This window comes from Eutrigla gurnardus (genome assembly GCF_963514095.1).
Source record: "Eutrigla gurnardus genome assembly, chromosome: 12".
Classification (NCBI taxonomy): domain Eukaryota; kingdom Metazoa; phylum Chordata; class Actinopteri; order Perciformes; family Triglidae; genus Eutrigla; species Eutrigla gurnardus.
This window is the reverse complement of record NC_139926.1, coordinates 23,009,844-23,154,022: the sequence shown is the minus strand read 5'-3', so window position 1 is coordinate 23,154,022 and position 144,179 is coordinate 23,009,844. Positions and strand designations below refer to the sequence as shown.

General features: G+C 42.0%; 1 protein-coding gene across 2 annotated transcripts; it reads left to right on the top strand.

Moving 5' to 3' along the window:
* The first annotated feature begins 48,274 nt into the window (after positions 1–48,274).
* tmeff2a (transmembrane protein with EGF-like and two follistatin-like domains 2a) lies at positions 48,275–140,734 on the top strand. 2 transcript variants are annotated; one of them, XM_084023575.1, is made up of 10 exons: positions 48,276–49,049; positions 61,136–61,245; positions 88,684–88,813; positions 98,555–98,581; positions 123,929–124,025; positions 133,390–133,538; positions 135,330–135,377; positions 135,650–135,779; positions 139,530–139,688; positions 140,546–140,733. In XM_084023575.1, exons 1-10 carry the CDS (start codon positions 48,860–48,862, stop codon positions 140,640–140,642), a joined length of 1,137 nt encoding a protein of 378 aa, XP_083879701.1. In that variant the 5' UTR covers positions 48,276–48,859; the 3' UTR covers positions 140,643–140,733. The 2 variants fall into 2 exon arrangements, with proteins under 2 accessions (XP_083879702.1, XP_083879701.1); XM_084023576.1 differs by lacking the exon at positions 135,330–135,377 and having other exon boundaries at positions 48,275–49,049; positions 140,546–140,734.
* The last annotated feature ends 3,445 nt before the right edge of the window (positions 140,735–144,179 follow it).

Genomic DNA, 144,179 nt, shown 5'->3' with positions numbered 1-144,179 from the left:
CGGACTGAATCAAAACTCTAAAAGGGTTTTTACAGCATTGCTGACAGCAGATCGCTCGTTACATCAAAGTAGGACAGTCAGTTGCCGGTTCACCACTTTAGTTCTGAGATATTTCAACACTTATTGGGTCGTTATGAAATTGAGTGCGACATTCCGATTTCCGAGAGGATTAATATCTTTTGATTTTCCTTCCAGCACTGAAAGCAGGTCAAAGTTCACCCTCGTGCTTCGATACAAGTCAACATCTACTGGAAGGAGATTGGTACAACATTACCAGATGATCCCCGTGACTTTTCTGAAAGCACCACAATGAGGTTCACATTCCTGGATTTTGGGACTAAGAGCAACTTGAGCTTCTTCTTCTTCATGAAACAAGATATCTGACTGACGTACGGTCATAAAATGGATTGCAATCCAATCCCTCACATTTGATTGGACTGCTATAAAGTGGGCGGGCTTTAGAGCGTAGTGTGATACAGGGCTACAGAGGACAGTGGCGCCACACATCTCCCTTGTCACCCCTTGATGGATGGATGATATGATATCATTGGTTGAAAGTGAGGTATACATTTTGTTTTACAGGAAAAAGAGATGATCAGATTTTGATATAAAAATATGAAGAAAATTGATTTTGTGCACAATGTGACCGGGGATACGCCAACTGGATTATAATGAGATTGTCTTCAGATATTCACGTCCCCTTCTGGATACGTTGGAATCTTAACCTTTTCAAATACCTTTATATTTATAAGCTTAACAGAGATGATAAACATCGTAAACATTCAACCTGCTTAACATCTTAACATCTGCTTAACATATTGTCATTGTTTTCTGAGACACATTTTTGCAGATGTTCATATTACTATTTTTACACAGACAAAAAAGTCCTGCTGTTAAATCGAGCACTAGATCAGAAACGGCCCATATTTGTGGATAAAAAGAGTCACGGGTTAGATCTGGAAGATCAGGTGTGCAGACCAAGACAAGTGTGAAGCTGGCAGCCGAAAAGGAAGCAAACCGATGACACGTACAACAATAAATAAACGAGGCACAATGCAGAAGGAAACTTAAAAGCTTTTGTGGGTTCTAGTGTAGGAGGTGCTGTCAAAAGGGTTCACCAGAGCCATCTTTAAATAGAATTTAATGGAGCATTTTGTGTTTAAAAAACTGCGACTAAGCAGCATCTTTGTTGCAGCCTGATGTGGTGAACGGAAGGAAAACAGAATGTTTTATATCCCCTTATGCAGCATTTGCATATCAAAGCTCCTCGTGTTTTGATATCATTACAGTGTTTGAAGTGGGCAAATGTGGCGGGATTATTTTTATAAACAAATCACCGGGATGCTAAAATCCAATGTCAGGTATTCCAGATTTGTCTTTGCTCTTAAGCGCCGGTTGCGGCGTGAATTTGCATCACAATACCTCAAACACCAACCTCAAACAAAATGGCTCATTAGGATTCCAGTGGCAAGAGCCAATTAAGTGGGAGATCATACAGGGAGACGCTCTTTAAACTCGTGAAAAAATCACCCCTTCTTGCAGAATTCATAGAGCATCACTAAACCAGAGGAATCACTGTGGTGGAATTTAATATAATCGTTAGTGGGGGATCAAGAAGTGCTACAGTAGGACTAGTGAATGTTGTGCTGGTATGGCAGGTACTGGATTCTAGCCTGGAATATAGCGTACAAGGCTACATGATTGATATTTCCTATTGTTGTTTTGGATATGTAAATCATATCCATGTTCTCAATCTGAATTCTTTATTTTCAAATCCAGAGTGAGAAGAGTCAAAACTGGTAAAAACAAATCAATCACAGATCAAGGTTGCAGTACCTAATGAGCACACAGTGAGGCTATTATAATAATAACTTCATTTATACAGCACCTTTTAAAAGCACAAAGTACAAAGTGCTTTGACAGGCAAAAAAAAACAAAAGCAAGATTCAAGGCAACATAACAGAAAACTAAGCAGTGAGGCCAAACAAAAGCAAGACAAAACTAAGGGGAACATTTAAACGCAAATAAAACATTACAATAGAAAAAACAATAAAAACAACAAATGGATGCTATATAGCAAATTAACAAGCAAATGAAAACATTAAAAACATAAAGGCAAATGAAAGCATTAAACAAAAAAAAGATGTCCTCGCATAAAAGCCAGTCAGTAAAAAGTTTTTAGAGCTTCAACTTTGGAACCAAGTTGAGAAAAAGTGACTTTTGGTGCCAACAGGAGTGAATCAAGTTAAGTGTTGAGAAGATAAAAGCATAACTTTTTTTCTTTTTACGTCAGAGGGTGAGCGGATTGGTTGATTCCTGAGATGTTTCTTTTATTTGAAGGAAATAGGATTAATTCTGAGCCTGTTGATGTTAGCGGATCAGGGTCAGAAAGGGTGCATTCAATGGGACTGATGGGAAGGAATCATTTAAATTCTGATTTTGAATTTGAGAAAAATGTTTGTCAGGCCTCACAGGGAAGTATATCTGTGTGTCGTCTGCGTAGAAATGATAAGAAGTATTGTGATGTCAGAGATGTTTGTAAATAGACTTAGATGGTTGGACAGGTGGGTCAAACATGGGACTATCACCCAGGAGAATGGTGTACGTGTGTGTTATTTTAAATGTCACATAAGAAACATAACATTGTTTTAACCATATTGCAACATTTCTTTCCTCTACTTAACGCAGTAGGTTTGTTGCATACACCTTATTTTAATACTACAGGTGGAACCCAAGAGCCTCGTCTGACTTTGAAAATCATGAGCGTGTTCTAGTCCTGCTCTATGTGATATCTTTTCTTATGATATGACAATTCACTAGCAAGGACCACACCGTCAACGAGATGCGTTTAAGGATTTATTATTATTGACAAAGAGAATGAAGTGTCGAAGATCTTGGTTCTTGAGCGTTTGAGTGCGTTGTGGGGATTCTTGTAGAGAATCCGCCGCCGCTCCCGGGCAGCGACGGACCCCCTCGTGGACCTACGAAGGAGAGGATAGAAAGAAGAAATGGGAAGAGAAATGGGGTGGGGGGAGGGGCGCAGAATACGAGAGCGAAGCGGAGGAGAGGGTCAGGTGGCTATTTATAGAGATGCGGAAGTTGCCGCTGTTGAGGACCTGCTCCTGAAACTCCGCCAATTAGGCTTCAAACGTTGAAATAGTTTCAATGTGCTTCTACCATGTGCTGTGAAGAGGTTGTGGTCATTTCATGTGTTCGAAAGATCTCGTTGGTTGACGAATTGTTCAAATATTGATGTTCATTCCAACGAGTCCTCCAAATTAAACGCCCACGCCCGAGTCAATGACACATGGGAGCATTTCCCAATCTCACTTCATTTCACTAATATTCAGGTTACAGGATCTCCTTCTATTACATCTCGCATCGTCCACTTCATTCAGGATTGGTTGAAATGGTCCCTTTGCATATCATGGCTATTAATAACTACTGTCCAACTTCCAAGTTGTGTCCTGGACACCTGAAGGCGTTTCGAAGTAGTCCAACCTGCCCCTTGAAGACAGCTGCGACATCTTGCTGATGTATGCACGTTGTCACACCTTCAGAATTCGCCCCGAGGTCCTTGTAACTAGACCCATTCAGTAATTATCAATCATTTATCTTTTTCTCAACACAAGTTTGTTTCATGAGGCTCACAGCTACGTTAAATCATCAACTTGGCTGAGAAATTTGGCAAGGCCTCCTCTTGGATGTGGGCCAACCACGGAGCAAATTGAACAGTTATTGATAAATGTTATGCTTGGTATGGGAATTAGAGTGGATTTTTCTTCTGCCAGCTTCAGTGTGTATGTACAATCCTTTGTGTTGGAATTCTTGATTTGCACCTTGTGAACCAGAATAACAAAGAGGGCCTTGAGTGGTATATTTTACAGAGGCCCCATTAATTCCACATTTTCTATAAACATTAATTAAGGCTGTGAGCAAGTGTGTGTAATTACTGAAAAACAGCACTTTTCATCCTCGGTAGCATGACTTTCTACAGCCAGATCAGAAGCTGCATATTGTAGGTATAAGAACCAGTAAATGTGTATGTAGAAAGTTACTGTGAGGAACCTTTAACTGGTCAAGAAACAGTCTCAATGTAGTACTGATGACCAACATAGGTAAACAGGATCATCAGTGAGAAGATTTTGAATGCCTGTTTTGATATCGTAGCATAAGATTTGTTATCAGTGCCACCGGGTTCACCTCCAGAGAAAGTCCAGAGGGGCCTCCGGGCCGGGAGCAGAGCTCCGCCTCGCTGCTTGGCTGGTTCCCACAGGGAGCCAACACCATGCTGCTGGAGACCCAGGCCGTATTGCTGAGCCCAATGAAGGGATTGCATGGCATGGAGGAACCAGAACTGTGCGGGGCAGACTGCTAGACCCTGCTACAGTAAAATTCATGTTTTTACTAAAGGGAATCTGGTGCTCTTCTGTCCACAGGGACAGTTGAAAGCCAAATTTAAATAAAAGAGTATTAGTTAAAGCATGAAGACCATTTTTAACACATTTTTTATTTACTTGGTAAATTTGACAATCATGATATTGACTCTAGTATTCTTGTATTCCCCAGCTCTGATGTTAATCCCTTCAGAGTCTAAGAGACTCACATAGTAGAATCGAGAAGCGTTGAAGCTGTTCTGGAGGCCCACGCTGGCCACTTTATGTTGACTTTTAAACAATCTGCTCATATAGGCAGGAATATAATGCATTCATGCAGGCAGACGCTTTGAAGCTATGTGATTAAAGTGACTTACCAAATGAAATGCTCTTGGCACACCGTATTTGACAGGCCATTCATTTCCGTGCGTGTCTGTGTGTCTAAGCATGAAAAGGATTTATAACCAAGGGACTGTGGCTCTCATGTATACAAAGCCTTTACATTTCCAATTGCTTCTTGAGAAGTGTTAAAGCCAAATTGAGAGCTGATGGGCAGAGGGCACCGGCTGCAAACAAGACAGGAGGAATGTATATGAGAAATGTCTTATGGGAGTATCAGTAAATAAACCTTGAGGCTTGATTTTTTTTTTCCTCTCCCGTAGCTCCTGCGAGTAATTTAGCCGAGACAGAAATCCATAAATATGACAGATGAAGAAATGATGAGGAGTGATGCCTCTACCTGTATTAAAACCACTGAACTATACGAGACCTCTCCATTCATCACCCTGTTCTGGAAAAACACATTGAAAGATTCCCGTGGCATGAAGAGAGCAGCTGCAATGGTTAGTTTTTCTATTCCCAGCTGTATCACTGATATATGACCATTAGATAATATATTTAACTCATTTATATAAGCATAAATTAGCACATATCAGTTAAATACTTTTGAGAGAACAGCATGTTCAAAGTTGTTTCGAAAAAAGCCAACTGAATAAAAACTCAGAACAAAAATTCTTATCGACTGTGCAGTAAATCTGACATTATTGGTGGTTATTCTCAGGAGATATATTCAGATATATCACTAATTTGAAACAACAAAAACATAATGCCATCAGGATTACCTTGGTTTTTTTTTAAATCAACATAATACGGAGGTGTTTATTCAAGCAATAAGCCGCGAGAGGACCTGATTTATAGTGACTTTACAACAACTCTGCTCCGCGTCGTGCCAAAAAATGCCCCTTAGCTGCTGTAAAACCGCTGTGAATCACGGCATAATGTGGCTTATTGTTTTTATTAAAAACGGTTACTGCATACACCTGGAAAAGGTTTCATAAAATAAACACACCCAGCGACCAAAAAAATGCAATAATTTTTTGATTACAAATAATATTTTTTTCCAGCAAGCGATGTGGTTAAAGCAGGTTGATTATTAACAATTATCTGGATATCACCTTTAATTGTGCAATTTTTGAAGCAGCGTTCTATCATGTTAGCACTCTTCTCTGCTGTTTTTGTTATAACCAGCAGGATGGGCTCTAATGTATTAATGTGGGGAGAAAGAAAACAAGAGTTGTCATGTTGTTGCAGTTCCATTATAACCAAATGTGTATACTAGTAGCAACAATTACACTCATTGTCACCCAGAGGTGGGTAGTAACGCGCTACATTTACTCCGTTACATTTACTTGAGTAACTTTTTGGAAAAATTGTACTTCTATGAGTAGTTTCAAAGCAGCATACTTTTTACTTTTACTTAAGTAAATTTGTGAAGAAGGAGCGGTACTTTTACTCCGTTACATTGGGCTGATTCTGCTCGCTACTTTTTTTTTTTTATCGATCCGTCTGCTGCATGGTCTGTTTTGTTTATGTGGGGACCAGAGGCACAACACCCCTGGCCCCACATAAAAGAAATGTTCACACTCCAGGCAAAAAAAAAAACAGCTACATTATGCGTTGCCATTTGTGTCTCCCGAAACAAGTGGAGTTATTTATTTATTATTGTTTATTATAAACTGTTTCAGTTGTCTAAGGGAATTCTCCGTGCATTATTTGACATTATTTGACCTGATTAATAAAGGAGGTTACTCGGCAGTTACTCTGTACTTGAGTAGTTTTTTCACCCATTACTTTTTACTCTTACACACAGGGTGACAATACTTTTTACTTTTACTTGAGTCATATTATTCTAAAGTAACAGTACTCTTACTTGAGTACAATTTTTGGCTACTCTACCCACCTCTGTTGTCACCTCACTGTAGCCAGTTTAGTGTAAAGCACACTTCCCGTATTCCAAACACTAACAATGATCCATGCATATGACCTTTTTTTGCCCATCAGTGGATAAATACTTCCAGTTTGATGAAAACGTATATCTGTGTAATCTCCAGTTCCCTCTTTTTCACTAGAGCAGCAAAATTGTGCAATTTAATGTCCTTTTCACCTTATATGGAGAATGTTAAATGTTATATTACCTTGAATAAAGTTGAATAAAGGCTTTGAAATGGACAACCATATCTGGTTTATATATGCACGGCATTAAAAGATATAATTTAAAAAGATTGGCTCTGTTCTGCAATTCTCGATTGCTGTTTGATGTCTTCGGATTTCGTCAACAGATGATCATTTCACCAGCTGGTGCGCTCCACAGCTGACCACGATTGGCTGGGAGACGTGATGGTGGGCGCTGATTCAACACTGATTTGAGGTCTGACTTTCCAATGGAATGACGCTCATGGAATAGATATGTCTCATTCATACGCATTGCTGGTTTGAATAAGTGGATCTAGAAGTAAAGTGTGCTGTGTCCCCAATCGTCTCCACTAATGTGCGTGTGCATGGGTCAGTGTTTCCAGATGCACATATTCTCTCGATTATTGTTATAGATTACAATTTCCGTGGGAAGTGGCGTACGTTTCCTGCAAACTCAATGGTTATAAATGAGACCCCTAATTTGTAAAACGCGCTCTAGTGTATTTTATTTTCATACACTATCCAGCAGGACACAAGCCTGATTAACGATTTCTAGGTAAAGACAATCACATAGTTGAGATTTGGGGCAAGATCACCATTTTTCTTCCAGTGAAGATGTTCAGACTAGAGCTGAACAATTTGTGTAAATTTCTATTTGTATTTGAACCAATATTGTGATTATTTTTTCGATAAACTGATCTGTATTTGTGGTCTTATGTTAAACAAGGTCTACAATGAACATAACTGACAGATATTTTATGTTACATAAGGCAAGCACAGGTGGTTTAATCAGCCATGACTCAGTTCCACTCAGTGTTACGGTGAGCCAGCATGTGGAAAAAAGCCCAATCCAAACAAGGCTTTGTTCAATTTCTTTTGTGCTTTTTCCATTATGACAACATTTCTGCTATTATTAACTAATTGATTGGGACTGTATTTTCTATAGAGTTCTATATAGAGGACTATATAGAAGACTATCTGTCTCCCAATTAAAGCATGCCAGCTCAATGACTTATTTATTAATCATAAATACAGATTGCAAGCTAATTTGTTGTAGTTTGAGTTCCCCTTCCAAACAGCAATGCCACGCCATATGTCTGGGGCTTTTATTGTGAAAGGTATGAACAAAAGGAGGAGAGCTCCTGTTGTCAACGCTGGAGGAAATAAATGTAGTTTCCCAAATGAATAAATACATTCACACTCACACTGAATATACTACTTTCACTCCACAACTCTTGGATTTGTCCCAATCGTACGACTCTCTCTCCGCTCCCGTCCATCTGTCATGTTTCCTTCAGCGCAATGCATGATGGTATATAACACTCGGTTAGTGACCATCGCTTGTACACTAGTTTTCAGGATGAATCGTGGAATGCTTTCAGTCCAGTATATAGGCTATAATCATTTTCACTATACAGTCGGAGTACACTACAATTTAAATGAATTATGGTCCCAATTTAGCCAGTCTGTCACAGCCCTTCCAGTGAGCAAACACCCCCCCCCCAGCCCACCTAAGTCCACCAGAGTCCTAATTAATGTTATTAATTTCAGCTGTGTTTACCCTGCAATGACATGTCAACATGGCTGCTGTGGAAAGGCTCTCTCCAGGGTCACAGATGAAGTTGTAGTCTAATTCCAATCATTGCTCTTTTTTTTTTTGTATAAAAGCAATGAATTGATTTCAATTATTTTGCCCCTATTGTGCCTTGCTTTTAGGAGGGAGACTTCAAACAAAAATGTCATTTCCATTTCACTCTAAAAAAGATCAAGGCAGAAACTTTTTCACTGATAACGTTTTTCATGCCCTTAATATTATATATTTTTATTCTTCTAGTCAATCTCATACCACTCCGGCTGAGTAGTCCTGAGAATGCTAAAAGGGAAATACTGGATTTTTCTGTTCAAGGAACTCTGGACGTCGTCTGACTGCTGTGCTGCAGTTTACAGAAGAGAACAGCAGGCCTGGGATCCTGGGATTTTGCAGAGGCCTGAACCCAGCAGCAGCCGGGTCCAGCACCTCCGAGGGTCTCCCTTCAATTAACACCCAGCTGTTCGGCAGAGTGGGGATCACCTCCGCCTCGGCCTTCTTCTTCTACTACATCCTACAGCGACACACCTCACACTCTAGCCCTCCCAAAGTGAACCCATGGCGTGTGCTTTTCTGAGATATCAAATGAAAAAAAGGTAGTATTTTATTTACCGCTAATATCCAGGTTTATTACTCCATCACGGCTGTAACTCAGTACGCCACTTGCAACAATATATTTCCATTATCTCCTTAAAAATCGTGACTGCATGTTGAAGCCAAGCGTTGCCAGTGATGGACACCCAGTGTGCAGAATATGAAGCCATAGGAGGCGGAGAGGAGGCAAACAGCCAGTCATACAGTTTGAGCTCAGGAGCTTAGACAGATGGGACGGGCTGGATCACAGCCATGCAAGGCCTCGTAGGTGAGGAACTGCACGCCTGCCATAAGAGGAGGACCTGACCTAATTGACTGTTTTAGTACAAGTGTCCATACTCAGTTGCCAAGGCTGGAAGCATTCACATCACCTCGGGGGAATGACGGGCAGAAATGGATCTAAATAGGCAGGTGAAGATGGAATCAGAGTGTTCGCGGTATCTGGATTTAGAGCCAAACAAGGATGGCTGCATAGTAACCTGCAGCATATTGCAAAGGGAAACAGGGTTGTTTACAGCAAGGGCGTAGGTTTGCATATGAATATGAATATCTCTGGAGGACAGAATTGTCCCCCTTGCATTATCTTTGGAGTGAATAGAGAGCCAAATTGCAGATGCAGAGAAATTAGCAATCCTGTCTGGTCCCAATAACATTATGCACAGCAGAGTAGAGGAAAGGTAGATTTTTGCTTCAAATGTTATAACTTTATTTTCATAATATAATTTTTTTTCCTCAGAGAGCAAAGATCTTGCTGAAAATAAAGTATGAGCTTTTAAAGTCCTGAGGCTTTCATTAAAATGAATTAATTCATCAGAGATGTCAATAGGTGTAAATAGTTTACAACTCCAAAAGAAAAGACAGAAAATATGTGAGGATTTGAATCTGCATGTGTGTTGACTAAACAGAGACACAATACACGATTCCCCAAAATGCAGGAAATTAAACACTTATAATTTTCAAAAACTGTTGACCCCTAAACGTTTTTGGTCTACGTTTAGCATCAGTTTTGGATGTTTCAGGTTGTCATATCAGTTTCTGCATATTACAGGCATAGTGTCTTTTCAAAATAAACTAATTAGGGTCACTTCGGGTTCAAAGAAGTATTGTTTTCTGGTTATTTTAGGCTGAAAACAAGCTGTGAGTACAATTTTACAATTAATTTGTGAGCCAACAGTTGCTCACTGACATCTCAAATCATTTTGGGTCTTGTTTTGTCCAGAAACCTCTTGAATGTTTGTCCAATATCCTCCTTTTACCTCTGACTTTGGTCTCCACCTCCTCCTGAGGGAAATCTCTGACTCTTTAGCTGCTAAATACTCTGCTATGATCACTACTAGCTTATTGTGTCTGCCCTGGCATTTGACGCAGGTAGCATACAGGTTTTTACAGCCTTTTTCCGAAGAACAGTTGCTTACTGCGGCCAAGAACTATGAGGGCGCTCGGAGCCAAAAAAAAAAAAAGCGCTTCAAAGCTCTTTGGAGTTGAGGGAAACTGCAGTCAGATGATAACTCCCTGTCACATACAAGTGGTTTATGATTTAATTTAGAACATAATGAAGGATAACAGAATTAGTTTATTTCAGCACTTTACTGACAATCTTTACTACAGAGTACAGTTTGTAACAAAAAGAGACTCGGAGGGTGGGGTTTGTCTCAAATCCCATTTAAAGGCCCTTTCCCGCTCTTTGCTTTGTCCTTGTCTTTCTCACCGCATCTCATCTTGACATGGATCAATGCAACCATATCCCAAATACACTGAAAAATGTCTCGTTTGGTCATTTTCAGCACAGCTCGAAGATAAATGGGTGACGGTTCTATCTGTGATGTCATCTGCAAACAGAAAATCATCCTTCGGTGAGTTGCGCTGGGAGCGTTTTGATTGACAGGTGTACCCAGCAGGGGTTTGTCCTGGGGGTTGGAGCTTTGATGTTTTCTCACAATAGAGATTGTTCTTTTTTTTTCTCTCAGGTGTGGAGAGGAGGGAATAGCAGATAAAAAAAAAAAAGCCGAGCAAAGAGAGGAGGAGTACGCTCTGCATCTCCAAATCCCGCTTCAACATTTTCTTGACATATTTCTCAGAGAAAAAAGATCCTCCTGTATGACTCACGATTGTTCTTATCCATCCTAGATGAAGTGTTTATTTGAAAATCATCGCCCTGTAGCTGTCAGAGCTGCGGTTTCATGTTTCAGGCCTCTTATTCGGTCTGGTTATCCAATATCTGCAAAATCACCAGTTAATCATACGTCATGTCACGAAAATGCAATACATGCACTTAAAATGAAATGTCAGGCGGGAGAACAGTCCGTCATTATGTTTCACTTTTCAAATCAAATACACCATTAAGCTCTGTCCACAGGCTGTAGATAACTTCAAACTGCTTTTGGCTCGCCGTGTGTCCACAAGGAGACGGGGGCCAATGTCGTAGCCGGTGATCCAGGGTCACTAAAGACAAGACAACCATACATTTCCTATTTTCTGCCTCTGCCTTTCCACGCTCCATCAGAGAGTGTGGCTCTCACCGTGTAGCTCCCATCCATCATTCTCTGCTCATCTTTTGACCGTGACCATCCTCCTCCATGCTTCCTCTGACCCCCCCTCCATTCCTCTTTCCCACGCTGATCTTCTGCCCTCTTTTGCTTTGTTATCTTGTTGCTTTCACCTTGCTTCCCGAATCATCTGTCAACTCACTTTTATGTGGACAGTGCAATATGCAATATATATTTAACTGTACATTTTCATGAGATAATACATTTATAGACAGCGCCTCGATGCAGATTGGACTTTGAGGTTGGGGGTTCACAAATAAAAACATCTAGAGGAAATGTAGCGTCGACAATAGAGGCTTGGTTTACATGAAAATTAGGCTCATAATCAGAATACAAGCATTTTCAAGTGTGTCCATATAGTGTTGTTTTCTGTTCCTATTGAGGAGAAAAGGCACATTTTCAGTGCAGCTCCCCAGCACCCAACCAGAGCTTTTCTGCCAGAAAAAGAAGAATACTATATGGTCAATTAGTGATAGAGTATTGCAGAATTGCCATAGAAACCGAACTTGCACAAACCCGACAGTCCAGCAGATACAGATCCCAGCTATTAGCCGGTCTCCAGAGACGAGCTTTGCAGGGGCGTTGGTAGACCTACCCCACGGCGTCGAATGTGAACCTCATCGTATGTTGAAACACAGAGTTCTGTGGAATCTCCACAGGGGCGGGACTAAAGAAGGCGCAGGCAGCACGGTTGGCTTGGGGCCCGCGTGGCCTGAGAAAGGGAAGGCCGTCCAACAATGTGTTGCAGCACATGGACCTTCATGTGTGTGATTTAGAAAGCCACGTTGGAAATACTCCAGCGTTCAAAGAACTCGCATTAAAGTCGAACTTCACCTCCAGGTTTGAGCCGAACTCCGCCCACTGCATCTATTTGAAAAGCGCTTAAAGAAAGTGTGTGGATGTGAGTTGCTCAGTGGGCATCAACATTATATTTGTTCCATACATTTCATGACATGCATAAGTTTTGGCTGTCATATGTCTGCAAAAACCTATGAAATACAGATTTTCCTACATTTGGATATAAACAACAACACTATCAACAGCCTTGTTGTGTTTCATCACTGTATCGTCATTCAATTTGGTCTACAGACACATTTAAGTGTGTATCTATTAGAAAATGATATGTTCATTAACCTATAAAAAGTATAAATAAACTAGACCAATATACACACCCCAGTTAATTCATTCCACTGTGGTTTATTATTCTGCTGCCTATTAAAAAGAAATGTTTAAGGCACTTTTCTAACTCAGAGGTCGGTGCCTGGTTATTATTATATAACAAAAATAACCTTAATAATAATCATCCTGACAAACATTTTTGGCGACAGCCACTTGGGGGTCGAGTGAGCAAACAAACTGCACCTGGTAAGAAAGAGGTCTTGAATCCAATTTATGTCATTAAACACAAAGAGGAAATAAATAAATAGAAGTTTAAATCGACCTTCATGAAAACCTTCTACTGAGCCCCGTTTTATTATGCCAGTTATTGTTTTTCACCCTTTTTGAAAAACACGTCTCGCTGTCAAAGTAAAGCATTCATGGGCGAAGTCAACGGAAGACGTGGAGTGTCATAATGTCTGACGCTTTAAACTCCCCGCAAATGCGGCGCCAACACATCTTACAAAAGACTGAGAAACATGTCATCTCCAGTTGAACGGTGAGGTCGCAGGTCAGTAAATAACAGTATAAAACCAATGGATATGTAACCATAAAACTGTACCCAGACTGTCTGTCTGGGTATTTCCTTATCTTATATCACAAAATCTCTTCATCTGATCTCCTTCACGCTCTGTGGGTTTATTGCTGGTGACCCAAGGTAGAGCCGAGGTGAATCTGATGCAATTTAGACGCACTAAACATTAATAAGCTTTGAAATAAACAAGCAAGCAATGCAGGAATAATATATAAAGATCATAACATGATCTGATAGCCAAAACAGGTTCAGGCTTCGAAGAGCCACTGCTGTAGTCAGAGACATACATAAAATACCTTTAAATTCAGCAAAGCTGTCGCATCTTTTCAACCAATCAACAGGTCAAAACGATGAGTCACATGCTTCCATTGACTGGACGGAAGCTGGAGTCCGTTTTGTAGACGGCTACCTTTTGACTTTGGCTTTCCGGAGGAAGTAATCGCTGTCTGATATCCTCAGATTAAGGCTCCATCTAGCAGAGCTGGTGTCACCCCCGGCAACAAGGTGGGATTTGGGAACAGCTGAGGGGGGGGCTTGGAAGAGGATCTGAGGACTCACGGGGTGTTAACAAACAATACGATGTTTTATTCTGCTATTTATTATTTCCATACTCATTTGACGGGATGCACAGCCACGAGCTCAACAGACTGCTGACTCGGCCTCCGCGATAGTCTCAGAGGCGTTACCATGCATTTATGCTGTTAAGGCATCTTTTGCTTTTATGGTGCGCCCATAAAAATAACTTATTTTCTTATATTTTTTGTAATATCTTATAGACATTAAGTTTGGACAAAGTGTTGGAACAAGCTGATACAGGATTCATGTTTTAATAGGATGTTGCCAAATAGCTTCAAAGTTAATGAAGTAACTATAGACGTTTAGGGGCAAACCAGCGTTTGAGGCTATGTTACTCATTTCATCTCTGCTTACCAAGCTCTTATTTGTGGCTTCCACAGTAATTAATTATGTAACAATGTTAATTATGTAACAACCTTGTCATAAAATATATACTGTATATACATTTATTTATTGGTTAAAAGTACACAAATGTTGTTTTCCAAAGCAGCCACTACCAGCCAGTTTCATTGTGTGTGTGTGTTAATTTATTGATGAATATACTGTGTGTGTGTGTGTGTGTGTGTGTGTGTGTGTGTGTGTGTGTGTGTGTGTGTGTGTGTGTGTGTGCTGCGTTTGTAAGACAAGCAAGGCATTGTTTTTTTTTTTGCACTTGTTAATATATATATTTAAATAATAATTTTTTTTTAATTTTGGTGTATTTTGTCTTCTTTCAGACAAGTGGAAAGAAAACACAACAACGATATTACAAATGTAGGTGTCTATTCGACTATTTTCTTTATTTGTGCCTTAATGCTTCATTTGCATACTTTTAATTTCAGAAAATGAGGAATACCCAAAATGATTGTCCTCATATCAGTAATCACATGGGGAAGTTATGGTGATATCTATGAGGTAATAGTTCTGTCCTCATCGCCTGTAGTGTCTTAGTAAATGTTTTATTTAAAATAATCAAACTTTAAAGGCTGTTTTCTGAGGATTTTAGGTTTTTATTCTCCGACTCTGAGCCGGACCTTCCAGTTTCATTCCCATCTATATCCAACATGTTTTTACAGAGTTGTCTGTTCAGATAAAAATATACCAGAAAATGTATTCTTTTCTTAAAAAAAAAAAAAAAATGCTTTTGACAGTATTTACTCTACAAAGAGACATCTTTCCTGATTGATAGAACCAAGAGGCATAATGTGGCCTAATGTTGTGGATGCAGGATGTGGCTGTTTCCATCCGTAGCCTTAAGTGAATCTTCCTCACAGAAGACAACAAAAAGCCAGCTGATTGTATTTACTTAACCACCACCAGCTTTCATAACTGGGTCCAAATTTAATTATTAATATATCCGATTGAATTTAGAACAAGAGAGAACATACTGATCCAGTTTTCAGATACGTATGTGTCTTTGTGAAACTTGCAGTGATCGGAGCAGCCTTATTGTATTAAGACACGTGAATATACACAACGACTAACCCATTTCCACAACATCCTGACAAAGCCTTTTTTTTTTGTCCCAGCAGATTTATTTGAACTATTTACACATTCACAATGAAAAATGTTGTTGGTCTAGATAATGATTACTCCCCTGTTGTTAATCAGATTACTCTAGTTGCACCCGATAAATGTTGGATCTCCTGGAGCTCTCCACTGGCCGGGGTTCAAACAGCCGTCAAGAGAAATACAAGAACGGCCTCGGAGCAAACAAAAGGTCCATTTTAGATTTTTGCCAATTAGGCTTCTCTTAAATTACTCTCAAATTCAAGTTATAAATTAACAGTAAGGCTAAAAAGTTCACATCCATTTCTCAATCGCTGCTTTTGTGCTCTATTCATATCTTTATTCTCTCTCTTATTATTTCCATATACAGATATTGAATGTTCCCTATTTGCTGTTTGTATCACTTTTCCATCTTTATATTCCCCGTCTTGTTTTTGTAAATACTATTAAATAAAAGAGAATAGCATCAGAACATGACTGACATGCATCGCAAGAAAATGATATGAATGAATATTATCATAAAATCTCCCCAAAACTGAATTATTGAAATGCATAAATAATGCCTTACGGATTACTCTTGATAATTAAGAATCGGCTCGCAGTAGCACACCGTTCGCCAAGACAAGTACAAAAGCAATTCGGCCCCGTCTTGGAGAAGTGTAGTAAACTGTCTGAGCGAGGGAGGACAACAAGCTGGATGTCGTGTCGGGTGAGTCTGCAGAGTTTTAGTGGTAATTTCGGAACGGACCAGAAAACTCCCCGAAGACGACCCCTTTGGCCAGGCAAGAGTAATATATTGGCTGCTTTGTGCAGAAGCTCAGTCCAGACCAGAGAGAGTAACAGAGCTGTCAGCTGAGGGGGAAGGAGGCCTGATTACAGCGGCGTACCTGCACCTGAGCCTCCACTCGGCCTGATTCGCGCCGCGTATAGACGCACACGTGCTCACAAACGTGCACCTGAGTCAACGCGTTGTGTGGGATCTTGCCGTGCTTTTACGAGTGTTCAATATTGTCCACATTTTCTCCAAACACAAAGAGAAAAAGAGAAAGATCATTCCCCCGGCCTCCTTGAAGACAAACATCCAGACCTTCCACGCTTGCTTGCACACACAGTGCAGAGGTACAAAGGGAGTTTTTCCACATGAAGATAATATCTGAAAAGTTTTGGGTGTTTTTTTTTATGTCCAACACAGGCAGCAGCAACTCCATTTACTTGTCAAGATCTATACTGAATAGCCCGTTCCCCATAAAAGTTGGCTGTTGCCACAGCGGATTTACCCATACCCAATTTCAGATGTCTTGAGAAAATAAGATAAGGTTGATGTTTTTCCCAATCGCGTCGGCCATTGTTGGTTCCCAGGTTCTTTCCCCGGGTTTAAATCGAACAGTAAACACATGTTTCGCTTGGGTTGCCAATTCTATTTGACAGCGGGCCAGGGGATGTTCCAGCCCGGGGTTTTGGGGAGGATTTTAATGGCCCGGCAATATCACAATGTGTGTCATTCAACTAACAGAGAGATCAAGCAGAGGGGAGAGTGACGGCCTCCTGCAGCGGAATAAAGATTAGGCAATTGTGGCTCTTCTTTTTCTATCATAAAATTTTAGGTTTTGTGAGTGTTAAAATCTAAAAAGTACTTCAGTGGCAGTAAAAAGACAGTATGGCAGCTAATTACATGCTGCTCAAAGTGCAGTTCAGGAAAACTCCTTGTTCAGCAACGCCAAACCATATTTTTTTATTGCTCCTTTTGTGTTTTTCAATTTTTGACACTGCTGCAGGTCTACTCTGGTGCTGAACACCGTATTTATTAACTGGAGTTTCCTTTTTGTATGAACGACAATGGAAGGCCATGAAACATTATTGGCCCACAGAAGTTGGCGCCTATTGATAGGCCCTTTCTTTAGCCGCCGTGTCATAGCAGGTTAATCACTGTCGTAATTGACAATAAATTCTGCTCCCATTCTATTAAGTGTGCCACAGTCATTCCATGGAGCCAGCATGCACAATAGCAGGGCCCTGGCCCAGCTAAGTGGAATGGGGCCATAAATAATGCTATTAATTACACCTGTGTTTAACCTGCATGTCAAGACAGCTGCTGTGAATACTGCTGGCCCATCCTTTTATTCAAATTTAATTATTTTGGCAGACTTTTTGCAGCTCTGCGACAGCCAGAAATACCAGATTTTATTATTTGAGTGGAAAGAGAATTTCAATAAATATATTGAAAAGATTTCTAGAAGACATTACCCACCCACAACGTGGTGAACATGTCAGCATGCAAACAGCATGTCATTTGTTTCAATATGGTGCTATTACAGAAACTGATTCGAACATTAGTGATTTGATTACTCCCATTGTATGATGAGAAGAGCCACAATTGTTGATTTAGATATATGAAGCTATTACTGTAATGTGGAGTGAATTTAACTTCCAGGCATCAATTTGGTTATGAAAAATTATGAAATGGATCGCCCAAATTTACCTTTTCATAATTCAGTGATGCCTCTGGCAAGTCAAGGAATCCGGCCAATCCTCCAGAGCTGGCAAACTGTATCTTAATTACATTTATGTGGGACCGGCACTTAATCAATCTGGAGGGCTACATTTGTATTACTGCATGTTGGACATGTGTGTTACAATAATGAGAAGAAAACACATTTTTCATACATTAATTAAAAGTGAGCCAAGTCTCAGGTTGAACTTCCTCTTCGAATGTTCCTTTTTTTTTTAGAAGCGACCTTGAACTCATCATGGATAAATTATCAAAGATTTGATTGTGTGGTTCGAAGAAACAAACTTTCTGGGAGAAAAAAAAACCCAACGTGCGCCTCAGATGTCCGTCAAGCGGCAGCAAGTAACATCAATACTTTCAACACAGTTCATTTTTCACAAATTGAGGTTTCAGTGGAGCGCCGCGAGCGAGCGAAGTACCTCAAACCTCTCTGGGTGTGTGTAATTGAGCAGGACAAGAGGAACGGAGTGTAGCAGACATCAAGTATCTCTGCAAGTCAGAAATGAGACAATGAAATGCACACCCCTCCGTGTCAACACAGTTGGAGACAAGCCTTCTATTTTCAGTCAGGATGTAGTAAAAGTGGTGGAGAAGGTTATTTTGGCTGCGATTTGAAACTTAGGGGTCAACAGAAGCGGCAGCAGACAATTCACTTTCAGCGTTCTTAACTGCTTCGAGGAATAAAGCATATTGTCGCGGGATAAATGCTATAGAAAAGACGGATGGGAAAATCGGTAAGTTGACTTGAAGATGGATAAACCTATTACCAGCTTGCTCACACGCAAGTGTGTTTTTAATGCGTCTCCGTGAAAAGTTGTCAATTATAGTCACTTTGTGTTCTTGCAGAAGAGGAGAACAAACAATGCAGTGAAGGATAACGGCACAATGCATCCTGGTGTGACGTGTGGAATAGGAACGGTATTTCATGTTGGGGGGGGGGGGGGGGGGGGGGGACCTGCCCGGGGACGTGTCACTCGCTGGAGACAATTAAGCATTTTCCAGCTGCACATTATGGCAACGGGGATAAGCAAAAAAAGATGGCCGCCTTCCATAACACTTTCGTGTGCTGGCGCTGAATTTATCGGTCAATAAGACGTTTCATCACTTACCAGCTTGCATCCTTCATATGCTTCCACGGCAGATTGCACGCACGCTGGTGGAATTGTTTTACCAGCAGCGTTCTTTGAAGCCATGTCTTCGTCTCCCACAGTTCCTCATTTACATAAAGACACCTTCTGAGAGACTGTAAGCACACACACACACACACACACACACACACACACACACTAATATCAAAGCAGTTAATCCCTCCAAGAGACTTGTATAGTTTGAACACACACTGAAGAAATTCACAGTTAAATACAGAAAATGATCTGCTGTAATGTGTGTAATATCGTGCATACACATTCTGTGAGCAAACCTACGCAAACACACACACACACACACACACACACACACACACACACACACACACACACACACACAGTGTCGGCACTATCTCTGCTGGTGTGTTCACGATTCCCGTCGAGTTTATGTTTCCGGAACCCAATTATGCCTCACTGGCAAATTAGCCACCATTAGTGGGACACCGGCATGCATCACCGGGGGAGAAGGCGAGGCCTTTTGCTGCTCGTATGGCCTGCCTTCCTACTCACCAACACACTGATAAGCTTATAATTCACTCTAATGCAAAGGGATTTGCCGCAGCGCTCTACACCCTCATTATCGTCGAGTGTTGGCTGCAAATGTTTCGATATTAGACGGCTCGTTCTATTGTTGTCATCGTGAGCCGGTTTGCCACCTTTACGAGGTGTTTTTTTGGTTTTCAGAGGTGGGTGAGCCCGTTCACGTCGATAACGTGCAGCACATGACCACTCCCGACTCGTCCGATATACCGAGGCCATGCCGTCTTTTAAAATCAACTTCTGTGTGTGTGTCTGTGTGTGTGTGTGTGTGTGTGTGTGTGTCCTGCCTGGGTGTGGCTGACCTACTTCCTTTGCTGCCAATCAACCTAAACACCTGAAGCCATTTACCACTGATTGCCATCATCCACCTCTCTATTTAAATGCGGTCCCGCTCTCCGATCATCACCACTTCGTTCCGCTTCTTCGTGTTCAAATCCACTTTTTCAGTCTGTGCCGGTTTTTTTTTAACCCCCCAAAACCCAGAGACTCTTCCCCCAGTTCAGCATTCCTGCACATTTAATGATTCTTTATTAAAGATGCATTGTGGGTTCCTTTTTGTCTGACCCAACCACCCCACTTCATATTGCATCAGTCATCTGAGCGTCTCATAATGACGAGGGTGGGTTTACCTTTGAGGTAGTTGAAAGCCAGGTGCATTTCATAAAGGTGCTAAACAGTGTCTCCCTGCCTATTTCGATATAATCTATATTTAATACTTGTGATGTAATAAGCCAATTTATTAGGTACTGCAAAACCCAATCTATTGTATCCTACCTTCATGAAGGTTATGGTCTGTTCTCTTGTTTTAGAGAGATGTTGATGTATTATATTTACGAAGGTTGAAGCTTGTGTTGCTGTTGAACTGTTTCACATTACTCTTCTGTTATTTAGCGTCATTGATACCAATTGAACACTACATGTATTCTTTGTGTGCTTCTATCACATCATATTATGTTAACGGGGTTTCCCAAGGTCTTCTTATCATAAATATTATCATATTAAGCTTGTAGCATCTCTAAACTGTCCGTTTCAGCTTCAACGGTTATGAACAATTTCCCCCATAAATCTTTGACTCTTCAAACTAGAAGGTGGTTCAGTTCTTGATCACTTAAATGCTTCGCTACATGATTTTATTCATCAGCCTTCGGGTGAAACAGCCTAATTATGAATCCTCTCTTCTAAACTCCACTGTAAATCAAAAAGTAAAAAAAAATAAATGAATTTGATTATTTTATTTTATTTGACACATCTTAATATAGTGTACAATTTTCTCATTAGCATTAAACATAGAGTCATGAACGCAGCTCATTACTTACTGCACTGCAGGTATTTCATTAAAAAAGGGGAAAGAAAATGAAGAAAATATCAATTATTTATTATTAAGAGATAATTTTATATTTAAATAGTCTTCAGCATTTAGACTCTACAAGCAGCCATCGAGGGACGTCTGGCCCGAGCAGCAGCAGGATAAACCCCCCTGTGGAGCCCAGACCCTGGTGATGGTTCTGCTGAGCCCGGGTGGTGATGGAGAGGTGGAGGGGCAGACTAACAGCAGCAGGACTGTACTAAAGATAGAGAAGCGACAGCAGCGAGATGATAGGCTAACAACGAAGGCGTGTCATGGTGATTATTGGTTAGAAGACCAGCTTATGAGAACAGCCGATATCATGATTGATTGAAACGGAACGATGACAGCAAGGAAATTATGAGTGATGACTGGAGTAATTATTGGACAACTGTTGACCAAACAAGTTTTGCAATATTTATTTAAATAATTACTTCATGCTATTAAGTACAGCAACTTATTCAGTCCATCATCGCATGACATAAATATATAAACATGTATATGTTTTAAGCTGTAATCTGCTATTTTTTGTTATTCTAACTTCCTTGCAGTACTCTCCCAATCTTACCTGTAAACATCATAATATATATGTTGATTATATTTAGGATTACTAATCTGAATCAGCAAAGTAACTGAAGTTGTCAAATAAATGTAGTAGAGTAAAAGGTACAAGTACCACAAATGTGCTGCACTTAAAGCGATGGTTCCGAGTAAAATGCACCCTAGGGTTATTTCCACCATGACATCAAGGTCAACAAGTGTTGACAAGTGTTGACCTGATAAAACAAACATTTATAAAAATTCAGCTAAACTTTTTCATACTCTCGCGTGAAACTCGCGTCACGGCATCGGCTGGGTAAACACGGAAGTGGCGTCGAGGCAGCGGTAGCGTTAGTTAGCGTTAGCAGCTGAGGATAGAAGCTATCAGGCAAGTGTTCTTTTAAATAAACTCCTGGTGTACTTACAAACTTTCAAATGCCTCGTTTTGTGAGTACAGACCCTATGTGTACTACTGCAGAAGTTTGGTAACATTCCATGCATTATTAGTGGGGTCATTTACGAGATATACAAAATGTACCATTAGCGCTAGTACTAAGCCATTCGGCTGATAGCGGCTATCTTGACCAATGTTGACCATCGCTAAAAATGCTTGGCTGGATGTCATGGAAACTACCTAGGGTGCATTTTACTCCGAACCATGGCTCTTCTCGCCTGCTGTTTCCTTTAATGGAACAATGATGCTACACTACATATTACCTGGAAGAAAAGGGGAGGATTTGAAAAATGAGTACACACTGTTTTCTAAGCCTGAATAAGGATATGCTCTATTAAAAATAAGCAGCTAAAGAGGGTCGTTTGTTTAAAAAAAGGACAGTCGCTGACACAGAACAGCCATGTTTTAATCAACATTATAATCTTTAATTAACCAATTTAAAACTTTTGCAACATCTCAACAACTTCACCCATGCATCTTTGATATTTCATTTTATATTATTTATTTTGCAAATATAACGTAAATGATGCTTGAATTATTTAACCTCTCCCTTTTTCATTGCCTCCCACTTGATATGCAAAACATTGCATTGTTTATTAATGCCGAAGCAAGCTGTATAAAGGTTGATTGATGGTATTTCTGTTCTTGCCTAACGGAGGACAAACTCTGCACAGCGGAGAAGTCACTTCACCCTACAGTATGCCAACGTGAGGATTCCTCTCAAACTCATCTGTCAGCATATGTGGACAGCAGGAGCTCTCTTTTCATCAAGTGTCACACTGGATGGCACTCGCTGATATATGAAAATGGAAAAGGAAATTTAATTATCCTTTGCTTTGTTGTTGCATATTAATTATGCTTCAAAGTGGGAACAGCAATGAATAGTGTGATGACGGATTTCAGCAGTTAAGAAAGGCTATTTTCCATCAAGCTGTCCACTTTGACATATTTTTTGCTCCCCCCATGATAAGGTATGAGCATTATTTACAATCAGCTTTCATGAGCTGAAAACACACTGTGAAAGGATTAAAGCTGGAAGGCAAAAACAAACACAACAACGTGGTAGCGACCTGTCAATCAGCAGGTAGCTGTGCCCTAAATCATACGCTGCTTTCTGGTCTGTTTGACTCTAAATGGACCATAATGTACTAAATGAACATCATGCTGGATTGAAGAAGACTTGAAACTAGAGATTGAGACCATAAACTTATGTTTACAATGTTTACTGACATACTCAATCAAGTGAGAAGTCATTTTTCCATCCATACCATCAGTAGAATTATGTTGCTTAGGTCCATTGGAGCTGAACACTACAAGTCAGTGCACATTTTAGGGTGTGGAGTTAGTAAGAAGTGACCTTATCGGACCTCTGGGTAATGAAGGCGCCAGGTTTTAACAAGGACAAATTATTTGTAAAAAAGACAATGCCTCTGCTTCTGCTGTATCGATTTTGATAATTTGATACTTTCTGATTTGTGTTCACCTTGAAAAGTATTGTGCCAAACAAATGAAAATGTTGGCTTCTTACAAAGGCCTCTAAACACCTGTGGTGGGATGAATAAACAACATGAAAATGTGAAAAACTTGCCTTCAGATATTGACCTTGCTTTTTTGCTGAATAATATTCAGGGTCTGTGTGAAGGTACTCATGATTAAAACGACAGTTTGAAAAAAAACATATTGTGAATTGACTGCCCTCAGTGTGTAAAGGCCTTTTGTCTTTACAAAGATAGATTTCCTGAATTTGCATTGAAAGTGGGTAACTGTCATAAAACTGGAAAAAACATGCTTTGGCCTTACCGGAATTCGTAATTTGACACAACCCTTATTCCAAGGAGTCATCCATCATCAGAGAGCAGGAGGAAATATGCAACTGAAATAATTTTCCTTTTTACACATAATTGAAATTAAACATTACAATTAAACAACTCGCTGTAAAAGAAAAACAGAAGACGCATTTTGGGATTTCTAAGAACAGTCTGTTTTTCCTCGAAACTTTGCCAGAACCAACCAAGGGGTATCTGGTTGAATCAGCAGCCTGAGGTCAGACGTTATCACGGGGACTAAATGCTTAAGAGACATGCCATGAGGAATGGAGAACAGAAAGAGCAGTGCCACTTATATTCACAGATAGTTCATCAGGACTGAGTGTACTTGCATTACCCTTGAGCATCACTTATACGTATTTCCTTTATTATCAGGGAGGGAAAACATTTATCTTTTTGCAAGTTGAAATCAAATCAGTCAAGGTATGTTTCGGTTTTTGGTTGGACGTAGGCCTCCTGACCTCATCTGTTCCTATGAAAACGCTGATTTGCTGTCTCTAACTGGTTAAGGAAACCACCTAATTAACAGATACCATAAAGCCCTAAGTAGCTGTGTTTCCCTTTTACCACCTTACACTGCTGTTTTATTCATTAAATATAATGGAGAATGTCTTTGGAGACACCGTTTTATCACGTCCTTTAGCGCCTTTCCACAAGTATTTACCGTTCACCTTGAAGCCTTTCATGAGAAACACACTAATCAATATTTGCTTCTATTCCCTCTCTGTGTAGATTTCAAGACAAGTTTAGACTAAGGTGGTGTCATGGATGGAACAAAGTCACTTGAAAGTAATTCAAACGTTGCCGGAGGCGACTAAACTGTCTGATAACTCTGTGGAAGAGTTGTGCTGCAGAGAAGAAGAGATATGAAGTTTCTCTCCAAAGACTTGTGTGTCCAAAATGGCCAAGCACAATGAAACAGGAACTCAATGTGCAATGATGCCTCCCCACTGAAAGGGCAAGTTCCTGTTTCATGGTGAATAACGCATCAACAAAAACTCACAGTATTCAGAACAAAGAATCACCAAGGTCTTAAGGCTTCTCTGACCTCTGCAGACCTTGGAGAAAATTAGCATGGCTTGAACAATGTACATTCGAGTCAGAACGACCTCCTCTTTCATGGCGAATCACCCAAAATGGACGCCATACCACAACAAGGTTGTTCCATGAAAACATTTTTATTAAATTTGCATTGTTAAGATCTTTTGAAATCTCTAAGAGGACCTTAAATTGGATTGTTGGTTTTTAGGTAAACCGCCATTAGTCTTTTTTTTTCTACATAGACAGAAACTTGAATGAGGGCTCAATTTGAGAGACTTTTTAGGAATTGCTATTAAGTCATTTTGATTTCACCAGTCCTGATACGCGTGACAACTCAAGCTCCTCAAAAAGGCCAATAATTGACATAATAATCCCTATAGTTTCAATAGGTCCTTCACTGACTGACCTCGCTGCTCAGGCCCTTAAAAACCTTATATCTAAACCGTTGTTAGTTTAGCAGGGTTATAGTAGCAATAGAAGCGTGCGTACATCCGCAGCTGATTCTGAACCTTTTATCAGCACCTATTAGGGTTTATGAGATCACCCCCATGCTGTGTTCATTGTTTGTTTGCCATCAGGGTGCTGTTATTGCTGGTCCCATAGACACACAGGTGTGCGGGTTTAGAATTTTAACAAGACGAGTCCGTCCGTCCATCAATCCATCTATCTGTCTGTCTATCTGTCTGATTAACTTGACAGATTGATTTATGTATTCATTTAATGATTCATCATTCAAGACAGTCCCCCAGTTCTAACCAATGCCTTCTGACCTCTGTGAGGCCTCTTTTAAAAAATGTGATGGCACACGTCAGTATCACTTCAGTGCAGATTCACAGTCCAGATGACCCTTCCAACGTTTGGGGTTTGGTCAATGGGTTACGTTCACACGCTGGAATGTGCTTCTGATGTGCAATCCAACCTGTCCCACGTTTTAGATAAACATCCTCACAGTCGTGTTGCCTTAGGCTCGGCTCCTGTCGGGGTCAGGTCTGGGCCTGCAGCTCTCAGTCTCCAATGCCTCCTGAAAGTCTCAGTCATATGCCAAGAACTTTAAAAAATATTTCCCTGGAATATCTTTCCCCCCTTTCTCTCATTCCTTAGACACATTTAATGGGTGGTATATATCTTAGGTGATTGCAGAGTCTTTGCAATCACTTCAGACACACACATTGTGGTTTCATTTAAAGAGGTTCACTTTACTGATTTCTGGGCTCACTTTTCTGGGGAGTAGTTTTCTTGTCCTCAAGGCCCTTTTATTTAATTTATGATCATAATCATTCCAAGGCATCAGCTGTGATGCTCACTTTTCAAAAGGAGGTAGCTTTACAATTACTCTTGGCCCATAGGGAATGAAAAGAATGCTTACATCATGCAAACTTTTCTTTCTGAGAAGTGCCTTTGACTGGAAATGAAACCTTTGGACTGTGAAAAAATGCATCCTATTAAATGATTTGATTACCGGCCAAGAAGTTTCAAATTGAACAGTGTCTTTCTGAAAAACTGGTAAAAAAAAAAAGGAGTGTGCAACTATGCTTGTGTATATAGGAGTGAAAATATAAAAGCTTCTCTGTGTGTATTTTTGGACAAATGTATAATTATGGAAGTAAGAATAAACTCAAATTGTTAACAATATGTTTGGTTGTTAGCTAACATCTAATGAAAGAAGAATCTCTCCTGATTGAATTTTCCTTTGTCCCCAAGCCAGGGTTGTAACATCTTGGCAAGAAAGCCGATGAGTGTGTTTCCCAAAATATTCAACTCTTCAAATAAAATGCTGTATGTGTTTACACAAACCTACGGCTGTTTGGGATAATCATATTAAAACCTATTGGACAGGGGAAGTCCACACTTATTAAATTTCCTTCTCAGTCCAATGCTGAACATTCTTTTACACAACACTGCAAGAAAAGAAATTCTTTTAAATTAGGATATCAGAGCAAATTACTTTTGGATGGTGACATAGGTTTTTCGTTGATCACCTGGTCCACCACTTTTACGTCCCTGATTGTTCTAGGGCTGATGATGATGTTAAATATCATGGTTTTGAGTGCTTTACAAGCACTAAGTACTGTGTTATTTGTGTTAAATTCCATCCATTTTATTTGTTTTCACTCAGTTTAACAACTACCTTTTTTTCCTCAGTCAAACACATTATAACACATCTCAGTTAAATGGAGTTCATGAGCTTGGGGTAATTTATAGTACATGATTATAGGATAATAAATGCTGTGGTGGGAAGTTATTATACTTTTTCCAAGTGTCAAAAAAATGTTTTGCCTTTTATAAAATGGGTGGTTGGCAAAGAACTTAAAGTCGTTTCTATACTGGTCAGTTTGTTCCTTGCCAAGGTGTCAGAAGAGCTAGCGGAGTTAAACCAGTGTTCAAGACCTCTGACAGCATCTGCATTCACCCTCGGATCACATGCTGTTTAGCCCAGGAGCACTAATTAAATTTGGAATCCAATTATGGAAATGGTAATGAAATTTCCAAATGGGGAAACTCGTAATCTGCTCATTGAGGTGTTTAATTACAAGCAGGTCTGTGCACTGCAGATATGTTACACTCCTGGATTTGGTGGACAAAGACACAAACTTGGAAGTGTGTCGGGGTGATGGGGGGGGGGGGGGGTGTAAAGAGACAAAATATTGATTGGGTATGTTTATGTTTTGGGTCACATGACACTTTTTTGGATGTACATCTGTCTGTCCTTGTATTAATTCCCTATGTGCCATCACATCTGCTGTCATGTTGATCGACGAGAGTACGGCATATTAGTGCTATATTTCCTTAAGTAGAGATCTAAGTACTTCCATGACCATATGTGCTCTCTCTCTCTCTCTCCCCCATCTCTCCCTCTCTCTCCAAAATGCATGCAGTTTTGTCCATGCACACTCATCAAACAGGTGACTTCACCAACATCCAGCCAGTCCCGACAGCAAGAACATATTGAGCATTAGTTCCTATCTTCACAGCGCTAAGTAAAAAATAGAAAATTCAGCACCCATATCCAGACTGATCCAAAGCAACAATGAGCAGCACAGAAAAGATACCGCCGATGTGCAACCATACTGTATGTAACTGTCAGAAATGATCTTGATTGGCTTTGTATCACTGGTAAACTGTCGATTTCGCTAGCCGCTCCTAGATAAAAGGGGGAAAAAAGCAGCATATGGGGGCATTCATCTTGAACACATTTTACAGATCGGTTAAACAAACAAAGTGACACTGATGGCGCACACCACATACCTAGACCAGGAAAACAGCAGCAGCCGGAGAGACAGATCAGGACTTGCTTCTTGAGGTATTTCTTTGCAGGGGACTGATGTGGAAAGTTGCTGCATTGGTTGAACTCTAGGGGTCTGCTACTGGAGTGGGCATGACAGAGATTCCAGTTACATCTTAACCCAGATTTTTCTTTTGGCCACCCACTGAGAGAAAACCTACTATAAACACTACAAACTTTAATCCCATGGTCTAAAAATTGCTGTAGTCATGCTGATAAAAAAACAGATACCTCCACCCTCCTTACCCCATACAGTGGACTGGGCCGATCCAGGCATATAGAACAAGAGAGCGCATCCAAGGACTCCTTTATTAGGAGGGAGAAAAGGAATCCTTGCTGGCCTTGCGACTGGTCATGTAATCAACACACAGGCGGAGACTGTCATCTTTCTTCCTAAACAGGACAATGGGGGAGGCAAAAGGGATACTACTCAAGCTCCCTAGCAGCTGCTGTATATGGGCTTTAACTGCATCATAGATGGAAGAAGGATGCTGTGATGCCTCTGCCTCACAGGTGCATCATCAAGTAGGGGAATGTTATGTGAGATAAGGTTGGTGGAGCCAAGGTCACATTCAAAAGCAGAGAACACTGATTAATGTTTCAAAAGCAGTGATCTGACCTGGTCCTACTGTTCCTATGGGAGAACAGGTCAAGGGCCTCTAATCTTCTCCTGCACTGTGCTAACCTTCCCAGCATGGGAGTAAACCTTCACAGTGACTCCTTCCTGACTCACTTCCAACCAAACTAACCCTGTTGGCAAGTAGATCTCTGTCTTTGTTAAAGCTGTAGTCTACGATTTGAAAGGTTTGACAAAAGCATCCCCCCCCCCCCACACACACACACACACACACACACACACACACCTCCCCTCTGTGCTCCTCCGAGCTCGTATCGTTCTCCCCTCGCAGCCTCCCTCTTATTTTATGAAAATAGTTCACCGAAACGTGTTTCTGAAAACATTTTAGGCAAGAAATGAACTATGCAGTTGCTGAATCTGTCTTTATTTTAGATCGACAATGGTCAGTTTAAAAGATTTTCGAGCTTGCAGCAGGCGGCAGCGCCGTGTCTTGAAACTCGCCGTGACGCAACGGCATTGCACGGCTTCTTACATAGACAATGAATGGGAACATCCCCCCCCGGGTAATAAACTCAGACAGGACGCCCTTTAGTTTCCCGGTGTGTCCGGGACTTCCACAACATGGACAAAGCAGTAATAGTGTTTATTACGGCCACCACGAATGATGAAACATTATCGGTGTAAATGCAGCAGGTGCCTACTATTGGATGAATTTTGGCTCAATTGAAAAATCTTTCAAATCATAGACTACAGCTTTAAGAGATCGAATGGGCAGTGAGTGAAGTGTAACTGCAGAAACACCTACATCAGCAATCATAATAGGCTTTGCCCAGAGCAACCTGAACAAGGGCAGGTGACACTAACTAATCTTCAGGTTGATGAATGTTGTTGGCAAAGGGCTCTAATAGGACAGCACCAGAGCACAAACTGAGCGGAACAGCTAGCACTGATAATGCGACCTGGTATGTGAACCAGTTTAGGACCACAAAAGGTCTGGCTTTCAACTAGGGGTCTTGGCCTGGTGGTACAACTGGAGGGCCTCTTGGCATGGCTTGGGAGCATCCTGTACTGCTGGTAGTGCAAACAAATCAGAACAATAATGGTGAAAAATTGAATTGTGATAACAATGACAAATGATGTCCTTGCCCAAAATTCCTGGAACCTCAGGTGGGGAGAACTGCTGAGGGTGTTGTCTTACTACCAGCACTTCTCACCAAGGAATGGTTTTGCTGAGCACAACAACATCTTGCTCCAAGTAGGCAAGGTATCAAACCCATTTGCAGCTCGTCGTTGCAACCAATGACAAAACTAAAGTTTATCATGAAGTTTTTTTCCCGAAGAAACTTTCTACAATAGTAGATACCAGCCACTTGACGGTTACATATAAAAAACACTCTTGGTTAATATCTTCAGAGTCCTTGAGTGTGTACAGAATGTTCCTTCAAGTGTGTACCTCATTTGGTCCATAGTGCTTGTCCTGTATAGGGAGTACAAGCTGTTTAGGAATTATTCAATGCTCCCCCTTTAACTCCAAAGGTACAGAGAGTTCCTTTACCGTGGTGGACGATTACATCAAGCTTAAGTAGGAAATAAAACAACCTGTTCTGCAAACCTGCCCCTCGTGAGGACATAACATTGTCAGAGAAACTAAAAGGAGGTACTGTTATTCGAGTGGAAATCTGAAAAAAGAATTGTGTGTACTGCTGTATTGTGTGATTGAATGATTATAACCCAAAAATGGCAATATTTAAAGATTCAGATATGATTCAGAGCATTAATATAGCACCAAACAGCTATTTGCTATTTCAGGATATAGTGGACTAATCTAACTGAGCAGAGAATGAAGTGCTGTCCTTCTGTGTGTGTTGTGATCAGAGCTTCTCTCTGCTTTGTTGACACAGCTGGTTCAGCCTTTCAGTGGATGTTAGCGCATGTGAGCGTGCCCCACAAGCTAGCTCTTTACGGTGCTCACGGCAGCTACAGTGATAACGCTGTCCTAACCAGCGGTGTCACCTCGGAAGTTTAGCGTATGCCTTCCGGTCAACGCAGCACTTTTAGGACTGTTAGCTGCAAGCCACTGGCTCAGCTGTCGCCCCCGTGGAGGCAATAGATTTGTCCTGAATTTTGAGCACCTTTTTAAAGCAAAAGCATCAAACCATTTCCTGCATTCTGGTATTTTGCATACACCAATTGATGGAGGAATTATTTAAATGATAAATATTATAATTACGGCATTGCTAAATCGGAAATTAGCCAATAATGTCCACCATTCCATTGTATTGGTCAGTCTCTCTGAAGTCAAGAGGCTTTTGATGGCCTTTGAAAAGGAATCATTTGTTGGAGGGGCTGGAAAGGGGAAGAAGTTGTGAAGAAAACGAGATAAGGAGATGGCTATGTGAAGTCAGTAGGCGGAGAGGCCTTGATGAGCAAGAGGTAAACATCAAACTGGGTTTGGAACAAAATCATTTGTTCTTGTTTACTGGCCCTGTTAGAGCTCATTCCTTTGATCAGTGCCTCAAAGCTTGTAATAGTGCAAAGCACGGCATATGTCAGATTACTGCGGAAGGGCTGCAGGGGCATAACCAGCTCCACTCTCCCACAGAGCCAGCCTCAAAGGGTTCAGCTTCCTCTGATAAATGATCTGGTGTCACATTTCTGTCCACTGATTAGCATCTTGAGGTTTAGGATCAACTAACACTATGCATTTTGCTTAAAAGACACGCAGTGGCCTGGATCCTGAACGTGCAAATAGAGTAGTAACACCTGCCTCTACAGGGGCCTGTAGGTGAGCAGGGAAAGCAGGGCCTCCTAATGATACAGTATGAGTTTTTGACATTCAACAGAGAATGAAACATATCCCCCCTGGTAGGTGGTCTGTGGTTGTCTGTTGGATGAAAATACAAAACGATGGGAAATCCTCTTTCTCCACACGGCTGTAAATATTTTACTGCCGAAGCTGTTGATGGAGTTATATGAGAAGGGCGAGCTCCATTTCAGCCATCGCTTTGTAATGTTAATCTCTTTACTGAAAGAAAAGTGTGGTGTATCGGAAGGACATTCGACTGATCTTTTATGCAAGCCGCAATATAATTTTGCATGGCACTTGTAAAGACAAGTAACAGCTTTGGTTGAAGCCTTAACAATAATACTTAATAGTTATTGCCTCACCTCGCCCATATGTCACTTTAGCTACTCAAGTACTGGGAACTGCACTGCTTTGAATGAACAAATCTTCCTTGTCCTCATATGCATTTAAGCTCAAGTTCAATTTGGCAGCCAGACATTTAATCAGGAGGTATCTCATTCAAGTTACTCAAGATAACCTTTACAAAGATTTCCTGTACTTTTCTGTCAAGGAAAAAGCTGCCCAAGAAAGGAAATAGCTCAGGATTTTGGGAAATAAGCCAAATTACTTTCTCGCCAAGAGATTTAGATGGGAGGATCAATACCACTGGCATGCCTGTCCATTAAAGATGAAGCTACAGCCAAGTGACCTTTGGTTAGCTTAGCTTAGCACCTAGCCATAGAAAACAAAAAAAGCCTCTTTTTTTTTTTACATGTTTTTCTACTTAGTTTAGTGAACGTTTACAGATGCTGGTGGAGGATTTATTTAGTTTTTTGTTTTGCTTTTGATGGTGCCAAGCTAGCTGCTTCCATGCTTTATGCTACACAGAAGCTAAGGAGCTCTGAGTAATGCTAATCACCTGCTGGCCTTTGCTTCATAGCGTACAGATGTGAGAGTGGTATGTAACTCTTAGTAAACGAACAAATGTATTTCCCAAAATGTCAGACTATTCCTTTCAATATTGGTATATCAAAGGAGAGATCTATGGTGTCACTCAGTGTATGCAAAACATATTTAGATAATGTTCATACTATTAAAGAGAATGGGCTGCAGGGGGGAAGATGTACTAGACCATGTAATGTTTATCCAAACTTTTATTTTATTGACTTATTTTGCAACTTGTGACCATTTTGTGTTAGGTTCAATACACATTAAACCAACATACGGTCACAACGTGTGCCATCAGTCTCCTCCGAGCCATTTGTGAAAACCAGATTTAATTTCAGTTTCTAATTACTCACTCCTCCTATCCCCAGTGGCTAGCCAAATCAGCTAGGAAGCCAAATGAACTCTGCCTTACCAATTAGCTGAGTGGGCTGCTCAAGCTAATGACATGAACAACAGTCTGTGGCTGCTTCATTGCTGCAGGAGGCCCTAAGGTCTGCAGGAGCCCTCCCTCGCAGATGAGAAGATTTAAGAAGGATTTCAGTTACTAAGCCAACTGCAACATTAATTACTTTAAGGGGCCTGGAAGTACGACGTTGCCTCTCTGGCCTCCGGGGCCACAATTGAATTTCTTCAAGTGACCTGTAACAGAACGGCTAACTTTAACGAGAGCACTACCTGAAGAGTTTTAAGATTGGCCAAGAGGATCGGAGAAAGATTGTGAGGCTTTTACTTATTACTGTATAATTATGATATTCAGACCTATAATGGCTGTAATTCCTTGCTTAAGTACCCAGTAGAAGGGCTTATTTCTTGTCATTATGCATTTTTTTCCTCCTGCTACATTCTAGCATTAGCCTGGAGTGCAGGGAGAAGTGGTCTCCAGAAGGATCCATGTATTGGTGTGAAGATGGTTGTTGGAACAGGTGCTATTAAACTGTATTGTTGCTATCGTGAGAAGTCAGCCTACATCTTTGGATTACATTTCCTCAATAGTTTTGAAGAAATGTGGTTGATATGGTAGCATCAATGAAATTCATGCAGGTTTCCAAATTGAAAACTTAAGTGACTTAAGACTCTTTAGAACGTTTCAGATATTTGAACTTAAGAGTCTCTATGAATGTTTTGATTGACGTTTTAAAATGCTCTAGCCAAGATGGCATCTAGGCATCTGAAAATGTAAATATAACTATATAAAGGCTGCTGTATGAATGGACAAACTTTTTAAACTCAAACTGCCGAAAATGAAAAAGAAACCCAAAAAATACACATAATCCTGCTGTCGGTGACTACAGAGCTGCTTGGATGAGGGAGTCTGTAACAAACAGTTTTGGAGACTTCAGTTGGTGGAAAGCTTTAAGTTGGGGTCATGGTAACCCAGTGGCTGATCATATGACACCGCAGCATTATTATGTTCCAGCCGAGACTCCCTGAATGCCGCGGAGTTCATCATTTCTAAGAGCATCCTCACATGATTAGCCATTGTGCTGTCTTTCACACTTCCTGCATGGGCTGTGGCTTCCTCAATCTCCCGGAGAGAAAAAAAGTGTAGCCTAGAGAGTGCTGTGGTAGTGCACAGGTGTTTAATCCTCCTCGGTTGGCATCGAAAATGAAATTGGAACTCAACAAAACATGACCTTCATGCAAAGTGCATTCTAAAAAGACTTTCAAATTCAGGGTCAAATTACTTGTGCACGTAAACATGCTTGGTCTGCTTCTGAGATGCTGTATACAGTGTGAAGGCTCCACATGGCTTTTCTCCTTTGAGGTGCGTGAGCCTCAGGGGGACCTGGATGTTGTTGAAGGAATTATTATGCTCAGTATGTCCCTGACCTTTGAGCAAGCCTCTGTACACCAAGTGTTATTACTGAATCATTTACTCCGAGCCTGGGAACCTCAACTGCCAACATGTGGTTTAATTTCTGCTTCTTCTTTTACTTTCTTGAGTTAGATATTGGATAATATGTCTCTCGATTACTTGGCTAGCTTTTTTTTTTTTAAATATAGCTTTCCGTATGTTACGTTGAGTTATCTTTAACTGTAACCGGTGTTTACATTTTGAAACAACGTTTTGTGAAGGTCTGGCAATAATTTTCACAAAACCCCTCATTGCAATCTGAAATAACATACTACATGACATATTACTTTCACATGGGACACGAACGCCGGTCACCTGTGTATAAGTCCTGTGTTTGTTTGACCCAACCACCTCCCATCCACCCTTAAAGGACTTTCTAACTCTAAAACGCCCGTTGCTCTGAATGTTTAATTATAACATGTATGGATTTACCTTGGAAATAGTTGAAAGTCTCAGACAAACGCATAGTGGGTCGCCTTGTGGGCCACCGCCCAAGCGTCTATATTTGACACCGTTGGATTGAGACCAAGCTGCCCGATCATGCTGTACACAAGGGATGTTCAATATGGCCATGAAGCTCAATGAGGGCAAAACACACCTACCCTGCATCCTTTTCAAGCCTTGAGGGGGGACAGTGTCTGTCTCTCGTGCCATGTCCATCAGTGTGAGAAATGAGTTGGGTTCAGCTGTTGCCAAAAAACAAATCAACCCAGAAAATGAAGATACAAGCTTGACTACAACAGATTCCTCCTCCCTCTGTGTGCATTGTAGCCTAGATAGCATCATCTCAATATAGTTCCGTCCTTTGCCATTGGCTATGCACTAATTTCTTATAACTGCCTGCTGTCACTCAAAACTTGAGTGTCCTACAAACCTTATTAGAGCTGCAGTGAAGGTGATACTGCAGAAGCATCGCTGTCGTTATGTGGACATTGCAGTCATTAGTCCCTTCCAATGTATTGGAACGTACCTTTGTATACCTTTTTTCTTGTGGTCACACATGCACTTATCTACACACTGCATTATCTCATACCCACAATGTGGAATAAAGTTATTTCTAAGTGGCAAAACTGCTGTAACTCAAAATGCCCTCTGTAATCACAGCCGGTAGTATTGATTTGTGTTCACTCCTGTCCTCACTGACCTTTCAGGATTTGGTTTCCGGGCTCTGTTGAACACTGACAACGTTATCTTGGCTGATAAGGAAATTAAAAATACAACAAGTTAAAAGTGTCAGTGAAGAGAAGAGTTAAAAACACAGTCATACCGTCACAAACCTATCAAGTACTTCCTTTCATGACATATATACTTTACATTATAGAAAAATGGATATGATTATGGTGCGCAACATCATTTCTCTGCTTCGACTATTGTATATGGAGCCAACTGTTGTTGTTGTTGTTGTTTTTCACATAACTACTGTCACAAACCCTCAATTTAATTTGCCAATGCTAAAATAATGGGTCTCCCCTTCCACAATTTGTCTGACCTTACATGGGAAGCATAAATAATTACACTGTCAGCACAAGTATTTTTAGAGTCACTTCACTCTTGCAGAAACAGGACAAATGGCTCATTTCAGAGGGGGGGACATGTTAGCTTCCTGCGTGAAGGTTATTATAAGAATGACATGGAAAACGTCACCTGCTAAGTGAGGATAGTGAAAAGGGAAATACGTCATAATGAGGTAAAGACTCCAGAAATGTTCCAAGTGATCAGCTAACCTTTTTAACAAGGAAAGGCTTCTCATCCCTTGCAATTTGTTGATGAAAGCGCCAATAGCTCACCATTATGAAGTCAGCATTGACAGGCAGTATTTTATACCCTCCTTTTCACTCTTTGAGCCAGTGACACATTCACTGAGGAACATGCACTCACAGAGATGTAAAAAAAAAACTCTCAACAGTACTGTAATATCAATCTGCAGCTGAAAGAGCTTGATTTTTCCTCCTTCATTATACAGTAATCGACCCATTCTGAACACTGATTGTCCAGTCATACTGTTACGACGGGCAGGCAATGCCCAACGGTTTGAATGTGTTGCTATAGTGTATATACAGTATATATATATATACACACTCTTAGAACTTCAGGACTGAAATGCTTATCACTTTTTCGACAAGTAGTTTTTGCAAGTTTGACACATTCGGGGCCACATTCGGTACTTGTGCCTCCAGGAAATAGCCATATCCTCACACTCTAAAGTCTGACACAGAGGTGAGATCACGCCTTCACGCGCCCACTCTGCTTTTATGTTGGCAAACTAACTGCCATAAACGTGAAAGCATACTCAACCTAAAATAGTGTGAACAAACTCATTCAGTACCGTGTGTACCTTCAATGATAGAGTTTAGCTCGCTGTCGACTTGACTGACAGGTACATGTTTTCCCCTCGGGGCTTGCCGTAGCTGTTTGCGCTCGCCATAGAGACCGCTCAGTTCTTACAAACCAGTATACTTGACTCGACCTGACTCGGATCCTGCTGATTCCTGCTCCACAATGTGACGAGACTGCTGCAATTTGGTTGATAGTCACACAACTGATCATGTCTGTTAGTGTTAATAACTGCTTTGTATGTTTTCTGATCTCCAGGTTATTTCTTTTTCTATTAGTGTCATGGTCCAATATAGGCCTAGATATGAGTTGGTATGATTTTTGTTTTCTGAATACTAATAAATAATGCACATAGCAAAACACAGATCATGGTAAGGAAAGTAAAGCACATCTTGATTTCATATGGTATCAGCTCTATGTGGCCTACAGCGTCGTATTTTGGAGGGACAATGAGGCATATTGCTTTACTTCTACTCAATACCTCTGTATTAAGTTACTGCCCTGCACTTGTGTGTCCTGAGAGGCACGCTACACTCAATACTCCAAAACTCGAAATACATTTAGTGGTCCAGATCCCAATTTCCACTTCGACTTCGAAAAAAGGTCATGGTTTGTTGTCTGTCCGCAAAACGATGAGCAAATAACTTTTTAAAATGCTGGTTTTCTAAGTTTTCTAAGTTTCTAAGATCGATTGGAGCTAGGCTATGCTAACACTGTAGCTGCTCCATCAACACTTAAAATAACGTCATTAATACGGCAGCGACCTTGTTTTTTGTACCACAGAAAGTCTCTGGTTTATACACATTGCTTCGTTTGGTCTCTATACTAATGTGAGGTTCTATCGTAGAGCTCTAGGGGACCACAGACCACTACAATATGTTTTGTCTCCATTTCTGATTCAGTGACCGAGACCTCCTCCTACTGTCCAAAGATATGCAGGTGAGATTAACGTAGGTGTGAATGTGAGCGTGAATGGTGATTCACTGGTCACCTGTCCAGCTCGTACCCCGCTGCTGGACCAATGTCAGCTGGGATCAACTCCAGCTGCCAGACCCTGAAAGGATTACAGATCATGGTTGATTCTGACCTTCAAAGATCAACTTCAAGAATGTCTTACATACGCCCCCAAAAATGTATGCTAATCCCAATGTCCACATAGGCACCCAAACCCCTTTATGTTATATCTGAGAACATCTCCTACCTTGTTGAAATATTTGAATGTATCTCTCTAGTCCGTCCTTGCACTTCCTCATATCATTTTTCTGCATCACAGCCTTTTTTTTATTTTATTAATAGACCTTTTTGCCCCTTTTGGCAGCATTTGCTTCATTTTGACATGTTTCTGTTTTGGTGCCCTCTGAAGTTCTTCTGTCTGACTGACAGATTGTATTTGTTCACTTCGCTCTCTAGTGAATTTATGATTAAATAAAAAGTGTAACATCTTCAGCAAACAACTGAAGGAACAGATCATGAACTCCAGCGGTACCATTTTCTGCTTCTTGGTTCTGATGTTGCTGATGCCCTCGCTGAATTACCAGTGATATTTGATTATCACATGAGACCATTCAGAGTAATAATGCTTGACATTTTCCTTTGTCACTCTGAAAACCTGGCGGTGCACGCAAAGACGTGCATGTTATGTTTATGGAAGTAGCAGCGCTGTCGGGAATACATTTGATTAAAAAAAGGAAGAATGTGGATGTAGTCTTGGGTTTCACATTTTCCCCTGATCTGAAAGAGTAACAAATAAGAAGCTTTAATATTATGCTTGGCTGGTGCCTGCATTTAGCTGAAGCTTGTAAGACCTCTTCAGTCATATTGAGATGTATAATGTTATGATCAGTCACAGCTTCAAAGTCGCTGTCACAGCACTGAGGTCCCCGCGGTCTGGACCCCGACTCTTACTGGAGGCTACTTCTTTTGTTTGCATGAAGCCTTTGACAGTTGTGATGAAATGCTCGCCAAAAATGAGAAAATCAACTTAAAGGGGACGTATGTTTTTGTGAAGCAACCACCTGCTACATTATGGGCCGGCTTAAAGAGAGAGATGCGTGGGTGATAAGGGAGATGGATGGGTCATATAAACACAGGTCTGTTGTCCAGGAGAATGCTGTTGGTGCCCCGTGTGAGGCTGAAAGTAAAGATTAACATTTTGCCACGTCAGTCGTTAACAACATTAAACGTTAGTGTCGATAGTCACGTGATGACATTAACGGAACCCACATTCTTTCCTGACCCTAACTAAGTGGTTGTGTTACCTAAACCTTACTTACTCCTAAAGGACCCTATGCATGAAACGAGAGTATATTGAAACACTGCAAACATGAGCCTAGAAGAGTACATACTATTATGAAAATGGTGCCTTGAGTACTTCTGCTTTTGTCTTGCTACTCAAGTAGTATTTCGAATGCAGGATTTTAACTTGTAACAGAGTATTTCTCATGGTTTTATTTGTGCTTTCAATTGCATAAAAAGTACTTCTTCAAACACTGCAGCCCAGTGAAGTGGGTAAAACATTATTTGCTGCAAAAACAACACTTCAATAATTACACCACAGTATTGTGGATGAACTATAAATTATACTTGCCTGTGAGTTATAGAAATGTGCAGGAATATGCAAATTCTCATTTTACATAATCAGTAAACACCTTTTGAGTGGCACAACTTGTAAATATTGTAACTGTTAATGGCACTCTTCGCCCGATCATAATTTAAGCATCTTAAATTTGTGTGGCGACGGGTTGTTATTCCGAAGGAATAATAATGTAATCAAAGTGAAGGTGACACATAGAGAGCAGAGACCCGGGGAGGAGGGTGGAGAGTGCACGTTTATCCCTCGCTCAGCATCTGACTCAGAGGAGCACGGCCGCCTGCAATCAGCGGCAACGAGCTGCGTAATGCCGCTTGTCCCTGTGCTCAGCACCTGCTCATTAAAATCACTGTTCAAAGAGAGAGGTGGCCGGTGTGCAGGTACGCGTCCGCATCTGTTCCTGTGTAATTACTCGACATGCACATACATACACAAGTATGACATGTTATGCATATCTGAGTGGAATTAAACTGATCTAATTTCTGTGTTGTGGGTATAACTTATTAAGTGTATCTAGCAATGTTGTGTATTCTTAGCATGGCTGCAAACACCCATTTATGGATGAATTTAAGTAAAATTGAACATTTGAACCAAAACATTTTACCAAGTGCGTTTATGGAAACATGTTTTATGCAGGGTCACCCATAAAGTTGTAATAATTTGAAAATGCCTTGTCTTTTATAGCGCCACACAAATGTTATGCATGAATTACCTGGGTAATTGTGATCCATAATGTAATCTGGTCAAAGGTGATTACTGATGAATTTAAATAGGAATAAACAGAGGATTGTGTCTGAAAACAAAATATTCCAACTTTATGGGCAACAGTGTATTTTGAAGCTCTTTTCAGCACAACTCGTAATGTGTCTATGAGTGAGCTTAACAAAGTTTTCCACCAACTAAAACACTGAGCATAGAACTCGGATAGGATCGAGAGCTGAACCTCACAGTTGTATGCCTCCGCCAATCTGTCAAGTTGTTTGTCCAAATTGTCATCATTTCATAATTTTATCCCATTAGACAGTTGTTTGAGAATTTCCTGATTAACATAAGAATTTGTGAGTTATAGCCAAAAAATGTGTTTTGTGCAGTCACAGTGGCCATGACCCTTGCCCCTCCCAAATCGTGAGAAAAGTGGAAAGTTTTGGTGCAGCAATAAACTAAGGCGGTACATTGAATGTCAACTGCCAAGAGACAAGAGGAAGATTGCTCAGATTTGAAAAAAAATCCTACAACTGTTTGGCCCAGTGGTGTAGTGGAGGGTATACGCAGGTATACAGAGTATACCCATCTCTTCTTCTGGCAGTTAACGGTACCTTTCAGCCAGAAATCCATTGGAATATATGGGAGAGTATACCCACTTCCTCCTCTGTAACCTACCCATCTACCTAGCAGTACACCCACCTCATCAACTACCACTACTCCACTGGTGCTGCCCTATAGGTAAGCACTGCCAGGAGCCCTGGGTTGACTCCCATCGGTACCATCATACTAAAACTATGAGGGATCATCTTTTGTTGTGGTGCTTAAGGTGTAAGTGTCCACCGAGTGTTTAAGTTTGCTGTAACTACTGTGCTGCTGCTGCTTTCTTGCTCCTCTACCACAGGCTTTTACCTTCAGGCTAATACTATTAGTTCCCATGAGTGGGGAAGAGGGAAATGCTACTTCCTCATTCATTCCTTCAAGCAAACATCAGACTGAAAGCACTGGGATATTTATGATGGGTATTTCATGGACTCTATTCATGAATAGCTTTGTGTCAAGGATGGATGCCCTCTCTCCTCGGTTTTATTAATGTACAGAGCATAGCAGCGTGTGGAAAAAGAAGTTCCTTTGATGCTTCTTATCTGCTTGAAGGAACAACAAAGTTCAAATTCTATAGCTTTTCATTTTCAAGTGTGTTCAATGTTTTTTATCTTACTAAAATGAGTCAGTCATCCCTTATGTTGAGGCTGTCAGCATATGCCTTTATCAAAGTTCAAATCTGAAGTATATTTCTCAGGAAATATCAAGATTTAAACCTGCAAACAACTCGTCAACACAACACTGACAAATAACCATTTAAGTTAATATAATGAACTTGTTAGCAAACAGTTGCTTATTCATACATCTAGCAGTAATGGCACAACATAAAGATTGTAGTCTTGTAGTGTATATATAATTTTATTTGTTTTCTCAGTTTTCAGTTGATGTATAACCTAATTCACAAGCAATGTTGTTCTCTGATACTGACAACACAATTAATTTATCTTTCTACAATATTGACTCATTGCAACTTAAGCTATTGTTACGGTTAATTTCAAACCACACCTCCAACCACCCAGACTGCCCCCTTACAACTTGCATGTGGTACATTGAAGTACCAGACTTTTTTTTTTTTTGTTGTTGCCATGCAACATGATCAACACAGCCTGTATGTTCCCTTCAAAGAACAATTTGGAAAAAGACTTTTCTGGTATGCAAATAGCACTGGCATAATGAAGCCAGTTTTTTATTAGAGCCATCAAAAACACACATTTAATATGCATTATGCACAGAGTACTTTCATTCAATTCAAATACAAATTATTATAATAAAAACAACAATAATGTTAATGCATTTCATTGCTGCTTTCTGTACCCGTGCCTATGAATCTGAATCTGAATCTGAGAGCGAGTTTTGCAAATATATTTTGTTATTGTCACCAGGCAGCAATACACCTTTTGAATGGTGAGTCGCCAATGACAGATATTGAGGCAAACAAACATTGTGATTATGATTAATAAAGATACTTGAGTTGATGATTATGATGATGATGATGATGATGATGATGAAGATGAACATTCCTGCAGGTCTGTGCATTGCAGCCTACTCCCCTCAAGAATTTGTCCTCAATCCTAGTTACAAAGTAGTGCAGCTACACGAGCAGAGAAACTCACACATGGGAGTCGTGACTCTCATCAGTGTGTGCTGAGACAAAAGTTTAATTTGAGAAGCGCTTGGCTCACCAGTTCCACCCACACACACCCTCTCACGGAGACCCACCACTGCTTCCAAGCGCCCGGTATCATGTTGTGATAATGCATTTGAGCAATCGCCGTAACATGCTGACACAATTCTGTACCTTACTTCCTCTATAAGCTCTCTAACCTTTCAACTTTAGACATGGGTAATATACATCAGCAAATGTTTCCCATGACATTGCCACCCCCTGGATTTACTAAAGAAATGGATGATTTATTAATACATTAGAGTAATTATGAGGTAAAAATCAATCGCCAGATAGCCGATACAGGGTTGAGTGTTATTCCAGAATGCTCTCTCAGGAGACGGTGTACATTTCAGCAAGTCAGAAATGTAATTAGCCTTTAGCTTGGGGGTTAGGCTGCGTTTAGAGTGACCCCCTCCTCGCAATGCCAGCATGGGCGTCACTGATACTGGACGTGGCATTCAGTCACACTAATGGACAAATAAATGAGTCAACGACAGAAAAGGAATGCCTTAGAAATTACTGTTTAGCCGCAGTTGCAAAGTGGATTTTGTACAAACCATGTTAAAGCTTGAGCTGCTTGTAAATTCAGCAGTTAGCACAAAGGAGTCTTAGTCAGGAGGACTCAAAAGGAGATTCAACCAGTTGCTCCGTGCTGACCTTTATCTACTTCTGTTACTATAGCTGTGTGGGATAGCACAAAGCTGTCTGGCCTTGAGGTAACGCTCATCCCAAAGCCAAGATGGGTTTTTTCATTTGAAACCCTGCAAATCCATGTGGGTGAAGTTTTTAATAAAGACTGTGTCAGGCATGGTTGGGATTTTGCTCTAAGTGCCCACCTACACAAAGTAGAAGAAGTTCTCTTGACTGCTTCAGGAATGTAAAAGTACTGTGACTTTGGCCTCTGAAAGAAAGTTCAATGCCGTTCAATCTTGGACAATACCCACACACACAATAAGTGATACTTTTTGTCTAAATATTTGGATTGAAAATATATTTTAAACCAGTTTCGTAAAAAGTAGAAAATGTGAAGTGAGACAACCAGACACACCAAATGTTCTGTTTTTGGCTGCAAGGACAAGAAAAAGGACCAACATTCATCAATGTCTCCATGAAGTCCAATCTAATGTGTTCGTCCTAAGCTAGCCTGGTAACATTAGCATGATCCACCAAACCAACGTTTCTGGTACAAACTTGCTTGCAACAAAGGTATTCACCACTCAAGGTGTGCTTTGTTGCTTCTTCAGACAAAGAGAGACAACTGTCTGCAGGTAACCTAAGGGAGATGGATGGTTTAGCTCCTAGCAAATAGGGCACCCCTAACCTTGAGCCAGGATGATACAGTGTGTGTGACAAATTGGTTTTTGGTCAATCATCAACTGTCCTAGAAAGCACTTTCAGAGCTGCTTTAGAGGAGGCGAGATGCAATGCTGATGGGACAAAACGACTACGTTAGCCAGAGGCTAGTGCCACCAATGTCATTATTAACCCATTTATCATTGCTTTAGCTAGGTTGTGTGTTTCAGGAGGTAGAGCAAGTTGTCTATTACCCTTTTACTGTTGAGGTAGACCAAGCAAACCTACAAAGATACAATGAAGGAGTTGATATAATTGGTGTGTGTGTTGACATTGGGAAATAGGACAGTGAATCCTGAAGAGATGAGACGCATTTACCCATAGTGACACATTTGAAGACTCCACCAGTTTGTGGGCTTAGTAAACAATCGGAGTGGGTGTTTTGACCATTAATCATACACCACTGGTGTATGTTGGTCTCAATTAATGTTTTTTAATTACTTATATTTGATCACAAGTTACTAACTGATTTTCTCGGATTGTAGTTTTTCTACGGTGTGAACGGCAGGTACATGTTGCTATGGCTACTCTGGCGTGTTAGGGAGGAACAACCAAACTGTTAGAAGCTCTGCCAGCAAACGATGCTACAAATACTGAATTCCTTCTAACATATGACTTTATTGTGGTCCAGGAAATTTCGCCATTATGAAAGACATATCTCTAAAATAATTGACAGGCAACCCTGGGTGATCATATTATTCAGGGTATTGTCTTTTTTTCTTGTTAAGATTTCATATTTATAAAGCTTTGTCTATGCCTTGAAATGTATGCTTTTGTGACCTTAAATCTCAGTGACGTCTGTGCTACAGAGCAGTGGGTCCAGATGCTGTCAAAGTGGAGCCTGGTCTCCTAAAAATTATGGTCCCACACAACTAAACTGCATTACGACAGCATATTAAGGCCATTAGGTGAAAGTAAAATAATGACTGGGCTGCAGAAGGAAGAAGGGTGTAATGTTTCAAGAAAAAAAATCCAAAGATTAAAGCTGTAAATTTCTGAAAAAAAACCCCCACAAATTTCTGAGATCATAAGGTTATTAATTTACGATGAAAGAACTTGGATATTCTCCGAGTTTAAAGTATCAAAGTGAGCCACTGAATGAAAATATACATTATATTTCAGCAGAATATCCATCTATGCATCTGTCCGTCTCTATGATATCAGTCATTTATGTTCATAAAAGAACACAAAATGAAATGAGATAAAAAAACGGACGTATCTTTAAGGACCTTCGCCTCAGTCAGAGGCCATCCATACCGTAATAACACAAAATTGTTTTGTCACTTCACTATTTTTTTATAACTTAAATAGCATGACAAATAAATACAATAATCAAATTGTTAGTTTGCCAGAATGAACAAATCAGTTTAGTTGTATGGGACCTCATTTTATAGGAGACAGAGTTGATTCAGAGTCTCTTCAAAGATTCCTGTACAGCTGAGCCCATATGCACTAAACTCCTGCTTCGTCTGCGTCCCCTGCCAGTAAAATCTAACCTACTCCGTTCTTACGTCAGCCTTCCCTGTTATAAATCACAATGTGGTTGCGACGGGCCTCCGCGCATATGCAAGCAAAACCGAATGGATTGGGAATGAAAAATACTCCTGGACTGTTGACTCAGACCGGCCAATGTTCCCCGACGTGGCCTTGTGTTAAATAAACTGCATTGAGAGTGCTGGATTTATGACCGGGGTCTGATCATAACCCATGTCCATGAGACAGCTTTTTTCCCACACCACAACAAGTCAGGGCCACTCAGCTGGGCCAGTCTTCAGCGTCACAGCCCCCCAGATGTTGAGATTTTTCTTTCTTTCTATTGCAATGTTGTTGCATCAGGCAACGTGGTGGAAACTGCCCACCAGAAAAAACTGGTCCAAAATGTCCGGTCTGGACCCGTTGGTGATTGCTCAAAAACAGAAAGCTGGTAGGGTTTTTTCTCCTTCTGCCCTGAATTTGGAGGACTCATTGTGAAGTTCATTTTTCTTACAAGTGTCACTAATGTAAGCAAGGACTAAAGCTTTTGTCTCCACAGCTGTGCCGCCGAAAAAAGCAACACACTTAATATGAAGTACTCTATTGCCCACAGAGAAATGTTTAACCAGCTTCTCGAGCTGAAAAGTTGTATTAAACTCCTTCTCCCTATTGTACTCTGACTTCACGCAGCAGATTCTTCATGGAGTTGCCTGGAAAGCAGCAACTATGCCCGAATGCTTCAGTGGACAAATGAAGACTGCTGGAAGCAAAAAAAAGAAGAGAAACCTTGCTTTGAATTCCAAATTAGCACAAGTACAAAAGGCAAAGGCCGTGTGCTCGCAACCATTCTGCTAGTTAGCCTTGTCTTTTCCCGCTTCCCTATCAAACTTTCAGGCTCCCTGCTGGTGTCCTCGCTCTGATTTTGCTTGACAAATTTAAAGGCATATAATGTCTCTATATTGTGATCTTTTTAAACATTACAATGCTCTTGTAAAATGTTTCCCCCCCACATACACACACACACATCCTCGGGGAACTCCAGGGTTCAGTGTGTTGCGCAAGGTGAGTGGGAAAGCTGGTGATTCAACCACCAACTCATTGATTAATAGCCGGTTCTCTCTAACATCTGGCCTGCAGCTTACCCGCCATTATTTGTAACCAGCAAATTAATATTAATAACATGATAAATTAAATTAAAAAAAATCAGCACAAGGGCCACTTAGAAACCGCCAGTTTCTCTCATCACACAAGTGGAACATTTTACAATAAGTCGGGCTTATACTTAAAATATGCTTATTTTTTTCAAATTTCAACAATGAAACTTTAAAGTTAACTCTATTGATGTATTGTCTAAATGATTCTAAATCACGACTCTGAGAGTTTTAGGGTGGGCGTTAGTGATGCAGCATCTTAACGAGGAAGCGTTTGGATCTTCGATACTCCGTGCGGGTTTCTCCTGGTGGCAAGAAAGTCATTCTCAAAGCTCCTCGAAATTGAGGGAGGCCGTTATCAGCGGTAACTGCTGTGTGAGCACAGTGAAATCGTTTAGCCAGCGGGACACACACAGATCCTCCATTTACATTATGTGTTTCGAATGAAGAACCCTATTGGTATCAGTATCACTTTAAGGGTACTGTTTTTTGCATTTTTTTTTTTTTTTTACGATTTAACACATTTTTCGAACTCTTATAACGGCACCATGACTTTCACTTTAACTGCTCTCATCAGCGCTATTTTCAGGAGGTAACTGATTCCAGCAAAAACACCCCGTGGTACGCGACCTCCTCAGTGCCAAACAACACACTTCCCTAAGAAGTTGGTAGAGGCACAACTTCATCGGGTATCCATAAACATTTACTACAAAGAATGATAAAAAGTTTGCAAAATCAACCTAAAAAGGTGTCCGTATTGTGCTTTATAGTGTTCCCCATCGCCCCCAAGTCGCCAAAAAAACAACTCCGTTTCCAGACATATTGAGTTTCACCTCCTGGCTTCACTTTGGACGTGGAAGCACCACAAAGCGCCGTGATTTTCAAAGAAGCGCTGCCTGCTTCCTTTCGGCCTCCATGTAAACCAATTAGGCAGCTCCGCGGTCGCCTCACACCTGCTCTATTTTCTCTGTGTGCAGCGGGCAAATCTGGCAAGGAAACCCACTGGTAATCTACTAGAATCGCTATAAATGCTATTATAGATTATATAAATGCTATTATAGATGATATAAATGATATTTTAGATGATATAAATGATCTGATTCTGATATAAGATAAACATTCTGTGACAGCCATATAGTCATTATCACCAACAGCTCAGGTGTCCTGGTCCCATCCCCCATTGTGTTTGTGTGTGTGTGTGTGTGTTTTTTTTTGTGTGTGTGTGTGAGAGAGAGAGAGCGGAAGAGAGGGAAGAAATCCATATTGCTTTCTTCATTGTGATGCCACAGAAGACCTCCAGGTGTGCGAGCGTCTATCGGCGACTAGTCGGCGTTGCTGCAGCAGATAAAACACAAGTATCGTGAACCCGATTAGCAGAGACAAACGGCGAATCTCCCCATGTAATGAGCTTTAACTTCGTGAAAAAGCAATAAAAGGTTTATTTGTTTACAGGCAGCTGCAGCGTTGCGTCCTTCCAATCATGGGGTCAAGTATCTTTATAGTCGTGACGGCCCCCGAACAGAAAGCCCTTTGTTTTCCTGTGGGCTTTTCCCGCGCGCATGGCTTCTAATTTCCGTCGGTTCAAAGAGGGTGAGTGCTCTCAAACCTAATGTTGGACTTGGCCTCTTTGACTCGCGCAGATGCTGCTACACTTTCTAGGGCTTTCATGGCCGAGAGCGTGTCAATTACCGACCGCATCCTGCCCCGCGTGAGAGCAGTAGGTTATGTCCAAAATATGAATATTACGGAGGTCTCTTTGGACTGCCTGGAGGCACAGACCCAGGAATAGCGTCTGTGTCGTTTCAAAACGGAGCAATTATCCAAGGCCAGGCTGGACGAATTGATTCCTGCACTTTTTTTCTTTTTTTAAAAATGCCCTCGACCTATTAGAAAAGCAGTGCATCCTCCCCTTTTTTTTTTTTAGGTCTACTGCCATATCCTTAATGTAGAATGTCCAGCTGATAGGAGTAAACCTGGACGCACTCCTCCTTCATTCCCCCCACCACTATTCCCATTTATCTCTCTTATTCTGCCTTCCTCTTTTGCTTACTCCACCAGGAAGATATTCCAATCATTACTGGAGGAGCACCTCCACCCTCCTTCGCATCACACTCCACGTGATCATAACCACTGTTGGAACCAGCTGCTAGTGAGAGAGAGAGAGGGAGGGAGGGAGGAGAGAGAGAGAGACCAACTCGCTGCGACTCTGAACGCACCGCACATACAAAGTCAACCGGAGGACCGCTCCGCTCGTGCAGGAGGAGAGCTGCTCGTTTCACCCGTGGATACTATCACACCGCCCGCCGCCGTTCTCCGAGCCCCCCCTTCTTCTCCGTGGGATTCTCTTCTGCCTCCATCCTCTCACTTTTTTTTATTTACACCCCTTTTGTATCACATCCCTCCCTTTTCTCTCTCTCTCACCTTTCCTCCCCTCTCTTCATCCTTGAGCATCCTCCTCGCAAGTCGCGTTTGCCTGCCTGGCTAACTTTTCCACCCGACTACATCCCACACAACCTTCCTCCATCGGTCACCCCCCTCCTCTCCCTCCCCACCCACAGCCCTCCTCTTCTTGCAGCAGCCTCCCCTGGATCGGGCGGAACCCACATTTTTTTATTTTATTTTTTTTTATATATATATTTTGGTCAGTCTCACGCGGGGCAAACTGCTACATGGGGCGCACGGTCTCGCTCGGAAAATGGTCTGCTGTCGGTCTCTAGGCGCCCCGCTGAACCTGCCGGGATTGGAGTTGTCGGTGCGAGTCTGCGTCTCTTCCCCAGCTCGCCTGTGCTGCCGGGGCCAGTGAGATATGGGTCTCTCCGCGGCGGCGCAGGCACCGCTCGAGGAGCCCCGACGGCTGCGCCAGTGGAGCGGGACGGCGGGAGGCTGGCTCAGGATCACCCTCGTCTCCTTCCTCGCCACTTTACCTGTGGAGCAGCTGCGCGCCTTCCCCTCCTCCCTCAGCGACTGCCAGACGCCGACCGGCTGGAACTGCTCCGGTGAGAGTCCATGTCAGGCAGAGTTTGTGTTTTTATCCCCCCCCCCCCCCCTCCGATCATATGAGCAGCAGGACCAGCGTTAGAGAGGGGGGGGGGGGGGACTCAAAGTTTAGAGGAGCTCTTTAAAGCCGACTCATGATCGTGTGGCTTCATCCGGAGACCGTGTCCGGGGGTTTGGGGTGCTGGTTCTGCGTGGCTGCAGATACTTAACACCGCAAAGCCCCGCGATGAGAGGATGCAGAGTTTTAAGCTGGGGGGGGGGGGGGGGGGGGGGGCTTGATGTGCATTTGTTGAGTTTTGCCTCTGAGCGTGACAGCGATGCGTTCACTGTCCGATCATGTCAGAAGAATTACCTGGGAGGCGCAAAGGGATCAATGCTGTCGATCCGAGACAAAGTGAAAAAAACAGCAGCCGCGAGGGTTCATTGTAAGGGGGGGTTGTCGCCCACAATGACGCGACGTGCACGCCACAATAACACCAGCAACGCCGTTACTTCGAGGATGTCGGAATAGGCTACTTTACTGTCGGAAGTTGGAACAACGCGTGTTTATTACAGCCCCAGTTTGACTTTAATTGCCCACGCGGTGGAATAAAACCGCACCAGAAATGATAAATCCATGTTTAATTGGTGTATTCGGCATCCCCCTGCTCGTTTCATCAAGTGTTACTTTTATATAAATGCAGTCGTTTGTTTTATAGGCCACCGAGCTGTAAACTTGTTTTCTCTCTCCTCGGTTTGCCCGAAGCGATACAAAAAAAAAAAGAAAAAGAAAAAGGAGCGGACCCGGTCTGCAGCGCCTCTCCTTCCCCTTTGTAAATCAGCCGACTGTGCCGCCATATATTTCCCCTGTCGCCCGTCCAAGTCTGAGCCCTTAAAATAGCTCCGAGCCGATTCCACACACTCGTAGGCAGTAGCAGTATCGATATTATAGCTCATAACAGCCGCGCGTCAATACGGAGTCACTGCTGTTCTGCAGCCTCAATACGTGGATGTGGAACATCAACATTTCCATGATATATAGATCAAACATCATGGGAAGATTTGAGGTAGCTCTCAGGAGATTTAAGAATAAATAAATTCCCTGTCAGAAGATATGGACCTCATTTGGATATCAAAGTTGTTCAAATGAATTTGATTATGATAATAGGCTCATCAAGATAGGCATAATTAAAACAAGATTAAAATGAGACACTTCTTTTTTTTTATCAGCGTGATTCATAACATTTGGAAGATTGTTGTCATCTTTATTTAAAAATGTTTCTTTCTGGCGCTGCTCTGTGTGTTTATCAGTGCAAAGGCACAGCTTCCTCCCTAGAATAATATCTCATCCATGTTCATGTTACTTATGTTACAGTGGTTGCTTTATTCCCATTCTCCATCCGACCATTTGTCTGCGAGCCATTATGTGCATCCATTGTGTTATATCGGAGGATAATTTTCGCGCCGCTCCTGATGGTGATGATGATTTGCTAATAATGACCAATAATGGTAAACTTCCTGTCCGAATCCACACTTGCCTGCCTCCCCCCACTTCCTGACACACTCTTGCAAGCGTTTTCGAGGCTTGTATCCAACGCGCCTTGAGGAAGCTTATGTGCATATATTCTACTGAGAATAAAGCATTCACGCTTGCACTCAGCATCAGTTAGCATTAATAGGACGGAACAAGTGACACGTGATCCATCGTGAAAAAAAGATAAACCCCTTTTAATAATAATAATAATAATTAAAAAAAAGCAGACAGTAATTGCACAGGGCTTAATTATCCACTCCCTTCCTGCGTATCATGCACTTTAACAATAGCACTAATGTGTGACAGCTTTCAGCCCAGGGAGAATAAGGCAGGCTGAAAAAAAAAAAAAACGGTTCGGTGATGAGTTCAGTGTCACCTCGGTGCTAAGACACAGATAATTATGGGCAGTAGTGGCATGAAAATGGGAACGGGGAGCTGGTTTCCGGCAGTGCTGTCTTTGAACCAGTGCTGAATGAGATGCTGTTTCATGGACTGAAACAGAGGGGAGGGGGGGTAGAGAAAACTTCGGTTTGACAAAGATTGTCATTCTGTTTGGTTTGCATCTGTGGACGGCCATGAACAACTGCCATTGAAGGCTTCGCTGAGGCAGAACAGAGGATCCCCAAATGATCTAGACACTAAGTCCATCTTTGTTCTATTGTGAGTGCAGATATAGACTCGGCCTCAAGATGCCTGTGGTCAACCCAGTGGGTCATTTGGGATGCGTGCACTGTAATGTGTGAGGATGCGCTTGGTGGGATTTTGCAAAAACGCGATATGAAGTCGTTCACGCTCGTCAGTGCTTTTCTCAATGTCATTATTAGGGCCTCGGATCAAATCACGTGGTATGAAGGTACCCAGAACGGGGCAATTCGGAGGGGAGATGGATACGTCAAACAAACGGCGAACTTTCTCCCAGGAGATCACTGTTTGTGTCCTTCGTGAAAACTAAAAGTAAACGCTGACATATTGTCACATCAGTGTTTTCTATTTAGCTGCTTTGATTTCAGGCAACAGGCATGCTAACTCACTGTCACATCGCCACAGCTTACTGGGATTCGAACAGAGCCAATTAATGTTTTCAGTAGCATCTGTGCCTTTTCTACTATGACAAGTGTGAAAAAAGGGGGTGAGTTGATGAAATTATATTGGAGATTGGAAAGTTCATACATCATGATAGATCATAAATTGCTTTTAAGGATTTACAATTAAAATGTTGATGCAACAAATACCTAACCCTCATGGGGGAAACATGGCATTCACTCTGACTTTGTGAGTCATTTTTTGTGTGCTTTCCCATGATTGTGCAGCAACATGGGTTAATGTGTGCCTGTTACATGCATGTGGTCTTTTCAAGACTATTTATAGGTATATTATGAGTACATCTCCACCGCCACTGCTGCATGAATGAGTGGGTGAATGGGTTAATGAAAGGCAAATTGTAAAGCTCTTTGGGAGGTAAAGTTCGCTTCAATGCAGTCCTTTTACCATTAACATGAATGGCTGAAACTACTCAAGTGCTTTAAATAACACATCTTTAGAGACAGTTTCATTGCCTACGGCAGCTTTAAAAGCTGCTTTAACATAATTGTTTGGCCACATGGGGGCAGCAGAAACAAGCAGCAGCAGACAAATATAAGTCCGATATTCACTGTATTTAGCTCTGTTTTGGTCTCAACCGACTCCTGAGGGTAACATCTGTCTCTTTAGCTGCCAAAAAGTCCCACTATGTCTATGAAGTAGCTGCAAAATGTGTCAAACTTTACTGCTGAATACTGGTGCTGCTGAAAACAAGGCTGGTGAGTCTGAACCAAAACAGAAGAGCTGAGGCCCATAAAACCATAATAATGAGCTGAAAGATGCTAAAACACTGGAGAATTGCAGAGTCAAATAACTCTCCCTGGGTTCATCACTAGCATCGAGACTTTCATATACCAGTCAAATTTAAATATATTAATTAGCGCAGCTTTAAATGAGCAGTGTGTGAGAAATGGAATATAATATATATTATTATATCTTCGTATCACCTGAAATTACGAATCACTGTGTTTTCTTTCTCTTAGAATGAGTCGGCCATGATTCTACGCCCACAAGGGCCAAACCAGACACTTAATCTGGAGAGGGCCTTTTGTGTTTTAGTTACCTGAAAGCCACCGCAGTTCCCCGACACGCTTGGAAAAGTGGAGGGGTGAATGGATCGGCACTCAATAGGTTGCAATGTGTAGTTTTACCACTAGACACCACTTAATCCTACACACTATTCCTTTTAAGGCTTGCTTTAAACCAAATAGTAAAATCATATGGTGGTTGAGGTCTTCTTATGATGGAAATGTACTTGGTGCTCCATTTATTAAGTGTTTGTACCGTTAAATGAACATGGAGAACCGTGTTTTATCAGACAAATTGAACAGGTTTGTATATCCAGCACCGTTGAGTATTCAACATGTGTAATTATCACAGTCAAGTCATTGGTGGCATTTTGCCTGTCATATTTTGGCTCGTATCACTTTAGATAAATGAGCAGAGACTGTTATCTTTAATAGGTGCACTTGCAGACTTTGGCCAAAAATCAGCTCATGTCCTTTTTTTTTTGGCATTTTATTCATCCATATCCAAAGCAAGTTGAAGCTGGGCATATTAATACTCGTCTTTTGCTGAATGTCTCCCTTGATGAAAGTACCAGCTTCAGTCAGTCCAATTCAGTTTTTCCTTTTTAATCACAATCCTTTTTCACAGATTGCTGTATTCTAATGGTGTGACTATATAGAGTTGTGCAGGTTGGGGTCCTCAAACACAGAAATTAGGTAAAAGCTTAAGATATTTTAACAAATTAAGAATATATGAGTAAATACTACTGTGTTTTGAAAAGCAGGGTTGCTGCGACTACAAAACGTCATCACGCCGACTAGTCCGCCGTCGTGGTGTATAACAAAACCTCCACTTCTGCAATGTGAAGCTTTCTTCAGTATGGCAGGATGCTGATTTTTAATAAAACAGTGCCATTTAGAGTAAATTCCAAGATGGCGATGCCCAACATGCCGAACCCCAGGCTTCAAAACCGTAGTCCACAAACCAATGGGTGACGTCACCATGACGACATCCACTTCTTGTAGTTTTTTTATATCTGGGGTTTGCTTTTACGCTTGAGTATTCATAAACGTGGTATTCATATGTGAGCAAAACGTGTAATCATCATTCAGTCATCATCTGTGTTTAACACAAGCTTATTTTCTGCAATATTCCAAAATGCAATAGAAAAATCCCATTGACTTTTTGTCGAGAGAACTAGTGCAATAGTAACTTCCGGGGGTACGTCATCCCAGCAGCACTATGACTTACACGCCCTGTGGGAGGATTTCAGAGCAACGGCCACAGATCCTTCTGCAGCGAACCCTTCGGGTATTGTTGACTTCTGAAGGGCCACGTGCCGCTTTCATAGTTGAAGCGACAGGGATGAGTGCAGAATATGCAAAGCTCCCTGTAAATCCCATCAAGTGGAGTGAATTAGCAGTAGTCTGGAGAGAATCGGCCATCTGCTTCCAAGATTTATCAACAGAGAGGTCAAAAGTGCTCCTCTTGTAGGTCCACACCTCCGAGAGGAAACAGCAGCAGGAAGCTGTGTAGTAGAAGAAGACACTGGGAGCCGGATCTTATCAAAAGTTACTAATTAGATCCTCTGAGGGAGTTGTCTGCCTAAAAAAAATGCTTTAAGTTTAGTCAAGGTACCTGTTTGGATTATGATTCGGGTGCTTTTCATGCTTTGAGTTATTGGTGCCTTTGCTGAACTAAAACTCTCTCCAAGACAAACATTTGAAAACCTGTTGCAAAGTTATAGGAAAAAAAACCCCCACAGCAAAAGAGAGGTCAGGGAAGGATGTCTCACCGCTGTGGTTGTTCAGCCTTCATTATTAATTTAGTCTGCTTAATTATTAATCAGAACAATGCTTAAAACAGGGAGGGGGGAGGGCTCCTTGCTCTTCTTAGTGTTGTGAAATTCCAGGTAGGTGGAGATGCATTTGGCTGACAAGGTCTCTCTTTTAGACAAGTAAGTGCTTCGCTTGCCATCTTAATCGTTCGCATATAAACATTACCTTTTCAATATTTGATGTTTGCCGGCTTGTTTTCGTTAATTATTCAGCTCACTGTAATCTCCTCCTGGAATGGTGGGGCAGGAGCAGGAAGTGTAAGTTTTCAAGGCCTCTGACACGGTGCCACTTGGGCTGTATACAGGATGCGTGTCAACCAGCACCCTTTAACATTTGGTGGAGGACGGTGAGAGAGGGGAAGATTTTAATTAACATCAGTGTGCTTATAGTTTTTGTAAAAACAAAATAAAATAAAAAAACAGGAATCATACAAGGTCAAAAAGATATCAGATAAGTTACAAAACCCTCCCAAGCAAGTACCACCACACCTCGTACCAAACGAAAGCTCAGATCATCATGAACACCATATTAAATGTCATTAATACCATTTATTTATGGGATCTCTGTTGCAAAGTCATGTTCTCTCTCCACTGTTAAGAAGTTATATCTCTCACCATCGCCCTCCCTGCAATTACTTTTTGTGATGTTGATGATGTAGGAATTAACAGTCTGTTCCATGTCTAGAGTCTATTAAATGTTAAAAAATATTAAAGAGCTACTTCGAGAATTACTAATTTTTGTGCTGATTAGCCTACTGATATTTTACTTCAGGCCATACACACAGATATCTGAGAAAACGATTTAAAAACTGCTTTTTGGAGGCAGTTTCTCATGTGTCAGTAGTCATATATTAATTTAGTCTTTTTTGGCAGTTTTAGGACATGGAATCCACAGTTTTCCCTTAACAGGGGAAGAAATGGGACTAACTTTTGTCCCCATTGTTACATCTGTCTTCAGTTTGGGGTTCTGTAGCTAACGTGTTAGGGTTGATTTTGTTAACATGTTAGGGTTTCTTTAGTTAAGATGTTAGGGTTTCTTTAGCTTATGTGTTAGGGTTTCTTCAGCTAACGTGTTAGGGTTTCTTCAGCCAACATGTTAGGGTTTCTTCAGCTAACATGTTAGGGTTTCTTCAGCCAACATGTTAGGGTTTCTTTAGTTAAGATGTTAGGGTTTCTTCAGCCAACATGTTAGGGTTTCTTTAGTTAAGATGTTAGGGTTTCTTTAGCTTATGTGTTAGGGTTTCTTCAGCCAACATGTTAGGGTTTCTTCAGCTAACATGTTAGGGTTTCTTCAGCCAACATGTTAGGGTTTCTTCAGCTAACATGTTAGGGTTTCTTCAGCCAACATGTTAGGGTTTCTTCAGCCAACATGTTAGGGTTTCTTTAGTTAAGATGTTATGGTTTCTTTAGCTAAGGTGTTAGGGTTTCTTCAGCCAACATGTTAGGGTTTCTTCAGCCAACATGTTAGGGTTTCTTTAGTTAAGATGTTAGGGTTTCTTTAGCTAAGGTGTTAGGGTTTCTTCAGCCAACATGTTAGGGTTTCTTCAGCCAACATGTTAGGGTTTCTTTAGTTAAGATGTTAGGGTTTCTTTAGCTAAGGTGTTAGGGTTTCTTCAGCCAACATGTTAGGGTTTCTTAAGCCAACATGTTAGGGTTTCTTTAGTTAAGATGTTAGGGTTTCTTTAGCTAAGGTGTTAGGGTTTCTTCAGCCAACATGTTAGGGTTTCTTCAGCCAACATGTTAGGGTTTCTTCAGCCAACATGTTAGGGTTTCTTTAGTTAAGATGTTAGGGTTTCTTTAGCTAAGGTGTTAGGGTTTCTTCAGCCAACATGTTAGGGTTTCTTAAGCCAACATGTTAGGGTTTCTTTAGTTAAGATGTTAGGGTTTCTTTAGCTAAGGTGTTAGGGTTTCTTCAGCCAACATGTTAGGGTTTCTTTAGCTAACGTGTTAGGGTTTCTTTAGTTAACATGTTAGGGTTTCTTTAGCCAACGTATTAGGGTTTCTTCAGCCAACATGTTAGGGTTTTTTTTTCAGCCAACATGTTAGGGTTTCTTTAGTTAAGATGTTAGGGTTTCTTTAGCTAATGTGTTAGGGTTTCTTAAGCTAACGTGTTAGGATATCATTCGCTAACACATTACAGACCGTTAGCCAACGATACACCTGCACACTGTTTTTTTATTGTTGAATTCAACCAACTTGGCAGATATCCCTTATAAAAAGTCACGTCCAATTTCTGTTTTGAGGTGGAAAACCACCCTACACAAAGTGTAGCCTAAAGGCTGTAAATACAGTTCATACAGCACACATTCTCACACATTAATGACGTCAACCAGAACTTGCTGCTTAAGATCCTGACTTTGAATCAGGGTTTAGTTTTGAACGATTATTACAGCGCTGCAGTGTTTCACGTCATATCAAATGATTGAATAACGAGTCACTGACTTACCGAGACTTGATATTTGATATTTCCAAAATGTATTTCTGTCAAAACGACTTAGCTCCCAGATACTGACAGCTTGATGTTTGTGGGTGATTATATTTCTGCTGGAAACGCTCATCTTTAAAGATAATTCTTATCATGTGGTTAGGTTGTCGTATGTTTTAAAGTTTTGGAGCTCTAAGCTCAAAGTGTTGAAAGGAAAATGTTTTTGCAACGTTTACTGTCACTTTTTGGATTTCTTTTCTTTTCGTACAGAGGCACTCAGCTTTTGTCTGTTGTTTGAAAACAGGCACTCTGTAGTTGTCAGCGCTGAGTTTCAGCTCAGAAATGGATCCCAAAGTGTTGGAGACAGAACAATAACAGTAAACGCTTTACTTTATCATATGCCGTGGATGTGGATGTTACACCCTCTAAAATCTTGATGGGTGTGCAGAGCTGTCAGGGTTTGTATCTTTACCTGCCCAACAAAGAAAACGATGTGTTTGGACAAATCTAGAAACAGTAAATGTCGACATTTGAAAAGAAGCTATTGACCCAAACATAAAAAAAAAAAAATCCAGTTATCATGGGTGTTTCTTACGAACGCTATACGCTTCACTCCCCAGAACAATCTCCCTGACAGCCCTTATTTTAGAATTATATCCACGTTTTAATGACATAAAGAAATTCCTCCTTTTTTTATAGAACAAAACGTGTGCACTGCAGATTGAAGAATTCAAAACAGCTGCCACTCGATAGAAAAAAAGGGATTGTAACCATGACTGAATTAGCTTCATGGGTAAAAGACCACGCCCCTAGAATGATGAAAACCAACTTGCAGGGTGATAGTGTGTCATTTATTTCTGTGACAGTAACAACATTTTTTTTGAGAATATTTCATTCCCCTCAGCCCTTAAATGACAAGTATGAGAAACTGCCTCTCACAGTGGGCTACTGTGGATCTATATTTGCACTCGCTTTAAGGCAATCATTGTCAGATAACTAATTGAGATTTGTGCTGATTTTTCTTTGAAGATGAAACCCTGTTCGCCCCGATATTTCTGAGAGGTGATCATCTGGGACAACTATTCTATTATGTTTTGTACTTGCTTCGTTCGGAGGGCTGACATCCATAACAAAAGCTGATATGTCACTCGCATCCATGTAAACGGTTTGGATTTTTTTTTGTAATTCTAACGTAGACAAAGCGCCTTTTCTTTCATCTGTAGGTCTCGATTGCACCATTGCTCGTGAGGATGACCCCATCGGTAATGAATCCCTCTGAGATGTTGTTTACCAGCGATACATGTGTTCTTGCTTCTTGCTTACGGGCTCCTAAAGATATCCAAGCTGCACATCTGTTTCTTGATAAAGAAGACATTTTAATGGCACGAGGAGGAGCACGCATTCTCTCCGTTTCCTTTCTTTTATCGTCTTCCATAGCTCGATATCCAGGTCTTTCTTGACAAAAGAGCTGAAAAACAAATGAGTAGATTGCAGTGATTTCAAACGGAACAAAACATTTCCTATCTTACAAAGAGTTTAACCAGCTGGTGTGAAAAGGATAGTTTCCAGACATTTATGTAAGCATAGCCAGTAGTGTTGATTGTCCATGCCAGTTGCCTTGGTGCCATTTGTTTTTGTGGCTTTCCACATTGCCTCGTACAGTACGGCTCTCTTTGGGCTGAGGGCTTTGTTCCGTCCTTGCACTCCGAGTGAGTCGAGACCTCTCATGTCGCTGTTCTTGCCTTGATGATTGTATATTTGTACTGAGAGCTTGCACTTTACGGTCATTCAGGACCCTGGCAAATAGCAGGTTCGTTTTCAACATTGGGCCTCTCTTCCGTGGGGTATTATTGCCTGATAGGCTGTTCCTTGCCAAGGAGGGATTTTAGAAGTGGAAAGGGGCATTGGATATTACTGTTAGGTTGCATAAGGTGCTGAGTGTAAGTGTCAATTATAATAAGACTGTCCATGAATAGAAAATAAAATCTCAATGGTAAAGGGTCCAAAGCTGAGGACATTGGGAGTTTTTTTGGTGGTGATAAAATCTGTTTTCCACCCGGGCACTGGGGTTCATTTTGAGTTTCATTAAACTTTTATTTTGAGTGGAGCACTGAGGTTTTGTCTGAATAGCGTCTGGAACACTCCTGAAATTAAAACTTTAAAGGTGATTTCAAAGTCTTCCTTTTTTGATGAAGTGGGAGTTATTGCCACTCATACAGTAAAACGCTACATTTATCTTTCTGATGTAGATTGTATGGTCTTTGATGTTTGAATGATGTTTAAACCTTGGCCAAGTATGACTGGAACATCCATTAGAGCTACATAGGAGATTTTAGGAGATTTATGTTCATCCTGGAGTTGTCTGGTTAAATAAAGTTAATTAAAATAAGATGTAAGTTCATTTTATTACTTTTAAGAGATGTTTGTGACTTAGCATGCTCAACTCTAGTCATTTGATCCGAGTCAAATAGGTAAAATATGTCTCATGCGTAGCTTTAAACAATTTTCTTTAAGGCTACAAAGCATGAACTGAGACGAATAAAGGAACAAACCGCACATTGTTCATCTTTGCATGTCAACGATAAGTATCTTTAAACATCTTCTGCTTCACATTCCAATTATATCACACATTCTTGACTTCAGGTTCTTATTTTATTTCAATATTTGTCATATTTAATGCTCCATTAAACATTATATAAATGGGTCAAACGCAACCCAAATGCTGCTGCCGAGCCACAACTGACCCTTCTGACTTGGTTTATTATTAATGCCAACTCGGCTCTGTTTGTGTCAAGAAAACACAAAATTGAATATTAAAATTAAAATTGAATATCCGTTCAGAAATTAACAATTCCCTTAATTTATGCAATAAGAGCCTGACCTTAATAAGTCATCCTCTCCTTGTGTTGACTGCCTGCTGCTCCAAACCACCGGGCCTGAAAATCATTCTTGAGGGAAACACTGGCAAAATAAGGGTTAACTACAAATGGCGAAGCCTTCATGGATGTGCTGTTGTTTCGTTTTCTTGCACATCTGTGATAAGATTTTATAACTGGTGTATCAGTCAGGCTCTAGTGTCTCTTAAAGCTGATGAAGCAGATTTTATAGATGCAAAATAATGTAAAACACTCTCCAAATAACATAAGCAGTATTTAAAAAAAAACGTATTTTACCATACAGCATCCCAAAAACATGGTGCAATCAGAGCCCTTCGTGTTATCATCAGGCAATTAGTAATTCATGATCAAAATAACCACAGACTATGTTTTTTTCCCATTAAATCCCCCTTAACAGCTGAAGTCATAGCTTTTCTTGAAAAAGAATGCTACTGGAAATAATAAATGACTGCAGCCTCATCCAATATCTTCAGTTTGATTTAATGCGTAACTTTTTACTGTAGTAATTTGAATTTACATATACGGCAGACTTACATAAAACCTTTGCTTCTTCTTCTTCTTTCTTGAAATGGATGAGATTATACTGCAGGTTAAATAAGCCCCACAATCACAATGACTTAACGTTAATATTTCTAGCTCTCTGTCAGCTGGAATTCAGATTTATATGTACCTTGAAATGCAAAAGCCTGCATGTGCATGGGGGTTGCTTTTTTTTCCAGCGCAGGTACACTGATAGCCCCGAGCCCAGTCTAGTCTCATGCCCATGTGACTTCTTGATTTGATTCAGGCTGCTTTGTTGGAGTCATTTGAGATCCCTAACGCAGCCTGAATCGGATCATATCCCAGGTCGGCCTCTCCAGGACAACGCCCCGCAGTCGGCCTTGTTCAACACAAACAAATAACACAGGAATAAATAAATGAGTAGAGAAACATGACCAATGCAGATGAATCACATGCTATGGCCTCTACAGTCACCTGGATGTCACCTCCCCTGAACACGAATTAAAGAGCGCCGTTCACTGCCACCATCAAACAACCAAATAGGAAATATCCTTTGTTCATCCCTCCAGTAGCGTCCAGAGACTCGTGTCTTTTAAATGTATTTCATCATGTTGGCAGCTAAGGGCAATCATGCGTGCGAGCATTGTCTTTTTTTAAAAGTGCACGGCATGTCATCAAAGAGTGCACGGCGCCGTGGGAGCCGTGACTAATGGCAGACGCTCATCGCGCTCGACCCCGCACGGTTCGCTCAGGTTGGAGTTGCTCGAGGGCTGAACAGAGGAACACTTAGTCACTGATGTCTCCTGTTGGCTTTGGTCCTCCAGGTTTTGATGACCGGGACACAGACCTGTTCTTGTGCGACACCAACACATGCAAGTTCGATGGGGAATGTCTACGAATCGGGAACATGGTGACGTGCATTTGTGACTTTAAGGTAAGTCATCTTCCTCTTTCTTTGTTTTACTGTTTCTTTTGAGGCGTGTTTGGTATTAATTGACAGCTCATTAAACCCTTCCAAACATTGCTTAGCAACCGTAACTATGGACGTTTTGGATTTCCCTACATGTTGTCTTTGTCTGTCTGGATGGTTTGTTTCGATTGCTGTGTTCAGATAATGCTGAAACTAAATGGTCTAGCGGGGAAACGCTCCGGGTTTCGGAACAACGAGCTAGGTCTTAGATGAGAAAAAATATACTGTATGTTTCTTTGTCTACTCAAAATTATTCATATGTCAAGTGCTCACATAGTAGAAGGTGTGAATCTCCATGGGACTCACGTTGGATTTATCTGTCGGTGATTCGAATGCGAAATGATTCTTGATGTGTCGCACCCTGGATGTGCCGACTACATCAGTCATGTAATGTAAAAAGTGAAAACATAAATCCTCTGCAGTGAATTACAAGTGTTATCTAGAATAATAATGTTTTCACATAGCAGCTCTAAGACAAGGCGCTGAACGCCGTGGCGTTTTACACTGCATGAATTAGCCTAGTGGCTAGCAGACGTTATAGCTACCGACTCATAGCTGGTTTAAGTCGCGTCTCCGCTGCAGGATGAACAACGCCGCGGTTGAATTTCAGCCTGCACGCACATTTTCCCCTCAGCCCAACGTTGACGACAACAGAGCAGCTGATATTGGCAGCACGTGGAGTCTGTTAGCTCCGCCCCTTGGCGAAACAGAGATCAGAGGAGCAGGGAGAGAGAGACAGGCGAGAAACAAGCGCGACAAACGGCAAATGACGGTAAAACACTCTGAGGTGAAATTAATTCCATCTCCTGCTAATGTTCTGCTGCTGCACCGATGCAGAAATGTTCACGTCTGCGAGGCGAAGCGTCTCATCGTGAGACATTCCAACACCTCAGTCACAGTGTGTGATTCACAGAAAGTTAACATGCTCTTAGAAGGAGAGAAAAAAAAAAAAACGTCCCAGAAAACCTCGCCAGGCAACGTATGTCAATACCAACAAATGTTAATGGAAAGACATGTCGAGTTGAAAGGTTATATATTATTAAAGCGAAAGAATGTTTTAAAAGGATTATATATATATATGTATGATCAGCTGGATCGAAGTCCATTGTCTTGATTGGACAGTATTAGCCCCCAGGGGCGGTGGTTTATAGCTCCCTGTGAAACCCAGTGTCACTATCCCAGACCACCACGCGCTCCACATTCATAAACAAGACTGCTGCTGATGAGACCGAAGACTGAGAGGGCCTCGTTAATGGCATAAATCTGGGAAATTATGGCATTCTTGATAATGACTCATACTTAACTTTACGACCAGACCTATAATAAAAAAGGAGCAAACCAGTCAGCCGAGTATTGATTTTGCAAGCTTTTTTTCTCTCTTTTCCCTCTCTCGATTTGTACGCCACGCGGGTGGATGAATGAAGCCGCTGAGATCTGAAGACGTAGCATGTGTTCCCATCCGTCGCCTTTATCAGCACGTCATCAGCGCAGCCAGGCACTAGGCAGGCTGACACTCGATTGGTCACCAGCTTTTATCTCAATTTCGTACTTCCCTGGGAGCAAACGTTAACAGAGCCCTGTAGATAAATGACATTACAGCTCCATTCCTCTTCGGGAGAGATCTCGCGGCGATACCGCCGCCGCCGTGCGCCGAGGCACTCGCCTCTCGCCGCTCGCTCCCACAAAAGAGCAGAGCCGTATCACGATTCATGCCTTAATAACGCGGGGTCTAAGGTCAACACGGCTATGCATCTTTCGAGGTTTGTCCGTGTGGATGGCTCTCTTTTTTTTTTTTTTGGTTTCATCAGTCAACGTGAGCGCGACCTTCCGAGCCTAGCAACCGTCGCCGTGCCCTGAAATAATCAGTCACTCTCAATCCGTGTCAAATCAATAGGTCGGAGATTTTCGCTCCCGTTAGCAAGTTCATTCAGGGCTGTCGGAGGAGACATGAAAGTTGTATAAATTCTCATCTTGGATGGATTTCTTTTGTTCTAACAGAATATGGATGGGCACACACACACACACGCACACACACACACACGAACCCGAAGGAAGAGATATGCAAGGGGCTCTGTGAAGAGGAAGTGAGTTTGATGTGGTGGAATCAATGGACACTATTCATTGCCAAGATGCATTAGATTCGTCTCACACTGGCTCTTGAAAGAACTGAGACTTTTTTCGCTCGCGAAGCCGAAATAAAACTGGCTACAAAGCAACACTCTCATGCACCTGAAAATGAAGGTGTTTTTTGCCTGCGCCATATCCTGACTAATCGCATAACATCTCTTTGTAATTCATCTCCCAATAGCTGCTGGAAAAGAAAAAAAAAAAGCAGAAGCTATTGCCAGTTTGGTTTTGTTAGCGTCAAGGTCACAGCACTCCCAAAAGAGTCGTTCATTCTAAAAATATGTGCGCTCATGGCGCTGTGAAACACTTCAACTAAAACTGTCCACCGAAAGGTAAATGGCACATTTCATTGCTTTTTGCTTTCATTGCTTTGGAATATATTCTGATACTCTGCTGTGTTTCAGTACAGTTTTAGCTACAGAAGACGTCTGCTTAGGGTTCTTAACGAATGCAGTTTAAATATATAAATCAGAAAAAGAGCGGTTTCTGTTCAGTGCAAAACATTTAACCCACCGTTTGCCACGAACAAAGTATCCAATATGTGCAAATATATGTCTTTTCAAGTTGTCAGTAATTGTCTTTTTGAGTCAGATATAATTCAACTTCTTTTTGCAAACATCTTCTAGTGAAGTGTACGTTTCTGGTGAAGGTATGACATTGACAATATGCGAATGTTGCTTAATTAGCAGGTCAGTTAATTCCACGTATGTAAAGGAGGATGGGGGAAGGTGACCTTTTACCAGTCAGGTGCAGGAGAATCAATAGATGCAGGTCCGGAATGGGGCTTTGCAGTGAAGCAGTAAAATAACTCACTTGTCTCTGGTCTTGTCTTCCATGTGATCATTTTTATTTAAACACAGTATTTGAATTTTGTCCAGAATTTCAAAAACATCTGTGGCATTAGTTGCCCCTTAGTTATGAATCATTGTTTATTATTAATCCTTTGCCCCCAGATGTAAGTGAATTAATGTGACAACCTGCCAACAGTGAGTTCAAATGGCCGAAGGTAGAGGCATTCACGAAAACGTATTGCGTGTTTTCAGAGGAAAGATTATTGGCAAAAGACACAACCTGAAAACGTTGCCAGAGCATCTGTCAAAAAGTGCAATTGGCAGAAAAGTCGTAGATCATTTTTTTGAAAGGCGTTCAAGTCATAAAGGTGCGGAGAGTCGGACGTCCCCGTATGTGCTTTTGGGACGGATGTCAGAAGGTTTGTCTACAAACGAGATGCCACATCGCAGCAGATTGTGTGAGTGGAATATTCGGGGGGAAAAAGCCACCCGAAAGTTTAAGGAGACTCCTGCGGAAGATTTTTCGCAGATGAATGGGAGACAGATGTGAACACAGCAGATGTAAGGAACGCGATGGGTCATTTGTGTCAGAATTACTTACGGCTCAATGCTGCTGAACAGGTCAAAGAAGTACTTCCAGTCCTCCAGATAGGATGGATTTAGTACACCGTGTCAATAAAACCTGAAAGTTAAGCCTGTGACTGCAAATTAGTTTTCTATCATTGGCACCAATCACCTCACACCACCTGTATCGTTGGTGTAGTGTGTCTGAATTATGTCTGCAAGAGGATTGTGGGTACCTTTGGGTTTTACCCCAGAAGTATTTCTTTGAATGGTTTGCAGCATAAACAGGAGAAATACACCGTTTTTTTGTAGTCCTTCACTGGCTCGTGTTGTTGCTGCTTGATTATCCAGCTGAGATGCTAAATGATGGAGTCTGAAAAAGAAAAGCGGAATTACTGTATGCGAAAATGACTATTCGATTGCTCAGGTGGATTCCATCATTCCACCCATAAAAAAAACAAAACAATAATTGTCCCGAGTGCAGACTTCAAGAGTGAAACTTCACCCACATTCGAAACGCATTAAACAAAATATCCACCACACTGCGAGGGTGTTTAAATGGCAGTAAAATTTAAATGAAAAGGCAATAAAATCAACATAACTCAGAGAATTTTATGTCTCCTTCTTCTGGCTTTTTTTTTTAAACACACCAGCCCTAAAGATTTCATTTAACGCTGCCTCAAATAGTGTCTTAAAACACCGCTGACATCATTGACATTACTGTCACGAAAATTCATTGTACCTTTAACTCACCGAGATTGCCTGAACTCAAAATAGTGTTGAGTTCACTGTCTGAAAATTTGTCTTCGGAAACAGTTTGAAAAAAGGGCTGGCTGTTTAAAAAAATACTTGGTGGCTGATTGGTTGAACCATCTATCTATAACTCTCGCTGAAGCCAGTTGGAGGAAGAGCGAAAACATCAGGAAAAACCTTCAGTGTCGTTCTATCATGAAGAAATACAAGAAGTTACGATGCTATCGCTGCATCTTTGCTAACTTCTGTAGGAGCCGCCATTTTTGTTTTGAACACACACCTAAGCCACGCCCTTAGCTGCCAGTCGTTTTTAACAGGATGCTGATTGGTCCGTACTCTGGCTTACCATCACAAACACATTACTTTATTCTTTTAGGGGGATCTATTGGCAGATATTCAATAATAGTGTTTAGTATGTTGTAGAATCACCTGAAAATAAGAATGAGCCGTTTGTTTTTATATACCGCTGAACGCTGAACCACCATGTTTGAGAAACGGAGAAACCAAGTATCGGCTCTAGAAAAGGAAGTTCGTGTTTTTGCATTTAGGAGCTTCACTTGGTTGCAGTCTGCGATCTCACCAGTTGGTGTCGCCAAATCCAACATGCTGGCCCTTTATAATGGCATTGAACAAAAAAGGTCAAATTGATTTTATTGTTTTGAAACTCTACTCACCAGAAAAATAGCAGCGCTGGTTGCTCATTCAAATACTTAAAACAGCCCGTTTATATCTTTATCTGACAACTTGTCGGATGCAAATAATCCATGCTCTCTCTCTCAGCAGCAAAGACAGAAGAAACGTAACATTTTTGTCATTTAGATTGGAAGGCGTGTTGTACATTTGCACAAAGCTCGCCTTTTCAAAATGTCAGAGACGTTAGTTTAACAAATCTCACTGGATTTAAAGACTCGATCTGCTGTTCAATTTCAAACATTTTTTTTATTGTCAGACAAAAATGGGGAAAATATGCCTATGCTTGGATGTTAACCAAAAATGAAAGCTGATTTCAGATTTGTCAGGATTTGCGTGAATGTCAGCCAGAATTTATACAAGTATACAGAAAACCAGGTTTGAGAGCATTTACATAGTTTGTCCACCAGATAACTTTGTCACCTTGATATTACAGATGTAAGAAGTCCTGAAAGTTTATTGACCAATACATTAACTCTCAAAACATCCCATAAATCCATAACTGATGGGGTTCCCCGATTAGAACTCAAAGTCTCCGCGGACTGGGACAGTATCACTTCAGTCTATGTTACATTAGTTAACACATTAGCGGCTTCCTGTCATCCCTCGAGCATGACGGGATCCTCTGACATCCTAATGTGTATCCAGCACAGCATTGACTTGATATAAAAGAACTTAGCATTATGTTGGCAGCGCATTTGGTGTTCAATATGCTCCCCCGCTGGTTGTTTGATGTGGCTACTATTCGCTGTAATGCCTGACCTCAAATTGCTCTCTCCCTCCGCCCTTTTCTCGCTGCCAGAAGCCGTCTAATGTCTGGGTTGTGACGGCCGGACCGCCCAGGCTCGCGGCACTTCAAAGAGGGGATGAGAGCTAAATGTGGGTTCATGTGATGTTGACGGGAGGGTGTGGAAGGGCAGCGCGTCCTTCGCATCGCGCTAAACACGGACCTGTGAAAACGCATTTTCGAAAAAATCCCACACACGAGCTACGAACGCGACTACGGCGCTGCAGGAATCTATCTGACCTGACCCCCCCCACCCTCCCCCTCCTACCACTTTCCTCTCTCCAGCTCTGCTTTCACACACACGAGCACATTCACATCCACACAAATGGTAAAGTTCAGAAACACCTACATTCACACAGAAACACACACACAGGTGGTGCGGACACCAACTTCCGATGCAGACCCCATTCCATATATTTGCATTAATTTATCCTCCTTTTCATCCAGGGCCATGTGAACCGACCGGGACTGAGATTTTGAGTAATTTATTTCCCGACGCAGTCCCATATAAACCCCGACAAAGACGATGATATTCGTTCATCCGTGACGAAAGTGACGGAACGTGAAAAAAAAAGCCTAACTTCATCTCAGGGTCGCTTATCGCTCGTTTTATAAAAGTGGATGCACCTTTTTGTTTTCACAGTGTACGAAATCAGTTACAGCAGCTGATGAGATCGCTGAAGAGGGCTCTTCACGCAGCTGAAGACTATGGCAATTGGATAACACCCACTTCTTTTGCAAATAAGTCCTTTTTGAACAACTCTTAGAGTAATACTTTTGCAATTGGATTTGTTTACAGACACATTCAACCCATGCTAGTTCCATCCAAATGGTATTACATTGTGAAAAAGGCAGGTTTCTCTATTGCGCTCACAGGAATAACAGGCATTTCTGTAAGCTCAACCCTCATCCCACCACCTGGAGTCCCCGCAGACCCCAGATGGATATGTTTGGTTTATTATACCCCACAGGTGCTTTAATTTATATCCATTTCTATTATTTATTCACTTTTTTCATGACTTTGTCAATCAATTTGTACCTCATATTCATCTATTTCTGTTTTAATCAGTGATTTTTAATAATATTTTTAAATACCAATGTATTGAGGAGCCATTCACTTTTTATCTACGGTATTTTCATTTAGCTAAATATGCAAATTAACTTTAACTTTCCTTAAATAATATTGAAGGATTTTTTTCTTCAGATGACATCAAATACATAACTAATAAAACATAAGAGCTGCTTTCTTGGAGTAGTTTATTCAGGCGGATGAAGGTTAAACAAATTACCTTGTAAGGAGCTGTAAATCCTTTTCTGTACCTAACCTTAGCTTGAACAATGACGTTAAAGCCCTTCCTTAGGATGCATTTGTTGATATAAATACATATTTCATTTCATGAATAAGCTTTTCACGTACACTGCCATTGAAACTGTAAGCTCAAAAGCTTGATTTGTTCCAGTCAGACGGCTGAGAGGACTACGCTATCATTTTTTAATCAACTTTCATGCTTTTAGGTTTTATAAAGTCTTCTTTACATTATTTTGTATGAAGGCTTGTTTTGTACGTGGAGGACAAATCGCTGTGCAACGGGTCAACCACGCTGTCAACTGAAAGGGCAGAAAGAGAGGGAAATGAAATCACCAGTCACTGGTTAAAAGAAACTAAGCTTAGCATGGAAAAGTGTGTGGATTGATGACAAGCTGGAATATTAACAGGTCAATTAAATGAAGCTATTCTTCAAACGTCAACATAGAAATAGAAGGTTAGTGTCGGGTTAGCACTGTTGGAATTGGATCACAGAATATCAGCAGAACATACTGGACTGAAATCAAAGTTTAACCAATAAGTAGACTGCAGGGGGGCTAAAGAAAAACAGCTACCCCAAATATTTAGAGCACCGTGAAGGTTCAATAATGGTGTAGGGCAGACTGGCAAACCAAAATCAGACGATAATGGGGAGAAAATGGTTCCAACAGTATTCTCCCCTGGCATCGACCTCCCCGGGGACATCTGCTAAAATGAAAAGTTTTAATCATTTAATTCTTTTTCATTTGGGGCCAAAACTATTTCATATTTTTAAATAATGAATTTGGTGTCCGAATGACTCTCTTTTATCTCTTTTCTTCTATTTGCAGTGACCTCTCCTGTATGTGCGATCCACTTGCGGGTTTTGTAGTTAAAGTGGTAAATGTCATCCAAATCACAAAACAAATGCATATTTAACCATTTACTCCTAGCGGCTTCTCAGATAGGCGAGCTTTTATGTGCTGAGGCTTTGAGATATCCATCTGAGGGTTCTGCTGCAACTGCAAATGTAACCCTTATGAATGGAATTCTTGGCGTTCTTATCATTTTTTTCTGCTTCAAAGGGATTGAAAGTGCTTCATACAGACAAAAGCACTCCCTTTGAATTATCCTGAGTAGTTTCTGTAGTTGTTTAATTTCGTGAAAGTCCATTCCCTTCCATTGTATGAGAGTGGCAGCAGTAGTATCTCTGCGTAGTAAACCAACGGTTAAAACCGGTAAGATGATTTAGTACAGGAGGCAAGTTTCTGATATTTGGTCACTGTGCTTATTTATCTCTGAGGGAAGCGTTATGTATGTAAGAAACAGCATGTATAAACTGAATGGATGTGTGCTGAGCTGTAGGGTACGGTGGCCCTGAGGTGCACAACACCTATTAATTGGATTTTTTCCACTGTTACAAGGGTGAGCTGCTGCAACCACGATGCTGGAGAAGATGAGGTGATATTCTTGTTTATCTCCTCGGTGCAGCCCCTTCCTTGTCTGACGTTATAGTCCAAAAACGAAATCTTTACAGCAATATGAAACAAGAAAAAAGTAGCAAATCTTTTCATTTTAGAAGCTGCACCCAGCAAATGTTTGTCATATTAGCTGGAAAGGTGACTCAAAATATGATTTGATTATCAACAAAGTTAGTAGTTTTCTGTCTGTTGACTCACTTACAGATATTTTAGTTTATTTTAAAACACTGACAAGTCATAACTTTTAAACTTGTCCATTGCGCTGAAAAAAACTGGACCTTGCCAAAAAGAGGAAATAAAAGCAATCAATAATCATAAATTAATGGCATTTCCAGATGAAGACATTTTGTTTGATATGTGCTTAAATGTATGAATATCTTTATATGTTTTGCCTCTCAGGGTGCCACATTATTAAATGTTTTTCCTAATTAGTTACCGATTAAAACACAAAAAAGGTGTCGTTAAACGAGCTCACACCTCTTTTCCACACACCTGGACTTCACAGTTGAGCTCGGCGTTTTCCTGTTACACTATTTAGTCAAGGTGGAGAAGGGAGGCGCAGGAAGGAGGAATTGTCTCTCCTGGAAAACCGGAGCATCTGTGTCAGCTCCTCTGTGTTCTGGCCGGCCTGTCAGACACTATTACAGAGGAGCTCGTCTCCTGTGACTCGGCTGGGGAGACTCCACAGGGACCGGCGGGGCTAGGCCGTAATCAAGAGAAGACTGCCAAGCGGTTAAAGAGCAGAAGCACAAGCCAGCCACCTCCCCAGCCTCCCACTATCGCTCTCCATCTTCCCGTTGTCACAGTTACTCCCGTCTCCTCCATTACTCGCTGTCTGTCTGTCTCTTTCTCTTTCTCTCCCTCCCCTTGTCCAAATAGCTCACCCTCCCTCGTTTCCTGCCTCCTCCTCCTCCCTCTCTCTTTGTCTTTCCCTTGCCGTTGTACGGACTTGACCAATGTTTGTAAACAGGACAAGGCATCATGGGAGAAGCGTCTGTCACTAACCCAGACAGCGTTTGACAAACCCTCAGTCCGAGAGGTCTCCCGAATACAACACGGTGTCGGGCTCGGAGCAGATTTGTCAATCTGACGGCGCTCCTCAGGGATCTATTGTTGGTTTGTTAGTCCTTTTCCCATCCACCTTCTTTGACATCGACCACTTCTAAGTGTCAGGGGTATGGTGGCATGGATCTGCTCATTTTTATTTTTTTCTCAAGCAAAATAAAAGTTTTTTTCTCTGGGCCTGTAGAACGCACCATTTGTCTGCAGCTGTTTTTCAGTTGGCACTGACTCCATTGTAAATCAAGGTCAGTCTCTCTGATATATACTTTATATGATAAATATATTTGACCCATCTCTGTTAGTGGCTTTATCTTTCATTATTTCAGACACACCAAGAACTCACCACACTCCCTTTCTTGCTTAGTGAGCCATCATTGGGGTGTTGGTTGTCATGGTCTCTCACATGAAAGGTCAGTCCCCCAGCATGGGAGCTCTATAAACAGATCCTGCCTTCACATGGAGAACCCTTTTGGTATCGGAAGCGTTGTGTTTTCCGTTTGTAGTATCGACCAATTAAGTTGGAGTAGTCTTTGGTTCAGAGTAGGTAGGCGGTCTGTGTGGAGAGCCAGTCAAAACAGGTTAAAAAGATACAGATAGAAGTGAAAGGCTAGAGTTACAGACAAAGACTTATAGTCTTATAGTATAGACTGTATATAAAAGAGTGGATGTAGTCATCGAATTCAGCATTTTGGCCGTTGTAACCTTGAATTTTGGTTATCGCCAGCTTGGATTTATTGCAACCAGTTAGCAGAAGTGACCATATTTGGACTGCGGAAGAGCGACGGGTGGATCTCCATTGACAAAAACAGCAATTCTACGATTTTCAATAACTCACTAAAGCCGTCGTGGTTAGCCTCCAGTGTTTCAACAATCACCAACTCTGATTGGATCAAAATAAACCCTTCATTTCCCATGGTGGATCTATTTTTTCTTACATTACGTTCCCTGAATCATAAATCAAAACAAATAATGCTGTCACATAAAAATTGCTCCCGCTATCCCCATTGATTATTCAATAAATGGCCGAACAAATGTAAAAAAACAATTGCATGGTGCTCTTTTAATTACATAATTTCATTGCAACTTCTTCTTCGGCAATGGTTTAATGGCACCACGTGTTTATCTTGATGCCTAACATTTGGATTGAAACCTGGCCTCAGGACACGACACCCGGGATTAACCTGTCACAGAAGCCTTATATAAACGGCTCAAACAGAATACATTACCCTGAGTGCATTGATTAAACATAACAATTTTTGTGTTAAAAAACGCCTCCATCCCAAGCTCCCTGCCACGGCACCGGGTCGTGTCACAGACATTGCACTAGACGTCAATCACATGACCACGCGGGGGCCAGCTGATGGAAAGAAAGGGGCCGCATCCGAGATGCGGGGAGGGGGTCGAGACCGTCTGCCTCTTGTCACGAGCCACAGGTGCTCCCTGCCACCACCATAAGCGCTGAGACGTCCCTGTCAGAGTTGATGAAGCCCATGATTTTGATAAGTGCGAGAAGGCATAAGTAAAGATAGTGCCTGGGGGTCGCGGCAAACTGAAGACAAGTCGTGTGGAAGGCAAACGCGGCGCTCAGAGCGTGGGGGGGGGCCGAGCAGCGAGGGTTTCATCCGAAGTAGAACGTGCTGGGCGGTGTTCTCTCCATCCTCCGAGGCTAGCCCTAGTTTTGGTGGAGATGTTTATTATTGATAGAGGTGGATGATAGCCTTGGGATGAGTTGCATAATCTAGAACCGCCTCTAATGGATACAGGAAATGGATCAGGCTATCAGTCAGGTCTCTGTGGATGAAGGATGTCTCTTTGTAAGTGTCTCTCTTTGTGCATACATGCATGTGTGTGTTTGTATGTGTGTGTTTGCAGGCTGCAATCGAACCATCAGCACGTAGCAAATCCCTAATAATATGCATCGTGTGGCTGCGCATCTTTTAAATTTGCAAAGAAGGGCAATTTTTCCATTTTAAAAGGGTGTAACTCATCACAGTCCCTGAAAACAAAGATTGCGGTGCTTTCCCAGTGGGAGTCGATGCTGAAGTGCTGTACACACAAACACAGAGGGAAGAAACCCAGAGGAGTGCTCGGAGCGATGCTCTGTGAAATGTCGGTTTAGGCTTTCTTTATGAGCAAAGCTCTGAATTCCAAATCGGCTTGAACACAATTGTCGTTTGTGCATTTGCTTCCATATATACATAATGTGCCCCGCAGGTGTCATGCGACAGTACAAATAGCTCTATTGAGGAGTTAATTTAGATTTCAGTTTAACCCATGTCGTGGTTCTGCATACATGGGTGTGGTCATTTCATACTATGTTACTGTGGCTCACAGACAACACTGATGATTAAAACAAAAACCGAATGAATCACAAATAAATGCAGCAAGACGCTTGGTATTCAACAGCAGTGTCCAAGACAGTTCTACGTTACATCGAGTTAATGAAAACGATGTTATTCTCCCACTCTAAGGAGGTACAACAAAGAAGGACAGAGAGAAGTCAAACAAGCACAGTCTATGCCCGCCCACGCGGCCCTCAGAAGAGGCACAATCAGGCGCGATAAGTGAACGCACCTTTGACGGCGGACTGGTGGGTGTGCTGGGGCTTCTTTTGGCGAAGATAACGCTAATCCGCTCATTGATGCAAATAACAAAGCGAACGCTCCGTCTCTCTGCGTAGTGAACTGCTGAGCATTGTTTCATCAAGTGGTCCGATGAGAAGACCTCGTGGGAAACACATGGGCAGAGTTAGCCGAGACAAACGATATTTCCCTCGTGGCCGACAAGGACTTTTCTTTTTTGTTATTTGTGTTTGAATCGGACATCGAACTTTCATGACGGAGGTTTCGCTGAGAATCAACAGAGACGTGTTGAAAGGACCAGCATTACTCCGGCCACCTAGTTTACATAAAACTTCACCATGTTTACCAGAATTGCTTTATTTTTTAGATAGTTTGTCCATATTCAATAAACATCTCAGAATGAACCTGGAAATGTTTGTCAAGGTTCCTTAAAACTCACCACAGCGTTAAAAGCCTCCTTCTAGCTCAAATTTGAGTATGAAACTATTTTAAAAACATTCAGCTCAACGGCTGTCTTGGCTCTGTTGTGATTGACAGCTCAGAGGGCGGAACCAAAGTATATAGGAGGTCATTGATTGGCTGAAAGTTACGGTGAATTTCAGGAGAATTTGAATGGCTTTTATTAGAGACAACAGTGATTCCCACAAGGTTGAATTACCTAAACCCAGCGACTTAACAGTGTCATAGAATCTTTTTACACATGAATGGCGTTTAAAAGAAGGTAGACTAAGGTCTAATAAAATATATATAATATACGCTGCAGACAAAAAAATTTCAAGACGGGAAATCTCTGCTAATGGCCAGAAGTCAGAATTAGACCGGTGTGGTCTTTTTAATGTCAGACTACTAATTGTTTCAGGCAGAGCAGCGTGTGCACTGACAGAACGTATTAAACTCTATTTGACTCTCTTTAAAAAAAATCCCTCGACTACCTTGATATGAAACACAGAATAAATGCTAGGAGGGCTGAGTGAGTTTGGTTGCAGTAAACAGGGTGAAATAATGTGGACTTGGATCCTGTGCAACGACCCTGCAGACCTCAGCTCCACTTGCTGAGTGAACAGCATTGTTGTTGGTAACTATTGATTCCCAATCGATGCCATAACACTTCCATTTTTTTAAATTCTCTGCTGCTTTTATTTATTTTTTATAAACTTGTCGACAAACTGATCCCAGTTGTGTCTCAATGTATGTGTGTTTTGCCCTGAGTGGAGTGATACTGTCTAGTGTGCTACTGTTGAAGGTATTGATCATTTGGTGTACAGATTTTTCCAGTATGAGTGGGTAGAATGAGCATAGAGAACTTCTGTTCTACTACAATGCTTTTCAGAAACCAATGTGTGTTTGTATTGAAATTAAAATAGCATTTTAAAAATACAAAATAACGGGGAGAAATGGTTAATATCAAACACCAGCAGCTGAGTGGTATAAGGGGAAACATGGTATCCGATTTATCTGATTAAAAATAAAAATGGCATGTTTGAAAATATAGGTTAAGAGGATGAATTATGTAATTATGTGTACAAAATAAGTTACGTAAACAGCTGCACAGCAATCTCCTGAGAGATAAATACAATGTTTGACACCTTATGCTATCCTGTTATCTTTTCTCAGTTTTTCACCTGCACAGACATCGGTGTACTTCAGGTATTCCACCACAACAATTCCCACAATAATCACCATTTTAAATTATTTTTTTCACGAGTTGAAACCACAACTTTATTGTCAAACTTTAACAACAAATTTAAAAAAAAAAAACATTTACAAGGTCACATTTACAAATCAGCCTAAACAGAAAACATCAAGTGAAGTAAAAATGTATAACCCCCGTTTCTGCTGTGACTTGGACTATTCCACGTCACCTCTTGCAGTGGCAGTAATGGGCTGAACCTGACCAAACTGACGGTGCTATTTTTAATTTTTAATTTTTGTGGCCATGAACACGCGTAAATGAAACTGTAAGTTGACATTAATCGTTGTTGCTCATGTGACTAAATGTTTCTGAAGTTAAAATGTCAGTTGTTCCTTAATTAAGGTCGCTAGGCGCCAGTTAGCAACACGTTAAGCTAGCGCTATCTGACGTTAGCTAGTTGCTAGCTGTGTGTGGCTATGCTAGTTTGCTAATATAGCGTTACTCGCATAATGACTGGACCAGTTAGTGTCGTAAACATTCAGTATTCGTTCGTCATACCTAAGTTTGTATAACCAAAGTTGCCTTGTGTACGAAATTGTGATGATCACAGCAGAATTTTTTTTTCATACTTAACCTGCACGGATGTTTTAGCCCATAGAGGGCAGCATAAACATGCTAATTGCACCATCATATCTGTATTCCTACATCATATCTTCCCGGAGAACGTTGCACGTGTTCATTGCACGTGTAACTAGAATAAAGTTCTGGACAGTGTTGCTGTAAAAAGACAGTCTCTTCAAAATCGTGTCTTTCTAACAGAAGACAGGGATATCTAGCTGCAGGCTGCACACCAATGACAGCCTTTACACAGTGTCCTTAAAACACTGATGCAGCTGGCAAAAAAAAAACAAGCCTGCTCTCTTTTTGTCAGCTCTCTAGGCCAACTAAGTGGCTGGTGTATTCTTCTCCTTCTTGCTCTTTCTATGTATTATTTGTTTTTCTGTGGCTACATGTGTTTGTCTCCACTTCGTGACCTCTGCTTCTCATTTGATTATCAGCGTACGCTCTTGTCTCGGTAAATCAGCGATACCGAGTGTAAACAGTGTTTCAGGCTTTGTTTTGATAGACACTTAAAGCAACTCACTTCTCCTCAGATGCCTCTGCATTATCCATCCTGATGTGTTGCTGTCTGCCGGGTAGCAAGCCTGCTGCACCCGGACCTTGGTGGGATTATAGCTATTGTACTATAGGCCCCTGAAGCACATATATCTTTATTGTGTCTTAGAGGCATTTCTTGTATCCCTGTCAGAAACCTAATTATTATTGAAACAGATTAGGTTTAGTACAGTACACCATAGGCAGGTACTAGGTCAGCCTTAAACACTTTGCAATTGCTCCCTCTAATTTTACAGGTTATATAGTAAGCTATTTATGTTTATGTGGCTCTACAGTAATTATTGATGAGTCCTAAAGGACACTACCAGATGCTTTATAGTGAATCCATAGAAGTCTATTGCTTTTTATGCTTTGTTGTATTGCACCAACACTACCACAATTTCTCACAAACTGGCTGTTATGTATACCTCTTAGTCTGCGTGTGGCCTCATAATTCTGACTGGACGGGAGGGAAAAGGCTAGTGTGTATGACCTACCGTACACTATTTATTTTTCAAAAAGAAAATACCCGAACGAAACAAAAACTGGGAAAAACTTGAGATGACATTTAAAATAACTATAGTGCTGTATGAGAATATTACGGCAAAGGTGTCAAAACAGTGAAAGTCTTGAGCGTGGCTGTGGAGACGCAGTGTGTTCTTCCTCTAGACTGCAAGTAATTACTTATGATCGAAAAACAGAGTTATATAGACCCATGGCATCTATACAAGTAAAAGAAAAAAAGTTAAGTTAAAAAAAAAATACTGTCTTCATAAAATAAACTCATAATCGGCTCTACTGCCGACAGCATGGAGCAAAACGGTTGACGTCAACAGGTTGCATTAAGATGCATTAAACTAGTTTCAGTAAAATTGAGTGTAAGGCTGGAGTCAATTATAACGCTATCATGATGTGTTCAAATGTAACCTTGTAAAATTGAGTTTTTGGTGAAAAACTACATCCTAATTGATCGTAGTGAATTTCCATTATTGGGATAATATATTATATTGTAAGTATTCTCACAAGTGACTTGAAAATGCTATCTAGCTGCTCATTGGCAGCTGTCCCTCCTTTCTTGGAGGCAGACTATTAAATAACGAAAAAAAAAACCAACAAAAAAAACGCCCCCCCAAATCGACCTGCTGGTCTTGCTTGTCTCTTCCAGTTTATCCACACACCTCCAAGTGAGGAGGAAAACCTTCATGCACAGTAACGTGCACACTGCTCGCTATGTCGGGGTCGTCGTTGGCGACAGCACCCAGCAGAAACGCTGACGTTCATTACAGCAGAACGATTCCACTTCTGTCGCTGTCGGAGAGCAATATAAGGAAAGGGCTTCACCTGTTTGTGTTCGTTCTCAGCAGCTTAGATTCTGGAGCATCCCCGCCAGCCACATCCTCCCCGCTGCAGCAGCTGCAGCCTCCAGCGGCCTCTCTCCTGCTGAACACGACTGAATATCTGAGTCAGCCGAAACGCTGTCAAATCTACACCATCTAACTCGTCCATAATATCCTCTCAACTCGATATTTTGGGATGCCTTCTCTGTTGGAATCTAGCAACAAGAACAGGGACGTTTTTGAGCGACATTGCCCCCCATAGCTACCAAAGCTGAAGTAGCACTCTGTGGTTCCTCCTCATTCCAAGTGTGTCACTGGGATGAGGAAAAACAAGAGATAATGTAGCTGCACCCTGGAGTCATACTATATACCTTACTCGCATAGGTAGAAGGTATTAGGTTGAAATACTTATATTATCTTTTACAACACCAAGATTGAATTTCAGCCTCCACTTTTTTCAGCATTATTGCAGGATTGCCCAGCAGCGTTGCTAATAGAGCCGTTAATATCAGGGCAAAAATTTCATGTCACGATTATCCTGGCCAAAATAATTGCGGGTCACATCACAATATCATCCTGATAATTATTAAAATACGCTTCAAACTCAAAAAATGGCACTTAAAGGAGTCATCACCTGGAAATCGCAATTTCTCTTGTTAAAACATGCATATCTGTGTTTGACCTCAGTTGAAACTTGCCTGAAAGGCTGGAGTTTGAAAGTGGCGCCGTTTTTTCGCTTCTGCTCTTTTTCCGAACAGGAATAGCACACAAGGGTGTGCATTCCTAAAGCACGAGATTTTGATTCTGCGCCTTCGGTGACGTCACCGTGGCGGCTACTTGCATAAGCCCACCCCTCTTTCGCCACCCAACCCCGCCCCGTCCGCTACCTGAAATCGCCGAAGCGCCGCCATTATGTTTTGGAGTCTGCATGCAGGCAAGCCCCCCCGGCTCTGTCCTTCCTGCGGCGAATCAACGCGCGCCTCATTACATATTATACAATGCACATCCGGACCAGTCAAAACCTCGCGCGTAATCTCGCGTGATAAAATCGCGGTACGAAAAAGGGTCAGAACAAGCTCAATGTTTGATTAAATTTTTTTTTTTTTTTTCTAATAAGTTTTACGAATTGATCCAAAGCGATCCAAGGGGGGCTGGATACGTATAAAACCAGGTGATGACTCCTTTAAACATACTTAAAAAATACATATTGTGTCACAGTCTTTTTTTTTAAATGAACGTATTTTCGTGTTAAGTGTAAAAAATCAAATCTTATATTTTTAAAATTAGGCTCTAGCTTTTTCAATGTCACTCGTGAAGATATTTACAATTATCCCGATAATTGAATTCACAACGATCAACCTGTTTGGTTATGTTTTTAACGCAATCTGCAATTTAGTCCTACATCATCCCATCCTTAGCTGCGAATGCCGTCTCTAAGATCCATGAACGCAGTGCGTGCAAAGCGCCGCCATCTTTGAGAAACACAACGATGAAAAGGGAGTAAATTACAGCAAAACGACTAAAACTCCATCACTGCATTGAGGCAAATAGGCCTAACCACTGCAGAAGTAAAAAGTATTGCTGTCAATTGTAGTCCTTAGAAAGAAAATCTAAAATGGCAAAATTTTAAATCGACAAGTCAGACTTTTAGAAAGAATCGCAAAGAGGAATCGGCCCAAAAAATTGCAGTCGATCCATATCTATCTCAGACTTTTTGAGCATTTGAAGGATATGAAATAAATACTTGCAGAGCACCTTCGCTCACAGTTGGAAACCGTGGCTTCCATCCTCTTGAAGCGGTGTTCTGCGCCCCCCCCACCAGAAAATGTCAACGTTGCCATTGAAATTCATTCAATGTGCCTCATATGCTGATGAAGGGATAGCAGCGTAGTGAAGCATGTCATACCCTGGTCTTATGTTGGGGTAATGCCTGAGATGCTTGCACAGAAAGGTTCCCAAGAGTGTCCTTCAGCTGAATGAAATCCCCTTTCAGCAGTTCTGAGCCACTGACTCTGTGTTCAGGAGGATACTCAACAGGCCGACATATGCGCAATCATTCCCTGGAGGTTTGAGCTTTTTTGGGAATAAAAGTTGTCGAGTTCGCCTTGTTGTTCAACTTAGAGTAGTATCATCTGTTGGTCCATTTTTAGTTGACTTTCTGATTGTTGAGGAGTTTTGTCATGTGAAGGGCCCTCTCAAACCAGTCACAGGGCAGTGGGCGTAACAACTTGTACTGATATTGATTGTATTTCTGTGTGATCAATGTGATGACATGCAGTACATTTATCATCTAATATATAATTCTTTTGATGGAGCACTTTTAAGGATGAGAACGCATATATGTAAATTACAGTGTTTTATGCACCATAGTTTTATGGAAAACCTCACTGGACTGGGTTTTATATTTTACCATAAAACCTTGTTTTTGATGTGTATGTTTATGTATCTGTGATAAGCTGATTCAGCTTGGCTTCAGTCGGCAGCTGCAGTTTGCCTGTCGGCTGTGAGCGTGACCTCGTATGAACTGACACTCGAACTTAGTGTTTGTGGAGAGATGGCACTCTTCGGTTGTTTAGAGTCGGCCGTTGCGGTGACGGAGAATGCTCTTAGATGGGAATTCAGCAAGGACTTTGCACAGGTTTTAAGTTGCAGGCCTGTTATTAAGATGGATGGTCCCAGTTAGGCATTAGTCCTGGGCGGGAGACACCGGGAGTGGAGGCATTCAGCCTAGATGTAAGTCCACAGCAGTAGGCCGTCCTGGGACTAAGAGTCGCTGACAGAACGGCTGCCTCAGTGAGTCCATTTCAGTGCAGGCTTTCTCAGTGAACAGCATCTGCCACATTGCCGGCGTGTGCAAGAGTCCCCTTGCTGTGCTAGCATAGCAGCACTCTAAATTTGCCCAACTGAGCCAGTCATATCATTAGCTTGTGATATGTTGACACTTGCGCAGCTGCTGTCTCAGTGCAACAGGGAAATCTGTAGAGCTGGTATGTGAGGACAACGTCAGAGCATCTCTCCAAGAATGGGGAATCTGCCTGTAATCACTGATGACAATTATCCAATTATTTACAACTTTAGACTTGGTCGGAAGTGGAGCATCTGCACGGTGACATGATGCTTCGATCAGTCAAGAGCCTCGTGGAACATAATCTCAGCATATATATATTAACATTCATCTTACAATTCACAGTGTGTTGACACACCAAGGGTTTGATGTTTTCTAAGATTTCATATCTAGGGCTGGGGGATGTGGAGAATGTCACATATTTTTGACCGAATACTTCCATTGATCTTGCAAATTGATTGGCCTTTGTTGCTTTAACAAAAAAATATTTACACGAAGAAATTTTGATAGATCAGTAATGCGGATATAAGGACTAAGTGGTTGAAGGCAACAAAAAAATAAAAAAATACAGCTACAGTCTGGTACAGTCATTTCAGAAAATTACATCACTTTACTGTAATGGAGCCTTTAAAACCAGGAAAAGACTGCACTTGATATGACGAAAATCAAAGATGGTATCTTGTCTCATATCATGTCTCATATTTATATATATATATATATATATATATATATATATATATATATATATATATATATATATATATATATATATACACACACACATATATTGTTAGATATTAAACAAATCAGGGTTCTGTTGCTGAGCAACTGTGTGCTTTAGAATTGGCCATCAATGTAGAAAGAAAGGGTCGTACAATCTATCAATGTCATTCTGGTGGTTTCATTGGTTTCACTGCTGGCTGATATGGTACACCATAGGATCAACATATGGACAGCTGAGAGTCAATGATGTTGTCTTTTCTTTCTAATGTTTGATTTACCCCTGGGGACGGGTACTGAGGGGGGAAAATCCCCCGTGGGTATAGAAATCATTGCCATGGCTGTTCTTTGCTCTTAGTTTTTTTATACTTGTTTTTTTATACTTGTTTGTATTTTCCCACGCTATCTACGAAGCCAGTTCTCATTAGGTTGTGGGGACGTTACAATGTATGCAGAGCACAGAACACATTTTTGTTGTTGTTAAATAATAAGTTGTTTCTGAAAATAAATGTTGAATATCATGCCAAAATGCATCCTCAGTATAGGCGTGAAGGACAACGTGGCGGTTTCTCCCACCGCTGCCCACAAACACAACTTTGGCTTTTCGCCTAGTTCGTCCAAAGTAAACTATTTGTGTGAGTCACTGAATTGGACTTCATACTCGAGCTGTGCTTTAAAATTTCCGTCGTGAATTTCTAAGAAAAATCTTTATGTATAATAATCCTTTGTGATAATCACGCAATGAAACCTCTTGACAGGTCTCCAGAGGCTGCGCCACTCATCTTCATGCATCTGTGCACTGAAAATTAGCCACGAATGCTGAGAGTGTTGCTGTCGACTCTCTCAGCAATTAGCGCCGGGCTCAGGAAGAGCCGGCTACAAATACATGTCGAGCACCTGCTGTCTTGGTGAAATGCTTCATAGATGCTAAATCACCATGAGGCGCAGCTGTGCGGTTATTTCTACACGTGACAAATTGTGTAGGTAGGAAGTAGCCTTCTACTTTAGGCCCACTTCATGCTTACTGTACCATTACACCCCTAGGAGAAAGACTCCAGGTTTCTGTCTGTACTGTGGAGGTTGTCTGGTATGTTATGGTATTAAGTGAAGATAAAATAAATCCTGGAATTAAAAGGCATGGTGGATCCAGTGACTGCAGTGATGTGGGTCCCGTGCAGGATAAAGGTTACTTTAATGAACACTTAAGATAAGTCACCTTATCTGAAATATGGTTTCACTAACCATAAGGGGTCTAGGGAGCTTGAGGGGGACTTTGAAATCAGGTCCTGTTCACTGACCAACATTGCTTCAGGCACTTGGTACCGGTGTCCCCCTTTTATTAGGTATTTAAAGTACTGGTAAGACTGGGGGCCACACTGCAGGGACCATCAGCCTGCAGGGATTTTGGAGTCTCTTATGAGGAGCTTAGAAAAGTAGCTTCTAATAGCTACTTTGTTGCCATCTAACCTATCATGTATGTCTATTATGTAATTATAGCAGTTATTTATTGACAGTTGTAATTATATTTATCTTATTATTACATTGAATAGGCTAAACAATGCTGTGAGTCCTAACACATTACGCTATTTAGGGATAGGGTGTCACTGTCCATCTTCTGTTGCTGTTTGGTTAAACCACAATGTGGTGTTTTGGTTCATTTCAGGCCAATGTGTTTTAAAAATGCCACCAGAGAGAGAACTGTATATCTTTGTAGACTTGAATGCAGTGGTTCCAGCCACTACACATTATACTGTTCATCAGCGCAACTGCCGTGAGATGTTAGTTCGAGCCACACAGTTGTCAAAATGAATCCAAGGCAATTAAGTCCAAGGCCAAGAAAAATGACCAAAGTTCACTTTGGTCATCCTGCTGCCTCAAATTAAAAAGCTGCCGTCAGGGAGCTGCATATTGATCATCTAGCCACACAAGCGTTTCCACTTTTGTGATTGCTTTTCAAGATATCAATCTTTGTTTCTTAGCGTCTAGTTCTGATTTTTACTTTGCATCCAAACTGCAATTAATATTAATTTCCATTCATCTTCAAGCCCAATAATCGTGTAAACTGGCATAGTGGATCTCATTTCGGAGTGACAACCCCCTGCTGTGCTGCAGTCAGCGTGCACTTCAGCGTGTCAAATATCTGACTAATTGGAATGATCATTTTTGCATATGTGGAGATTTGTGGAGATTGCAGCGTTTCTGGTGGAGTGGAGCTCCGTTCGATGGATGTATGACTCGTTTGTTTTCTCGCTTATTGATGTTGATACCCTGTCATGTTGGCTCTTGCTGCATTTCGCAGAGCTCTACCCCTCAAATTGGCATGCTCCTTCCCTCCGCTACATAGTCACGCGCTGATGCGTTCACTTGCCTTCACTTCGCATCCCTCCGCTCCTTTGTCTCCCACTCGTATGGTTTCCTCTGGCGCAGTTTCTGCTCTGCAGTTCTTCCCCTGTCCGTCGTTGCCATCATCCCGTCGTCCGTCCGCATCCGTCACTTCCACTTTTTCACCTTTCTTACCTCCTCTGCTACCTCACCCAGCTGACCTCCCTCCACCTCCTTCCCCCTACCTCTTAAACCTCCCTCCCTTTTTTCCCCTCCTCACATCCTCCTCTTCAAGCCTGCTGTTTCACTCTGCATTCCCCCATCTCCCCTACCTCCCCTCCTTCTTCCACCACCTGTCTTTGTTCCACCCCTGTCAGCCGGCGGTGATGTCGGACGCTCTCTCCGAAGTCGACGTCGGCAGCCGCTACAGAGGCACAGAATGAATGATGACGGGTTTTGCTTGTTTTGCAAGGTTGTTGTGTGTTGTTGTGACCTGGTAAGGCATGGATGCCTCTTTTTGGTACAAAGTGCTCAGATGGTGGAATGCGTCGGTTGTGCCTTGTGTGTGTCTGTGTGTGTCTGTGCGTGTGATGCACCGATCCCTGGCAGGTAGAGAGACAACAGGTCCTGGCTGCAGTCCTAAATCTTAGCTTTTGTAACTTGGATGAAGAGAGTTGAAGGTAGGCAGACCCACAGCAGCCCCTGCAGGAGGTTTGTGAAAACATCTTTTCCAGTGACAAAGAAAAACCTCCCAGAATGGGTGAGAAGGGATATGAATGAAAAACTTAGATGCATACAATATGCTGACAAATGTAACTCTAAAGAGCATTACTGTATGATGAAGTGCACCTGTATGAGTACAGTATATTTTCTTGGCACGGAGCCACTCCGGTCTAACAAAAGCCAAACACAGCGCCATCAACACCTCTGCTGTCGCTGTGTTCTTGGTCGAGACGCCATGCGACGGTCCAGGTTTTGTCACAGCGGAGGTGTTGGCCAGTGTCGGCGACTTTTGCAAACCCGGAGCCAGCAGGCACACAAGGCCATGCCATATGGCCCGGCTCATGGCCCCCGCTACTCTGTCTACACAAAATAGTGGAGGATCAAATGTTTTTACCGTCTGTCTCATTTACCCCACCTCATCAACATCCATTTTTCTTCCCGCGAATCTTTCCTTCAAATGATCTTTTCCACACAGTTTTTTTTTTTTTACCATTGACATTTATCTGACAGTGATCTGGGACCGACTTACAGTAAAGTGCAGCAGCTGACGAAGCTTACATTAGCAGACCGCCAACATCACACATCGGTAGTCATCAAGGAATTCAGGGATCAAGGATCAAAGCTGCGGTGACCGACAAAGGCTGTAACAAGACGTCCTCTGTCTCTAATGTGGTCATGTGCTGTGTAAAGAAGTGCTGTGTGAAGAAAAAGAAAGTCAGTTTGAAAGTTTGAAACCCATAACCTCAGCTCACCCGCTTCCTCACTGTCACGTCAAGAGAAGTCCCAGATGAATAAATAAGAATCTGGCAGATGAGCGTCAAGGGTTATTTTTTTTCCTCCAGCTAGACTGGTTGAAGATCAGTCAAGATGGAGACGCAAGATTTTTTATATCGTCTCTCATTTCATGTTTGGCAATCTATTTCCGCACTATACCTGTCTACGCCACTCACTTCTGGTCCGCCTCACCTAAGACATAAAAAGGGATTCACCCAGCATGCTTTAAGAGGCCCAAAAGACACCTCCTTTATACCCACGTACGAGTATTTTTGGATGAGACTGCAATTTGCGCACAGCTGCCTCCGTCTTGCGCCTCCTCTTGGGGCAGGTTTTTTTTTAATCGTCCATCCCCTGATCGCTCCTCTCCTTTTGCGCAGGGGTTGGAGCCAAATACTGGGGAAGATCAAGAGATGGGTGGGGGGAGTTTTCACGCGAAAAGAAGGCACTCTCAAAAGACACCCGCAGGGTTCTGCCGGGCAGCTTTCCCTTCTGTTGCATCATGCCTGGCATAAAGCGAGAGTCCCCAGGTTAAGAACAGCCTGAGCCAGATGGGAGAGAGTGTGAGAGTGAGGGGGAGGCGATGGGGGAGACGGAGGGGATGGATAGAGGATGGCAAAAAAGCGCGGGCCCTGCAGTAAGCTATTCCAAGCGCCTTTGTAGGGTTGCCATTTTTTTTCATTCTCTCCTTCTCTCCTTTGAGGGGATTTTCTATTCCTCTCCCTCTCTCTATGTCCCCATTTCTTCTTTTCATTCTTTTATTTTTTATTTTATGTTATGATGTTATTTTTTTTTTTTTGGTCCTTGGTTTCTTCAGGCACCGTTGTTCTTTTTTATCGTGCCAAGTTTTTTGAGCCATGGCTCCATCTCTCTTTCTCTCTGTGTAGACGTCCGCATCTCACTTCAGTATTTACTTTCATTGCCCCTCGGCCCCCTTTTCTGTCTCACTCTCATCTATTTCTATTGACTTCTTCTCCCCCCCTAAGTCCGATTTCACATCATCGTGTTGCCTCTCGACGTCTTTCCAGCCTTTTCCTTCCTGCATCTCAATCCCTTTGATCAAGAGCCAGTGTGCAGTTTATTTTTTCCCTTCGATACCCCACCTCCTCATCCTCATCTTTTTACTCTCTTTTATGTGTATTTTGCCATCTTTTCTCAGTGAGCGGGTTAAAAACATTGTTCGTAGTGAAATCGTGGGCTCCGGAATCGATGGCCTGGTTGTTTTTTTTGCGTTTCTCCCTGCGGGCATCAGACCTTGTGTGTGCCTTTGTGTCTCATATGACATTCTCATCAAGCCAGCAGAATTAAAAAAAGACGTTTGTGTGTGAAAACTATGTGCTACTGTTTTCAGCTCCTAAACGTTAAAAAAGTTGTTTTTGTCCTGTTTTGGTGGCTTTCCCCCAAACTATATGTGAGCATTCTCTCTGACATAGTTTTAAGTTTTCGTACAAGCTTGCAAGTCAGAACACACTTGCACCAATCTTCGAACAAAGCTGCCTTCTTTCCTGTCCACGCTAAAACCTGAGGTATTTTCAAATGGGTTCACGTTGGCGAATGTTTTCAATCAGCTCAGACCCCCAGACGGTGGCTTAAGTGCGGATGTAGAATTGGCCTGTATCTACTGTGTTATAGTTGGAGCGTCACGCTTGTGTAAACCTTCAGACTTGTGTTAATTCTTCTCCACAGTCATGTGCTCTTTGTCAGAGCCATGTAGTGTAGCCGCAGACGGATGAGCTGGCCCAGAAAGCACAGATTCCAGGTCAATCCATTAGAGCTTTAAAGGGGGGGGTAAAAGTGGAGATGAAGAGTCATGAGATCCTTAGCCTCTTTTCTGTGGGGACTCTCAAACGAGCCCCTTGTCCTTGTGATGTCACACCCAGTACGAAGACATTTTCACACATTGCCCATTTTTCAGCACATTTAAATTTAATCAGGTTATGGGCTGTGACTACGGTACTACAATTTCTCTGGACCCTCTGATAGCCATTTCTTCCTCCCAGGGAATATTTCTCTAATGAATAATCACATTTGTTATTGCTGCAGTGAAGCACAGGGGAATCGATATCAAATCAATATCTCTCCCCCTCCGAAAAAAGAAGAGAAAACTAAGACATGTCGTTGCTCCGTTCCATCAGTCATCTGAAATATCTAGAGTCACTCCGAAGCCAACAAACCATGAGAGGAAATGAATGAGTAATGTTCTCCTGTACCTTAGTGGCTATTTTGCTCAGTGCCCTTGAGCAAGTCACTTAACCCGCCACTGCTCCAGTGGAGCAGCACCAGAGGGGAGCAGCAGTACATGCTGGCCAGCTTTCTGAAGAAATGTTCATATAAAGTATAGAGTAAAAAAAATGTCTTCAGGTGTTATTCATCAAGATTTTAAGACTCAAAAAGTAGGTTAATCTGCTTCATCATGATTGTGTAAATCTGGATTTGTCATCAGATTCTGATTCAACTGATGAAATCACCTTTTCCCAACTAATCACTTCAAAAACAAAATGTAATCGTAAATGATGTCTGTTGATGTACTCGTACTCAGGAGCACGAAAAATAAACAACACAAAAATGCAAAATGGGAATAATTCACATCAAAGCTACTTATTTCAGCAGTGACAGTTGCAACACTTTTTCAAAAGGTTTGCATAGATTTGCGTAGGCAGAGCACCAACTACTGGGATCCTATTAGTCTGGCAGTCTGTGGGTGAATTTAAAGTCCCTCTGAAGAGTTAGACAAATATGTCCAGGGCTTTTATTGTGAAAGGGAATTGGACTAAAATTGGGATGATAATTGGGATGATACAAGGCATGAACCCCCAAACATCCCTTCTAGCTGAAATGTAAGATACACTATGAATCTCCAAACTCATTTATAGATTTGCCAAAGTGTTTCAATATGAAGTATCCTCTGTCTTTCATTTCCTGCATCATTTAATTGCCATATGTATTCAGATACAAATAGTGCGTCTGCAGTGAGTCATTGGGGATTGGTGATTCTCATATTTTACCATTATTATGTAGTCATTATCGAACCAATTTAGGGGAATTGCAGAAGTAAAACCAAAAAGCTTTTTTTCCACGAGTAAAATTTCATACTGCCAAACAGTTTGTCATTCACAGTATGAACCCAAGATGTTCAAGTGAGGTCAAATTTTGAACCGTAAGCACATTTCCAGTGAAAGAACCTCTTTTGTTTTCTACCACACATTCATACCCAACGTTTGGCAACGGTAGGATTTCTCTGAATAAAGAAAGGAACTGTAAGCTTTGTGAAACAAAAACAACAAAAAAGGCATTCATCTACATACAGGGATCTTTAAAGGTCAACTCAAGTGGTGTGCATTTCAGGCTGTTGCATTTTCATATGGATTTTTCTTCTCGAATGTAAGCTTGTATTTATTATCAATTTGTGGTTCATATTTGTAGTTGAGCATCTGTCTCTCTTTCCATTTGGAAAGGCCACACGGGGTGAAGAGACCAAGTGGCGTGCAAATACAATGATAGAACCAGTCCTTCACATTTGTTTTTCTAAAGTGGCATTAATGAAATGGAGTTGACCTCTTAACAAGGCCTCGCATTCAGCGTATGATGAAGCACTCGGCAGTGTAAAGTAAGTACTTACCCTGTCAAGACAATGGCATACGTCCTGGAAAAATGTTGAATGAACATTCAGCTTTAATCTCCGAAAAACTCAAAGCTTTTTATATTTCTTAAATGACCTCCGCAGCCCTTTCTCCTCATCTTCTTACCCGTGTGCTCCTCTCCTCTCTGCAGTGCAACAACGACTATGCCCCGGTGTGCGGCTCCAACAATCAGAACTACCAGAACGAGTGTTTCCTGCGCAGGGACGCCTGCAAGCAGCAGTCTGAAGTACTCATCATGTCAGAAGGGGCCTGTCCTGCTGGTATGTACATTTACATTACGGCGCCTATGCACATCGCAATCACATCATCAGTCAACGGATACTCGATGCACACTTCCTGCACAGTCTGTAAGCAAGCAGAAGATGATCGGTGTAGCTTATTTGACACAAGAAAAGCAGCACAAAGTGCTTTGCAATAAAGGACGAAACACATAAAATGACACCTTGCATTAAACTAATATTTGCTACCTTTTGCGTCTGAGGCCAGAATCAAACTCTCCCAGTTTGCTGCCAAACACCACAGATGTCAAAAAGTTTAATAAAATCCAAACTAACTTGAATATTGTATTGAATCACAGTTCAATATCACAATCATCCATAAATGCAAATACTTCCAGTGGACGAGTTTCAGTAATTACAGAGTGATGCATTACTTCAAAGGAATTATGAAAAAAATGATGTAAAACAAACCAAAAAAAAATTGCCAGAGGTGACAGACTGATGTAATGTTCCCAAGTTTAATGTAACAAGCTCAACTACAATGACAGTGACACGTATGCTCATGGAACAGAAGAAGATTTCATCATAGCATCGCAGCGAGAAACCCGACACTGCATCGCTCAACCGTTAATTATACAGTTTATTTAAATCTGCCGTGTTAAACAGAAAGTGGAAGAAAGCTCGACAGCTATGGCCCTTTTTGTTACGCAACGTTTGAATAAATGTCAAAAAGCATAAAATGTAGATAGTTGCCAAATTGTCATAGGTAGTTACTGTAAGCCTGTTGCCAAAAGGCATGCTCAACAAAGCAGAAAATTGAATGGCTGAATCACACATCATCTTGATGGCCACTTTGTTCTTTTGCCCCGAATGTGTAGACATTTATCTTTCTTTTATCCTGTTCAAGGGGCGCTTGGGATCCAGGGAAACCACTTGCATTTTCTTTTTCAAATAGATATTCACCGTATGACTAATAGAGAACATAAAAAATATATAAGAATTGTGGTGCACAAATAGCGGTTGCCTTGGGTGGTATTCTGATGAGCCTTGGACACTCTGGTGCATTCTTTTAGCATTCAATAATTTTTTAGTTTTTATTAATGCCATAATAACCGCAAATATACATGTATATTCTTCAACAACTGCATAGCTTTATGTCTTTTCTTAGAACATACAGTTCTGTTTTCTACCATTTTCCAATGACAGCATCGTCTATTGTTTTCATCTTTCCTTCGGCTGGATAGAACCAGCAATCTGTGTAATTATCTCACATAATTGGGATTACTGTTTGCTGCTATAGTTTGGTGTTTAAGCAGTGGGTGTCTTCAGTCGGAGAAAAGGTCAACCACTTCATTAGCCGCGTTATGGAGACCAGTAGTGCTGCTCGGAGTATGCAGTGCCATTAAGTTAAAGGTTCTCGCTCATAAAAGGGTTTGGGAGAGGCTATATGAATTCTGCCCTGGGTAGAAGACGGAATTAAGATCCTCGTAAAAAATTACTACATTTTCATCTCGGTGACTGAGCATAAGGTGAGGCTGTTTTAATCAAGACATCCAGTTTATTTTTTTTGTTCTTGCTGCAATGAATTGTAACTGATTACCTTCTTTTTGAACATGATCAGTCATTAGTCTAATATAATTATACAGTACATCTTCCCATTAGACTTGAGCGGTATAACGAAATACCCGGATGTGTGAAATGGGTGTGATTTTTTTGTAAATACAGACAGTGCACTTTCTGTGATGCTGCATTGATGTGATGTGTACCAGAGGACGGCCTCTGTAGTGGAACAGGCAGCTGAGCTCAGGAGAATGTTGACCGAGTGGGGTTTTTTTTTGCTTTAGTCTCCTTCAAACTACAAAAGCCGTTTGTAGCCACATGATTTTATTCAACTGCCAGTCTGCCGCCACCCTCCCCGCTTATCATCTGCGTTCAGCCCACTGATGTGCCTGTGCCGTGGGTACCTGCTGTGAGTGCGTGGTAGAAGGTGTGAAAGGTATGACAACAGCATCACCTCCCATGCTTAGTTACTATTTCTGTAGCAGTCCATGACTTATACACCGAAGCAGGCAGCTTTTTTATTATTTTTTTTATCTCCGTCTTGTTTCACTACATGAGAACATCTGTAATTAGTTTGGCCCGCGTGATGTTTTAATCCTATGATGGCGAAATCCAAATGGACGAGCATGTACTTGAGAAAACAGCATTCCCTTACGCCCCCACAAAGGAATTCTTCCTTAATCCGCCAATTAGTGAGTCATGTTCTGAATAATGCGTTCGGTTGTGAATGAGTGAATCCACTGGCGGAGGTGATGTTGGCGGTTTCTGAGGCACGCGTGAATCACCGCCGAGGCTGAGATAGTTTAGCTGGCACGAGCTGAGCAGCCGCTGACTCAGTTACCCTCAGTTACAGGCGGCAGGCAGGAGTCCATTTAAAGGGCCCTTGAATGGGCACGGCTCAGCAGAGGGAACACGTGGAGGCCAAGTTGGAAATGTTGCTGCAGTAACAGTAGGGGTGTCTGTGTGCCAGTAAGCAGGACTGTGCCCTGTCACATGAATTCTGCCGCTTTTCTCTCTAAAGTGCTTATTTGTGGCTCGTGTTTTGAGGTCCTTTTTGTCGAACATGTGATGGTGTAAGCCAGTGTGTGTGATACGGATTGTGCCTTTTTGGAAGAGAAAGGGATAGAGACGCCTTTCTTTCAGTCCAACAAACAGTGCCTCTGAGAAGTTGAAGAAGGATGGGTTTGTGGCACTGCCCTCAGACAAACAGACTGTGATAGCGGTTCTGCGGGATGCTGGTGTATTCAGCTTCACAGCGTCAGATGTACGTTTTATTCTGGCATTCATCCCGGACATGGCCACAGCAAATAACTATCAATTTTGACCCTCACTCTAAGTGAGTATAGCACAGTAGTTTTCATTTTGAATACAACATCTGTGGGTGATTGTGACTTCAAATGATTTTAGTGTGGTTGTGTTGCGTGGATGGAGAACTGTGATAAATTGGGTGTGACACAGCAACAAAATATCTTTGAATAAGATGTACCCTTGAGACAGACAAATAAATAATGGAAAATCAATGATTTTAACAAAAAATTGTATTAAATACAATCTTAATGCAGCACCCAGAGCCAAATAATAATACAAATTACTGTTTTTTTTACTCATTAAAACATAGAATGTTGGCTGTCTTTTGTTTAAACGAAAAAATGATGTAATTACCTGGGGTTAGAGAGCATTTAAGACCGAACTTACCTGAGGAAAGAAGGAGTTTATCTCCTGGTCAGAAATGATATTCTGGAAAATGCTAGTGCTGTTCCCTGCATATCATAACACTTACTGTATGAAGTAATAGCCAGTTAAACTAAACAGACATCAATCTCAGGTAGGTCTTTGTTTCAGGTGAAGGTGAGGGTGTCTTCAAACCATTAAGTGTATCCGTGTGCCCTGTGGTGAAGCATCTGCATTCATTATGTTTCACCAACTGATTTATTAAAGTTTTTCCTTTAATTTGTCACGAGTAATGTAACAGCCATAATGTGAACGTTATTGGGACCGTTTGTGGTCGCTTCCAAAAGGTCAAAAGCAGCTGGAAATCAGCTCTCCTCTGGTGATGGAACAGTTTCAGTGGAGAACCGATGCATTCAATAAAAAAAGTCGAAGTACATTTGTCATAGCAACAATCTGCTATGACATAAAGTGATGTTTTTCTGTTCAAATCTATTTAAAACTGCAGCAATACAAAAATAAAATGGATGGCATTCAGTCCCATGTTTTTATTTAATTCATGTACAATATATGTTGAACATTAAGAGGATATCTAAATTTCCAAATGCTTGCCTTTCATTTGAGAGCTGAACACAGGCCAAGATTGCTGTGTGGGAGCTTTCTTACATAAGCAAGTGCTGCACACGAACCTTTCATGTGGAAAAGTAGGGCAGGCAGCGAATTCTGAAGTGTTTCCTCTCTGCTCTCTCCACCACTTAGCCGTTTAGTTGATACTCTCCGCTAAGCTAACTCGAAATGAGCGCAACAGCGGAAAACGCTAAGACGTATCATGAATACTCACGATATGAGTGACTAATTGCAAGAAATGCAAGCGTGAAACCTACTTTACCCAAGCTGCAACAACCCTTCTGTCTTAGAGTCCCATAAGCGCCTACAGCAATGTAATGGATATACGTCAGCTTGTCGGTCTTGGTTTTTCCAGTCCGGATGAGAAACAGGGAAAACACATCTTTTGAGCGGGAACAAATCATATTAGTGGATCAGCATTGTTAGTGTTGAGAAAACAACCAAACTAAATTTAGTAGTTTTTTAATCATATCACATCGTCATCAGCATATGAAGTTTACAATCTTGTCCCTCCTCGGGTTTTGCTGTGCACGACAGACCATCGGGATCCTTCTCGGTGTTTACCAAAGCAAGCAGCTACCTGACGGTGCAGCTTCATGTGCTTGCATGCTGCCGGGGCTGCGAGGCCAGACGTAACAGTCTGCTGCCATTCCAAACAGTAAACAGGAGGCGTGCTGAGGTGCCAGTTTCATGCTAAGTGACGACACTGAGGCGTAGAAAAACACGATGCCATAACCTTCTGTTTTTTTTTCTGGGAAAAGCATCTCTTTATGATAGGAACAGTATCATTCACATCATGCATACTGTTATATCTCAGAGGTTTAGGTTTGTGCCATCGCATAAACTGAGAGAGTTTAGCTAAAGGGAGCACTGAAACTGTGTTTTCAACTCCGCTCCCAAATATCAATAGTATAATTTCCAGGAAGAGATTCAGTGGGGAGTTGGTGGGAAGGATTAATTGGCACATTGTTAAAATGTTGATGACATGTTTAATCACCATTTTGTTGCTCTGCAATCCCCGAGCATCAACAGATGACAGGAGCCATATGTTTCTGATGATTAAAGAAGCCCACTCTGGGTTAACAGTAGTCCAGGCGCTAAATCAGAATCCCTGTTATGGTGTCACTTAAATCTCACATACAGTAAATAAGTCGTCATCAACACACCTCTAATTGTCTGCATATGAGAACAAAACACTGCTAATTGGATGGAAATTCTACATGAATTTATGAAGTTATGATAATTTAATGATATTATCTGAAGGGAGATTTTCTTTTTGCTTTCTTTTTCCTCCTCCAGGGAGGTCAGAGGTCACAATGAGTTACTAAGCAGCATCCCAGAAGGGATTCAAGGTCTTTCTGAAGGACGTTTTAGATTTGGACAACCCTAACCCTCATCTGAACCCCTATCAGTGTTCAGATGATTCTGCAAAATCTTGGATAACAGCCAAATGCCGAATGTTTTTAAATGTTCAATGCATGGCAACTGTTGTAGTTAAGGTCAAGGATAGACATGCAAGCATCAATTACAGGTCTGTGAGGCCCGTTTGCCCCCGAACTCACCTACAGTCTGCACCCATACTTTCTGCATCGCTACATAAATGGCGTTTTGGCATTGAACTGAAATCCTGAGAATCGTCCAATATGCACATAAATCCTAGAGACACTGGGCTGGTTGGGGCTTTGAACCTGACAAGTATTCTCTAAAGGCAATCGGGGTGGAAACGTCAGCAATTCTAGCAAATTATAGTGTGATATAGCGATGGCTCGACGGTCCACCAGTTCTGAGATTTTCTTTTGGGATCAGCGATCCATCCATAGGAAGCTATTTGGCCAGTAAGATGGTAAAAAGTTCTTGCAGAATCGTGTGCTTCTGCCAATGACTGAACACCCAGCTCTCCCACTGCGCTGAAAATGCTCCTATCAAGTTCTCCTTTAATGGAACATAATTTCAAAGGTGCAAAAACTTGTTCTACATCTCCCCAGACAGCGACTGTAGCCTTTAAGGCTCCCAGTACTGAGGATTCACATTCTGAAAATGCCAAAAGCTCAACATCTCAAAATGCGAGGGAATCATCTGCCTCTTGTTGCCGTTGGAAATATTGCCGGTGTTGTGTTTGCAAGTGGACAACTACTGCAGATAGGCTGTCACGCATTTGAATGGATTTGAATCCCTTTTTTTTGTTGCAAAGAATGAAGTGGTGCTGCTTGCACATCATAAAGACATCCATTGGATGGGGTCACAGTAGAAATATGAGCATCGTTTTTTCAAGGACCCAGAAATAGTTGGCTGCATAAAACGGCCTGCCATACAGTGTCTGTCCACATCACTATAGTTATATCGTCTATTGAAGCTATTTACAGCTATTTTTTATTATTTTCCCCTCTCTCTCTTGGCGCTCCTCCTCTGCTCTCTTCAGTGCCTCCTCCAAAATAAAATTGTGTGGCATCTCCTCTTCGTGACCCTTCATTTGGCAGACAAGCGGGCAGAAAAGTGTGCCTATCTCCCTTGCTATTTTGTTCTATTTTCCAATGCCAGTCTTTCTCTCCTGAAACCTCTGCCCTTGTACAGATGCTAAAGGTTTTTATTGATCTCCCGTGGACCCCCTCTGACTTCAGCATGATCCTTCGAGCTATGTCTTTTCATGAAACACTGCACATTTCGTGTCTCAAACGTAAAGGGTTCACTGAAATTCTGCAGATTTTTAAAAGGGGGTAAGACAGAGGAGTGGAGTCTTTTGTAGAATGTGTGCATGGAGATTTCTTTTTTCCCTCTCCCAACTTTAAAGGTTCCCTGGGGAGTTTTTTGTTGTTGTAACATGTAAAAGTTTCTATTTACATTCAGACAGTCAACATTTGCCAAGTCTATTTTTTAATTGTGCATTGTTTACATCTATGTTTGCTGGCTGGCAGTCTTCTTTTTCACAGCCTTTGTTGGATCATTTCTATATGTATTAAAGGGAAACGTTGGTATTTTTCAACCTGAACACTATTTTCCCATGTTTTGAGACTAATGGGGACAATAATTATTATTATTGGAAAGGACTCTACAGAGGAATAAAACATTTTCTTTACTTAATTCAGTCTGTTACTATATTAACAAGTCTCGCAGTATTGGCAGTATCCACTAAAAATCACCTAAATATTCATATTTAGATGATTTTTTGTGATCAAGTAACTATTCCCGACACTCCTCTCCAACTCTCACATTTCCACGCTGTCTTCCGGCAATGAGTCACCTCTCGCGAGATTTCAGAATGCTTTATTTCTCTGTAGGGTTTGTTTATTTGGATTAGTCGTTACCTCGGCAATAACTACTCTTCCTGGTGTCCATATCGAAATATACTGTATAATAAAACAAATAGAATCATAGACAGTAAAACATAAAAAAGAATGGTAAATTGTTCTAATGTCTTTGGGAGCATCGTCTTGAAATAGATAGCTCTCATTCCCATATTCCAGCCATATTATTAATGTGAATGTAAGTGCATGGACTAGAATAGAAGCTACTAAGAGGCTAATAAAAACAGACACACAATGTTGCCATTTTTTTAAACGTATTGTTTGTTTGTTTATCTTATTTAATTGTTCGGTTTTCATCTAAAACATAAGAGTTGTAAGCATATTTACATCTCCAGGATAACCGTGACATTTTCCTATCCTCCCACGCCTATTTGCAACCCTTCCTATACTCCACAGTCCACAAATACATATTCCCCTATCATTTATTGCCTAATTATGGCTTCACTCCCTAGCCAGTAAACTAACACTCTTATTTCAGTTAGTGTATCAGTCTAAAGTCTTTATGGGCGACTCCCTCAGCTTCCAGTAAAGTAACCGCAAACCAGATGAGAAGAGTGTCTCATCTGTCCACGCAGGAGCCGATCACCAATCACAATCATCTTTTTCATTCCAGTTAGTTGTATTATAACACTGCCTTCAGCCCCTGACACCCTGATACCACCGTTCCCAACACCAGCTGCATCAAAACTCCATGTTGAAGCAGAGCGATAAATAGTTTTAACTGACCTACATAAAGACACTTTTGGAGTCTTTGTTGCTTCCAGAGACGTCGGTGTCCTCGGGTCGGATCCTCTCAAGGGTCGAGGAGGAAAACAGCGGCGGCATACATTGCTCTCTTTATTTTTATGCCTCCGCGCAGGCGACAGCCACGGCCATCACTCGATAATGCATCATGCTAATTAAGACGATTTCACACAAATATCTCATGGGATAAAAGGACGTCATTTTGGACGTAAACTGCAACTCTGGTTCTTACACTACACGACTGCTCCCCTATTCGTCGCACTGTTAAAAAAATTATAATAATTCTGTCAAACAAAGAAGAAATTATCTCCCAAAAATATGAATTTCAAATTTGCCGTTAAAATAATTCATGTCTCCTTTCATTTTGGAGACGGTCCCACCCAACTGATTATAATCAGACCGCGGCTGGTTGCTTTGAGAGTTGCTTTCCTTCGGCGAAGCTGACCATCTGCTGCACTGACCTCAAATGACCTCAAAGGAGAGATGGATTCATCCCGTCGGGAGTGTATTTTATCGACCCAGAGCTCACGTCATTAAAGTATCAGGACAGCTTGCTGGGCCGAGTCGATGTGTTTTAATGCGTGCACCTCTTCTTATAAACCCTTCTCACATGATATTCATATGGAGCTGAGCTATTATCCTACAGTCCTCCGAGGCTCTGCGTCTGCTCTCTGGCCCTGGGCGTTTTAGCCGAGCGCTTTATGCCGCGGCTCAAGTTACACGTTGCCTGTTCTTCAAAGTGCTCATCAGTATCCCTTTCACAGCCGTATCAACACTTTCAGCCAGCTCAGTGTTTTTTATGGAGCTTCACGCGGATTCGGCGTGAAAGCCGTAGAGAAGCAGTCGCTGACACGCAAACACGTTTGACAACTGGAAACCGAGTGCCTTTCCACAAAAAAGGTCCACAGTCGGAGGTTATCATAAATGTACTGCTGCAGAATGGAAAAGATGTATGATACCCAAAAGCCCCAGGGCACCCTCCACTCTTTTCTTTTTTGAAATCTGACTCTCTGTATCACTTTCTGCACAATCTTTGGAGAGATCTCATCTCGCTCGAATGCACACACTAGCACACAAAGTGTCTCACTCTCCACACTCTCTCCACTCACATACATTCTAGGGCTGTACCAAATAGTTGGAATCTTCCAGCTTCATTCAAACGTTGACATCGGACTTGAAAATCAGCATTTTAATGCAGCTTTTTGTCAGCATTTCTGCGTAGTTGGAGATAAAGATCAGACCACACTAATATTATTAGTATTATACTGTTTGAAGAATTAGTTTGCAGTGGTGGTTGCATAGGATTGTTTCTCTTATTGCTGATCAAAAGATTTCCGACAACTCAATGAACTTGTATTCATTAAAGGTTATATAAGGAGAGTTGATGTTGCATCAAACAACTATTTGCAAAGTAAGGAGTAATGGCTACGTGAGGAGAGAAGTAGCACTCTCTCTGTTAGGGCTGTTCAGACTCTTCATACTAGGAGCTCCGTTAGCTGCTAGCCACCGGCTCAGCCATCTCTAGAGCCATATGGAGGATATAGGTATGCTTTGAATTACGTATTGATCACCTTTTTAAAGTGATTTGATTTATCAGAAAGATAATCCGATGAATCTCCTTGTGCAAAGAGGAATTTTGTTTGATTTGTTTTGATATATATATTTTTTTTTCAGTTGATGACGTCATCAAATATGACAAGACATTCAAAGCTTTGTTCGATAAACCTCAAAAGAAGCTGAAGGGAAAATTCTGTGCAGCCCTAATCCAGTCACAAGCAATATCTTCACATTGGCCTCGACGCTTGCGTATGCAGACACACGCTTATTCAGCTAATGTCTGTGGCTGAGCCTCTGGTTAATAACTGTTTGTTCTTCTCCACAGATGCAGGCTCAGGATCAGGAGACGATGGTAAGATTGCTCTCACCTACTCCTCCTCCTCTGTTGTGACTCCACATGCGCTGCTTTTTATTACATTTCTCTGGGCTTCTTTCTCCACTGACGTTTTGTTTTTAACACCGCATATGAACTGTCAGACTAGTTCAGTTCATTTCTTTTATTGGGGTAATTTCTGACCCTAAACAATATGTGAATCATTCATAAACAAACAGACAAGTTTAACTTGAAGTTCTAAATATCATTAAAAACGTGTGAACTTACATCACACGTTAGAATCATATAAAACGTAGTTCGATTTAGCTTTTATTGAAATTAGCTTTGAATCCACAGAGAATTTTCAGCCAACTCTGCAGTTCCCATCAGCTCTACTGTTTTAGTGTCTTTGAGCTCATTGTTTTGGTTTGATGGTCCACGATGTTACTGTTTTGGTGAACATATGAACATGAATGCTAATGTGGCTTGATTTCTTCTGGATGTGTGTTTGCGACCACATTTGCCACAGCAGCTTTACAATGTGATAGTATGTCAGTGTTGTGTTTACAGCTTGATCACATGGCCATTTACCTTAAGATAAGTTAAGACAAAATAAGTCTTTGTTCATCCCCTGAGGGGAAATTGTTGTTGTTGCTGCAACTCAGGGTATATAAAACAACAAAGAAGACAAAACTACAAAAGAGCGTTGTAAGGGAAAGTGACAATGGTGTGAAGTCTATGTCACAGGCATGAAGATGACAAACAGACAATACCAGTCTTTAGGAATATTATTCCAGCTATCTTATTTGATGCCAGAAGGTATAAGCAGTGCCATTAAGAGGCTAGGCCAAACTAAACTTCCCCTGAATTATCACTGAAAAAAAAAAGAAGTTGAACAAGGAAAGAGTTACCGCTGCCAACAAATTGATTCATATCTTTGCTGGGCAATTTTGCAGGAAGCACGGACTTTTTACAACAACAAAAAAACATATCAAACTGCCCTTCATTGCATCATAAAGGAGCATTTTTTTTGTTTTAATGGTCTTTGTTCACAACTGCTGCAGTGAATGATAATGTAATGGCGACAGGAAATTACAATAATAAAAAATAAAAGGCTTGTGATAGATTTTCTGTCTCAAGCTATTTTCCAAATCCCAGCAAGATCATTTTTCAAATCATCGTAAAGTATATGGCGTGGAAAGAAATCGTGCTTTGGAAGATTGTCGGCAATTGCACAATTTTTTTGTACACAGTTCACTAAAACGTTATTGGCGCAGTCCTTTGAGAATCTGACTCTTTAAGTGATTAATTTGAATGATTTTTTTTTTGTACAAGTGGGAGGCCCCAAATACCAATCCACTTATACAGCACATGTGCACAGCCGCTGTAATTTTCCCTCTGACAATACTCAAGGCTATAGTTTCAAAAGGACTTGCAAAGACGGGGCAGACTATGTGTAGTACAGGAACCTTGTTCTCTTAGAATTCTTTTTTAGGATATTTAGGAAGTGTTCCTTCTCATACTGCTGAATAAAAGGGAGCAGCAGTGGTTGTTTGCCCATGGACCGTATAAAACAGACGTAGTCTCTGTGACATCACCAATAGATGGCTCAGGTGAAGCTCAAAGTGGGCGTCTCTAGCTGTTTTCATCTTGGCTGTGATGTCAAAGCCTAATCTGAAAATGGACAAATAGCTACCAAGCTAGCAAAAGGCTAACAAGCTAGGGTAAGAAGCTACGTTTCTCTGTGTTGCTGGCAGGCTAACATTGCAATCGTGTGAGGTAACGTTACAATTGATTGACAACTGATTGAAAATGATTCAGTTTTTCCCCCCAGATATTTGCTGTAGAGATTATTTCTGCTGTAAAATTGAGGGTTTACAGGGATTTACTCGCTTTAAGAGCCAGCCTCAAGTGGCCATTTGAGGAACTGCAGTGTTTTGCGTCGGCTTCATTTTTCAGCCTCGGAAGTTGCCGCCCTGCGTACGGCCAACAAACACTAAATGCCCGGAGCTGAATGATGTGAGTCGGGACGGGGTGAGAAGTATGTCGGTTTATTGTGATGATGGAAAAGAGCTTCGGGCTGCGAGTGACTTTCTATTTTGATCACGTCAAACCTCCAGCTGATTAATAAAGTGCCATTCAAATAAGACGTTTTCTTCATGGCCTAATTGACTAAGAAGACTCCCAACGTCATCCGAGACAGTTCACAGTCGGTGGTCGAGTTCATCCGTCAGCGCGTGTTTGTACGCATGCATGTGTTTGCTCTGCTCCGTCTCTATCAGTCAGCCGTCGTGTTTACCCATGCAGTTCCTTCATTAACTCCCATGCACGGAGCTTCACCAAGCATATATATGAGAGGGAGAGAGATTGGGAAAGAGATTAGTGCCCACCCCCAAAAAAAATACGGCGGACGGACAGATGAACAAGCGGAAATGAAATCGGTGCGAGGTCAACCACAAAGAGTGAGAGAGAGACGGCGTGAAGGAGAGGGGTGGGATGGACAAAGAGATGGTCTGAGGAAAGTCTCAAAAGAGATAACAGAACTGAAGAAACAGAAGGCGATTGATGCAGAAAGAGAAGGACAGACAGCGATATGAGGAAGGGGAAACGAAACGACACATGCATACTTTATTCCACAAGGATCCTTGCGACGCAGCAGGACTTAAATTTGCACCTAAAATTTGCATTGTGTATTCACATGTGATGGTTTTTTTTCTCCTCATTCCATCACGCAGTGCCATTTAAGTCTAAGTGCTGCGTTGTATACAAAGATCACACGTCCCGGGAGTGTTTTTCAGTGGGTTTTTTTATTGCGAGGCGTTGCCATAACTTCCCCGCAATTGCGGAGAAACAAAGGATTCAGTGTCTCTCTTGTATAAATACTGGGGAGAAGCCTACAATGAAAGGAGTAAGAAAGGGAATATGCTCAAACAAAGCAAAACTATGAATAACACATAAAAGAAATGACCAAATTATCACAAATCACTCTGAAAATGATGAACAGAAAGAATCCATGTGAATCAGTCCTGTATCAGGTACAGGTGCCCGCTGGGTGACCCACAAAAAGAGGGGATTTTCAGGTTATATTTTGTCTAAATTTAATTTCTGGGTTTGATTTAAAACAAGGGACAGGAGGCTCAGATGTCGGTGTCTATAAATGGTGGATAATGAATATATTAGCCCTGCCACACACATGACTCCACAAACTTTTAATCTAATGAGCTAATTTATGCCGAAAGGAAATTTCATCCTTCAAATATGTGAAAATATTTTTACATTTCCTGAACTTTTGTTTGAAGTTTATGTCACATGTTTGGCAAAACACAGAGCATGATGGTTGCTTAGCTTCCCAGTGAAATCAGCAAACATTTCCCTATGAAGTGAAGTGTACACATTCTCCATTAGGACAGAAGTACATTTGAGTTTCTTGTTATTGAGGAAGAAAGTGAAGTGAAGCATCAGGCAGCAAAGGGTGAATAGTTTTGTGTCATTAAAATAAGCCATCATCTTCTGAAAACAAGCCAGAGAGCTTTTCTCTTGAATATCCCCCGTTGAAGCTTACGGTTCCTTTCACCTTTCCAGACCTCTGGGTTGGTTTAAAGTAGAAGCTGGAGAAACTGTCCTTATTCTCAGACTGTCAGATACATTTGACGTATCGATCACTCGGAAGGAAAAGAGACAATTAAGAAAAAATACCTCGGGGGCAGAGAGGGGAATTTGTGCGGTGAGTTGAGTGAGAGGCGAAAAGAAGAGGGCAAGGACGGGAGGAGGAGAAACACAAACAAACCCTATGAAGATAGAATCATAGCGGAGGTCAACATAGATGGAGAGATACAGTAGAATGGAAGGAGAGGAGAGCTGCTGGTGCTTTATGAGCTGGGGAGAAGGTTAAAGAAAGTGGTTGTTAAAGGCAGGTTGGACTCCTTATAGAGGAAAAAAAATCAAACGTGTTTTAATGAGCAATGATAAATCTGCACACATAAAGCTCCGGTCAGTCGGATAGTTGCCGGTGTCTTTGGCTGCATTGTGTGTGTGTGTGTACATTTGGGCTTGTCATAGTGTCTCCTCTTGTGTGTCGGTTTATTTGATCTAATAAGTGAGAGCACAAGTCAACTGTGCGGGGAGATGCCTGCAGGACACGATTCTGGTCACATGGCCCCTTTAGTCAGAATCAGACATTTGTCCAAATCAAATTGCGCCGTGGAGAAATTGAATTGCGCTCACATGATCACGGAGGGACAAAGGACAACCGAAGCCTTGAACCTCAAAGATTTCTGTCGGCCTCGACACAGAATGTATTTTTAAGCAAGCTTACTACAGACATGTTGGCAGATCTGTGGAGCTCTGGTGGCCCTTGTAAAGAAAACCCAGCTAGAGCCATACGAGGTCGAGGTCCGACATTGAACATGTCAACCAGAAACTGAGCAACCACTGATATTATTGCCATGAAACTCACTATTTACTGAGATTTTGTGCTTAACTTCCTTAACACTATCTCTAAGCACATTATAATGCATAATTAAAACCACTTATGCCAAAAAAAAAAAAAAATTTAAATACGAATACAATAATAAATATAATGGATACAATAATTTCCCAATCATCTATGTAGTGCACTTTTATGCAAATAAACACTATAGATGACAATAACGAAGAAGAAGGATAATATTTGACAGTTAACACTGACTTCGGGACAGTTTGAGTTATTTTCCAGCATGATGGTAATAAAAAGGTTGCATCCCTTGAAACCCAGAATAGCACTTAAATGCATTAAATGGGTTTGGTTTCGACAGATAACATCATTATATTCTCATTGTATGCAAATTGAGCAATACAAATGTAGATTTATTTTCTAAAAGGGAAAGCATTACTACTATGTTCTCAGTACTAGTAGTCATTAATAAGCAGGTATTTTTTTTATTTTAAACCTGAATAATCAATGGAATAAATAGTAGATTACTTGATCACTGATATTATCGAATGTCAACCGCATGGCGATGCTGGAGGAAAAGTTGGGGGATCATGAACACATTTAGGATTCATCTTCTGGGAACCATGAATGTCTGTTGATTAAATCGATTCATTTTCAGAACACGGAGTTGACCGCTAAATACCAAGAAAATATCTGTCTCCAGCCTGCCAACCGGCAACTTGAATTATTAACAATCTTTTTAAATAAAGACCTAAATTACATTTCGGTCTCCGTGGCTTTTTCAATTCAATATTAAATATGTACTTATTTAAAAAGTCCTCCAGTAGACCCAAATGAGTCCCAAACAGAAGCAGCTCTGGTTCCGAGCCAGCAGGACTCCTCCTGCCTCCAGCCCCAAAGTCAAAGACTTAAACTCTGTCATGCTCTGTGGGCTTCCGGCATTAAAGTGACCTGATTTCACTGCGGTTTCGAAGGGTAACTCTTATCTAAATTAACTGCTTTGTCAAGGTCAAAACAATGTCCCGTAACTTATCAGAGCCATTTTTCTGTTTGAATGGTAAAAAAAAACAAATCCATTATGTGTCCTTAGTCCGTCTGCGGTCTTAATACTAGTATGTGTGAGGCATTCTTCCAAGTGTCTCTCAGCCTGTTCAGACACCTGATTTCCTTTGTTCAACTGTCTAATTATTTGCAGAGCTCTGTTCAGACTGAGATTTTTTTTTAAAGCACTAGTCCTTCAGTGCTATCGAGTCTATTATAAGCACTATTCTGTCATTCTATCGTCGCTGTTGACACAACAGCATCTCCAGACAGATGCCGGTATTAGATCTGCGTTTGCCTCTCTTTATTTTACATTTACTTTTTCTGAGTGTTGACTAATGAAAAGATAAACACTGTGCTCGGCTTAATTGAAATACAATGACCTGATTGGGGTAATTCGTCTAATGATCAAAACCCACAACACTATGGATTTGCAAGCACTTCATTAATTCGAATTAAGGGCGAGGCTCCACTATGGTGCAATTATGAATTCAATTTCAATTGATCTCTGTTGGTTGGCATGCAGCAATGCACACGAAATGATTAGAAGAGGTAGCACTCCACACCATTAGTTCATGGACTTAATAATACCCGGTGTACCCGGCCTTATATTAGCTAACATTAAGAATAACCAGGAATAATCCTGTGCTCTGACTGGTGTGACTCGGGGAAACAACAGGAAGTTGGGATAGAATAGAAAGAGGATGGTGAGCTACTGAGGTAAAAAAGCTGGCTGACCTGCGGTTCCCCTGGTGATTGTTCCACTGTCAATTCCCGCTTCAGCAGCCTCCACAAGGACCAGCTGCCTCCCCAGTCTCACTGCTATTGCTATGGTAACCAAGTTAGAGGTTTAGGGAAGTGAGTAATCTAATCTTCCCACTTTGTGGCATTGCGATAAGGCTCACCACCGCCAGCCCACCCTCGTGTGTGTGTGTGTGTGTGTCTGTGTGTGTGTGTGTCCTTTTTTGGTCATTCTATGCTGCATGTTTCACACACACACACACACACACACACACACACACACACACACACACACACACACACACACACACACAATCTAGCCAATATGTTCCACCCTAATAGGCAGGTGAAAGCCGAAGGGCAGATAGGCTTCGAGCCCTGTTGAGAGTCTGAACCCTCGCTGAAGTTGACATTCTGCACCGGCTGCACGACCCCCAACATTAAAGGAAAGCTCCGCTGTTTTCATTATGCAGGTTAGGTGAATGTTGAGTGCAAATTGTGCAAAAGTGTTGACTACGATATAACATTTCTATCGCGCATCACGATAAAAACCACTCACCATTATCGGGATAATCATAAATATCGCCTCGAGTGACTTTCTTTGCAAAATGTAAAGTGAAACCAGTATTTTTAAAGGATATTTCCGCATAGTTTATTGTTGATTATATGATTATTGGGATAATATTGTAAAAGCTAACTAGTGCAGCAGTATTAACAATAGAGGCTGTGGTTTAACAAGATGAGTTTTACATATGATCATTTCTTTTGCTAAAAATGTGTTATTTAAAACAGTGACATTATAAATCCAGCAGCTTCGTGCGTGATACACACAACCAGATCTAAGCTTAAGTATTCCTCATTCCTATGTGAAAAAACCCCACAGGTCTCTTTGGATAAACGCCAACCAATCAGCAGGTTTCACATACTCACTTTATATTCAAACCCGCTGGTTATCGTGAGAGTGAAGATTAAAGCTTTGGACCTTTTTTTCTGGTCAACTTGTCGTGTACAAAAACAGACCCATTTCTCACAGAGTGCAGCGCTAGAAAAAGAAGAAAAAAAAAGGGTTATATGAGGTTTATTGCAACGTACACCAAGATAGTCCCTACGCTAAAACAGATTACGCTCTCACTGAGCATACGTTCAGGCAGGCAGTTGCAAGTGGGAGAGGCTTGGCCGATAAGCCTTTATTTTGGCATGGGGATAACGTGGTATATAGAGGAGAGGGATGGGATCTGCAAATGAGATAGAAGCAAAGTCGTTAGATCCCTTCATCCACACACGTTCACTCACTCTCTCCATCTCTCACCTCTGCCTTTTCCTTCTTCTCTCCATGGGAATGTATCCAATCATCAACCACTCTGAAATTATTATTAAAATCTCCATTGCGTTTGTGTGTGCACAGCAGGGGCTCAGAATGAGATGAGTTAGGGGGGGCGGCGGTGGCGGCGGCGAGGGTGAGGTTCAGACGGTGTCTTGTGTGAGAAGGGAAACGTAAGCGGCGAGTGGCAGCCGCCGTGTGTCAGAGCCGTCAGCGGCGGGTGGGTGAAAAGTGGGACGGAGGCTGATGAGAATAGCAGGGTCACCTCTGGGCCAGCCCTCGCTCCCACCGCCATCAGGGATTTTATTGTCATATTTCTTCTTCTTTTTTTTTTTGTGTCATTCTGAAAATAATGGAACGCGGGAGGGAAGCGAGATTGTGCCAAATGGTGTGGGTTGAGAAAAAGGACGGATAGAAAAGGGATGGGATGGACAGATATTGGGATGGAGAGACGGGAGGATTGGACTTTTTTTTTTTTTTTTTCTGTAATGGCAGGATTTGACCGGGATTAAGAGAGGGACGAGGGAATCAGGTGGGCACTTTAGGAAATAATTTGAACCGAGTGTGAACCGCGCCTTCCAGTCTCGGTGTAAACTGACGGTCAGCAGTCGCGAAGCTCCACATTTAACTCGAGAAAAGCAGATTGTGAAAGTGCACATATAGCAAGCGCTTCCATACAGTGGCTAATAAAAACAGATTGTATCTTTCATCTTCTGGGGGAATCCTGGCATACTATAAATCAGCTCAGTGATATTCAGTTATACCGTGCCATAACCTTCTGCTGTATATACAGTCTTATAGTGTAAGTGTCATGACTGTAAAAACGGTGCTCAGATAGCATGCACCGGATAAATGGAGGCTTATAATCCTTCACACAGCAGCATCACCCGGCCCTTCCACCCTTCCGTGGGGATTTCAGGTCATGCCTTCCCATTTACGCCCACTTTGTGTATTTAAAAATGCTGGTATTATAACCACTCTCATGTGTTAAAAGCCTAATCCATTCATAACATAGGTTTGCAGTCGCCATGGTGATGTGATATTACACTCCAAGCTCAGTCGATGTTCCTTTTTTTTCCTCTCCTTCCCCGCGAGTTCCAGTTTGGTCATAGTCCCAGCTTTTTGTAATCATGCCAGCTGTCATTTCCTTTGTCACCAGCGAGCTAGCGCCGCTCATTAGAGGCTGTGTTTGGCTGGACGACGCCAGCAAAGCAATTTGAGTTACCGGCTCACAGAGAGATGTTGGCCTCAATTCCAGGTATGAAGAAAGAAAAAGACAGAGGGAGGGGGAGAGAGAGAGAGAGAGAAGGTGGTGAGGTTCCTCTTGTGGGTCATTCTGCCACGAAGAATTTTTTTTTTTCATTTGCTTGAATATAATTGCGGCAGTTATTATTCTGCTGATGCTCAGTTGGGCAGTAACCCAGAACAGGTCATTTTATATGGGTCTTACATTCACACAGCTAAGGTGTAACATCTGCTGGACACCGTGCAGCCATTTGTTTGACGTTTTCTTTCCTGCTTATTGTTTGTAGAAGCCTATACTAGAGCAGAAAATGTTTCAAAACATAGTGCATTTATTTCACAGTTAACATTAGAAATGAAATAGCTGATAGATACACAGATATAATCATCACTTTTAAATGAATAAAGGCTGATTTGATCTACAACGCAATATTTGATGGCTCTAAATCAGCTTCATGAAAGGACTCTCCCTAATTTCCATTTTTGCTCCGTGCCTGTGATGTTCCCCCCCCACTACCTAAATACTGTTTCAATCACCAGAAACCCAAAGGCATTTCTGATTCTTCTCATCAACAGTGAAAATCGCTTCCCACTCGCTCTCTGCAGGCCTTTCCGCGGTGTTGCACTCCGTATGTAAACATCTGAAGGCTGTTTATTTTTGGGGCGTTGAGACTCGTCTCTGGAGGAGCGGGCGAATCCCTGGTGGCGCCGCAATGGGGAAGAAACCGTGCGTGCTAATGGTTTATGGTGTTTGGAAATCGGAACTTATAGGTTGTGCTTTGGGAATGTGCAGCATGGCTGGTGGTTTGTTTGCATTAGAGAGACAGATCATATTGATGTACATCCTCTCACTGTGTGCACGTATCCGAGTTCACCATCAGGGACCAGCGGTGGCAGGCGTGGTTTTGTTTCAGCCTCATTTCGCCTTTTCCGGGTTAAGTTTGCGTTTCCGTCCAAAGGAAAGAGTCCAATTTCTTTTTACATACAAAGATTGCTGATGAAAACAGGTTTAAAAAGACAAAGTAAAAGAAGCTAAATCCCACAGATCAGATCGTAACACTCTTACAATCATTCAAAAGCAAAAGCAGCATGCACGTACATACAGATTAGCTGCTGGCGTAGCATAGAAGTGCTAACACTAGTTAATGAAATGCTAATGTACTCCGCTAATGTCAGCCCCACAGGTTTTGACGTAGAAATGCCACCTCTCAGGTTAATGAGCATTTTTATCACACAATGTTGACCAGCTCCATAACCAGTTTGAAAATGAAGAAAATCTCAATTGATTGCATGAGAGTCTGTGGCGAGTCTCAGCGAAGGGTCAATACCATTTTCTGCTTTGTGACATTCTGTATAGTTCGGTCAGAAAGCCTCGATGATTAATAAACTCACCCTTCAAAGGTAGCATCTGCTGAATAGCGTGCTATATAGTCTTCATGTGGAAGAAATAGTTGAATATATATTAGTAAGGTTTCCAGTCTTTATCTAGTCTCAATTCTTCCCTCATAATCATTATCTTTATGTTTTATATAATATATATAAGGTTGTACTGATTTGTTTTGATTGACTCATAAAAGCTGCTATCAGATTTCAGCTGAAGTCATTTACTTTCCGTATTTTACTAATCGTAGTAGATTTCTGAAAGTCGATTGTGCAGTGCGCTTTTTCCCAGATGGCCTTGTCGCCGGTAGCACATTTTACATAACCTTGCATTTGCTGTTTAGCTTCTTAGAGTCTAAAGAATGTGGAGAAGAGCAAGGACAGGTAGCACACAATAGCTGTTGATGATATTTCTACTGTAAGTGTTGATTGTGAGGCCGCCGAGACAATTAACACGTTAGCAAAGATGTGCTTCCATCACTTGTACTGTGATTCGTTTGTGTTGCAGCAGAACACATCAGTGTGGCCTCTATGGAGATAATAATAGTCATAACCATAAAACTACCACCAGAATTCTCTTCTGTGTCTGAGCAACTTCTCTCCGTTGGAACATTGCATTGCATTTTACCTTCAAACACTTAAGACTCCCACAGAAAATCTAAAGTCTATCTAAGAGGTTTCTGCAGTCATTTCGGTGCAGCAATCGATAATTAAACTTAAACTTTGATATACAACACTGTTGGGAGCAAATCGACAAAGTGATAAAGGACATTGTTGATTTGCTTTGCAAAGGACACAGCCTTTTCTGAATCAATACTTTAAGTAAGTTAACAAAAATGTTAAATAAAGACTTGTTGAATCGATGCAAGCCTATTCTACCCTAACAGCATGCTACATGTGGTGTTTATATATGAATAAATGAAGTGTACAGCCTTTTTGTGTGCAAAGTATCAACTTTATCGGGCTGTTATTGGAACTCTCAACAATAAGTGCATTAAATGAGGCCCCCTGTGGGAACAGAGCAAATAGAAATGTCTTTGAAAGTGTTCATGAAGTGTTTTTTATAGTTGTCATGGTTACAATAATGTAAAAAAAATGGTTATGGTGAGGGAACAATCATGGTTATGCTTTTGGTTTAAGTAGACCAGCAATATTATTAGTAACAATGATAATCAGCTCAATAGAGAGAATACATAATAATAATAAGAATAGTGGTATTAATAATAGTAGTAAATATAATGATAATAATAATAAGAAGAAGAATAGTGGAAATGATCAAGAAAAACATTGTATCTCCCTCGACCCTGAATACAGGATAAGCGGTAGACAATGGATGGAACATTGTATCTGGTAACAAGGGACAATTATGTGTGCATATATGACATGATATACATATATGATATGATCCACATTGATTAAAGTAAGGAGGCAGTTAGAAGAAGAAGGAAAAGATAAAGAGTCAAGCATGGGCAAAAGAGGGCGACACTGCTACAATCAAGGTTGCCTTGTAGTACCTGCATGTACAACATGGGTAAATAAATACATAAATGTGCCTGTACACATGTTTGTTGTGTTGTTATATCACTTGAGATATGTGAAAGATGGTTATCATGGTTTATTGTGCAGATATCTGTGCTGTCAGATAACATAGTGACCAGCAGCTCTTCCTCATAGCCCTCACTCAAACCTTAATGTGACTTTATTCCTCCTTCCTTTTCTTTTCGCCTGGCCTGATCCCCAATCCTCTATCTTATAGCTCTGTCTTTAGCCCCGGCCAATCATCTCTGGCGGTGTTGTGCACGCAGGATTAGCCATTAGCCTGTAGTTTTCTCATCCCCTTCCTTCCTGTGAGGCCAAACCCCGCCGCCGCTCACCCACCATCCGGCTGTCCGAGGCACCTCTCCAAACACCCGGTGGTGTGAGATTGACCCTGCAGGGCGGCGGCGAGATTAGACGTGGCACGGCGGTGTCTCAGTGCGCCGCCAGCCGACACCGGCAGAAGCTGGTACGGAGTAATTGTAGGCTGGGGGCTGACATTTGCTGAGATTCTCTGTCACAGATACATAATGGAGCAAGCAGGTGACGGGGACAGAAGGGGCATCGCTGTGCCGAGGCCACTGAAGTGTGTGTTTGCCCAAGGACAGAGGGGTCAATAGACGGGGATGTGAGGTGTCTGCTCCTGCTCAGAGGAGGCGTGCATGCTGCTGCATGTAATAGACCTCACGCAAGAATATTTTAGTATTCTTATCGTAACTCTCTCATACGTTTTTTTTGTATGGTGGGGTGTGTTTCAGCAAACGCTCCTAACTTTAGTTAAGTGTGGAAATGACCGTTGAAGGCAAGCCCATCATATTTTATGATGTTATGCCCTATGTGTCCTACATCAAAGTTTTTAGATCCATAAAGGAAAGGGGGCGTCAGCAGCAGAATGAAGCTACAGGAACAGGGAAAACTAACGAGTGCCGTTAATGCTGTGTCACCTGAGGGTCGCGCTGTCGCCGAGCGATGACTGCAACAGGAGGGCGGGTCGAATCATTAAAGTTCACATTGATGTTGTAGTGTTATACAATATCGTTAGGGTATATGAATACATTTAGAATGATTTTACCAATGACAACATAATTATGAAGTGTGATATTAAAGGGTTTTCAAAATTGCTTTACATTTAAAGTAAAGACATGCATTAGTGGAAGATAACAGAACACTAATTGAGTCCTACAGACAGGGCTGGACCACTCGTAAATTATCTTTTCTTTATATGACTTCATATCAATATGTATATCACAATATGCATCAGGTTTTTATCGTTGTTGAGTGCATTGAGTCCCTTAACCTTAAAGGATAAGTGCAGGTTTTATTTGATGTCAACTCAATACTCCACAGTGTCATTTGTAAGTTGAAAGTTACTGTTACTGTAATACTTATTCCTCTCCTGGTGGCCATGATACCTTTATAACAAGAGTACATTCCATTATAAGATAGGGAACAAAATGCATAGTCATGGCTCTGTGCATGGCTCTGTGCAATGCAGTGTTATAATACGGGCCTCATGTAAGACCATTTTCACATTCTTATCCTAAATCCCTCTTTCTTCTGTGAGCGTTTTAAAGTCGGGGTCACCGAACTCTCTGAACTGGACAAACTTTGTCCCAAGTCGCTCGTTTCAGTCTGTTGCACATCAGGCATTGGTGAAGTCCTGCTGTCAGAAATAAGCCAAATGTAGCATTTTCATTTGCCCTATTAAAGGATATGAAACAATTGGGCGTCTGCCCCTGTTTCTGAGCAGTCCATTGGGTTATTAGCACTTTTTCACTGAAAACGGCTGCTGTGAGAGCGAACCGACAGCAACGTTATGAGCCAGACAGCTAAATAAGGGCTGAAACTCACGTTGAAGCTCACAAAAGCTGCAGGTTCAGGTGATAGCTCTCTGTAGGTTCATCTCCCCAAACAACACTTTTCACATTTCACTTTCTATTCGATGACAGAATAGATTTTCTATAGAGTTGACAATTGAAGTAATCATACGACGGACATACCTTTGCCTCGTTTTGTCACAATTTTTCTTTGAGCTCGTCTGATGGAGCACTCATCTTTTCTGTCAGTCTGACTTTTGATACCAAAACAATATTGGATGGCTTGTTTTTCAGTGCATTCCTTTAGGCGGCGGGCTATTCATTCCTAAATGATGAGCTTCGTCTCTTGAATTGGCTGTGTTCCGTCGACCACTTTACCCTTAAAGTGTAGTTAAGTAACTCATTTTCACATCTCGGAAAGTGTCAAGTAAGACCCGACAGATGTCTTCTCCTGCACTCCGAACACAGTGGCTAAATGCATATTTTGATCGGAGTGCTCCTAAATGGCTTTCGGCCATAATCATAGTGGAGCTTTTGATACAACAGTCGGATACCGGAAGTCCATGTGAGCACAAAAGCTTTGTATTAGTGGCTTCCTACTGGAGATCTTCTTCCTTTCCGGCTAGTTGTTCCAGATAATTGCTTCGGTAGGAAATCAGTGTTTTAACAGATCGACTCATTTTACAGTAGATAAATGTATCTGCTTGGAAGACGAGCCCCGAGATAAATATTCAAGCCTGGACTGATTCCAGTGCAAAGTGATGCAAAGCAAACAGATTTTTATTTTGTTTTTATTGCACAAATTAAACCAGCTAGTAAATACAGGCTTTTTGAGGGTGGAAGGGTCAGTTTTAATTTGTCAATGAGCATATGTTTGTACCGTTTTGATTGTTTTACAATTGTCGAGGGTCAGTAAAGCCAGTGAAATACTCATTATCACCACCAAAGTGCCTTAAAGCATTGCATCAACTACAAAATATGTATGTGTGGGAGGCAAAATGTGTTTCTATCAATTGATTTTAAAAAAGTGGAATGTGAGATAGCAACATTTCTTTCTTTTGCTGCTTTGACTTTTCATCATGAATCACAAGCGCCGCACAGTGTGTGTTTATGGTACCCACGGTTTGGGTCTCCATGGTGATGCATGCAGAAACACCAATTTACACACACATAATTGTGTTGATTTACCTTTGATCCCTCGAAGGACATTCTGGTCCTCGTGGCCAAAGACATCCACGCAAAAACACTCAAATGAAACCACACACAAACATGCCTCGCCTCATTGTTTCTCTCTTTTTCCCTCCATTTTCTTCCTGCCTGACGGTTATATACACAGACAGTCAGGACATTTTGCTGCTTTTTAACAATCATCAGTCCATGCTTTTGGGTAAAGTAATGTTAAAAAAAAAAAATGTACGTAAAACTTGGCTCAAGAAAAAAATCTGACAGCTGTCATCTTTGCTCCAGCTTAATAGTACAAAGCCACAAGCTGACAGTGGTGCAGTACTGGACTCTCATTAAATAATGTTGTGATGCTACCACAACCACACAATGGCTACCCACAGTGCATTTGGAAAGCACCAATTAGCCCTGAGAGCTAGCTACCACAAGCATCCACGCGAGCCATGTTTATCGGTAATAACTACAGCGAATGACTCAGTATTTAATTACATTCCTGGTCAAACATAGAATTAGCTTCAGTCATTAGTCAGCTGCTGTCTTGTTCCTTTGCCATGTGGGCCATGTGGGCCACGAGTCCGGGTCCGGCGTGTTGCTAGGTCAACACTAGGACTACTTTTCCAGTTTTTTCTTTTTTGCGTAGGCATAGAGTGAGGTATTAAACAATTCAGAATCCTCGCGGGCAGTAATTCCACCTCCAGGGCGCCATACAGACCCCCATCTTCACTTCCAGAAGCACAATATACATGTCTGTATGCCCTTCCACCGGTACAGACTTACAACCCTTTACAAAGGCCCAATTGTCCACATGCACCCTATCTACATACCTATAACTATTCCTATTATATATTATGAGTCTATCAACAGCAAATTTCTTATATGCCTCACTGCCTCCAACTTCTTGTTTTTATGCTAAGCTAGCGTATCTTCTACCAGCTTTCCCACTCAACTCTCAGAAAGAAGACAAATACATTAAATAAATCACATTCTGGAGCTGTATTCAAATTTTAGTGGAAATATTAACACATAGAAAATGGAGCTCCAATAAGCCATACTGACATTGACTGTTCACAGTTCGTATTGGATGCATTATTTTTGACATACAATAAGGAATACCTGTCTGTGAAAGCTTTACACTGGTCACTGTGTGCTACTTGTGGCCCATGAAAGCCACGAGGATGGGACAGGCTATTTTGTTTTTGCACAACGACCACTCTGCAAACAAGAGTGCATCACAATTTGCCACAAGGGTGAATGGATAACGATGGAGACGGAGAAGGAGGGGATGTTTGTTACTCCCCTTCAGCTCATTCCTGTATTTTCTCCACATTGTGCCTGGGCTGGGAGAGTAAATATGCCAAGGTTACAGGGGCCTAGCTGCTAGCGTGAGCTGGGAAGGAATTTAATTGAATTTCCAACGAGCGTGCTGATGTGAGATATGGATGAGAAATTCAAAAATCTTTGAGAGGACAAATAATGGAGTAATGGAGGGAAGGAGAAACGGCCAAAAAGAGAAAACGTCGGCTAAATAATGGTGATCCGATGCATTTAGATGCCTTGGTGGTGCTATCTTCCATATTCATATGAAATTAAATAGACTTTAAATTAAGCAGAAACAAAGGCATGAATTATTTAGTGTGGTTGATTATTTCTTTTCCAGTTTGATAGACAGTGAGTGCTGTGGGCCAGGGCTGTGGCTTTGCCATGATGAATTAATAAAATCAAACTTAAAATAGATGGTGTCCTCTTATGGGAGGAATAGCCTTCACATTGATTTCTCCCAGTGTTGTTTGAAGTCGAATGAGACTTGCCTTAGGCTAGTTGAGCTTGTTTCCGGATTAATATCGGGAATCTTGTCTGGGACACGACACAGGAAGGGGCCGTCGGAAAAAAAAGGGGAGCAAATACAGAGGAAGAAAGGCACAAAAGCTTATTCCACACGCCGTTGTTGGCGAAGCAGTGCTCTTTGAAATGCAATAGTGAGTTCATAAAGAATGCAAATTGTCATTTGTTTGTTAGAAATCGTATTCATTTGTGACTCGTGTGATATTTGATGGACTACTATTGAAACTCACACTGGTCTGCACATTCTCAAAAATAACTTGATTAACAAATGTCATAGCGACCAAAAGAAATTCTATCTGCGAGAGCTTCAACTGCCACAGCACATCATTTATGTTTTATTGTATTATGTGCGTTATATTTATCCTTTAGGACCAGATTAAATACCAATTATTTGACAAGCTTGACAGGGAATGCATTGACATTGTGGGGAATGTGCCTCTTTGCTTTGTTGCCGTGGGCAACAATCTGCATTAACTACGGAGCTACCTCAGTAAACATTGTAAACATGCTTTTATGGTCTCAGTCGCTAGTTTACAGCCTTCTACAATACAGCAAAGTGTCCATTTAGGAAACGATGGTTCCATTTAGAATAAAATAGACATTAAAGCAGGCTATCGTGTTCATGATTCTGTCTTAAACTTGAACAATGCCCCTGTGTGTTTACAGTTCATCAGAGTTAATTCTAAGATTTTTTGGGGTGAACTGAACTTCACCCTCTCATGTCATTTCTGGTTCCAAAAAAAACAAAACCAAAGCCAATAACAAAGATGGACACGGCCAAAATTAAAAAAGGCAGTCAACAAACCAATATGTTCTCATGCACAGTTTATGACCAGTAACAAAAAGGGTTTAACCAGGACACAAGACGCCTGAGGACAAGAAAGTTTCTCTAAATATAAAGCCCTATGAACATGTGGCATTAAAACGCCTCCACATCCATCAATAGAAGTACACAGAGGCCATACTCTGTTTGTAGATAAGTGACAGGATTGAACCAAGCGTTCACTTAGTCATTCAGGCGAGAGGCGAACAGAATGCAGGATCTAATCCTCTCAAAGCTGGGAAAGACAACGCTTTAAAGCCATAATTCCTGCTTTTAATCCATTCAGACTGGGCGTGGCCTAGTTGGGACCGTGTGCAGGGATTCGTTAATGGCTAGACGGTCCCCACCAATAGCACAGTAGTGGCACCTGGCTCCCGTAGAGGTACTCATTCATCCACTCAGCATGTTATCTAACTTCTCTGAAGGTCCCACCGCGTTTACTTCAGAAGCAGTCTCTTGTTGTGAATAGCAAAACGTCAAGAGGAACGTTTTCATATGACAACTGATACAAAAATGACATCAAACAATGCAATTAATGATTTCCGCCCGCCTTTATGTGGCTCTGCCTTTGCACCATAAACCACCCGCGAAATGAACGAAGATAACCAACAATATGGTGTGACACTAAAGCTGCAAGGTCGCGTGTGAATCATTTCTACAGCATGCACCAGCGAGCCTCAATTACAAATGATTGCTGTCATTCCTGATTGAGCCTTGCTAAAACATGAGAGCGGGCCTCGTAATAAATCCACCCGGACGAAGCCTTGGTCTGATTTATGGTCTGTTCCTTCCACACTTGGCCAATGGCGAAGCACAAGCATGCATTTCTTCTTAGTATTATTTAACCATGCAGTTATAAACGAGGGATATTTGCAATCATTGTCTTCTGAATGAAAGGTCAACCCCACCCACCTGGATCGGTTGGACATCGGAAAGCAAAAAGGCAAATGAACTGGAATCAGTTCTTGATCGGAAACGGGTCTCTTGATACCTTTTTGTTAAAGGGATCTGAATAAAAAGTGCTTTGTGTTTACAACCTTATAATATTTTGCTTAATTTTTATGTTTTATGTTTATGTTGGCAACCTCCGGGTCTGAAAAGTGAAGCCAACGCAGAAGTTCCTTGTATTTTTTCTAATGGCCAGCAGGGGGTGACTCCTCTGGTTGATAGTTTAGAAGTCTATGAGAAAATGACACAACTTCCCACTTGATTTATTACCACAATAATAATTATAAATATGAGTTTATGGTCGCAATCTCTAGTTTCAAGTCTTCTTCAATACAGCATGATGTTCATTTAGTAAATTCTGCCCCCATTTAGAGTGAATTAAATGATAAAGTAGGGTATTTTTTAGGGCGTGGCCACATTGTGATTGACGAGCTGCTGCCACGCCGTTGTCCAGTCCATTCACAGTTCATGAAAGTTAATTGTATTGTCTCGGTTGCCTAAAAACGTTTTATTCGTCATTCAGTTCAGCAAAAAAAATTAAAATTATTGACAGCCAAAGAGGCTAGATAAGGGCAGTTCTCAAACCAGTGGGTGACATCACAGTGACCACGTCCACTACTTATATACAGCCTATGTGAGAACTAGAGCACGGACTGTGTGTTCTTGTTTGCCCACCAAGCATTTTAATAGTATCATTATTTATATCAGTCATTATTACGCCGAGCCTGATTCATTTTGTCATTCACGTCACTGAAGCAGCCGCCCTTGGCTCACTTTTTTGGAGGAGCTCGGCTTCCCCTCATCGGCCTTATGGCTGACAAATGACTTTGTGAAAAGCGATATGGTCTCCTGCAGGGGGGGGGGGGGGGGGGGGGAATAATAGAAATTGAATCCTGGCCTCCTGTCTGCAGACTCATGTGTCATCTTTTCAATATTGATGTCCATTATGTATATGGATTATTTGGCTGTCTTGTGTTCTCTGGCCCTGCTTCGCCACTGTCACATTGGCCACTCGGGGCAGCGGCCCATTGATAATGCCACTTTGATTGATGCGTTTCATCGTTTAATTGTCAGCGGCCTCCTTTTTAATGGAGCTCCCCACACAACGGAGGGGCCGCGACGTACGTACATGTAGTCAAGAGTTCAAACTGTGTGGAGCGCTCGCAGGGTGATACAGATATAATGCGACTGTATCGGTATCATCATCCCAGGCCATTATGAGCTATTTGGCTCATGTTTATTGCTTCCTGTATCACCTTTCACGGATCACATGTCTGTTTACGGGAAGAAAACAGCCCTCGGTAAGATTTATCACGGCTGCCAATAGGCATCATTTTGTTTCACCGGCACGGTGCAATTATTCTGTAGCCTTAGCCTGTATACAACTCTTTTGGGACATTCAGTGCAATTGGTGAAGAGAAATATAGAGTATTATGTTCACATAGCGAAAATCCAGTGGAAAACAACAGCTCTGCACCTTCATGGAGGTACACTGCTTTTGTATTATTATTTTATTTTTTTAAGGGAGGGGTATCGGTGAGTATCAGGGTAGTTTGACTTTGTGAGCTTTGTGTGTGTGTGAATGTATTTTGTGTTTTGTATTCTTTTTATATTTTTTATTTATATAATCTCAAGGGGTTGTCCTGGTAATTAACTTAAACTTAAACTTGTTTTAAAGAGAGTTGATTGGACTAAGGGTCATTTGGGAGGCTGTAGTTCATTTAATTGTATCGAGTTAAACTGAGGGACACTTCCAAAAATGTGTCAACCTCATTTATTTCTATAAAATACTTTCTCCTGGGTGTTTCACTGTCTTATTATACTTTTATAGGAGGTTTCTATATGAGTTCATCTCTATTGATGAGCCCTGCCAGTAAATAGTTTCTGTCAGTTTTTTTGTCCTTGTCCTGATTCTCCGTGCGCATTGTCCTCATATGTGCTCAAGATACAGATTTCCATGCATGCCGAATGCCATATTTTGATATTACAACACATCGGCCGTCCCATGTGAAGTCCGTATGAAGCAAACAAATCAGGAAAAAGCACCAGGGAGATCGAACGAATCGCTGTCAAAATGTGTAGTCCGAAGCCAGCATCAACCTTTTGCAGGGCCGTTCAGTAACAATAGTAGAGCCTTGTGGGGTTTACCCTGTTTGAGTGACCACACACACACACACACACATATATATATATATAGGATGTATCTGCCTCATGTCTCCCTCCCTCTCCTCCTCTCCCCTGTGTGTTTGCAACCAAGGTCGTAGTGGTCTTGCTCTGTTTTCATGGGGTGTGTGGGCTTCATTCATCATCCGTATGATAGCTGCATGCTAGAGTGCCCTAAATCTCCTGTCTCTCTGTGTGTGTGTGTGTGTGTGTGTGTGTGTGTGTGTGTGTGTGTGTGTGTGTGTGTGTGTGTGTGTGTGTGTGTGTGTGTGTGTGTGTGTGTGTGTGTGTGTGTGTGTGTGTGTGTCTGTGTGTGTGTGTGTGTGTGTGCTCACTCAAATAAATTGTCTCTTTGGGTTTTTTTCCCCTGTATGCTTGTTCAAATCAATGATTTCCCCTCTGTCTGTCTGTTTTTTTCTTTCTTTCACTGATGTATCTACATGGATCAACCTGCACATACAGTACATTTTGTGTTCATATAGAAAAACATATACTATAGCACTACATTCTGTACTATTCGGTTAATGCATGAACCAGTGAGCTAGCTAACTATTACTAGCTAATTATTTGGCTGATTTGGGTGAATAGAGAATTGGCAAAAAAAAAACCTTTAATCATGATGCAGTCATAAAGTTTTTATTTCTAGAAAAAAAATGCTGATCAGCAGATGTAGACCTACTTAACAGTCACTTCACACCATCATATAAAACATTTTTATCTCCATTCAACTTCTTAATATTTACAGTAAATTTAATATTGTATCATATGCGCCTTTAATTTACATCAAGCATAGATGATCTTTTTTCTTCTTGATTTTGTTTAACTGATTATGAATGTTATCCTATAAGCTTGACAAGCTTATTTAAGCTCATCGATCATTAGGTTTTTTTATATAAATCGTGGTGCACAGTGCCTCTCCCTGCTTCTATTTTCCCATTTTCTGTGGGAAAACAGTAGCTGAGTGCACGGCTTAAATGATGAAGTCACGCTGTTGAATACTGTGTGAATTTGTATGCATATAGTATTCAGCTCCAGACAACAGTAAAGGGATTAAAGACACCCCTTAACCCCCGGAGGAAGCTCCACAGCACCTTTAGGAGCTAACCACCATGTTTCACTCGTCTGACATTTTATCTCGTCTGCTTATCTTCCCTTTAACTCATCGTTTCACTCTATTTCCTCGTAACTTCTTTTCTTCTGCCTTCCCTGCTGTTCTAAAGTCACACAAAAGCCACACGTATACAGAGAAAACATTGTGTTTATTACAGTGAACCACTTGACACAAAACACATAAAGGAAAGAAAAGATTTGTTGGAGATGAAGGTGAGGCTGGGACGGTAGTCACAGAGGAGGCGAGTCGACCGGTCTGGCCCGGCCGCGGATCGATATCGCTGGTGTAGGAGCTGGCGGGGGGCGATGGCGGGGGCAGTGGATGGGCTAATCTTTTCAGTCATTACCGAGCCGTGTCTCCTGATTCGAGGGATTAGCTGACGCAGAAACAGGGGCGATGTTGTGTTAATGCTACAGGAGACTCTATCAGGGATTTGAGGAGGTGGAAAACACTGCCGGTCCCCAGTCGCCTTTGGTAATTGTGCCTGCAGTGGAGTGGTGTGTACGGGGGGGTGCATACAAGATGTGTCGGCTGCAGTGTTGGGGAGCAAAGGACGAAGGGGGAAGGAGACGGCGTTGGCATTTGCAATGTGCACGTACGTGCACGCGTGCACGAAATACGATCGCAGAATCGTGCCCTCTCTCTCTGTCTCTCTCCCTCTCTCTCTCGTAGGAGAGGAGAGTCGTGGGAGAGCTTACATGCTTGCCTGCCCACAAGCCTTTATGTGCAGCTGATCATTTGACAGAGTACAAAGCAGCCAGAGAGACCGGCCAGCTCCGGTACCCGTGAGAGCCCTGTGGAAAAAAAAAAATGTCGCACTATGTTTTGGAAGTAAGAGAAACCACGTCGATGTCAGCAGACCAAAAAGGGAGTCATAACCCGGCTAATTCAATTACCTGCAGTCCCAGAATCAACAGTACCTGTTAACCAACAACAACAACAAAACAAGCCTGTATAATTGGACTGTCATGCGCAGGTGAACACTCGAGTACAACACTGAGTGTATGGATCAAAAGTGGGGATAGTGAGTTTAAAAGGGGTTTTGCAGATTTTACGCATTAAGGTGTGTTTACTATATGAAGAGGAAGCTGAGGTTGAGTCGAACTGTGAGTTGCTTTGTGTCTTCTGTGGTTCAGAAGTAATACGCCTAGTGATGGAGGCAACAGAAAGCCTGCCTTACAAGCTGGGGGCAAAGATTTGAATGATATTGACTGTTACCAGCACATAGAAGTGTGTAGGTGTGTAAGTGTAGGATCTTGTTTTTTCGGAGCTTGAGTCATACTAGTGACTAAGAGTACTCAAGCCTGGGACCTCCAAGAGATGAGATTAGAAAGAAAATGGTCAAAGCCCTTAAAGAACTCACACTACACCTTGTGAGTATTAAACTAAACTTCATGGAATGAGATACAGAGTACACACATCTGTTTGAAAATTCACTCCGCTGGAATCTGAATAATAAATGCCGAGCGCAAGTCGGCAGTAACACGTACTGTGTGGGCGACTTTCATTTTGGTTGCTAAACAGCTGGGTTAAGGAGATAATATCGATCAGCAGCTGTGGTGATTATTAAATACTTTCACGGCCAGTCACATCACTGGTCTCATAGTGGGAAAAGATGAGATAGTAGCCAGATGTCTCCTTCGTAAACAAGCAGAATATGGAGTTATAACCGACACGTGTGATGTGTGTGGATGTCTGCAGCCGCCTGGTGTCGCGTTCAGGCGATTTAATGAAGGTAAACGCGGCGAACGGCCGCGCTCAACAGCTCGGCACTCCGGCGCCACGCTTCTCAGGATTTATCAACATATGCGTGCTGCTTCCTTCAGATGCTGCAGGGATTTGAAAGAGAAGCTTTTCATATGTATAAAGCATTCAAAGATCAGTGCAGACGGACTTACTGACTTTCCTGCTTGAACCACATTTTCTTTTTAACAATAAAGCAGCCAGTCATATGGAGTAGTTGCTCCATAGACATTGACCAGCGTTGCCCCTTCACGGTGCTAAAAGGTAGAGAACATTTTAAATATTCATTCTGTATGATCGGCTCCTTCATCACTCTTGTTTTTAACCGCCACACTGCGTTGAAATCATAAACCAAAATGATTTTGCACTACTTACTTTGAGATGTCTTCACTTTACTCTAAGGTAGAAAGCTGCTTAGTTATCAAATGGAGATCCTTTAGAAAATTCCAAGTACATTTTGGAAACAAGTGAATAGATAACAGTATTGGCTGAAAAGGTTCTTACAGTGAACACTGAGACAATTTAGCATTGGAGCTCCACTGGTGGGCTGCGTGCCGATGCAGCTCCACACCTTTGTAGTCCCGCCAAGTCCTCCGACTCGTAGGTAAAAGGAAAAGCTGCAAATACACAATGTACAACTCGACTGCAAAATGTTCAGCATTCAGAGGACATGATGCCTCACCGCCGCGGCCGTCCTCTAAACACCTGCAGCATCAGACGCAGCTTCAAACGGGAGGAACGTTCACAGCAAAGGCAGGGCGTTTGAAAGGAGTTTAACATCCTCAGCTAAAAAAGGGACTTTGCTTTGTGTGTCTGGACCCGGGCAAAATTTGAGTTGTGGAGGAGAAAAGTCACCAAAGTAACGTTAACAGACTTATAGACAAATATTTCTCTATGTTGAAATAGATTGTAGACTGTAATTAATTGTATACGATGCCTTTTATCATGTTCATAGTACAGAATATCTGTTCTCATCTTAGTGCATTTCATATTAAGTACTTTTTTGTGCAGGGTGTTATTTGTTTTGTGTATAGAGTATTTGTATTCACATTGTGTACTGTATTTTGTTGTATCTACTTGTTTTTGGGGACTACAGATGGAAATAAGTGTTTTATTTTCTGAATAATCAATGTAATGCTGCACGTTGTCCCTTGACAAATAGACTTAATAATAATAACTTTGACCTCATAATAAGTTGGACGCTGGGAAAATTAGGTTAAACCTCTTGACCTCTTGAGTTCCAATTCATCCAGCGCGTCGCCAGGGATGGCAAGAAATAACAAAAAGTTTCAGAAGGGAAGATGTGAGTGGCGACACAAGGGAGCAATGTGGGTGTGTGTACGTGTGTGTGTGTGTGTTGGGGAGATTAAATATATGACATGTGGAAATGATGCCAAGTTCCACCTCTTCGTCGTCTCTTTCAAAATTGTCCTCACGGGCCCGAGTAAGTTTAAAAATAGAGCTTTTCTATTTTCTAGAAGAGGGCCGAGGGGAAAAGAGAAGAGGAGCGAAAAGCGCTCGCAGAGACTGGAGGAGTCTTCTGCGGCAGGAGAATGCAATTTGAGAGTGGCCAGATTGCTTTTTTTTTTTTTTTTTTTTCACTCTCTCTCCTCCGTCTCCCCCACGGCCGCTCATGAGGCGTGATATGCGCTGGTGGGGTCCCTAAGCCGCCATAAGCCTCACACCAGTACCCGCCCCCGCCGCCGAGGAGTCGCAGCGCTCGCAAAGGCAAGAAAAGTCAGCGGGATGAAACAAAAGAGGGACTCCAGAAAGATCAGCGGGGATATCGGGAGGCATAGATGAGGAGTCAGATGAGGAGAGTCTGGTGGGAGCGAGAGAGTAGGATGGAGAGGAGGAGGAGTGAAAGGATGAAGGGCATGGGCTTCAGCGGGATTACGGCGGGATATGGCAGAATATAAATGCGCTTGATTTGTCCAAAGCTGATTTCTCACGGTCACATTGCATTGTGTTGCGGGTTTACAGTGTACAGTCACGACAAATCTGTCTTTGGTTGAAACAGACATTAAACCGTTTCCTCTCCCTCTTTCTCTCCGTCTCTTTTAGGGGGCGAGGGCTCAGCCGAGGCCGGGCAGAAGGAAACGTCCACCTGCGATATTTGCCAGTTCGGGGCTGAATGCGACGTGGATGCCGAGGACGTTTGGTGAGTTCGAACACCCACGCATTATTATTTTTCTCCAACCCGGTGTCAAAGGTGTGACACCAGTTGACCCACGCAGCGAGACTCAAGTGATCTTGACATCTTTTAAAGTTTAAAAGAAAATGCCCCTTATATTTGAAAAAAAAATGCCAAGAATTTTGATTCTAAAGCGTCTTTATACTGCACACATCCGCACGCCGGCCACCCACTGAGGTTTAGTGCACGGTTGACCATTTCATTTAACCTCAATTATGAGAGCAGGGCACGGAGAGAAAAGGAGATTCTCGCTTATTCTGGAAATCCAATTACTATCCTTACAGGACTTGCCAATGTCAGGCCAAAAATGACTTTGACTCATCGAGAGGAAAACTAGTTCAGGGAAGAAATAACGTTTGTCATGAGTTTAACGGCTTATTGGCGATGAGACGGATGCAGGTGATATGTTATTGGCTGCCCCACATTAGCGAAGAAGCGGCGGAGGAAACATCCTCGTGGGATACATAATAAACACGCGGGCGCAGAGCCCAATTAGACGGAAGGCTCGTGAACCGTTTTCCAACGCCGTTTCCGGCGTTAGTTGTGTTTGCTTTCTCGCAGCTTAAATGAACCGACATCGCTGATTTGGTGTAGAACAAGGATCAGCTCGTATCAGCAAAATGGAAGGCAGGGCTTAGAAGAAATCCCAGACGCACCGCTTGAAATTAGAAGTGCCCTGAGAGTATGACTCGATCAAACCGCCTGATGTAATGGAAAGATAATGTACCCTGGTGTGCAGTAACCGTAATGCCAGCGAATGGTTTCATGATGCATTCAGGGTCTTGTTGCAAATACCAAACAGCGGGAGTCCACTCCTGCTGATGCCACCCACTTTCACAAATGTACCTTAATATTCCACTAAAACATAGAAATTGATTTATTGGCAATTTCCCAATCCCCAAAGGTAGAATTCATAAGGTCAAAACGGCCGAATGTGTTCTGTCGATGGTGTGTGCACACAAAAGTGAAACCATTAAAGAGCCTCGAGCACGCGCAACATAACTGGAACAAAGGCAATTAAGCAGCATATACTGCGAGGCGGTAGCCTCCCACAAAAGAAAGAAGAAGACAAAGGATAAGACGAGAGAGGAAGCCTCGACGATGTAAAAGCGCTCGACACAAACAGAATATTCCAGCGTCCTTTCTTGTAGAAAACGGGAACTACAAGCGCTCTTTAATCTTTCAAACGCCCCGAGGTGTTTTGACAAGAACGTTTCTGGCGAATAATCAGACAGGTGATCTCAAACCCAGCAGGTAATTTTCATCAAACGGCAGCCCAACCGCCGGCGGTAGCGTCGGATCATTGTGATTAAAATGAATATTCCAATCAGAACGGCAGCTGATTTTAATCAAACAAAACTGTCAGTTAATCAAACAATGAGTGGAGAGAGATGACTGTAATCAAAAGCCAGGAGGAGGTAAAGTGATGTGTTTATCATAATGCTTTTTTCCCCTTATTTTAAACACAAACAATACAAAGTGGTGAATAAATGCTCCGTAAATTGCCGGCCATTGTGCAAGGTGTTTTTAGGTTGTGAGGGACTCGACGTCGTCTGATTATCAGACTGAAGTGGCGTTTTGTTTTCATTTCATTATTCATGTCGGAATGTTTTATTCATGTTAGTCGTGTTGTGTTTGGGAGCGTTTTATCATTTTGTCCTAACTGCTCAGTGGTGAGTGATGTGTCCGTCTCACAGGTTGGTATTTCCGGGCCGACACAGAAGCTGCGGGAGAGGTTGCCAAAAGCAGTTGATCTCGAGAAATATTCTGTTTTAACAGAGTTGCCTGACATTTTGGGGAAAAGGCGCTTCGTTTCTTCTCTGCGATTAGACAAGAAGATCGATACCGTTCTCAGATACGTGGCATCAATCTTCAAATTAACTCTCGGCAAAACAAGCAAATAGGTGTGTTTCCCATAGTTTGAAACTGTTCTTGTAAAAGTTGTTGTTTCTGTGTGAGATCGGGCAATGATGAAAACATGATTTCTTGCTACGTATGCATTATGCTGCATGAGTTCGATGAAAGTTTGGAAATAGGTGTTTTGATCTAGTTTTTGTGGAGCATTTCTATTGCAGACACATAAACGGCTGAGCCACCAGCTGGCAGCTAACAGTGCGTATTCCTTTACCTTGTTGGAAGGTGGTAGTACTGGTAGAACTAGACCCAAAGGCCTATTCAAGCCACTCTACAATGAACGCATTGCTCTTCCAAATGTGATCAAATGTTGAGACACTTCAACATCACTGGCATCAACAACATTCTACGTTGCCTTCAGGGAAATGAACCATCAGTGTGCTCTACAGTGCAAGCGTGGCGAGACATACTGATGTTGTTTTAATACACTTTGACAGCGTAAAAATATGCACGGTAATTATAATGAAGGGTTATTGTCACATTGTGCTGAGGAACGATGCTTTCACTGAGCAGTATTTCAGGAGATTTCAGGCTTGTCCATCCCACGATCGACATTTCTTTGGATTTTATTCGTCATCACCCTCTGGATTCAAGTAAAGGGGAAAAAAATGTGCTCAGCGACTGAAATACTGCATGTTGGTTGAACCTATTTTGTCTCAGTTACACTGCATTTGACCCTGCTGTAGCAAAGAGCCTCTGTGTGTACTCTGGAGCATGTGGTACACACACACAAAAAGACCAGTTTACCCCTCAAGGATCAATAGTGTCACAGAAAACCCATTTAGATCCATTTGTAATGTAAAACTGTAATTACGCACAAAAAGCCCTGCTTTCAGACCCGTCAATAGCAGCCATCAGTGTTGATAGAATTAAGGTAGGAGAAAAAGGAGCAAACAGCGAGCTCGTCATAGAGGAACACTGTGAACGCTCGCTTCCTCACGAGGAAGGAGCGAGGCGCTTTTCAAAGCCGCCACTTGTTACTTGATTAAAGCCTGCGGAGAGCAAAAGGGCGATTTCATTGAAAAGCAGACTGCACGTCACGGGCCTACAGGCAAGGTGGGAGGCTGCCTTTTGTTTGGCTTGAGCTGGATGCACACACACACACACACACACACACACACACACACACACACACACACACACACACACAGCATCCCCTCCACACATGACTGACATGGACAAATTATAAGGCAGTCATAACATATTTAAGTCGCCCCCGTCCCAAAACACCCACAATTAATTTGTGGTTTTGCTAGTTTGTTGTCTCCTTGTGGTCATTTTGTCTTTTTCTTTTTTTTTTCTCTCTATGTAGATTTTGTATTTTGCTTCTCTTTGTAGTTGTATTGCATCTCATTTCAGAAGTTTTGTGACTCTTTGTAGTTTCTTTCCCGAGTTTTTTCATGGATATGATTTGCATCTCATTGGAGTTGTTTTGCATTTCTCTGGAGTAATTTTGTGACTCTTTGTATTCTCGTGACGAGGCATGAGACGATGTGAAAATGTCACGATTATCCTGGCTTTAATATTTGCGATTATCCCAATAACATAATAACACACTGGTATCACTTTTACACTTTGTTAAGAAAACAAATCATCGTCACAGATCAGATTTTTGCGGACATCCTGTTTCGTGAAAAAGAATGAAATAATCGTAAATAAGATGATCATAATGTATAAGGTCTCCCTGCAGAAATAGTTTTGGTCCAGCTGCTCTATGTAGATGGAGTCGGTGGCAGATGGTGGATGGTTATGTAGCGTCAGTAATACGCTTGAATGTTGTCACTTTTTTAAACAGCAGTTAGTTAGTTAGTTAGTCAGTCAGTAAGTTAGCTCTTCTGCTCTAACTTGGTTTAAATCACTGCATCTCCAGACGGGGTTAACGACACCGACGTTGAATCCCAGCCAACATGCCCTGTTTTGTTTTTTCAGCCCAACATTGTTGACAGCAGAGAAACACACACAGGTATCGAGTTCAGAGGCGAGAGAGGACAACAGACAGTAAATAACAACACAACACAAGAAAGACCAAAACTCCTGATCGTGTTCTGTCACTGTATCAATGCAGCTCAGAAGACTTCACACATATACCATATTATATATAGTATATTATTAATACACATATCCTCTCTTCTCTCCTTCATTTTCTTTCAGTTCCAACGTTGCTGATGTGCTCTCTCTCTCTCTATCTCTCTCTCTCTCTCTCTCTCTCTATCTCTCTCTCTCTCCTCGTCTGCTGTTTGCCTCACTCACTTGTTTTTTTTTTCCAGAGGATTACAGTGAAATTTGAGGCTAAGGATTATGAAAATCAATGCTATGTTCAGTGGCAATAAGGTTTGCTGCTAAGGATTTGTACACAACATGAGGCAGTGTGTGTGTGTGTGTGTGTGTGTGTGTGTGTGTGTGTGTGTGTGTGTGTGTGTGTGTGTGTGTGTGTGTGTTACAAAGTTCCCCTACGAACATACAGGAACAAATTCCGTTTCTCCATCGACGCCAGGAAACGTGTTCTTGCCGTTTTTTCTACGCGGACGCTTCGGCTCGCTCTCTTCATCTGTTGGACGCCGTCCATCGCTGAGCGCTGACATTCACTTGAAAACCCCCTCACACGCGTCGCATCGTCCTCCGTATTCCCCCAGTCGGGTCATCATTAGCCATGCCCAGAACTTTGCACTGGTATCCATAAATCCATCGTTGGACTGCTGCCCACTTATTTATCAGTAAACAGTGGTGCCATCCTCTCAGCCAGTACAGTTTAAAAAAAAAGATATCAGCTATGATTTCTAAAGTAAATCTGGAGAGCACACTGTTTAAAACGACCCACTTTTGCACTTATCATTTTTATGATTTGTGTTGTATTGTCTATTTGTGAATGTCCTGTCCGTCTGTAACTGTGTGTCATGCTGAAATCCTGTGTCTTAGTTTGATTTCCTGTTGAAATAAATGTTAAAAATAGTATAATAATAATAACAACTGGGGGGGATATTCACAGGAATCAAATCAATACGACACATCCTGCTAAGAAAGTACTCTTCAGAACACGTGACACACACTCACACACTCACATATGTACAATACACACTTCGCTACCACTTTGTGCCTCTCAGCAGAATGTGTGAAAGAGTGATTTGGTGTGTGAGAGAAAACGGGGGGGAGAAAAAAAGCAGGTTTTTATCACTCAGCGATTGCTGTCTGGTGCATGTATACGACTGTTTATGCACGGCTGTCTGCAGGTGTTGGGGTGTGTGTGAGAGGAGCATTAGGATGTGTTGAAGCACTGCAGTCCAGCGGCATAGTGCCTATTGTGGAGAAAGTGAGAGGCCTCATTAAAAATGCATGAAGCCCAGACATCAGCCACCGAGAAACGGCGGGGCCTCTCGGGATGGCCGAGGCGCTGAGAGCTCTTCTACGATGGGAGGTTGCGGGGGGTAATGTGCACGTACACGTCGTGTACATGCAGTGTTGAAGCCAATACTCCCCCATGTGTGGAGATGTCCCTTATGCTCTGAAGCTCTTTAAGGTTTTTCTTACTTTGAATCTTGGTTCGTCACAATTCTTCCCGCTGCCTCCTTTCGTGATAAAACCCACTCTAATTTAGATACTTTTCATGATAACGCTCCCATTTTAATTGTGAGCCTAATCGTGTCTCCAGGGTGGCTATTGGTACGTTCAAGTCTGCTTCATAATCCTTAAAGGTTAACTACAAAAAAAAGAATCTCATCTGCCTCTCGTGGTATCTGGCTCTGCAGATAATTTGGGTTTTAACTGCATTTACCTTACACAATGGAGATGGAGGTAGGGGTGTATATATTGGAACCACAGTGTATTGGATTATATATATAATATATACAATATACAGAAAATGCTGCCAAATGGTTGTTGGTTGCACATACCCAGTTCAGTATCCTAAATTTAGGATCTTTAATAATGCTATACGGGCACATGTTCTTGTGAATAAAACAGCTTGAGGCTTGAGGATTTGGCTTCAACCAAAAGGAGTTAGGAGCCAGTGTACTTTTGAAGTTTTATTAGCTGCTGTCAGCATATTCATTGCTTCTCAAATGGGCTGCAAACTATATACTTCCAACGGTACTATTTATGATACCACTGCATGTTTTGCATATTGAAAATCCAATGATTTCAGGCAGTCTTGTACATGGTAGAATGTTTCTTTCAGTGAAATGTCTGCATATTTGAATAACCAGGGAGAGAGAAGCGACACACACATCAGAGGTAAACACTTTTCATTGTTGAAAAGATTGTTTTTCACCCCCCCAAAAAAATCCATTTTGGTGTCACAAAGAGTTTTGTTGGATCTGTGTTGGACCTGATTCCTTCAGCGGGTGACAGCCAAGTTTTCACCATTTCATTGTTTTTCACAATAAAAGCCCGAGACATATTCGCTGCTTCACACAAACTGTGGTAAAAACTCAACTGAACAGATAGCTGCTGATGTATTTATTACAAGAGAAATCCGGTAACGAACCGGATCATTTTCAAGCAAATAAAAAATGCAAATTGATTTGACATAGAAGAGGAAATCCCCTTTTATTCTGGCGCTCAATATTTTTTATTTTTTATTTTCTGTTGGCTGTTGGTTAACAGTGTATGGGAACTGATTTATAGGAGAGAGTTGCTCAGGGTTATTTAATAGTTTTTTAGGAATATAGGACTGTCACTTCATGGCGTTACAGCCTCATTGTGTAAGCGTCTGCAGTGGCGGGTCAATCGGAGCCACATGGACTCACCTTCTGTGTCATGCAGGATTTCTTTGGAACACGACCGTGTCTTCCCCGATGCACAACGAAAGCCTTTCTTCACATCATTCCGACTTTGCTGATGTATCATTACAGCAGCGGCTGAGCGCCGCCACACTTTGCCGCGCGGCGTTTCAATCAACATCAATGTCGACCGTGAACCGTCGTGGCTGATTGAGAAGGCGGCGGCCTGTGTGGGCACGCGTGTTGGCGGGCGCCCACGCAGGGGGGGGGGCGCATATGCAGATTCAGGCTGTAAGACAGCTGAACGCCTGTGCTTCACTGAGAGCGCGGCGCCAGGGGAAAACGGAAAGACCGGGAGAATAATGACAGATTTATAATTACAGAATCTAGCGTTCAGTGCTACTCAGCAGCAACTGTCTGGGGAAGGCAAACTGGGTGTAATTTCTGCTGATCAGGACTGCCACACACGAAAGGGTCACACACACACTAATGTGTATGCACACGCACGCAGGTGTATGTGCTGACTCTCCCATCACATTTGTGCAGGTGTGGAACACACACAGACAAACACCGAAAGTCTGGAAAGATTGTGGTGCGACAGCAAATTTGCTTAATTTGCGAGAACTAGGGTTGCACGGTATACCGGTACTAATTTGGTACCGGGGTACTGAGGCATTTAAAACGGTACCATATTGCATTTGGACGGGACCGGTACTTGCAGCGCCGCCGGCAGCGCCCGCAACAGCACGGCGAACTCGCCACGTGACGTCACCGCGTTGTAACTACAGCTGAGAGGACGAGGAGCGAGCTTGGAGAGATAAAAGGCAAGCCGGAGGAAACCGCTAGCAAGTTACAACAAACGGAGCAGGACGAAAGCTTGGAGAGAGCGCGAGAGAGAGAGAGAGAGAGAGCGAGAGAGCGCGCGAGAGAGAGAGCGAGAGAGCGTGCGCGCGAGAGAGAGAGCGAGAGAGCGTGCGCGAGAGCGCGAGAGAGCGAAGCACGGAGAGGAGAATGGCTGCTGCAACCGTCACCACGCCGCAACTTGCGGACAAACCAGCGAGGCAGTTAACGCCGATGCACCACTGTGTAAACGGTGTTTAATACATGCATGGCTAACGGCGGAAACACCTCCGACTTAGCCAAACACTTAAAGGACCAGCACCCAGACCTGCACACTGAGCTCAGGGAACGACAGGTCATTTAAACTCATGAAAAAAAGCCACATTCAGTGCTAAAAGCAAGCGCCACCGCCCTTCACTCTTAACAAAAGTAGCTCTGGAAGAAAAAAAAAAGAGCTGATTTATTTATATTATTATATTTTATATTATATAATTGTATTTATATTTTAACATTTTTAAAATTGTGTGCATTAGAAAAGCTTGTCTTTGTGGTATTTTATTTTATTTGCTGATTAATATGTTATTGTTCTAAGATTTTCTATTAAAATAAAGTCAGTAATGACATTTTTTGCGTTCACTTTTTATTTGAAAAAGTATCGAAAAGTACCGAAAAGTACCGAAACACATGTTGGTACCGGTACCGGTACCAAAATGTTGGTATCGTGACAACACTAGCGAGAACTAAAAGCATCAAGAAAGCGCCTGAGTCACTGAGAAACGACGGCATCAGTCTGCCGTGAAAACACCAAACGAATATCAGCTTTTGGGAAGGAAGTAACTGATTCAATATACAGAGAAGAAAAAAAATTATATTAAAGCTTTTTATTTGACTTTTAGTCAGTTTTGTAGAAAAATCCTTGAACAAACTTGCACATCATTTTCAAATTGTCTCCACATACCTTTCCAAATATGCTATTATCGTTGGCGCCACTGTATGATAACAGGATATAGTAGCTAGTTTTAGAAAGGATGTTAAAAAACGTGTCATGGAGATTTCTTTTGCTCCAGAAACAAATGAGTTCTTCTTCATCACTTTTGAAAATGTGTCATCCGAGGCGGTTTAACAATAAAAAGACACGATGTAACACCAGAAACACGCTGCTCTTCGATCGACAGTTACTTTCAACCGAGCTGCTTCAAAGCCGGAGTTTACAAGTTATTATTTTCCATTGAGGCTGTTTTTAATGTTATCTTAAAAAATAAAAATAACTGGAAGCTTAAGAATATCGACTGTTTTTCTTCTCTTTTTTTTTTGTGCAGAGAATTCTTCTGCAGCACAAACATGTACAACTTGTGTTATCTACAATTCTGTCATTATTAATGGCTTCCTGCCATTATAAGAATACATCATCTGTCAATCAAGCCCTCTGTGCAGCCGGGCTCTCTCTGCAAAGTTAAATCCTGTTGCTGCTGTGTCATATTGAATGTGCCAAACCCCAGTCGGAGCAGGATTACTATGGATGGGCCCGCGTCCTGACTGAGTGCGAGCTGCACTTTTTTTTTTTTTTTAGGCTTTTTTTTTTCTGTCTCGTTTTTAATCCCCGAACGAAATTCAGTCTGTGTCCCTCGCAGTCTCACACACACACACACACACACACACACACACACACACACACACACACACACACACACACACACACACACACACACACACACACACACACACTCCGAGACGAGTCCCTCAGCATAACGATGCTATAATTTTCATTAATACTTCAGATCTCATTTATTTTCAATCTTGACACAGATAATAAGTACGACGCCGGGACGTCTAGACTCTTAACAGGATTTCTTGCTCCGCAGGTGTGTTTGCAACATCGACTGTTCCCACATCAGCTTCAACCCGGTGTGCGCCTCGGACGGCCGTTCCTATGACAACCCCTGCCAGGTGAAGGAGGCGTCCTGTCAGAAGCAGGAGCGCATCGAGGTCAAGTACCTGGGCCACTGCCAAGGTCAGACCCCCAAACACACACACACACACACACATGCACTCTTAAAGACATTCACACACAGCGGGAGCCGTGGATCTGACTGCCCGGACAGGTGTTCACGTCAGGTTTAAAGCGGATGCCGTGGAAGCAAATGAGGCGACCTGCAGAGCTAAATGCAGTCAGCGTGGTTCTCTATCTTCCTCCGGCTGCAGCTCCAGCCACATCGTGGCATTTCAGATATTTTCCCTCAATCATATTTCAGCGTAGTGTGTGAAGATAATCCCTAAAATCCCAGCGTTCTCTATGTATAAAGTATATTGATAATTTTATTGAATGGTAATCCCCCCCTTTTTAGTTATTTGGGTTTGTTTGTTATGGTTCCAGAGATAAAGTTATTGTATTAATCTCTGTGGTTAAATCCCTCAACCCGAGTCGTATTGCTGATCCACGTGGGAGGAAAACAAAAGGCACTTAAGATGTATTCTTTTGAAAAAAAAAATATATATTTTATTGCATTTGAGATTCGACCCGCCAAACACCTTAGTTTCGTCTTATTTTGCTTCATCCTCCTCCAGGGAGGTGTTAGAATCTCAATCGTTGGCGGCGTTTATGATGTATGGGTGCATTGTGAGCGTTTGATTGGCTCTCCGTCCACACAGGACCAACGGGGACGATTGATCGAGATGCAAGAAAGCATGATGTAGACTTTGAGGAGTAATGGAGAGTAAAGCAATCAGGGGCTAACCAGCTCTGGAACACAAATAGAAATCTGTATTCCCCCACGTTGCGCCCTTTGGGTCGGACCACCGTGATCGATTTGATCCTCGGCTCCACGCGTTCTGTCTCAATCAGGGAAAGTGGAGAGCCTGTGAAAAGTAGACCTTACCTTAGCTGGGATTCAGTGGCACCCTTTAATATTCATATTGGTGTATTTATACTGTCACTCGTCATATTGTTGCGAAGCATTTCATTTTTCTTTTTCTGGAAATACTCCTGCTTTCTGCTGTAGCTCAATAAGTGCTGATTCGCTTAACATTTCTTTCCCGTTTATACACTTGTGGCACCAGATGCTCATAAAATGAAGTGTTGTATCATTAAGACCTCAAGTAGGCCTCGATGTGTGAATCTAGGAAACATTCGAGGTAGCAAGAAAACAAGAGGCATATTTGTAGCTGCGGTCTTCTTTTCGTTTGTAGTATCTCCTCCTCTGAGCAGCCTTAAAATTAATTTAGCCTCATATTTGATTTTTCCTTAAGTGGAAGTCAAACACTCAAGACACTCACGGGTTGTGATCTCACGGAAACGCTGCTTTGTTTCCTTCCAGTTGTTCTTCCTCCCGTGTAACAAGAGCCAATAAAGATGGAAAAATTAGAAATAAAAACAAGATATAATTGCGTCACAAACCCTGGGAAATACTTTCACAGGCTCCGTTTTGAGGGAAGAAAATTCACGAACCACTGAAAGGAAAATCAATTGCAATAAAATGATAATGATTGGAGATTTTGTCTGGCCATTGTGAAAAGAGGAATTCGATGCTGCGTCAATAAAGTGAGCAGAAATGCATTATTCCCTCTGATCCTTTTCCGCCCGGCTCTGCTCCATTCTACCCTTTTGTTCCGCGTCATCCTTTAGGGGAGATGGACGCTCACTTTTAAAGAGAACAGCTCACATAAACACTTATGAACCAGACGTCCAGGTCTTGATTTTCTTGCTCTGGCGTTTGAACGTGTAACCCATAATGGAGGGCGTTGAAGCTACAGGGGAGCTTGTAGTGACCTGCGATCCGTTTGAATGTGTTTTTGGCCTTTCCAGGCGACATCAAAGGCAGCGACGGACACTTCGCACGGACCGACCTGACAGGTGAGCGCATGTGGAACGGAGGGGCAGATTGCTCGATAACGTGCTGCCACTCAAAGCTCCTTACTCTTGTTTTATTTCATTTATTTTTTTGTCTGTTGCTCTCAGACTTTTTCCCCCTCACCGCATCCACCTCGGTCCATTTTTCCTGTTTTTTTTTACACTTCCTCTCTTTGTATTTTATTGTCCAGTAGTGTATATTCACAGGCAGCCTCAAGTGCAGGATTTATGGATTTTGTGCGTGCGTGTTTGTCTGTGTGTGTTTGTTTACACAGTTGAGGAAAACGCGGACCCGAGGAACGAGCTAGCCCGCGGCCTGTACATCCCCTGTCCGGATCACTACAAAAACTACTGCGTCCACGGGGAGTGCCAGTTCCCAAGGATCCTGGCTCAGCCCTCCTGCAGGTACACACACAGTGTTACTCTATTTGTGAGGACATGGGACGGGAGGCAGCTACGAGGATATCGCAATCATCAAACCCCTGTTTTTGACGCTATTTAACAGTTAATGCCACAATATGTGAGACCAAGTTTAAAAGGTTAGATCGCCAAACACTATGTTGTAAATACGTTGTACTTTTAGCGTAACGCATTGAGTCAGAACTCTTGATTATTAATTCACAATGAGATTAATGGGTTTTAATAGCTAGCAATCAATGAGGCTATATGTGTAGCAGCTAATTATGGGCTCCAGCACACGGTTAATTATGCAGCAATCAGTGACTCCACATTCATCTTGGCTGTTATAGGCTACAGTGTTTTTACATTCCACCTCCGACTGTAGTTACGGCTGTAAACAAACCCTACATGAAGCTCAGGCCGACTCCGTTTCCCAGCGCAACCAATGAAACGCTGCTCTCCCTCCATAATCTGCCAAAACAGAAAGCGTGTAATAGATATCCAGTTGTAAAAATGTAGTGCCGCAGCTCATTTATTTGTTTATTTTTTTTAATTCGGTTTGTTCATCTTTGCCAGTGCGCTGAGAGGAATGGAGGGGGGGGGGCAGTATTCCAGATCTGGCTGTCGACCAGTGCTGCACTGCTTTAAATGAATCCCACGTTGGGTTTCTTACCACACACGACGTCGGTGTTTCCTTCCCCACACATTCTGATTTCCTGTCACAAGTTTCCTTATGGTTTGGTGATGATATGTCTGCCGATGTTACCACATGGCTGTGAACGCACCACCGTGCCACTGGATGACTGACACCTCCCGTGCGTCATCGAGCGAGTTCACACAAGCTATGAAATCAGCAGCAAGGGAAATTGTAATTGCACAGGATCAACATAAGTGCAGTTAACAGGGTTAGAACTGTTTACAATAACCTCGAAAGCAGTTCATGTTATATTCAATTATCATTTAGCATCTTTCAGCTCATTGTTTTGGTTTCACTGCTCTAAACTTTACCGTCTATATTCACCCTCGCTGCTCTCATCAGCATGACTTTCAGTTCAGCTCTGATAAACAAACAGCAGACAAACAAAGTTAGAGACTAGCTGGGGAACACCGTGGAGTGTTTAGCAGCTAAAGAACCAGATATTTCCCTCAGGAGTTGGTGGAGACCAAAAGAGAGCTAAAACAGAGTAAATATTAGATTTACATTCGGAAACAAGTTTCTGCTGGATTTGTTATAATAGGCAGCTGTTTCCTAACACATTATAGCAACTTAATATGGGGATAATATGCAAGTGTTGGGGAAAAAAAGACTCAATGCAGGTTTCACTTGGACGATGTTATTGTGGGCTTTGCCGTCATCGATTCTGACAACTTCTCACCAAACTGAGCTGGGATCTGTACGTAGATCAATGGGCTTTAGAGCTCGCGTTAGAGGTTTGAAACAAACTTGCCCGGCTTCAGCCGGAGCTTGTCTGCAGTAATCACACGCTGCCGAAGACACCTGTGTGCCAACAGTTTGGCCTTGAAGTCGGTCTGTGAACTGTGAGGAGAAAACAAACAGAACTCGGAGATTTTGTTTCTTGCCCCGTCAGACTTCCTTGCGGTGATTCTTAGATCTCAGCGTTCACTGAATACTTTGAATACAAAGTTAACCAAAACAAGTCCAACAATGGCTGAATAGGAACAAGATCCATGAATTGGATCGATCATATAAAGAAGCAAATGTCTTCACAACAAACAAGAAACGCTTCACACACACACTTATAGAACAGCAGTTGCAGTACACATACAGTTCACATTCATATAAGCAATAATTCACACAGGCAGCACAAACATATTTACATGAAGGTACAATGAGGAATATTGTATATAATATATTAAAACCCACCAGCCGCCCACACACATTCAGTGAATGCACATGTGTGCCGTCAGGTCTGCCATCTTTCACAGCCTGATAGTGTGGCAGCCAGGAGGTCTTGGTATCTCTCTCTCCCTCTATCTCCCTCTATCTCTCTCTATCTCTCTCTCTCACCTCGCTCGTCCCAGCTCACCCAGCCAGTCGTTCCTTATGCATACAGAGCAGCGTTGAGCAGGGGAGGGGGGCTGCGGAAGGCCTCTGCTGCCCCCTGCTGGCTGCACCAGTTGGAGGCCGTGTGCTAATGAGAAGGGAGGCACAGTTGGCCTCTATGTGAGCGGCGTGGCGGAGTGTGGAAACGGAGCACGGACTCCACACAGAACAAGGTTGCAATGTTCGCCTTCACCCCACCGTCAGGTCGGAGGGGATGGAGGGTGTGTGTGTGTGTGTCTGTGTGTGTGTGTTGGTACCAAACGAGGATATGCAGGTGTTGGTGGGTAACAACCTCCCCAGAGACGGGAAAGAAGAGATGGAGAGAGGAAGGGAGATTAAAAGGGGAGCCATTTTTGCTTCTCTCTGAGGACAAAGATCATCTCCATTAGTGTGTGTGTGTGTGTGTGTGTGTGTGTGTGTGTGTGTGTGTGTGTGTGTGTGTGTGTGTGTGTGTGTGTGTGTGTCTGGCTTTCTAAGACTACATCCACACTAAGCTGATAGAATCTGAAAACTGTAGGCTGTAAATAAGAAGTGGACGTAGACGCTTAGATTGCCATCTTGTTTTTGTGACCCAAGAGGGTGGAGCATAACCACATCCTAAATAAGATGAACTGTAAACAACACTGTGAAAGGGTTAAAGACACCGACGACTCCCAAACCACGCCGTCAATCACAAGGTAGCCCCGCCCCCAAAGCATCCCCCTGCTTTATGGTCTACTTTACTCTTAATAGGACCGTAATTTACTAAATGAGCATCATGCTGTAGTGGAGAAGAAACTATTTACTGAGGTAATCAATCAAATGAGACATGAGTCATTTCTCATTGACTTCTTTCTGCCTGCTTTTTGGAAAGAATGCAAATTTAAATCCCTACAAAAGCAGCTAAATCTCATCTTCTTCATCAACTGTTGATCGTACCCGACATCTGTCACGCAGCTGAGATCAGCCTCATTCCAGTTGGGATTGTGAGGCAAACCGTTTATAGTTCATCTCTACAGCTTCAGGACTACAACTGCATTGTTTTTGGAGAGAACAGAAGACTTAGATTTACTGCCACCACTGTTTAGAAACCAGTGGCATCAGAAACTTAAAGAGGAGCTATGATGCTCCTTTTCTGGCCAATACTAGTATTTCAGTTTACTTTCTTTAATGCAAATATATATATATATTTTCTTGGCTTCTGGTGTGACATCACCACTTAACGAAAGGTAAAGGTGAGATTCCAATTGGAGACCTTTTACATGAAACTGTCAAACACACTAAAGGAAAGGGTGAAAGCAGGAAAACATAACAGGTCCTCTTCAACACGAGTGTCCGTTCAGTAGCCGCGCTGCAACCTCTGAACACACGACTATACTTCCAGCTTTATTGTAGGCAGAGGCCCAAAACAAAGATAGAAATGATGATGAATTAAGCTGCTTGAGCGTGAACATGCTCCCACACTCTCTCCCTCTCCATCGTTTCCACTGCAAGGCGTATCAGCGTTCATCCAAACAGCCACTTCCAAGAAAAGACCAAAACCTGCTCCGCTGTCACACAAACGACTTGTTCCACCGCGATGTCTTCCACCGAACGGGTCCTCGCGTCTTAATCCCAAACGTGGAAGTAATTAACCTGTCTTCCTCGGTGCAAAGAAATGACTCCCTCCCTCCCTCTCTCTCTCTCTCCCTCTCTCTCTCCCTCCCTCTCAGCTGTCACTCGGGTTTCAGAGGCCCCCAGTGTGACATCAAAGAGTACAACGTGCTCTACGTGGTGCCGGGCTCCGGCAAACTGCACTATGTCCTCATCGCCTCCATCATCGGAGCCCTGCAGGTGGTCATCATCTGTGTGGTGGTGCTCTGCATTACCAGGTGAGTCATGCTAGAAACACACACACGCACACACACACGCATGTTGACATGAGATTCATTTATAATAACCTCTACCGGCTCAGTCCTTAACCTAACCTTAAACCAACAAAGGGGGCGGTGCAAAGTCCCCACAATGTGCAATTAGATGTATGTCCCCATGTGACCCTTAAAAACGCCCACACACACATTCAAACACAGCTTATTAATGAGCCTGGCTGCAGTGTTGTCCATGTTGTGTGTATTTGGGAGTTGGGGAGCTCCTGAGCATGGAGGAAACAGCTGGAGGGTCACCTTGCTAACACCACAGAGAGAGAGAGTACTCGTATTCCCTGTGGAAACACACACACACACACAGATCAGAAAACATGTGTGCATACAAGTGCAGATACACGGTGATATCTGTGTAGGCAGGCACACACACTAGTGTTTGAACAGCCGTTTTGTATTCTCCGTTAAGACCCACGCACACATATATAGCCCGGGGCTCGTCTGCCTCCGGCTGACCTCAGCAATTTATGACATTTAATAAAAGATTTTTTAAAAGAGTTTTGGCCCGAGACGAAACTGCTCCTCTGAGCAAAGGAGAGGTGGAGGACGGAGGGGGGGACACACGATGAGAGAGGGCGAGGGGAGAAGATAAAGGAGGGGGGAAAGAGAACTGTAACACTGAGTACACACACTGTACCGTCATTGTTTCCTGCTGCTCAGCGATATTCATTTAGAGGCCGAAATATAAAAAGAACGCCACCTCGTAAAAAGTCCACAATACCGTCACACGGCTCCCGCTTGAGTGTGAATGAAGAAATGTGGTAACGAATGAATGATAATAACTCCTCCTCCTCTTCACCTTCCTCCAGGAAGTGCCCACGGACCAACAGGATCAACCGGCAGAAGCAGAACAATGTCCACTTCAGTACGGAGAACACCATGCGCGCCTCCACCCGGCTCATCTGAGCCCACCGGACAGTCCCCCTTCCACTTTAAGGAGACGTTAGATGTTCCCCCCTGTGTAGGCCGACCCCCCCCACCCCCCTGGAAATTAGGACCTACTCCCCCTCACTCGTCGCCCTCTCTCTCCCAGTGTGAACTTCAAGGATGCCCGGGGGGGGGGGATGGGCAGCGTGGCAGAGACAGACTGGCGGACCAGTCAGAGATGAGACTCTCAGGTGGGGGTCACGATGACGCCAAAACCCCCACACAGTTGCAGAGGTGTCTCCTTGCACCTTGTCACTTCCACCCAGGATTTTTTTCTGGAAAACTGAACCATGAGGTGTTGAAGGGGGGGGGGGATAGTGAATGTGTGAGTGTGTGCGTGCGTGGGAATGTATATTAGACGTGTGAGCTTTGGTAGAGGCGGGCTAGCCGGTGTCTGTCGTTTCTAGATGAGGGGTTCAAGCAAAGCGGGGTAGTGCAAAGCAGGGTAACGGGCTTTAAATGAGGTGTGTGTTGTCCGGAGGGGGGGTGGGGGGGAGGGGGGGTTTGGGGGCTACACGTGATGCCTTGCACCTTGTGTTATAGGAGACCTCCTACAGAGGGCACAATGTTATTATAGAGCTCTCTGTTCGGTTGTGACGATGACGTCGGCTTCTGTATCTTGGGTTCTATTTCCAATAGTTATTACTACATTGTCTTGATGGGGTCATTTTTCTGTAAATGTAAATAAATAATTTATATCACGAAATGTAACATGCTGCGTCGCTCTTTGTTTGAGGTGTGGTAAAGTCATTATTCATTATGTCACCATCATGTGGTCGAGAATTTCTGTTCTGTATGTTTTTTTTTTTCATATTAAAGTAATATTTGAGTTTGATTTAGAATGAATTGCATGTTGCTTGAGTATTATTTCATGTCATCTCAGAGGGATTATTATACTCTTTTCTCAGTATTTGTGACAACTCTTTGTTTTACTATTTGCTTGTTTTATTTTCATTCAAAACACATGATAAACTTATAGAATGTAATGTATTTAGAGATCAAACCAACAGTGGATTTTCTTTTTTTAGAAAGAGCCATTCTCTGCATTGAGTACTATGATATTAGGGACGGGTTGACTCACTGTACCATTCATGTTTTATTGTCGACCTCCGTAGTTGGTTTTATTCCTCCCTGTTGCAGCGTTTCTTTTCTTTCCACAGACTTTGAAGTGCTCACAGAGAAACGTCCGTGAATGTCAATGTGCTGCACCGCCACTAGGTGGTGCTGTGCAGCAACAGCACCTCACCAGCAACAGCACCTCTCTGCTACCGGCTACACGGCGGAATGATAATTCAGGTTTTTCAACAAAGAGTTCAGTAATAGTTACAAGTTTCTCGTCGATGGGTTCTAAATGGGGTTTTATTACGTAAGCAGAACGTGTTGTCGTGGCCGAGTGGTTAAGGCGATGGACTAGAAATCCATTGGGATCTTCCCGCGCAGGTTCGAATCCTGCCGACAACGTCCCTTTTCATTTTTCTAAAAAGATAAAATCCGATGTCACTTCCTGAATCCTTTACACTCCTGGGCTGCGGTCGAATAGTCTATTTGGCTTAGGAAGGTTCCTAACTGAACACGTGACCCGGAAGTAAACAAGTGGCCGCCATGATAAGAGCCGTTCGGATCCTCTAAATGCAAAGGAAAGGAGCTCCAATGCTTCCTTTCACATCTCCTTTAGCATAGGATGCAACGGACCTTCCTATACGAAAGGAAAGGAGATTGAGCCGACCCACAATTCTTTGCGAGAGCAACATTTAAAGTGACGCACACCTCTGCCGTTCATGAAAACAAACATGTGTATTTGCATATTTAACAATTACTTTCAAGCAGACATATAGTAATTGGAATTGTGTTGATAAATGTGTGGACAGTGATAATATGTTTTTTTATTTATTTCAATCATGTTACAAACTTGACAAGAACGAAACTAAAACCACAAATGTAATGTAAATACATCAAACCGTCAAACAGGAAGGAGGAGCTGCTGGACCTGAAGCCGGTCAGTGAACGAGCTGCTTATAAATCCAACAACATGTGGAGAAGTGGACGGTGTGCCTTTTGTAGTCCATTATTGTAGTTTCTCCAGCGCAGACGCACGTCTATTGCCGATCATCAGCTGTCAATCATCAGCTGTCAATCATCAGCGGCCGCGTTATAATGACGTAGCTTAGTGAAAGTCCGGTCGGATTCTCTGAGCACCGCGGTCGAAGTTCTCCTATGGCCTTTCCTTAACCCCGTGACGTTTTCCCCAGAGGTCAAGGTCAAGGAGTTAGGACCTTATTTTTTGACTATTCGACTGCAACTCAGGTGAACATGTCAACCAACAGACACCGCCATGACACTTCTCACGTTGTTTTACATGTTGGTTTAAACATGCACATGTCTTGGGAGTACAGATATTATTCTTTCATTTTGTTGACATATTTGAGTCAAGGGTTTTTCTTTCTATCACTCCATATGTCAAATTTATGTCAACAGACATTTAAATATAAAAAAACAAGTTATTATGAAGATTTTTAGACTATTTTGGTGAAAACGGATGTGATGAACCCTCCCGTCCAGCAGGGGGCTGTGTTCCTGTTACTTCTCTTGCAGGACTTTTAACAGCTGATGAGCCACACCTGAGTCTGATGTGGTTTTTAAAGTCTCACCACAGGAACGAGGGCCGCCCTCATCGGTTGAAGGGGTTAATGTTTTTGTTTCAGACATTTTCATACATCACTGATCACTGACCTGCCACATTTGTTGAAATATAAATCTATTTATTAATTTCAACTTGTCTGGTCTCCCAGTTTTGGGGCTCGTTCTAACACGATTCACCTGGTTTAGATTGAATTGATAGTGTGGATGAGTTTTTTTGTTGTTGTTGTTTGTTTGTTTTTTAGCAGCTGTCATGCTAATTGTTCTGGGGAGTGTGTTTGTGTCACCCAGCTGAGTTCGGCTGGTGGTTTAGTGGTCGAGTTCGGGCGGTCCTGTTTACACCGTGAGTAAACTGCTGTTCTGTCCTTAAGGCTGAAGAGCAGATTCGTTGGTGGGGTTTGATGCTGTGGTGATGAAAGCGGTTGGAACAGTTAATTGCCAGTTAATAGTTGCTTTACTGGGTTTAAATGCATAAGTACCCACCACGAGTAGCACCTGAAGACTGGGGGGGGGCTTAGATCTTCCTGGTTAGGCAGTTATAGGGACGGGGGTGGGGTGATGTTGGCTGTGTTTGTGCTGGTTTCATTCTGTACTTTATTAGGGTTTTGTGTGTTTTGGCAATGTTTCCCTGCTCGTGGCTTCTGGAAGCTGTGGGAGCTCCAACGGAGGAGTTATTGAAGTGCTGTTCATTTGGTGTCAAAAGCTGCTGGTCTGGAAGCTGTTAGACAGTTTTTTTTACCTGAGAGCTTGAAGCCTGCAGGAGATTCTAATGGCTCATTTGGTAGGCAAGTCGTTAAAGGAGGGATGTGGTGAACGGTTTGTTGTTTGCGGTGCTGGTTGGTGATGGTGCCTTCAGGAACATAAGTTCAAATCTTGGTT

Coding starts and splice junctions, on each gene's coding strand:
- tmeff2a (XM_084023575.1), top strand. CDS start 48,860: ATGGGTCTCTCCGCGGCGGCGCAGGCACCGCTCGAGGAGCCCCGACGG. Junction 49,050..61,135: donor GACCGGCTGGAACTGCTCCG/GTGAGAGTCCAT, acceptor TTGGTCCTCCAG/GTTTTGATGACCGGGACACA. Junction 124,026..133,389: donor GTGGATGCCGAGGACGTTTG/GTGAGTTCGAAC, acceptor CTTGCTCCGCAG/GTGTGTTTGCAACATCGACT.